At 44.1% G+C, this 110,012-nt stretch overlaps 6 protein-coding genes and 3 long non-coding RNA genes across 10 annotated transcripts; 6 read left to right on the forward strand and 3 right to left on the reverse strand.

Annotated features, from left to right (window-relative positions):
- The first annotated feature begins 10,224 nt into the window (after positions 1-10,224).
- plekhf1 (pleckstrin homology domain containing, family F (with FYVE domain) member 1) lies at positions 10,225-12,438 on the forward strand. Its single transcript, XM_083662206.1, has 2 exons — positions 10,225-10,599; positions 10,880-12,438. Exons 1-2 carry the CDS (start codon positions 10,353-10,355, stop codon positions 11,488-11,490), a joined length of 858 nt encoding a protein of 285 aa, XP_083518332.1. The 5' UTR covers positions 10,225-10,352; the 3' UTR covers positions 11,491-12,438.
- Positions 12,439-26,854: 14,416 nt separating this feature from the next.
- Positions 26,855-29,609, forward strand: LOC310799713. Its single transcript, XR_014553825.1, has 3 exons — positions 26,855-26,895; positions 28,270-28,352; positions 29,306-29,609. It is a non-coding gene; the product is annotated as an uncharacterized lncRNA (long non-coding RNA).
- Positions 29,610-34,015: 4,406 nt separating this feature from the next.
- On the forward strand, positions 34,016-36,101 carry LOC310799486. The gene is made up of 3 exons (XR_014553818.1): positions 34,016-34,110; positions 34,623-34,705; positions 35,923-36,101. It is a non-coding gene; the product is annotated as an uncharacterized lncRNA (long non-coding RNA).
- A 6,603-nt stretch (positions 36,102-42,704) lies between these two features.
- On the forward strand, positions 42,705-44,228 carry LOC310799688. Its single transcript, XR_014553823.1, has 2 exons — positions 42,705-43,682; positions 43,854-44,228. It is a non-coding gene; the product is annotated as an uncharacterized lncRNA (long non-coding RNA).
- On the reverse strand, positions 43,668-49,718 carry LOC310799687 (protein C19orf12 homolog). 2 transcript variants are annotated; one of them, XM_083662279.1, is made up of 3 exons: positions 49,613-49,718; positions 46,161-46,380; positions 43,668-44,518 (listed from the first exon to the last, which is right to left on the reverse strand). In XM_083662279.1, the coding sequence occupies exons 2-3, from the start codon at positions 46,318-46,320 to the stop codon at positions 44,253-44,255; spliced, it is 426 nt and encodes a 141-aa protein (XP_083518405.1). In that variant the 5' UTR covers positions 46,321-46,380; positions 49,613-49,718; the 3' UTR covers positions 43,668-44,252. The 2 variants fall into 2 exon arrangements, with proteins under 2 accessions (XP_083518405.1, XP_083518404.1); XM_083662278.1 differs by having other exon boundaries at positions 46,161-46,335; positions 49,613-49,713.
- A 917-nt stretch (positions 49,719-50,635) lies between these two features.
- Positions 50,636-56,604, forward strand: LOC310799649 (tumor protein p53-inducible nuclear protein 2). Its single transcript, XM_083662242.1, has 4 exons — positions 50,636-50,768; positions 52,885-53,005; positions 53,678-53,861; positions 55,348-56,604. The coding sequence occupies exons 2-4, from the start codon at positions 52,894-52,896 to the stop codon at positions 55,574-55,576; spliced, it is 525 nt and encodes a 174-aa protein (XP_083518368.1). The 5' UTR covers positions 50,636-50,768; positions 52,885-52,893; the 3' UTR covers positions 55,577-56,604.
- Positions 56,605-56,786: 182 nt separating this feature from the next.
- LOC310799888 (uncharacterized protein F13E9.13, mitochondrial) lies at positions 56,787-62,946 on the reverse strand (the record flags this gene model as incomplete). Its single annotated transcript, XM_083662491.1, has 6 exons — positions 56,787-56,977; positions 60,292-60,419; positions 61,218-61,368; positions 62,340-62,520; positions 62,662-62,744; positions 62,874-62,946. The coding sequence occupies 6 exons, from the start codon at positions 62,944-62,946 to the stop codon at positions 56,787-56,789; spliced, it is 807 nt and encodes a 268-aa protein (XP_083518617.1).
- Positions 62,947-64,739: 1,793 nt separating this feature from the next.
- Positions 64,740-79,655, forward strand: ccne1 (cyclin E1; the record flags this gene model as incomplete). The annotated part of the gene is made up of 10 exons (XM_083662154.1): positions 64,740-64,822; positions 65,629-65,691; positions 67,977-68,146; positions 69,084-69,219; positions 71,047-71,193; positions 74,020-74,115; positions 77,735-77,869; positions 78,206-78,317; positions 78,563-78,723; positions 79,467-79,655. The coding sequence occupies exons 2-10, from the start codon at positions 65,662-65,664 to the stop codon at positions 79,653-79,655; spliced, it is 1,176 nt and encodes a 391-aa protein (XP_083518280.1). The 5' UTR covers positions 64,740-64,822; positions 65,629-65,661.
- A 13,489-nt stretch (positions 79,656-93,144) lies between these two features.
- LOC310799561 (uncharacterized protein) lies at positions 93,145-93,477 on the reverse strand (the record flags this gene model as incomplete). The annotated part of the gene is made up of 1 exon (XM_083662155.1): positions 93,145-93,477. One exon carries the CDS (start codon positions 93,475-93,477, stop codon positions 93,145-93,147), a length of 333 nt encoding a protein of 110 aa, XP_083518281.1.
- Positions 93,478-110,012: the final 16,535 nt, after the last annotated feature.

Consider the following 110,012-nt stretch of genomic DNA (forward strand, 5'->3'; position numbering starts at 1 on the left):
GACATGTCAGTGATTTGGGGGTGTATCGATAGACAGACCCTATCGGTTTTTCAATCATGAGAGGCCAGTTGGTAGGATTTAACAAACTTTATTTAGCAATCGGCATGCATGGCAAATACTTTGGCGCATGACTCCATTAGCCAGTGGTGCTGCTCTTGAGGCAAGAGGAGGGCATCTGCATAGGCTAGGAGATCCCCCAAAAGGAAGATCTGATTACCGGAGGTTAATTGAGATCTGCGGGCACCGGTAGTTGATTGTACTTTTCTGGCCTTCGACCTTTTAGCGACTTACAGCTATTTGCGCTTGCGCGCCGCACGACTTGGCCCTCTGACTGACCCTGACTCTCTCTCTCGACTCTCTCTCTCAACGCCTCGGAAGGCAAGTACGCTCCATAGCCGATCCGGAACAGGGAACCGATGTCTAAGCTGTCGTCACTGTCCATGGACTGCTCTAGCTCGGAACTCGACATACCGGGAATGGAGTGGGGAGCATTGAGAGATCTGCGGGGAATATCCACGTGTAGAGAAGGCTTGAGGATGCTGATTCGGTCTGCAGATATGGAGCAAAACAAACGCTTCGGAGGACGGCTTCAGGGGAGATGGACTGCCGTGAAGCTAGCTGCTGCTATGATCGGCCAGAGAGAGAGAGGTGACGTAGAACCCTTGCTATATATATATGAGGATTAACTGACGTCATATCTGACATCATTACGGACGTCATACTGAGACTTTGACTGACCACGTCATACTAGAACTTGACTGACGTCAGGGGGTGATCGGATTAGATTATGCACGAATGGCCTTCTGCTTGAAATATGGTCTAGAGACCTCACATGCGGCGGTAGCATTTTTCGACAAAGCAGTAAAAATCGACGTTACACCAGCCCCCCGAAAAATTTGACATGTTATTTTACTCAAAATAATGCATTTGACCATCATTTCAAGTAGAATGATACCACCCAAGCAAGAATATTTCAAGTGCTTCAAGTGCTTTACTGAAATATTTGGACCATATAATAATACAATTATCTCAACCTTAAAAGGTTACATATAGGTGCCAAAAAGCCATAAAATCAGATCAAAGAACAAAGAAAAACAACAACTATAATTCAAGTTTAAAACAGTAAGTGTGCAGCTGTAGCATTTATAAAAAAAAAAAAAAAAAAAAAAAAAAAAAATTACTTTTCAACAGCATGCAGACAATTAAAATAGGGGTGCAATGCATGCTTTTGCACCCCCGTAGAACCGGGCCTGCCTTTTAGTCATAAAGATTATTGAAAGATATTCCATATTCCAGACTGAAATGCTATAACAGAAGAATATTGGCCAGAATGACATGAACATTTGGACACTTATTCAGCGGGTATCTTGCATGTTGCGTTCAGGTGCACTGTAAAAAAAATAAAAAAATAAAAATATTTTTTTGCAATTCCATCGCGGGCCACACAGGGGTATGTTGCCCATGTGTGCTTTATAGTAACGTTCAGTCATAACTCATTTATAATTAAGCCCATAGTTAATGAACTAATCATGTACAAAACACACACAGTCACATATTTTATATACTGTATATGTTGTAAGCCTAATTTTTGCCATCACAGCTGCTTTTTACATGTATGGGATAATACAGGCTAATATACAAGGTGTCCCAAGCTCTGAGTCATTATAAACTCAATTAGCTACAGAAGCTAATGTTCACATTCAGTCCTTGTATATTTCTCTCATGTGTTCATCATTCCTTTCCTCCTCTGTGTGTGTGTGATTGAGAAATGAGATGCAGGTGGTGTTCATCCTAATTGGCCTGGTCAGGTGTCAGATTGCTGCTGGCTGATTGGCTGGTGGAGAGCATTTAAGCCAGCTGATGCCATCCTGTCGCCCCTTGCTCTCCTCATTCCCAACGATGATGGCTGCTGTGCTGACGGCTGTGTTCTGTCAGGTAGGAACTGTGTGTAGACCTACTTTAGTAGTTCTGCAGAACTTTATTAAGATGTGTCTTTATCTTGGTAGACCTATGCAGTCTAAACTGTAACCTTCCAGATCTACACTTTTGTACACTGTAAATAACACTTACCCAAGTAGCAGAAAGTAGGGGGAGAAGCCCGTTAGTTTTTTGTAACATTTTCTCATGTTTATTTTGTAGGAGCTTATAGGTAAGAGCTGTGTCTCTTATTTAATCCATCGTTTTTCTTTTCTTAGGTAAATTTAAGGTTGGGGATTAGTTTGATTGGTTAGGTGTGTTGGGGCCATGCTGTGCTCTGAAACTAAACCTGCTACTTGTGAACTTGTGATGGTGGTTTGGCTGATCATCCTTGGGAGTGGGAAGAGTGGGGGCACTTTTGTGTTGCGGTCCAGTTCCCCGAGGCCGGTTCCTAACATAATTGGGTGCTCGTCTACTTTTCTCATTCGTCAGCACGTCGTGTGTGTGTGTGTATATATATATTTTATGTTTGTCTGGTGGGCAGTCTTTGTGCAGGTGGTAAATGGTGTTAGTCAAGGTGCCTTTGCATGGAGCTGAGGAAGCTCATGGTGGTAAAGCTGGTGGAGATGTTTGTTGGAGGAGGAGCCGGTCAGAGGGGATCAGTAAAGTGGCTTTGAAATGTTTCTGTGACACTTGTACATACGTCTGTATCACTGATTTAGACTGCTTGGGAGTCAGAGTGTCAGGCAAGTCTATGTACGGAGACGGGACTCTTGTAGGGTAGCATAGTCTACACAGAAAGGAGAAACGGTGCTACTGACGGCCCTGCCTTGTCACGCCCCTCCTCAGTCTTACTGGTCCCCTCTGACCGGCTCCACCTCCAACAAACATCTCCACCAGCTTTACCACCATGAGCTTCCTCAGTTCCATGCAAAGGCATCTTGACTAACACCATTTACCACCTGCACAAAGACTGCCCACCAGACAAATACATAATATATATATATATATATATATATATATACTCAGACGACGTGCTGACTAACGAGAAAAGCGGGCGACCCCCTAATTATGTTAGGAACCGGCCTCGGGGAAGGTGACGGCAACACAAAAGTGCCCCCACTCTTCCCACTCCCAAAGATGATCAGCCAAACCACCATCACAAGTTCACAAGTAGCAGGTTTAGTTTCAGAGCACAGCATGGCCTCAACATATCAAACTAATCGCCAACCTTAAACTTCCCTAAGAAAAGGATGGATTAAAAAAAAAATAGACACAGCTCTCATCTAGAAGCTCCTACAAAATAAACATGAGAAAATGTTCCCAAACTATTCTCCCTCCTACTTTCTGCTACTTGGTTAAGAGTTATTCAGTGTAAAAAAAGTATAGATTTGGAAGGTAGCTATTTACAGTTTGGACTGCACAAGTTTACCTAGACAAGGACAGATCTTCAAGTTCTAAAGAACTACCAAAGTAGGCCTACACACAGTTCCTCCCTGACAGAACAAAGAGTCAGCAGAGCAGCCATCATCGTTTGTAATGACAGCACGGGATGGAGGGATGGCATCCCCAAACCATTCAACAGGAAATTGGCAAAATAAAATGTTTGGGCTATCATTCAATTTTCTACAGAAATGAAACGTTTGAGTCTTTGGCATGTGTTCACCGCATTCCTTTCCTCCCTGACAGAACAAAGAGTCAGCAGAGCAGCCATCATCGTTTGTAATGACAGCACGGGATGGCATCCCCAAACCATTTAACAGTGCAGAAACAGGAAATTGGCAAAATACAATGTTTGGGCTATCATTCAATTTTCTACAGAAATGAAACGTTTGAGTCTTTGGCATGTGTTCACCGCATTCCTTTCCTCAGTGTGTGATTGAACAATGAGTCCTCTGTCGGGTAGGAACTGTGTGGGCCTACTTAATTCTTCAGAACTGAACAATGTGTTATCTGGGTGGACCTGTGCACAGTGGCGTGCCTGACCAAGTTGGTGCCCTAGGCAAGATTTGTGCTGGTGCCCCCCCTCCCCCAAAGAAAATATAATAAAAATTATATCGCAGCGAATTCCACCACTGCAATGCAGGCTCAGAATCGCCCTTCCCCAGTGGTGCTGGAAGTACTTTTAGGAAGGGGTGCTGTAAGGAAGGGAATCTCGGTGCTGCCCGCAAGTGCAGCGCCGAAGAAAATTTGATGGTTTTTGGACTTTAATCCATATTTAGAAGAATATTTAATTTTAAATTAACATTAGGATTATACTGTTGTGATGTCATTATTCAGTATCTTCTCCTTTTCTCACTCACTTTCATATAAGCACCTGCTCTCCCTTTAGTCGTTTTACACTACAACAGACAGCAACACAGGCATAAACACTGAACTTATTATTATTATTATGGAAAACCAGATTATGATGAAAATCAAACACTTTTGAAGAGAGAGCATATTAAATAAGATCAGAGCTGGGAAGCACAAACTGTTTTTTAATGCATTTTGTTGGTGGTATAAACACAAGACAGCCAAATCCAACAATTTCGAAAATCCCATTTCTTGCCACCAGGGGGTGCTGCAGCACCCTCAGCACCCACCTTCCAGCTCCCTTGCTCCCCCCCCACTCTGGGAAAAAGCTCCGAGCAGGTAAAAGGGGGCGCGGCCGCGCAGGGGGTGGGGTGGTATGGATTAGGGACCATGGTGAAAGTGCTGCAGCCCAGGCAGCCAGAAAGCCAGAATTAGAAAAATGATTTCACTATTATTTAAAGACTTAAGATGTTGTTGTGCGTATTTTTTGTCTACTATTAGTAGGCCTATTATCATGAAAAAGTATTTCTAAAAAAAAAAAAAAAAAATTACCCTCTCTGGCGCCCCTAACGGCTCAAGCGCCCTTAGCATTTGCCTAGTTCGCCTAATGGACGGCACGCCACTGCCTGTGCAGTCTAAACTGGAAATAGCTACTTCCAGCTCTACACTTTTGTACACTAACATCTTAATCAAGTAAAGTAGGAGGGAGAAGCCCTTTAGTTTTTTGTAACATTTCCTCATGTTTATTTTGTAGGAGCTTATAGGTGAGAGCTGTCTTTTATTTAATCCACCCTTTTCTTAGGTAAGTTTAAGGTTGGGGATTAGTTTGTTGGGGCCATCCTGTGCTCTGAAACTAAACCTGCGACTTGTGATGGTGGTTTGGCTGATCATCCTTGGGAGTGGGAAGAGTGGGGGCACTTTTGTGTTGCGGTCCCGTTCCCCGAGGCCTGTTGCTAACATAATTGGGGGCTCGTCCGCTTTTCTTGTTCCTCAGCACGTCGTCTGAGTATATATATATATATTTTATATGTTTGTCTGGTGGGCAGTCTTTGTGCAGGTGGTAAATGGTGTGCATGGAGCTGAGGAAGCTCATGGTGGTAAAGCTGGTGGAGATGTTTGTTGGAGGAGGAGCCGGTCAGAGGGGACCAGTAAGACTGAGGAGGGGCGTGACAAGGCAGGGCGGTCAGTAGCACCGTTTCTCCTTTCTGTGTAGACTATGCTACCCTACAAGAGTCCCGTCTCCGTACATAGACTTGCCTGTGACTCTGACTCCCAAGCCGTCTAAATCAGTGATAGACGTATTTACAAGTGTCACAGAAACATTTCAAAGCCACATATTGAGGAGAAGGGTTCATCGCTTCTCGACGTCGGGGTTAGAAAGCTCGACGCTGCTCATAAATGCCTCTTTTCATCTGAAGTCTGTGCTGGTGATATTTTTTCCAGGTTAGAGCTCCCAGCCGTCAGAGCGCTCAACAGCGCCACTCTGGCCGAAAGCTCGGTAAAAAATATCACCAGCACAGACTTCAGATGAAAAGAGGCATTTATGATGAGTTCACAAGTAGCAGGTTTAGCTTCAGAGCACAGCATGGTCCCAACACACCTAACCAATCAAACTAATCCCCAACCTTAAATTTACCTAAGAAAAGAAAATGATGGATTAAATAAGAGACACAGCTCTTACCTATAAGCTCCTACAAAATAAAAACTAAAGGGCTTCTCCCCCTACTTTCTGCTACTTTAAGTGTTATTTACAGTGTACAAAAGTGTAGATCTGGAAGGTAACTATCTACAGTTTAGACCAGAGGTTCTCAAATGTTTTACAGCCAAGGACCCCTTACAAGATAGAAAATATACCAGGGACCCCCTCATTCTGATTCGTGATTTTGGGCTAAGTTTAATTGTTTCCATGTTAACGTGCTTGATTTTTAATTTGATGTGTTTGTTAGATTAGAATGTAATCCATGAACAATTTTAGATTTGAAGCATCAAATATTTTTGTTGAACTATGAAGCTTTTGCCAAAAAAAAAAAAAAGTTTTTATTTTTATTTTCCTGAAAACTTTTCGCGGACCCCCTGGCAAAGTGCCACGGACCCCTGGGGGTCCCCGGACCCCCATTTGAGAACCACTGGTTTAGACTGCATAGGTCTACCAAGATAAAGACACATCTTAATAAAGTTCTGCAGAACTACTAAAGTAGGTCTACACACAGTTCCTACCTGACAGAACACAGCCGTCAGCACAGCAGCCATCATCGTTGGGAATGAGGAGAGCAAGGGGCGACAGGATGGCATCAGCTGGCTTAAATGCTCTCCACCAGCCAATCAGCCAGCAGCAATCTGACACCTGACCAGGCCAATTAGGATGAACACCACCTGCATCTCATTTCTCAATCACACACACACAGAGGAGGAAAGGAATGATGAACACATGAGAGAAATATACAAGGACTGAATGTGAACATTAGCTTCTGTAGCTAATTGAGTTTATAATGACTCAGAGCTTGGGACACCTTGTATATTAGCCTGTATTATCCCATACATGTAAAAAGCAGCTGTGATGGCAAAAATTAGGCTTACAACATATACAGTATATAAAATAATGTGACTGTGTGTGTGTTTTGTACATGATTAGTTCATTAACTATGGGCTTAATTATAAATGAGTTATGACTGAACGTTACTATAAAGCACACATGGGCAACATACGGCCCCCTGTGTGGCCCGCGATGGAATTGCAAAAAAAGATTTTATTTTTTTATTTTTTTTACAGTGCACCTGAACGCAACATGCAAGATACCCGCTGAATAAGTGTCCAAATGTTCATGTCATTCTGGCCAATATTCTTCTGTTATAGCATTTCAGTCTGGAATATGGAATATCTTTCAATAATCTTTATGACTAAAAGGCCAAAAGTAATCTCATGTGTAAGAAATGGCTGTTCTACATTGAGGTAGAAATTCAAATAATTAACTTGTTGGTTTTGGATTTATTTAGCTTCAAGAGTGCATGTTCGTGTGACCCTCAACACAGGCTTTGAGAATCCCGGCCACTTACTGATACTTATGCTTAAATTAACCCACTCATATTCTGGTTTATTTCAAGAAAAACATTTCGGATAGTGGAAATTCTAATTGGCTGGTAACTTTAAAATCTAGCAGCCATATTGGCAGGTGGTGAAAAAAGTTAATTTCAAGCCCTGCAGGGAGAGTGTGGTGACATAGGAGTGAGTGAGAAAAGGATCAAATATTGGTGGTTAAGACTGAATAATGACATCACAACTGTTAATTTAAAATGAGTTATTCCTCTAAACCTGGCTTCAAATGGCCCAATTTTTTCGCACTGGCGCCGTTCAGCCCTCAGCAAAATCTGGTAGCGAGGACTTTTTTTGTGGCCCTCTCTATCATCAAAGTTGCCCATCCATTACGGCATGACAATATTTGTTCGGCCCCCGGCAACAATCTGGATTTCTCATGTGGCCCCCCATGAAAAATAGTTGCCCACCCCTGCCTTAGAGTACCAGTCAAATATTTTGGCCCAGAATCCCGTCAGTGAAGGGCAGAACCAGAAGGCATGAGACAGAGTGCCCTCTGACACCTGACATCTGTCACATAGTGGTGAGACAGAGGGGAAGAACTTGTGCAACTTATGCTTAGAATAGTGAAGACGATGAGCAACTTTAAATTGAATCAGCTGGTGTCTACTATTAATTGAGCAGAGTTGCATCACAGACAAACTCCTTTCCCATATAATGTCAGATAATTCAATACCAAGTTCCCCCTGCCACGCTTCTCTAATCCTCTCAGTGGAGACCATGACGCAGTTATCAAATAGACATACAAATCTAGAAATAACATGCTTGGAGTGAGGAGGGCTCAGCAAAACATCGAAAAAGGCATGTTCATTTGGGAGCGTTTCAAAGGTTTGAATCTTGGCTCGAACATAATTTCGGATTTGCAGGAATCTGAGCCAGTTCGTGCCGGGCAACTCAAACTTCCTTTTCAGTAGATCAAAGGATGCAAAATGACCATCTATATATAGGTCTTTGATGGAAATGAGCCCCTTCTAAAATGGCCTTTGGATTAATAGAAGAAAAAGTTTTGCAGAAAAATTACTTCTTCCATCCAATGAGACTTTTACTTTTTGTCTTTAAGTTATTGTCACCAAGCCTTTGTTTGGGCTCAGCTGCATAATAATAACAACAACGTGCATCCTGTCATTAGTGAATGTTTTATCATTGGGCTTTATGCCATCTGTCCCTTTGATGGGAAAATGGTGTGAAACGTTTTGGAAAAATGAATCAGTGAGCGGTGATCTTTTCAAAAGCATGTTTACCGGCAGGAGTGGCAATAGTCACGTTTGCCACATGCGTGACTACTGCCAGTAAACGCAGAGGCTTTGATGTGTGACAGAGAGGCGTTGATGTGTGAATGTCAGCCGAATACACAAAGCCTGGTTTCAGCCGTCAGACCAAAGACATTGTCAGGTCAACGTTTAGAGTCGAAGTAACTGATAGCCTAATTATAACTTGCGTTTTTCAACTCTTGAAAAACACACAGTAAATCATGATGATGACTCATGAACTTGCATACAGCCAGAAAAACGTGTTTGATAAGTTGGCAGGGGCCGGGACGCGTGAGGTGAGGTGAGACGGGAAACATGTTTTTAGCCCCAGACGTCTGGCGGGGGGAGGCGTGTGCAGCTCGACCAGTCTAACGGCTGCTTTTGAAATTGTGACTGTTTTCAAACAAGCTCTCTTCCATGCGGTCTCCTCTGCACTGCTGAGGTTGTGATTGTCACACAGAGAAAAGGATTCTCTCTCTTATAGTATAGAAGTATATAGTGCATCGTTTTGCCATGTGTTGTGTCACCCAGACAGACTGGCTTTTGTGGCTTCTATTGAAATCACTTCTTCTTCTTCTTTTTTGACATGGTACATTTGCCTCATATTTTTATCCTGTACACACAGACACGCTTTCTTTTGAATTATTGCAAGAGTGACCCCCTGATCCCTGTTTCAGTCCTATCACACGTACGCCACTGCGTTCAATCAGGCGATGAAATGAGCATGGACAGCAGCATGGATCAATGTTTTTATGATCTGTAAACAATGGGAGCCACCAGGAAACATTTATTTTTATTTTTTATTTAGCCTTTATTTAACCAGGTTTGTCCCATTGAGATCAAAGATCTCTTTTACAAGAGAGACCTGGCCAAGAAACTGCAGCAACACAAAGTTACAACAAACAAACACATAAACACATACAATTGAATAACATTAAAATGATCAAATAAAACATTTGCATACAGACAGCCTGTTCTCAAGAGATTTTACCATAGCCTTAAAACCATTTAGGGTTACTAAGCTATTAAGTTTAAGATCAGACTGCAGACTGTTCCATGCGGTGGGTGGATTCCATTTGTTCCATTTGGATGTAGTCGGCTCAGAAAATGTTCCCTCATGACGAGGGCTACTTGACACTTGTTCCGTGTGTCTGACTATCTCAGAGAGGCCATTTAGACCTGGCGTTAACGTGCGTTTTCTGCCATCAGATTGCAATCAGATTGTATTTGATCACTTCAGCCTGATTCCATTTACACCTGGCGTTAACATGCATTTTCTGCAATCTGATTGCAATCTGACATCAGAAACTGTTCAAACTTTAATATTTACAAGGACAGGACTTATTTGAACGTGTCAAGGGACAGAGATGTGATTTCCTGAATAGAATAGAAGCGTTAACGTGCACATGGGGAAATGTAGGTTGCACTGTAATTATTATTGCTTATTGCTTTCGCAGGTAATGAGTTTGTAACTGCTCACCTTTCAAAACTTTTTTAAAAAGTTTCGTGCATGCAACATGCTCCTCCACACCCCTCCCTTCATTGTAACTTGCAAAACTGGTTTCTCTCAAGAAATGCCCACTTGCTCTGGAACTTCCCCTCTTGCTCTCAGCACGTCAGTAGGGGCTATATAAAGCCGTGCTGTGCTGTGCGCCTCATTTGACAACAACAACCCACATCCTAGGCAGCCATAGAGATACCATACCACTGCACTGCAGACAGACCGCTGCAGAGTAAACAACCTACTCATTCATTTGGGAACTGACTCCTGCGTGCATTTGTGAGATTACCCAGGACACCATGGTGGAGCAGCTAGCGTTCAGCCAGGAGAACCGCGAGAGGATCCAGGCGGTGGAGAATTCGTTTGGCCCGGCGGGGAAGCCCCTGGTCCAGGCGGGCCGGGTTCTGATCGGAGAGGGTCGTCTGAGGAAGCTGAGCCGTCGGAGGCCACAGTCCAAGGTCTTCTTCCTCTTCAATGACATCCTGGTGTACGGCAGCATCATCCTCCACGGCCGCTGGCACAAGAACCAGCAGATCATCCCTCTCGGTGAGCAACTCATAAGATACTGTGGCGGTTATGGAGGAGAAACAGTGTGGATTGTAGGCCTGTTCTAGCACTTCTGGAGTGCAGGAGTTTATTTGATCGTTGTCAGGCAATTATTTTGTTCATTTTGCCAATGTCAATTTGTCAATTGTTCATTAAACTAAATCACGTCGGTACAGAAATGCGGAAATCTGATTGGCTGTTGGCTCAAATTTTCTTGACCGAGCTTCCTTGTTCCTTTGTTATGTTGTATTAACATGCCATTCTCCCTCCGTCTTTCCAGAGGATATCCAGCTGGAGGACTTGGAGGACAGTGTGATAATGAGCAATCAGTGGCTGATCCGTACGCCACGCAAGTCCTTCTACGTGGCGGCCGCCTCAGCCGACGAGAAGCGGGCCTGGATCGAACACATCGAGGACTGCCGCTCCAGGTGGCTGCTGAGCGGCGGCCGCCAGCCCAGGTCCAAATTTGCCATCACCTGGATCCCGGACCGGGCCTCGGCCATCTGCATGCGCTGCTCTGACAAGTTCTCCGTGACCCAGCGCCGGCACCACTGCCGACACTGCGGCTTCGTGGTGTGCGGCTCGTGCTCCAAGCAGCGAGCGCTGATAGGACACATTGACCCCAAGAAGCCACTGAGGGTCTGCAAGCTGTGTTACTGCAGTCTCACCAACAAGGTGGAAACCCAGGCCCAGGAGGGAACTCGTCGGAGGGGGAACAGCGACGGGAAGGATGAAGACGACATCGGGGCTCTGGAGGCGGAGGTCTCCAGCGATGATGAAGAGGCAGAGGAGCCGATGGAGGAGCATGCTCCCAACAGGTGGCTGGACTCCGAGGCCGACTCCTGGTCGCCCTACATGTACCTGAAACCAGAGCACGAGGCGCCTCATTGAAACCCAGTCACATGAAGAAGAGTGCTATGATCAGTCCCACGGCTAATGACTATGGCCTTCTGGACACTTCTCAGTGTTTCCTAACAAATACAGGGTAGGATTTGGGGTTTCTATTGCATGGATCCAATGCACCAGGAAACGTGGACACAGCGCTGATGCAGCTATAGAGGCATTAAAAGGCATTTTGACCCAGGTCAGAGCCATGTGGTGGAGAGCATAAGAAAAACCCCCAAACAATGGAACACATTAAAGATAATTATTTGTTATTTACTTATTTATTACTGCAGAATTCTGCAGAATTCTTAACATTACAGAATTTAGTATTTGATGGAAACACTAATAGCATCTTTATTTTCAGTAGGCCTATGCATTTACTCTACAGAAAATATTGTTGTTTAATGATTCGACCTAGATGATTCGACCTAGGGCTCTCTTATGCATTAAGCATGTATGTGTCTGTCTTTGTTTACATGGGGGAAAAGGAAGAAAAAAAATGCACTTCATATTTTGTAATATAATATATAATTTATAATGAAGTACACATTATTGTACATGTCATATAATGTTTACTTACTGTGAAATAGCAATACTGTATATATTTTCTATATCAAAACTTCACATCTTCTGATTTGCATTACTATGAAATGATCTGTGAACAATAAATAAACGTTAAAACTCTACAGAGAATCTAGAGTGTATCTATCCACCATAGCCTTTATCCTCAGCCTGCCATAGTTGTCGTCTGTTCGATTCATGCATTAAGCGACCGACACATAACAGTGTCGGTCAACGTTTACATGGAGAAAAAACAAACATTTGCACTTCATATTTTGTAATATAATGTATGGATTACACATTATTGTATCTGTCATAAAATGTTTAGCAATACTGTATCTATTTTCTATCACTTCACATCTTCTGATTTCCATTGCTATGAAAGGATCTGAACAATAAATAAACTTTAAAAACAATGGCAAGTGTTTATGTCATTTCAGTGTTATTCTTATGGTGAGGACTTCAGAACAAGCTTTCAGGTTGTTGTTGTTGTTGTTGTTCCTATGGAAACTGCATTAACACCAGCAGCATGACTGAGTCAAGCCTCTTTAATCTTTAATGTTAGCCAGTGTTCCTTTGTAAACATGCTTTTATCTCTCGTGATTCATTCTGATGGCTGCTGCAAAGATGACATGACAAAGAGATATTTTGGCTTTCCGCATCAACTGGAATCATTTTCTCAAGCTACAGATACAAAAAAAAGTAAACAGTCACTGATCTGTAAAGATGAATAAGGCTTGCTCAATACTTTGGTGTGACAACAATGACAGCGCGTTTCAATCAAAGTGTGTTCGTGTGTACGTGCACCTCTGTGTGACGAGAAGGCGGGGTGTAGGGGGATGTCGGGAAGGAGGGTGTGCCGTGTGCGTCGAAACTTCCATAAAGTTTGGTTTGTTTTTCCAAGTGAACCTATACTTAAAAACGAACTTACCCTGGCCTAAAAATATTCTGACCAAACCTGTCCTCTGGCATGTCAACAATAACATCACAGCTGGCACATCGTCAAGCTCAGTGCTGGATAGGGGCCTGAGGTCAACATTTTCAACACACAGTTGGAAAGAAGGGGAAGAGGGGGACTTCCATTCTTTCAAAACAAGTTTTTTTGGCAACAGTTACCCCCCAGTGTCAGATACTGTTGCACAGCTGCGGGGAAGCCCAGAGGGGTCTCCGAGCAGCCGAAAATGGAGAGTTCCGCCTCCGGCTGAAGGGCTATTTTTGTAGGCCTTAGACTAGAGTATCAGTCAAATATTTTGGCCCAGAATCCCAGTTGCGATACCATCTTGAGGACAATTTTTATGCCCCCTATTTGCTGTGCAATTGGAAATGGATCGGAACACTAGTGTCAAACAAACGCTGATATCTTGGAAAAATATACATTGCATCGCTTATATATTGACATTGTGAGTGAGAGCAGAAGCAGCTGAAGGGTTTTAATGTATAGGCTAATATGTGGTGTTAAAGGTGTGTGAAGTGTGAACTGTCACAGTTTTAAAATGTGTGAATTTAGTGAAAACTAAAGTATAAAAGTATAAAACGTAAACTGCACTAAAAGTGGTGACCCGTTTAAAATGTGAATGGAATTTGTAGTAGTAGCCTACAAAGTAAAGCAGTATCAGTACAAATCCTCTCATGTTTGCACAAACACGATTGCTCTGAAGCTGGCATGAAACTCACAGTGGGTGGATCAGTGCGATGTATTCTTGAAGCACAGCAGTGGTGGTAAATAAATGCCATGCTGCCGCCAGTGTGAACCTGTTTGACTTCTACCTGCTGCTGGCAACAAACAGGTTGTCATTGCCAGGGTGTCAAAACGCGTCGATCGAAAGGTTCAGGCTGGGAGGATCTGTTGGTATCACCAACACTGCTGTCTTTTTCCACTGAGATGTTCCCACAGATGACCACCACACGGAACAAGGAAATGTTTCACCTTTTCGTTCCATGTTGAAAAACAACACCTTCGAACACCATTGTGAGTGAAAACACCCCAGGTAGCAGGCTTAGTTAGCACGGACAAAATAAGTATAAAATGAAAAGTATCTAAATCCTAATATGGCTTGGGTGTGATTGCTACTTTGATGTCAAATGGTGAAACACTAAATGTGATGAAAGGAGATGGGATTTCTGCTGGTATATTACACGTTTCCTTTGTCGATGCATTTTCGGTGGAATCTTCGAAAATTAGACATACAACAACAAACAGCCTATTCTGATGATACCCAATTCCATGTAATACTACCAGGAAACAAAGGAGGGACTGGAGCACACTGATACATGTGCAGCTGTTGATCGTGCAAACAGGACTTCAGGTTTGCACATGTATCAGGGTGCTCCAGTCCCTCACACTGAGAAGCACCTGGTTCAGCTGTATTCTGCTGGATGATGCGTGGAAAGAGAACCCTCTTTCCATTTATACTATTCTCAAATCACCACATTTCCTTCCTTGAAAATATACATTTGAGTAATTTTTTAGACTTCAACTAAGTGCTGTGTAATAAATAAATAAATAAATAAATAAATAAATAAATACATAATCAAAAATACATAAATACATAAATACAATGTGTGTGTGTGTGTGTGTGTGTGTGTGTGTGTGTGTGTGTGTGTGTAAAAAATACCACACTTGCACAATAATTTACAAAAATCTGAGTAAAATAGAGGAAATTCGTTTTTTTTTTTTTTTTTTTAACAAAAAGTGAGAAGGTGTGGTTACAGCAGTGCAGGGCCAGCTGAGCATGAGACCCTGCATGGGGAAAGCCAGCCATTTATTCTAAACCAGGAGTCTTGTGCAAAAGAAATGAGCTGTGTGTGAAGAGGAAATGAGCTGTGCATGTGCAACACTGAAACATATCACCTTGCTTAACACCTACACTGTGGTGTTTTTGAGAGCGCCATAGTCAGTAAATGAACTTCCTCTTTATGAGAAAGCTCAGTTTCTCTCACCAAAATGAGCACCTTTGCCCCAGCAACAGAGCAGCTGGCTGCATCCACACAGGCCTAAAATAATAACAGCTGTCTGATACCATTATAACAAGACTATGGATTATTATGAAGAGCAATAGATCATTATCTATTGTTAAACTTCAGCATTGTTTCATTTATAAGAGGAATGACTGTTTCGATCATAGTTTCACTCTTATCTCTACCTGCAATACAGATCGTTAAAATCATAACAATTAAAAATATTATTAGATTTGGGTCTGTGAGACAAAATATCATGAGATGGAGGTCTGTGGCCCTAATATGGCCTCAATGAAGGGGCCTTGATATGAAAAGGGGCGAGAAACTCTGATCTAGAAAATACATTTGTGTCAGTCTGTTTGAACACTTATGAGATCATTTTTTTACATCTCAATAAACGAGAGATTGGTGCAGAGCAACATGCATCACAAATGCATTTGAAATATTATGTACCGACTCTCATTATGCAGAGAATGTACAGAAATGCAGACCTGAAACTGTGCGTGCTGATGCATAGATGAGTCAAAGATAACTAGGTTTCAGTCATCAAAAGTCTAGTCTAGTGTTGTTGTTTGTTTACACACTGTCTCCCGTAAGCGCACAAGGAAGCAGCTCACTGTGTTCCTGTGACCATCCAAACAAGAGGAGCGAGGACTTTTCAAATGCAATGTGTGCTGGGAAATCATCGAATAAGCTGCCAACGTTTCTTACTCACCCGTGGCACGATCAGGGCAGTGAGGGCATGGTGTGATTTCTCATGTTCAGAGCACCAAGGCTCAAGGTGCTCTGTAGCTGCACCCTGGGGTGCACCACCTGGAGAGGGTGTGATCTGTAGGAAATTGATTTGAGGTTATTCAGTATTTTTCCACAGGAAGACTAAAGGTAGCAAAAGTCAAACGACAGAGAGAGAGAGAGAGAGAGAGAGAGAGAGAGAGAGAGAGCCTGTTTCTGACCATCCTTTGCTCTGCACACACAAATGCAATATAATTTGTTTGAGAGAAGACAGCATTTTCAATATCTTTGCATATAAGACCATGCAAAACGACAGTGGTGAAGAGACAAGCTACAGCAAGAACAACTTCAACAACTCCAAGTCCTTTAGATGCTGCACAGCATTTTCTTTGAAATTTCAATGATTTTAGTCAGAGGTTGGATCATGTCTGCAATTTCTACAAACCTAATTTGGGATTCACAATTTACTAAGTGTACTTGGTTTTTGTTGTTGATTTCCATTTCCAAAGTGCATTCGTGTCAGATTTGGGTCTGACAGACAAAATATCATCATCTGTGATGGGTGGAATATGTTTTTTATTTGATTTAACCAGATAAAAAAGCATTGAGATATGAATCTCATTTACAATGCTGACCTGGCCAAGAAGGCAGCAAAACTCACGTGTCAGGGCATGAGAAAGACAATACAACATGGAGCACAATTGACAAAAATTAAAAGTATCGTACCAAAAAAAGCACATATCCAAGGACATAGCATTCTAAATGACACATTTCAACAAGAGCAGCTAATGGTGGTGATTTCTTCTGGAATCTTATGTTTGAAATTAGCCCAGGACTTAAGAGAATCTAGGGAAGTGGAACTTGCAGGTCGTTCCAGAAGGGCCAAAATAAGAGAGACTCATTTGTCCAGCCTCAGTCCTCACACATGGCACCTCAAAACCACATGGCACCTCAAAACCAAGCCAAGTGCTGCATCTGAGGCTTTCTCTTTAAGACAGGCCTAATCAGCTGGCTGCCCGGGGGCCAAATCCAGCTGGCCAATCAAATCTCACCGGCCCCTGGACCAGTTCTGGGGGGGTTGAGGGAATCTTCTCTCTCTCTCTATCTGTCTCTCTGCCCCCTCTCTCCTGTCTCACACAGACTCTGTCTGTCTCACCTCTCTCTCTCTCTCTCTCTCTCTCTCTCTCTCTCTCTCTCTGTCTCACCTCTCTCTCTCCCCTCTCTCTCTATCTGTCTCTCTGCCCCACCTCTCTCCTGTCTCTCTCTCTATGACGCAGATAACAATCGTCCTGTTTCCGTTTTTCATCTGTGGATTGATTTTCAGATCAGAATCAGAATCAGAATCAGAAAGACTTTAATGATCCCAGGGGGGAAATTGGGACAAGTTGCAGTAGCTCGCTCACAGAACACACATAGCATAAAATAAACAGTAGTAAATGCAATATTAAGCAAAATAAGCAGAATAGGAACACAACATAGCATAGAATAACAGTAGTAAATGCGATAGAAGCAAAAATAAGTAGAATATGTCTAAGTAAGCAAAATAGCTAGAGTAAGTATACATTCCGTGCCAATTGATGTGTAAGAATTTTTCTACTTCTGTTTCTGAGAAGAAAATAGAATTACAAAAAAATCAAAACATGGACCATGAGGCTATGATTAGGCTACTTTTGCAATGTAGTCAAATCAAACATTTTAAGATGTGGTGGCGCTGATGATAATAATAGCTCGGGGAAATGTCTGATCCCCGGGTCTTTAGCTTTCTGACAGTGTGGCCCCCTGAACAATATAGTTGAATAGCCCTGCTTTAGGACATTGATTTGAGGTTATTCAGTATTTTCTCCAGAAACACTACAAGTAGCAAAAGTCAGACTATGATAACTAGAGAGAGAGAGAGAGAGAGAGAGAGAGAGAGAGAGGGAGAGAGAGAGAGAGAGAGAGAGAGAGGGAGAGAGAGAGAGAGAGAGAGAGAGAGAGAGGGAGAGAGAGAGAGAGAGAGAGAGAGGCTGTTTCTGACCATCCTTTCCAAGCACGCACGCACAAAAGCAATATAATTTGTTTGAGACAATGTGGAAGGGAAATGGGAAGACAGCATTTTCAATATCTTTGCATAAAAGACCATGCAAAACAACACAGAGAATACAACTGGATAACTAGTACTGTAGATCACAGCATGGTGAAGACAAGCTACAGCAAGAACGTCAACCGCTCAGTCCTTTAGGTGAGATTGTTGTATTGTCATTTTCTTTTATATTTTAATGATTTTAGACAGAGGTTGGTTGTCTGCAATTTATAAAAACATAATTTGGGATTTCCTTTTAATCACTCAGATACTTCACAATTTACTAAGTGTACGTGGTTTTTGCAGATAATGAACAGGCAACAAACATAAACATGACATAACATAGCAACAATTCATTTTAACTAGGCATCAGTTTGTAATTGTTATAATCATATACATAGGCATTGGTTTAAGTAGATAAATAAAACGTAATATATAGAAGCTGCTAAGACTTTTCTTATGCATTGTTGCCATTTTAAATGCCATAGAACTTAAAAAAGTAAAAAATGTACATGTAATCCATGACTCCCAAAGATTCCCAAAGATTTCCAAAGTGCTTTAGTGTCAATTTGACATACAAAATATTTGTTTGATTCCTGATAGGGTAGGTTCTGGTGCTAAAATAAGTCAAACAAAATTCATAATCTTTGGCAATCGTGCAATCAACTCTAGCAAGAAACTCATGATAAACGAAGTAGAAATTGAAAGAGTATTTGAAATCAAATTTCTGGGAGTTATAATAGATAATAAACTGTGCTGGAAACTACACATAAATTATATAAAAGCTAAACTATCAAAATCAATTGCAATATTATACAAAGTCAAAGATATGCTAAATCAAAATTCATTATTCACACTTTACTGTTCCTTTATACTCCCATACATCACCTACTGTGTGGAAGTGTGGGGAAATACATATACAACCAACACTACTCCAATCTTCATCCTTCAAAAGAGAGCCATAAGAATTATAAACAAAACCACTTATAGAGAACCGACAAATCCATACTTCATCAAACTAAAAACACTAAAATGTAAAGACCTGGTTGCCTACAGAACGGTACAAATCATGTACAGAGCCAAAAACCAATTACTTCCTAACAGTATCCAAAAGCTGTTTCAAATGAGAGAAAGTCATCATGACTTAAGAGGAACCTGTTCAAAAAACTAGTCACTCAGGACAAATACAAAAAATCACTGTGTCAGCGTTAAAGGAGTTAATCTGTGGAACAACTGTAGTGAGGAATTGATGTTATGTAGATCACTTAATCAATTCAAACGGAGGTTTAAAGACTTGATATTAAATAGATACAGAATGGATTCTATAACGTAACTATGTACGATTCAATTGTGAATGTTTGTAAATGTGTATGTGGGAGTGTGTGTGAGGGTGGGGGGGGGGTATCTGTGTGTGTGTGTGTGTGTGTGTGTGTGTGTGTGTGTGTGTGTGGGAGCGTATAAACACGCAAGTGTTTTAATATGTGTACATGGTATGCTACAAATGTACTAGACACAACTCTATAGTATGTGTGATATTAATATGGATATAATGTGAGTATACACATCTCTTATATATTAATACAGTAGTATAACATGTTATTACAGTATAATACTGTCATATAAAGCCTATAGATATAAAACAGGGGGTAGGACTTGATAAGTATTAACTTCTTCCTACTCCTTTTCGGGCATGATAAACAAATGTAAATTGATTGTGAATTTGCTGTCTATTGTATGCTGTGAATTCCAATTGACTATGATTGTTTGCCTATATTTCTTTTATTTTTTATCTTTGTTTTGTTTTTGTTTTCACCATGTTCGAAATAAAATCTAATCTAATCTCATCTAAAATGTTTTCATTTTATTTATTTTTTGAATCCGGCAGGAGTGCTCCGTAAATTATTATGATTATCAATGTGTGAAGTAGCCATAACCATCGCATTTATGGAAATCACTTCCACAGGTATGAAGGGGAGAACGATTCTTATAACGCTACTTTCAGGTAAGTGTGTGCGTGTGTGTGTGTGTGTGTGTGTGTGTGTGTGTGTGTGTGTGTGTGTGTGTGTGTGTGTGTGTGTGGCAGAACTGATTAATTCTGTTCCAACTAGGGCTGGGTTATAATTCAATAGTGTTATCATATCGTGATGAAGATATTTTTCATATTGTGACACAAATTTCTGCTGTCTAAATTTGATGATAACAAGCAAATTTTATTTAAGACTCTCATAAAATGAACTATGGTAGGATTGTTATTTGAATATCTCCATTTTGTTTGACATCACTCGAGTTGTAACATTACCATTCAGGTCAATTAGATGACCATTAATTTAATATTTTGCATACATGAACCATATCGTGATATTGATACCGTGAAAAATCTTTATGATTATCGTGATTTCAACCATATCGCCCAGCCCTAGTTCCAACCCCTTTGCTTCTTCCCACCACACAGTGCTGGACACCTTCTTCCACTGCCTTGGTCACAAGTACCATCTCATCCAAACAAAGAAGAATTGGAGAGACGCCCAGAGCTACTGCAGAACAAGCTACACTGACCTGGCCACTGTGGACAACATGGAGGACATGACGGCACTAGCTCACCTGTTAGAGGGCTTCACTGGACCAGCCTGGATAGGGCTGTACGACGACATGACAAACTGGAAGTGGTCTCTCCCAGATCAAAGTTACTATAATGCAGGAGAGTTTAGCAACTGGTATAGCAAACGGCCTAATAATTACAAATCTAAACAACACTGTGTACTTATGTATACCTCTGGCGAGTGGAATGACATAGTCTGCGCAGAAAATAATTACTTTATATGTTACAATAACAGGAGCATCAATGGTAAGTAGGTCATTTAATAAGCAATGGTTCTTATTTGACTCCTGAACAAGAATACTTGTTGTTTTTAATTATTCATGTAATATTGCAGGTAAGCTGCCGGCCTCTGGGAAATATATTAAACCAGGAGAGAAAAAGAACTGGGCTGGTGCTCAGAGGTACTGCAGGGAGCACTACACAGACCTGGCCAGTGTGAGAAACCAGGCTGAAAACCAGGAGATACAGAAACAAGTCCTGCCTGGACGGGCCTGGATCGGCCTGTACAGAGAGCCATGGAGCCTCTGGTCTGATGGAAGTAACTCCTCATTTAAGTACTGGAAGGACTCTCAGCCCGACAACGGTTATGATGCTTGTGCTACTGTCAGAGGAGGGCAACCATGGCATGGCAAGTGGGAAGATTGGTCCTGCATGGAACAATACCAGTTTGTGTGCTACTACGGTGAGTTGTTTTAAAACTGAGTTCACTGCATGTCCTATAAGTGCTGTTAAAAACACAATGTGGCTACTGCGTGTCCTATAAGTGCTGTTAAAAACACAATGTGGCTACTGCGTGTCAGAATGTGGCTACTGAGTGTCCTATAAGTGCTGTTAAAAACACAATGTGGCTACTGCGTGTCAGAATGTGGCTACTGCGTGTCCTATAAGTGCTGTTAAAAACACAATGTGGCTACTGCGTGTCAGAATGTGGCTACTGAGTGTCCTATAAGTGCTGTTAAAAACACAATGTGGCTACTGCGTATCAGAATGTGGCTACTGCATGTCCTATAAGTGCTGTTAAAAAGTGACCACATTGTGTCTTTTCCTGGTCAAACAGAAGTGAAGAAGAGGCAAGTGTTCAAGATTCAGCTGACCTCCCCTCTGGACCCAAATGACTCAGCTGAGGCACTTCTACAACAGGTTGGTAACCCACAAATGGCTCTCTGCGTTTGATTGATTTAATTGAATCAAAACAGAACATTTGTGGTTGCTACACTGTACATTATAGTGTGTTTTGTTACACTGTACATATTATCATGTGTTTTTGTTACACTGTACATATTATGTGTTTTTGTTACACTGTACATATTATCATGTGTTTTTGTTACACTGTACATATGTGTTTTTGTTACACTGCACATATTATGTGTTTTTGTTACACTGTACATATTATGTTTTTGTTACACTGTACATATGTGTTTTTGTTACACTGCACATATTATGTGTTTTTGTTACACTGTACATATTATGTTTTTGTTACACTGTACATATGTGTTTTTGTTACACTGTACATATTATGTGTTTCTGTTACACTGTACATATTATGTTTTTGTTACACTGCACATATTATGTGTTTTTGTTACACTGTACATATGTGTTTTTGTTACACTGTACATATTATGTGTTTTTGTTCCACTGTACATTATCATGGGTTTTTGTTACACTGTACATTATCATGTTTTTGTTACACTGTACATTGTTGCACATTATCATGTTTTTGTTACACTGTACATTGTTGCACATTATCATGTTTTTTTTACACTGTACATTGTTGCACATTATCATGTTTTTTTTACACTGTACATTGTTGCACATTATCATGTTTTTTTTACACTGTACATTGTTGCACATTATCATGTTTTTGTTACACTGTACATTGTTGCACATTATCATGTTTTTGTTACACTGTACATTATCGTGTGTTTTTGCTGCTCAGGTGGAGAGGAAGCTGAGAGAGAGCGGGGTGAACACAGACATCAAACTGAGCTGGAGAATGACACATGATGGAAAGGTGTTCCTCAAACAAGAAGAGAGCGAGAAGAATGACGTTTGATATGGAAGAAATATGACAATTTTGTCTGTTGTCACCTTATAGGCACAGTCCTAGATCTTTGGCGTTGTTCACTGATTCACTCATATACTAGTCAATATTGTTGTAGTCAATAATAGCTAGTTTGGATTTTTTGGTGCATCTTACATAAGTTGCACAGTATAAATATGTCTTCATTTTTAACAGTCTGCTAACCACATTATCATTTATTATGGTGCAGGAGGCATGTGTGGTGTGAATACAATGCAATCAGATTGTGTTTTTATCACTTGAAAGTACAGGTGTAAACACCCCCAAAACGCATTGAAGAAGGATTGCAATCTGATCGGCCAAACCACCTCCGGAGGTGGTCAGGGATGCATTGTGCACAAGTGTAAATGCAATGTGTCCTCTCAATCTGGATACAGCAACTGTATGCGGATTGAGAGGACACCCATTTCCCAGAAAAAACTAAAAACCAAAACATAAAACTGCAACAGAATGTGTGTCTAAAAGGTTTTAATGTCCACAAAATATCGGTTCATTCATATAAAATCTAAACATTTTAAAGGAGTTTTTGAAGTGTTTTGACTTGTGTCCTGAAATGGTGGGAAGGAGAGGAGCTAGACATTATACCAGTCATGCACTCATCCATAGTTTTTAAAATGTAGCAAACTTACAATATTATCTGCTAAATTCTCAATGAGAAATGTCGGAGGCTATTTTGAGACATTTCACAAGTTTTGATCAGGTAGATTAGATATAACCGGTGTGATTTGATTTTTCTTTTCTTTGTTTCTTTATTTTAAAAGTGTCAAAGTTTGCTTGGTCCTGTGGTTGTTGAGCAAGTTTCACCGCCCTTTGAAGTTGCCTGGGCCTCAGTTGGAATAAAGAATGTTCTAATACATGTTCTTAATAATTGTGTTGGAGATAACGTTTATTGAATGTATGTATGTAATGTTTTATTGGCCAAGCATGGACACATAGGAATTTGACTGCGGTTTGCTATGCTCTCAAAGTGCTCACATACAGAAAAAAAGAAAGATATGGACAAGTTAAAACAGACAAGGCAAAACGGTACATTTAGACATTAGCAAAAATGTACAGTAACGACTATATACAATAAGTGTAGTGTAAAGTGTCGATTTTAAATGGTATATATGAAAGAATGTACATGTACAGTAAGGGTGCTTTCACACTGGAGGTGCTGGGCGCTGTGTTTATTTGTTGAATCCACCGACTGTCTACTCACTTTTTACCGTAAGCGCACAAGGAAGCAGCTCCCTCTGCTCCTGTGACGATCCAAACAAGAGGAGCGAGGGCTTTTCAAATGCAATGTGTGCTGGGAAATCATCTTCTCATAAGCTGCCAATGTTTCTTACTCACCCGTGACACGATCAGGGCAGTGAGGGCATGGTGTCATTTCTAATGTTCAGCACAGAAGCACCAGAGCACCATGACAGAAGGTGCTCTGTAGCTGCAGGGTGCAGCTGCAGCTGCAGAGCTACAGAAGGTGCTCTGCAGCTGCACCCTGGGGTGCTGAGCTTACCGTGGCACCAACTGGAGAGGGTTTATATCTTTAGGACATTGATTTGAGCTTATTCAATATTTTCTCCAGGATAACTAAATGTAGCAAAAGTCAAACTAGGATATTAGAGAGAGAGAGAGGGAGAGAGAGAGAGAGAGAGAGGGAGAGAGAGAGAGAGAGAGAGAGAGAGAGAGAGAGAGAGAGAGAGAGAGAGAGCCTGTTTCTGACCGTCCTTTGTTCTGCAAGCATGCACAAATGCAATATGGAATGTGGAAGGGAAATGGGAAGACCGCATTTTCAATATCTTTGCATATAAGACCATGCAAAACAACACAGAGAATACAACTGGATAACTAGTACTGTAGATCACAGCGTGGTGAAGACAAGCTACACCAAGAACTTCAACCGCTCAGTCCTTTAGGTGAGATTGTTGTATTGTCGTTTTCTTTTATATTTCAATGATGTTAGAGAGAGGTTGGTTGTCTGCAATTGATAAAAACCTAATTTGGGATTTCCTTTTAATCACTCAGATACTTCACAATTTACTAAGTGTACGTGGTTTTTGCAGATAATGAACAGGCAACAAACATAAACATGACATAACATAGCAACAATTCATTTTAACTAGGCATCAGTTTGTTATTGTTCTGATCATATACATAGGCATTGGTTTAAGCAGATGAATGAAAAGTAATATGTAGAAGCTGCTAAGACTTTGCGTACTATGCATTGTTGCCGTTTTAAAAGCCATACAACTTTATGGGGTCTCGACCGAGTTTCATGATATGGAGACCCTGTCACGTTACCCCACATCGCAATAGCAATCAGCTCTTAACATGACGTCTGTTATGACGTGTGTCTCTTGACTCATCAACCCATCCTCAACAGCCAATCAGCCCCTGTCAATATGACGTCCGTTATGACGTCACTGCTGAGCCTATGACGTGGCAGTATATATAGCATCAGCGCGTCATCATCCTCTCCCTGATCGTCACCTCAGTGGCTGGCTGTACCTGGGCTGATCGTCTTCTCTGGAGCTGTGTTTAAGCCCAGCCACCTCCGCAGTCCACCACCAACGTCTTGACTCCTGAAGAATTTCCTACGGGTGGGATTCTCTATTCTAGTGTGAGCAGATGCCCTCCTCTCTCACCACAAGAAGAGGGTCATCTTACCACGGAGTCATTACGCCAAAATTAGTCACCATGCTATTTGTGAATAAAGCTTGCTTGTCAAATTTTACCCACTGGTCTCCCATGATTGAAATGTTACACATTTTCCATTTTCGCACTGGAATAAAACATTTATATGTAATCGATGATTACTGTCCCAGTCCCAAAGATCCCCAAAGATTTCCAAAGTGCTTTATTGTTAATTTGACATAAAAATGATTTGTTTGATTCCTGATAGCGCAGGTTCTGGTGCTAAAATGTTTTAATTTGATTTATTTTTTGAATCCGGCAGCTGTGCTCCAAAAATTATTATGATTATCAACGTGTGAAGTAGCCATAACCATCGCACTTCACTTCCACAGGTATGAAGGGGAGAACGATTCTTATAACGCTACTTTCAGGTAAGTGTGTGTGTGTGTGTGTGTGTGTGTGTGTGTGTGTGTTTTATTATAATCTAATATTAGATGCAAACACAATAAAACAAACACATTATTTCAAATTCCAAGGGAATCCTCCCTAGTGTACACCACCTCTGCAAGTAACTGATCTCTCTTGAGCTGACGTGAATGCAGGTCAGAACTGATTCATTCTGTTCCAACTAGGGCTGGGTGATAATTCAATATCGTCTTTCAGTGGAATCATATCGTGATGATATGAAGATATTTTCATATTGTGACACAAATTTCTGCTGTCTAAATTGATGATGACAAGCACATTTTACTTAAAACTATCATAAAATGAACTATGGTAGGAATGTTATTTGAATATCTCTGTTTTGTTTGACATCACTACCATTCGGTTCAATGAGATGACCATTCATTTAATATTTTGCATACATGAACCATATCGTGACATTGATACCGTGACAAATCCTTATGATTATCGTGATTTCAACCATATCGCCCAGCCCTAGTTCCAACCCCTTTGCTTCTTCCCACCACACAGTGCTGGACACCTTCTTCCACTGCCTTGGTCACAAGTACCATCTCATCCAAACAAAGAGGAATTGGAGAGACGCCCAGAGCTACTGCAGAACAAGCTACACTGACCTGGCCACTGTGGACAACATGGAGGACATGACGGCACTAGCTCACCTGTTAGAGGGCTTCACTGGACCAGCCTGGATAGGGCTGTACGACGACATGACAAACTGGAAGTGGTCTCTCTCAGATCAAAGTTACTATAATGCAGGAGAGTTTAGCAACTGGTATAGCAAACAGCCTAATAATTACGAATCTAAACAATCCTGTGTACGTATGGGTTACAGTGGAACATGGATGGAATGATCAATCCTGCACAGACGATAATCACTTCATATGTTACAATAACAGGAGCATCGCTGGTAAGTATGTAATAAGGAATGGTTCTCATTTCACTCCTGAACAAGAATACTTGTTTTTAATAATTTGTGTAATATTCCAGGTATGATGTCCTCGGTCTCTGGGAAATATATTAAACCAGGAGAGAAAAAGACCTGGGCTGATGCTCAGAGGTACTGCAAGGAGCACTACACAGACCTGGCCAGTGTGAGAAACCAGGCTGAAAACCAGGAGATACAAAAAGAACGAGGGAGCAGTTCTGCCTGGATCGGCCTGTACAGAGAGCCATGGAGCCTCTGGTCTGATGGAAGTAACTCCTCATTTAAGTACTGGAAGGACTCTCAGCCCGACAACAGTGGGGCTGCTTGTGCTACCGTCAGGGGAGGGCAACCATGGCATGGCAAGTGGGAAGATTGGTCCTGCATGGAACAATACCAGTTTGTGTGCTACTACGGTGAGTTGTTTTAAAACTGACTGCGTGTCAGAATGTGGCTACTGAGTGTCCTATAAGTGCTGTTAAAAACACAATGTGGCTACTGTGTGTCCTATAAGTGCTGTTAAAAACACAATGTGGCTACTGCGTGTCCTATAAGTGCTGTTAAAAACACAATGTGGCTACTGTGTGTCCTATAAGTGTTGTTAAAAACACAATGTGGCTACTGTGTGTCCTATAAGTGCTGTTAAAACACAATGTGGCTACTGTGTGTCCTATAAGTGTTGTTAAAAACACAATGTGGCTACTGTGTGTCCTATAAGTGTTGTTAAAAACACAATGTGGCTACTGTGTGTCCTATAAGTGCTGTTAAAAACACAATGTGGCTACTGTGTGTCCTATAAGTGTTGTTAAAAACACAATGTGGCTACTGTGTGTCCTATAAGTGCTGTTAAAAACACAATGTGGCTACTGTGTGTCCTATAAGTGTTGTTAAAAACACAATGTGGCTACTGTGTGTCCTATAAGTGCTGTTAAAAACACAATGTGGCTACTGTGTGTCCTATAAGTGCTGTTAAAAACACAATGTGGCTACTGTGTGTCCTATAAGTGCTGTTAAAAACACAATGTGGCTACTGTGTGTCCTATAAGTGTTGTTAAAAACACAATGTGGCTACTGTGTGTCCTATAAGTGCTGTTAAAACACAATGTGGCTACTGTGTGTCCTATAAGTGCTGTTAAAAACACAATGTGGCTACTGTGTGTCCTATAAGTGCTGTTAAAAACACAATGTGGCTACTGCGTGTCAGAATGTGGCTACTGAGTGTCCTATAAGTGCTGTTAAAAACACAATGTGGCTACTGCGTGTCAGAATGTGGCTACTGAGTGTCCTATAAGTGCTGTTAAAAACACAATGTGGCTACTGCGTGTCAGAATGTGGCTACTGTGTGTCCTATAAGTGCTGTTAAAAACACAATGTGGCTACTGCGTGTCAGAATGTGACTACTGAGTGTCCTATAAGTGCTGTTAAAAACACAATGTGGCTACTGAGTGTCCTATAAGTGCTGTTAAAAACACAATGTGGCTACTGCGTGTCAGAATGTGGCTACTGAGTGTCCTATAAGTGCTGTTAAAAACACAATGTGGCTACTGCGTGTCAGAATGTGGCTACTGAGTGTCCTATAAGTGCTGTTAAAAACACAATGTGGCTACTGAGTGTCCTATAAGTGCTGTTAAAAACACAATGTGGCTACTGCATGTCAGAATGTGGCTACTGCGTGTCCTATAAGTGCTGTTAAAACACAATGTGGCTACTGCGTGTCAGAATGTGGCTACTGTGTGTCCTATAAGTGCTGTTAAAAAGTGACCACATTGTGTATTTTTCTGGTCAAACAGAAGTGAAGAAGAGGCAAGTGTTCAAGATTCAGCTGACCTCCCCTCTGGACCCAAATGACTCCGCTGAGGCACTTCTACAACAGGTTGGTAACCCACAAATGGCTCTCTGCGTTTGATTGATTTAATTGAATCAAAACAGAACATTTGTGGTTGCTACACTGTACATTATAGTGTGTTTTGTTACACTGTACATATTATCATGTGTTTTTGTTACACTGTACATATTATGTGTTTTTGTTACACTGTACATATTATCATGTGTTTTTGTTACACTGTACATATGTGTTTTTGTTACACTGCACATATTATGTGTTTTTGTTACACTGTACACATTATGTTTTTGTTACACTGTACATATGTGTTTTTGTTACACTGCACATATTATGTGTTTTTGTTACACTGTACATATGTGTTTTTGTTACACTGCACATATTATGTGTTTTTGTTACACTGTACATATTATCATGTGTTTTTGTTACACTGTACATATTATCATGTGTTTTTGTTACACTGTACATATTATCATGTGTTTTTGTTACACTGTACATATTATCATGTGTTTTTGTTACACTGCACATATTATGTGTTTTTGTTACACTGTACATATTATGTGTTTCTGTTACACTGTACATATTATGTGTTTTTGTTACACTGTACATATTATGTGTTTTTGTTACACTGTACATGTGTTTTTGTTACACTGTACATATTATGTGTTTTTGTTACACTGTACATTATCATGTTTTTGTTACACTGTAAATTGTTGCACATTATCATGTTTTTGTTACACTGTACATTGTTGCACATTATCATGTTTTTGTTACACTGTACATTGTTGCACATTATCATGTTTTTGTTACACTGTACATTGTTGCACATTATCATGTTTTTGTTACACTGTACATTGTTGCACATTATCATGTTTTTGTTACACTGTACATTGTTGCACATTATCATGTTTTTGTTACACTGTACATTGTTGCACATTATCATGTTTTTGTTACACTGTACATTATCATGTGTTTTTGCTGCTCAGGTGGAGAGGAAGCTGAGAGAGAGCAGGGTGAACAGAGACATCAAACTGAGCTGGAGAATGACACACGATGGAAAGGTGTTCCTCAAACAAGAAGAGAGCAAGAAGAATGAAGTTTGATATGGAAGAAATATGACAATTTTGTCTGTTGTCACCTTGTAGGCACAGTCCTAGATCTTTGGCGTTGTTCACTGATTCACTCATATACTAGTCAATATTGTTGTAGTCAATAATAGCTAGTTTGGATTTTTTGGTGCATCTTACATAAGTTGCACAGTATAAATATGTCTTCATTTTTAACAGTCTGCTAACCACATATCATTTATTATGGTGCAGGAGGCATGTGTGGTGTGAATACAATGCAATCAGATTGTGTTTTTATCACTTGAAAGTACAGGTGTAAACACCCCCAAAACGCATTGAAGAAGGATTGCAATCTGATCGGCCAAACCACCTCCGGAGGTGGTCAGGGATGCATTGTGCACAAGTGTAAATGCAATGTGTCCTCTCAATCTGGATACAGTCAGCAACTGTATGCGGATTGAGAGGACACCCATTTCTGCCATCAGATTGCAATCTGATGGCAGAAAACGCATGTTAACGCCAGGTGTAAATGGAATCAGGTTAATGTGGTCAAGTACAATCTGATTGCAGAAAACGCATGTTAGTGCCAGGTGTAAATGGCCTCATTGACGCTCCTCCTCAACTGGTCTGTCAGTCACTGGTCTGATGCAAATTGGCCTACATAAAACTGCAACAGCATGTGTGTCTAAAAGGTTTTAATGTCCACAAAATATCGGTTCATTCATATAAAATCTAAACATTTTAAAGGAGTTTTTGAAGTGTTTTGACTTGTGTTCTGAAATGGTGGGAAGGAGAGGAGCTAGACATTATACCAGTCATGCACTCATCCATAGTTTTTAAAATGTAGCAAACTTACAATATTATCTGCTAAATTCTCAATGAGAAATGTCGGAGGCTATTTTGAGACATTTCACAAGTTTTGATCAGGTAGATTAGATATAACCGGTGTGATTTGATTTTTCTTTTCTTTGTTTCTTTATTTTAAAAGTGTCAAAGTTTGCTTGGTCCTGTAGTTGTTGAGCAAGTTTCACCGCCCTTTGAAGTTGCCTGGGCTTCAGTTGGAATAAAGAATGTTCTAATACATGTTCTTAATAATTGTGTTGGAGATAACGTTTATTGAATGTATGTATGTAATGTTTTATTGGCCAAGCATGTACACATAGGAATTTGACTGCGGTTTGCTATGCTCTCAAAGTGCTCACATACAGAAAAAAAGAAAGGTATGGACAAGTTCAAACAGACAAGGCAAAACGGTACATTTAGACATTAGCAAAAATGTACAGTAACGACTATATACAATAAGTGTAGTGTAAAGTGTCGATTTTAAATTGTATATATGAAAGAATGTACATGTACAGTAAGGGTGCTTTCACACTGGAGGTGCTGGGCGCTGTGTTTATTTGTTGAATCCACCGACTGTCTACTCACTTTTTACCGTAAGCGCACAAGGAAGCAGCTCCCTCTGCTCCTGTGACGATCCAAACAAGAGGAGCGAGGGCTTTTCAAATGCAATGTGTGCTGGGAAATCATCTTCTCATAAGCTGCCAATGTTTCTTACTCACCCGTGACACGATCAGGGCAGTGAGGGCATGGTGTCATTTCTAATGTTCAGCACAGAAGCACCAGAGCACCATGACAGAGGGTGCTGCAGAGCTCCAGAAGGTGCTCTGCAGCTGCACCCTGGGGTGCTGAGCTTACCGTGGCACCAACTGGAGAGGGTTTATATCTTTAGGACATTGATTTGAGCTTATTCAATATTTTCTCCAGAATAACTAAATGTAGCAAAAGTCAAACTAGGATAACTAGAGAGAGAGAGAGAGGGAGAGAGAGAGAGAGAGAGGGGGGGGAGAGAGAGAGAGAGAGAGAGAGAGAAAGAGAGAGAGAGAGAGAGAGAGAGAGAGAAATAGAGAGAGAGAAAGAGAGAGAGAGAGAGAGAGGGAGAGAGAGAGAGAGAGGGAGAGAGAGAGAGAGAGAGAGAGAGAGAGAGAGAGAGAGAGAGAGAGAGAGAGAGAGAGAGCCTGTTTCTGACCGTCCTTTGTTCTGCAAGCATGCACAAATGCAATATGGAATGTGGAAGGGAAATGGGAAGACCGCATTTTCAATATCTTTGCATATAAGACCATGCAAAACAACACAGAGAATAGAACTGGATTACTAGTACTGTAGATCACAGCGTGGTGAAGACAAGCTACAGCAAGAACTTCAACCGCTCAGTCCTTTAGGTGAGATTGTTGTATTGTCATTTTCTTTCATATTTCAATGATGTTAGACAGGGGTTGGTTGTCTGCAATTGATAAAAACCTAATTTGGGATTTCCTTTTAATCACTCAGATACTTCACAATTTACTAAGTGTACGTGGTTTTTGCAGATAATGAACAGGCAACAAACATAAACATGACATAACATAGCAACAATTCATTTTAACTAGGCATCAGTTTGTTATTGTTCTGATCATATACATAGGCATTGGTTTAAGCAGATGAATGAAAAGTAATATGTAGAAGCTGCTAAGACTTTGCGTACTATGCATTGTTGCCGTTTTAAAAGCCATACAACTTTATGGGGTCTCGACCGAGTTTCATGATATGGAGACCCTGTCACGTTACCCCACATCGCAATAGCAATCAGCTCTTAACATGACGTCTGTTATGACGTGTGTCTCTTGACTCATCAACCCATCCTCAACAGCCAATCAGCCCCTGTCAATATGACGTCCGTTATGACGTCGCTGCTGAGCCTATGACGTGGCAGTATATATAGCATCAGCGCGTCATCATCCTCTCCCTGATCGTCACCTCAGTGGCTGGCTGTACCCGGGCTGATCGTCTTCTCTGGAGCTGTGTTTAAGCCCAGCCACCTCCCCAGTCCACCACCAACGTCTTGACTCCTGAAGAATTTCCTACGGGTGGGATTCTCTATTCTAGTGTGAGCAGATGCCCGCCTCTCTCACCACAAGAAGAGGGTCATCTTACCACGGAGTCATTACGCCAAAATTAGTCGCCATGCTATTTGTGAATAAAGCTTGCTTGTCAAATTTTACCCACTGGTCTCCCATCATTGAAATGTTACACATTTTCCATTTTCGCACTGGAATAAAACATTTATATGTCCCAGCCCCAAAGATCCCCAAAGATTTCCAAAGTGCTTTATTGTTAATTTGACATAAAAATGATTTATTTGATTCCTGATAGCGCAGGTTCTGGTGCTAAAATGTTTTAATTTGATTTATTTTTTGAATCCGGCAGCTGTGCTCCAAAATTTTTTATGATTATCAACGTGTGAAGTAGCCATAACCATCGCACTTCACTTCCACAGGTATGAAGGGGAGAACGATTCTTATAACGCTACTTTCAGGTAAGTGTGTGTGTGTGTGTGTGTGTGTTTTATTATAATCTAATATTAGATGCAAACACAATAAAACAAACACATTATTTCAAATTCCAAGGGAATCCTCCCTAGTGTACACCACCTCTGCAAGAAACTGATCTCTCTTGAACTGACGTGAACGCAGGTCAGAACTGATTCATTCTGTTCCAACTAGGGCTGGGTGATAATTCAATATCGTCTTTCAGTGGAATCATATCGTGATGATATGAAGATATTTTCATATTGTGACACAAATTTCTGCTGTCTAAATTGATGATGACAAGCACATTTTACTTAAAACTCTCATAAAATGAACTATGGTAGGAATGTTATTTGAATATCTCTGTTTTGTTTGACATCACTCGTAACATTACCATTCGGTTCAATGAGATGACCATTCATTTAATATTTTGCATACATGAACCATATCGTGACATTGATACCGTGACAAATCCTTATGATTATCGTGATTTCAACCATATCGCCCAGCCCTAGTTCCAACCCCTTTGCTTCTTCCCACCACACAGTGCTGGACACCTTCTTCCACTGCCTTGGTCACAAGTACTATCTCATCCAAACAAAGAAGAATTGGAGAGACGCCCAGAGCTACTGCAGAACAAGCTACACTGACCTGGCCACTGTGGACAACATGGAGGACATGACGGCACTAGCTCACCTGTTAGAGGGCTTCACTGGACCAGCCTGGATAGGGCTGTACGACGACATGACAAACTGGAAGTGGTCTCTCTCAGATCAAAGTTACTATAATGCAGGAGAGGAGGAGTTTAGCAACTGGTCTCCTACACAGCCTAATAATAACAACGCTAATCAATTCTGTGTACGTATGGGTTACCGTGGAACATGGAATGATCGATCCTGCACAGACGATAATCGCTTCATATGTTACAATAACAGGAGCATCGCTGGTAAGTATGTAATAAGGAATGGTTCTCATTTCACTCCTGAACAAGAATACTTGTTTTTAATAATTTGTGTAATATTCCAGGTATGATGTCCTCGGTCTCTGGGAAATATATTAAACCAGGAGAGAAAAAGACCTGGGCTGATGCTCAGAGGTACTGCAGGGACCATTACACAGACCTGGCCAGTGTGAGAAACCAGGCTGAAAACCAGGAGATACAAAAAGAACGAGGGAGCAGTTCTGTCTGGATCGGCCTGTACAGAGAGCCATGGAGCCTCTGGTCTGATGGAAGTAACTCCTCATTTAAGTACTGGAAGGACTCTCAGCCCGACAACAGTGATGGTGCTTGTGCTACCGTCAGGGGAGGGCAACCATGGCATGGCAAGTGGGAAGATTGGTCCTGCATGAAACAATACCAGTTTGTGTGCTACTACGGTGAGTTGTTTTAAAACTGACTGCGTGTCAGAATGTGGCTACTGTGTGTCCTATAAGTGCTGTTAAAAACACAATGTGGCTACTGCGTGTCCTATAAGTGCTGTTAAAAACACAATGTGGCTACTATGTGTCCTATAAGTGCTGTTAAAAACACAATGTGGCTACTGTGTGTCCTATAAGTGCTGTTAAAAACACAATGTGGCTACTGCGTGTCAGAATGTGGCTACTGCGTGTCCTATAAGTGCTGTTAAAAACACAATGTGGCTACTGCGTGTCAGAATGTGGCTACTGCGTGTCCTATAAGTGCTGTTAAAAACACAATGTGGCTACTGCGTGTCAGAATGTGGCTACTGTGTGTCCTATAAGTGCTGTTAAAAACACAATGTGGCTACTGCGTGTCATATAGTGCTGTTAAAACACAATGTGGCTACTGCGTGTCAGAATGTGGCTACTGTGTGTCCTATAAGTGCTTTTAAAAAGTGACCACATTGTGTCTTTTTCTGGTTAAACAGAAGTGAAGAAGAGACAAGTGTTCAAGATTCAGCTGACCTCTCCTCTGGACCCAAATTACTCAGCTGAGGAACTTCTCCAACAGGTTGGTAACCCACAAATGGCTCTCTGCGTTTGATTGATTTAACTGAATCACAACAGAACATTTGTGGTTGTTACACTGTACAATATAGTGTGTTTTGTTACACTGTACATATTATCATGTGCTTTTGTTACACTGTACATTATAGTGTGTTTTGTTACACTGTACATATTATCATGTGTTTTTGTTACACTGTACATATTATCATGTGTTTTTGTTACACTGTACATATTATCATGTGTTTTTGTTACATTGTACATATTATCATGTGTTTTTGTTACATTGTACATATTATCATGTGTTTTTGTTACATTGTACATATTATCATGTGTTTTTGTTACATTGTACATATTATCATGTGTTTTTGTTACATTGTACATATTATCATGTGTTTTTGTTACACTGTACATATTATCATGTGCTTTTGTTACACTGTACATTATAGTGTGTTTTGTTACACTGTACATATTATCATGTGTTTTTGTTACACTGTACATATTATCATGTGTTTTTGTTACACTGTACATATTATCATGTGTTTTTGTTACATTGTACATATTATCATGTGTTTTTGTTACATTGTACATATTATCATGTGTTTTTGTTACATTGTACATATTATCATGTGTTTTTGTTACATTGTACATATTATCATGTGTTTTTGTTACATTGTACATATTATCATGTGTTTTTGTTACACTGTACATATTATCATGTGTTTTTGTTACATTGTACATATTATCATGTGTTTTTGTTACATTGTACATATTATCATGTGTTTTTGTTACACTGTACATATTATCATGTGTTTTTGTTACACTGTACATATTATCATGTGTTTTTGTTACATTGTACATATTATCATGTGTTTTTGTTACATTGTACATATTATCATGTGTTTTTGTTACATTGTACATATTATCATGTGTTTTTGTTACATTGTACATATTATCATGTGTTTTTGTTACATTGTACATATTATCATGTGTTTTTGTTACATTGTACATATTATCATGTGTTTTTGTTACACTGTACATATTATCATGTGTTTTTGTTACACTGTACATATTATCATGTGTTTTTGTTACACTGTACATATTATCATGTGTTTTTGTTACACTGTACATATTATCATGTGTTTTTGTTACACTGTACATATTATCATGTGTTTTTGTTACACTGTAAATTGTTGCACATTATCATGTGTTTTTGCTGCTCAGGTGGAGAGGAAGCTGAGAGAGAGCAGGGTGAACGCAGACATCAAACTGAGCTGGAGAATGACACACGATGGAAAGGTGTTCCTCAAACAAGAAGAGAGCGTGAAGAATGAAGTTTGATATGGAAGAAAGATGAATATTTTGTCTGTTGTCACCTTGTAGGCGCTGGCTTAGATCTTTGGCGTTGTTCACTGATTCACTCATATATTCAATATTGTTTTAGTCAATCATAGCTAGTTGGTTTGATGTATCCTTATAAGGTGCATACTAGAAATATGTCTTCATTTTTAAGTATCGAATAACCATGTTTAACCACATCACTGATTATGTTGCAGGAGGCACATGTGTCCCTTACTTTTGAATGAAAAAGCATCAACATATTTTAGCAATTTATTTATTCACATATTTATCAATACATTTTAAAGGAGATTTTAAATGTCTTTACTTGTGTTTTGAAATGGTGGGGAAGACTACATTACATTACAATGCCAGGAGCTAGACATTTCTTTTGAGAAATACAAATTATATTGTACTGGTGCAGTGCCCCTTCCCCTCCCTCCCCTTCCCCCCATTCACCCATCATCCTATCCCCCTCTCCACCCCCCACCCTCCCCCCAATTGGTCAAATTGCATGAAATTCGACACTACACTCTGTCGGGTCCCCAGCAGCGCACCCCCCCAAGTTTGAAAGCGGTTTGCAAGATGCGTGAAAGCCGTATTCTGATTGGTCAAATTGCACAAAATTCGACGAACAGTTCTCGAGATAAACCATTTTTTTGTGTTGCCAGTAGGTGGCACTATGCACTCAGTTGGGTCCAAAATAGCTGCACTGCCTGAGTTTGAAGTTGATCCGACAAACGGTTCTCGAGATATGTGAAGGGCAGACAGTCAGTCGGTCAGTCGGTCAGTTCACCACCCTTTAGCGGGCACGGGTTTCGACCTAGGAGGCTGACATTTGGCATAGAAGTCAAATGTGTCTGTGTGAAGGTGTGTGTTTGTGTTCGTGCCAATTGGCTAAAAGGGGGCAAATTTCAAAATGCAGGGTGGTAGGGGCAGAGGGCTGAAATCGTGTGTGTGTGTGTGTGTGTGTGTTTTGTTTATTCCAATTGGCCAATAGTAGAGGCAGAGTAGGGCTGAGCCTTTGTGGTGAGACACCGGGGCTCCCCAAGAATGATTTCCTTGTGTTGGAGATAAAGTTTTTAGCATGCAGCGTGCAGTATGTGATATGTGGTGTTGTTGTTTTTCATTTTCATGTATTTATTAGAAATAGAGATGATTTTAAGGATCTTTGTCGACCCCCCCCCTTCCACCCAACCACCCACCCCCCGATTTTTTTGTCCCATTTTTATCCCCCATTAGTGCTAATTTAAATTTATTTATCCTGGTTGCTGCTCCACCCTCTGCCGATCTGGGGAGAGCCAAAACTGGCTCCATGCTTCCTCCGAGACATGGGCAGTAGCCAGCCGCTTCTTTTCACCTGAGAGGGGAAGCTTCACCGGTAGGACATAGCACGTGGGAGGGTCACGCTATTCCAACGAGTTCCCCTCCCTCCGAACAGGCTAGACCAGAATGACCAGAGGAGGCACCACTTCAGCGACCAGGATATTGCATGTTTTTGGTGAGTGGTTCCTGAAGGAAACCCCCAGGGGGGCACAGGGAGAACATGCAAACTCCACACAGAAAGGCCCTTTTGACGACCCCAACCGGGCGGTGGGCACTCGAGGACATGTGGACGGGCACGCACTCCTTCAGCGCTCACAGCGTCCCAGGTGGGAATCGAACCCAGGACCTTCTAGCTGTGAGGCGACAGCGCCACCATGCCTCCTGTAAATTCATGACAAATCCATTGAATAAATAGATCCTAGAGTGATCCTAGCACACCAATGTCTATGTCTTTGTTCTGGATTCACACCAATGTCTATGTCTTTGTCTGGGTTATTGTGTTTGCTTATATTTTGCATGAGAGGAGAAATGGTCTTTTAATCCCATGTGGACATGACAAAATACATTCTGTATAACTTTACTTCCTTATATCCTTCATATTATGCATTTTGTGAAAGAAGACTCCACATATAATTTTGGAAATCAACCAGTCGGTCTTTAATGCTATAAGACACAGAAATGTCCGCAGAAGTATTTTCTGTTGTCCCATGTCCGTGGTCCGTGGCCGAGGGAATACAATAATTTGGGAATTTGCATTTATATTTTACAAAGAATTCTGCATTTATTTTGGTTTATGCACGCCAACTCTTCCACCTCTCCCAAGTGTGAAAACTGCGTTTCCCCCCCCGAATTTTCTGCTGTTCCGACTCGTGTTTTTATGCACAAATTGAAAATTAGCATAAAAGGAGGTGGATGGAAACCCACCTTTTGTCGCTCTCTCGCCCGCACATGTTGTGTGTGTGTGTGTGTGTGTGTGTGTGTGTGTCTTGCCTGTTCAGCGGGCTTTAGCGCTGCAACTGGCTCCACAACTCCGCTCTGCCCGACCACGTGTCCCGCCCGACCAATGGTGGAACTTCATCACTCAGTCACTCAGTCAGTCAGTCACTCAGGCACAGACATCTGTTCCCATCTGTAGAGCTGGCCTCGCTAGTCGCAGACGAGCTAAATATACAAGGAGAATCATGTCAATGGAGAATAAAAAAGGACCCTGCAGGGTCCCATATATGTGCTATATGGTGACAGAAAACGTTCCATTGGAAATGTAGGAGCTAAACAATTCAAACTAGCTGAATTATGATCCGGGTCACACAACCCAGCATTCAGCCAATCTAATAAAAACACTATGTTGTTCATTGTGATCTAAAAACTTACCTAACTTTCTCTGCACCGTTTGCCAATAAAAGATGTCCTGGTCGTTGCTCCACCCCCTCTGACGATCTGGACTAGACTAGACTAGACACAGACACTAGACTAGACACAGACACTAGACACTAGACTAGATACACTTGCTCCTCCTGTGCAGTCGCCAACGGCTTCTTTTCACCTGACAGCGAGGGGTTTCACCGCCAGGACGTAGCGTGGGAGGATCACACTATTCCCCCCAGTTCCCCTCCCACCCGAACAGGTGCCCGGATCAACCAGAGGAGGCACTAGTGCAGCGACCAGCACATATACCCGGAATCCGGCTTCCCACCCGCAGTCATGGCCAATTGTGCCTGTATGGACACCGCAGCATAAATAAATTCAATCACCGACAAGGAAATATGGAGAGCTGGCTGTCATATACATTACATTTCATAACATTATGTCATTTAGCAGATGCTTTTATCCAAAGCGACTTACAATATCACATTTTGTCAACAGTACACATACTCTATATCAGTGGTTTCCAAACTTTTTGTGCCCAAGGCACACCAAATGGCACGACAAAATCTCAAGGCACACCTACAGTATATTAGCTTAATAGCTGCTACACTTCTGGTTTCCACATACCCCCTGCTGTGACTTCCACATCAACTTCCACCATGCGTCCGTTCCATTTCTGGTGTAAAAACCAGAGGAAGTTAGAAGATTAAACATGAACTTCACAGACACACATTATATTTATTTGAGCACTTCCAGATCTTTCCATGTAGGAATAAGCCTCATAGGGCTGGGTATGGTTAATTTTTTTCTAGATTGATTAATTTATTTGGACGGGACAGTGCAAAATTAATGAACACAACAACCATGAAGCAGATACAGTCACCTGGAACATAATAAGAGTGTAAAAATTGCCGGATTTAGCACAAGGCTAATTTCCATCCGTTGTCCCCGAAACAACAAAAAACACAAAAAACAGAATATATAAAACGTAAAACATAAGTAGCAGCAATACACTCAAAAATACATAGCAGCAATACACAAAAATACTGGAGGCTAGAAACATATTAACTGTGGTCACATGACTGGTTGGACTTCAGATCTGGGTGCAAAAGGGGCACTCGATACCTTTAAGCCAAGGTATCGTGTACCAATACTGTACAAATGATTAGGGACACTAATTATTTTCATAATGGTGAACTGGTGAAGTGAATCCAGGTCAAATCCATGATCCCTTATTATATCAATCACAAAGGAGGAGATGATGAGTGAGAAGGGTCTGGCTTCCATCAAAGACCTATACATAGATGGTCTCATACATAGATGGCCATTTTGCATCCTTTGATCTACTGAAGAGGAAGTTTGAGTTGCCCGGCACGAACTGGCTCAGATTCCTGCAGATCAGAAATGATGTTCGATCCAAGATTCACACCTTTGAAGTGTTCCTAAATGAACATGCTTTTTTAGTGTTTTGCTGAGCCCTCACTCCAAACATCTCATCACCATGGCCTCTACTGAGATAATTAGAGAAGAGTGGCAGGGGGAACTTGGTATTGATTTGTCTGACATTATATGGGAAAGGCATCTGTGATACAAATCTGCTCAGTTAATAGCAGACACCAGCTGATCCAATTTAAAGTCGCTCACCGTCTTCACTACTCCACGCATAAATTAAACAAGATCTTCACTGTGTGACAGGTGTCAAGTTTCGGAGGGCACACTATCTCATGCCTTCTGGTTCTGACCCGTACTAACGGCATTCTGGGCCAAAATATTTGATTGGTCGTCTAAGGCGTACAAAATAACCCTTCAGCCAGAGGCAGAACTCGCCATCTTTGGCTGCTCCGAGTCCTCTCTGAACTTCCCTGCTCTCTGTGCAAAAGTCTCTGAAGCAGCGAACAACTGTTGCCAAAAATCCCCCTCTTCACCTTTTCAATTGTGGTTGACGGACATGACCTCTGTCATACGGATGGAGAAACTTGGGTTCCTGAGGACCAACTCACTTAAAAATTCTCAACTATTTGGGACCCGTTTCTAGCCTACCTTGATGAGGTTAGGGGCGACGGGTAACTCGCCTGGGTGGTTTCTCATGGACCCCTTGCGTGGGTTCCCATGCACAATATCCCTTACAAGCACATAAGCACCTTATGGAGCTGGTGGCACCATGTTGCAATATTGAGCTTCAATAATATGTATGTGTATGTTTTGGTCGTGTATTGTTAAAAAGAAATGAAAATAAAATATTGAAAAACAAAAACAACGGAGGGGATGGAGATAAAGAGAAGCATGACCAGTTGGATAGAATTTTTGCTTTGAGACAACTGAGATGTGGATTGGGGGGGAGGGGCGGCAAATCAATATCAAATCTATCCATCTATCTAAACATAAAATTGAGTATGTGGACTTTGTTTCAAGTTCCGTGTTCGGCCACAGCTATGCTGTTTTTACGTGTGATCGGGCTGAAACCTTCAGAGTGTGTAAAGGGCACCCGTGCAGGTGACCGGAGCCGGAGTTTTTAATTAGGCTAATTAGCTAATGATGTGATGTCATCAGTGATGATGTCAAAAGTGATGTTATAAGCCAGTGGTTCCCAACCTTTTTACACCAAGTACCACCTGAGAAAGTAGTTGGCTCTCCAAGTACCACCATATGACCGACGTTAAAATACAGTCTATTCAGCTATGCACAGTTCACGCAGGAGGCAAATTTATTCCAACCTGCAGCCTATGTGCAACCTGCAGCAGCTGCACTTGTGCTGGGTTGACTGCTGTCTTCACCTCCTTGTGCTTCATCGTTGCTGCTCTCCTCTACTACAGCTCTTTTACGATTCCCTCCCGTTTTGATCCACTTTAGCATCCCTCCTCGTCTTTGTTCACCACTTGTGTAACCAGGCGGGGCGGGCAGGTAATTGTGCATGCGCAACAGGTATAGTGTCCGTCAGAAACAAATATTTGTTTCTAAATCTCAAGACAACAAAATAAACCTAAATTTCAATGATCACAAGTTTATTTTCATTCGTAGTATTATTTTGATAAACATGTTTTACAATTGATTTTAAAGTTGGGTTTATTTCATAATTTAAACATTGGGATTCCAGGGATCAAGTACCACCAGCAGGGGGGGGCGCAAGTACCACCTACCTTGAGAAACACTGCCAATAATATTAATAATAATTATTATTATTTCACTTTCACATGTTTGAAAACTACTACTAATGACCACCATGGATTTTGCACAAAAACTAAAAAAAAAAAAAAAAAAAAAAAAAAACTTTTTTTTTTCCACAGAGCCTTCCAAGTACCACCAGCAGGGGGCGCAAGTACCACCTACGGTACGCGTACCGTAGGTTGGGAACCACTGTTATAAGCCAAGGGCACATGCACATGCACACGCACACACACACAGGCATTGTGACATCACTGATGCAACAACATTTAGTGAGCACACACACACACACACACACACACACACACACACACACACACACACACACACACACGGAGGCATTGTGACATCACTGATGCAATAACCTTTAGTGAGCAACACACACAGACCCGGCCGCGCCAATAGGGCAGGCAAGGCCGAGCTATGGGTGAGGCTACCTAATACTAGGTGCAGCATCACATATTCAGGGGAACCATGACACCTTCTGTGCAACTACAGGAAACATGGTTGAAGTGTGTCATCACGTGAGACACTATTCGAGTGAAAAATCACACTTCTGACTGACACACACAGGATTTCCTCTTCTCAAGCTGAGTGGCGAGACAAGCCGCCAACCTTTGCAAATGGCGCTACACCGCTGCTGCCATGTGGGGGCTTGCCAGTTCCAATGCCAGGGCCCTGGTGTTGTGCATGCTGCATTTATGCTCTCACTGAACTTATTACATGCCTAAATTCCAGTGACAATTCAATCAGTCAAGAAGGAGCAAATAGCTTCACAATTTTAATTTCATTTTCAATTCACAAACGGAGGTATATTTAAAAAACACCCCAATACAGCGGGTGGGGATGATGAGACACTAGGACACGTTCTTGTCCGGAAGGGCTCATTCTCCAGAGACAATATATTTTGAGGATAAGAAAAGTAGTGCGCTGAGGGTGACGATGACATGTGTCTGTCTGCCATACAAGACAGAGCGGAGAGTATGAGAGCTAAGATCACTACGGAACTCACTATGGAATAACATAGACACAGATTGTTCTTAAAAGACGTATAAATGTGATATTCTACTAGATGCAGCCAGACCACTATTATTTATCTAATGAGACAGGTGAGTTGTTGTTGTGAGCAGTCAACCAAGCCACGCCCCCTCTCTGTGTTGTGAAAACAGGCGTTGTTCTTTTCAGCCTGCTAGAGCAGCCATTTCCAACCTATGGGCCGGGACCCCCTGGTGGGCCGTGAAGGTTGTTGAATGATACCGTTTTGTAATGAATTATTTGTTCATTAGCCTGTTGTAGACAGACCCTCACAGTTTCTGATTTCTGCGTGGTGCTGATGGACAGCACCTTTTATTGTTGAAATAAACACATTATTTGAGAACACATTATTTGGCCTGCCTACGGTTTACGGTCGGATGTGGGCCGTGAACCTATTTGAGATTTGATTTTAAAGTGAGCCATGAGTCAGAAAAGGTTGGGAACCACTGTGCTAGAGCACCGGAGCGGCCCGCGTCCGCTCTTTCGTGTGTGATGTGGCACTCCCCTGCATTTATAAACAGACAGAGAGCGACCCAGCGAGGCTTGAGAGCATAATGTGGATCAACCTGTGGCTGTGATTGGAAAACGTAAGTGGCCATGGCTGTGAAAGAAAGGTTCATCATGTATGATTGTACGGCAGTTTGGGACCGTGTATTTCCTGGTTTCAGTTGCAGTGCGGTCGGTCAGCTCTGTGGCTTTGTCCGCTTGTCTCCACGGTGCAGGCTGCTCAGGCTGCCTAGTGTAGACAGCTATTGATAGTATTCTGTTACATCACCACACGGCCATCTTGGTAGGAAAATAACAGGTGATTGTAATCAATTAACAGGTGATTACAATCCAGTGACACAAACAGCCAATGAGCTGTGTGTATTGTAGCGCCATATTGGTAAAATGCTTGTGACATCATGGGAATACTATGAATAGGAGAGCAATGCAGGTGCTTTATGACAGCATGAAGCCGTACCTATGTGTTTTATAGACTGTGTTTACATCTGACGTTACAGCTCCAGTGCGACATCTAGTGGGGGGGAAAAACACACAAAAAATGCAGATAGCTCCTTTAAGATTTTTCATACTTTTATGAGGACTATAGGCCTTTGTCAGCTGCCGAATTTCAAATAGTCTTGAAGGGGGAAACATCCACACATTTTAGGCACTTCAGTCTCGAGCAAACTAACTGAAGTGAATAAAAAAAAATGTTCAAGTTGTATTTCACCAAGGTTGCGTCAGTCTCATTGTAAATCCATGATGTTGAGAAGTGGACACATGAATGGCAGACGGTGAAGAAGAACCTCGATGTGTTTGTTCCCATGAAAAAAACCTTCCCCTCAGTCTCCATAACGCACCTCTGCCCTCATCTCCTTGGCGACGTAGCCTAGCAACGCGGCAGTGACCTGCTGCTGCAGCGTGGCATTGCCCATCACCAGGGCAACGAGCTGGGCCACGTCGGTCCAGTCCAGGCTGCCCAGAACCCCCATGATGTCAGAGTACAGCTTCTGCTGCTGGGCGGGAGGAAGCTCCATCAGGATCTGAGGCAGAGGCTTGAACTGCCCACTGGTCAGCCAGCTGCCCAGCAGACCACCCAGCGCTCCGCCTGGGGGGGAGAGAGAGAGAGAGAGAGAGAGAGAGAGAGAGAGAGAGAGAGAGAGAGAGAGAGAGAGAGAGAGAGAGAGAGAGAGAGAGAGAGAGAGAGAGAGAGAGAGAGAGAGAGAGAGAGAGAGAGAGAATGTCTGTCAACTCAGTATTTAGTGATTGTATGTGGCCAGTATGTAAAAGTTTCTGCATCAGATACAACTTCAGGGAAGGAAAATGGTGCCACCTTGTGCTATAAACTAGGAAATACAGATCTAATTTGCCTTCCACCAAATTCACTTTGGCGTGCTTTGATTTTATGCAGCCTACTTTATTCCCACCACATGAGGGAATTTCTCTCTGCGTCCTCTGTTTGGGTGCAGGGTCTGTCAGCTAGCGCCCTGCAGCACCTCTCTGCATCCTCTGTACCATAACACTCTCCTGTTGGCGAGTCAGCAGTGGTGGCCAAGTCACTGCTCCTTCCCCTCCTGGCTTCCAGCTCAACTCCTCCCTCCTACTCCATATCCAACAGTCGGTCGTCCCATTCAGCATCACATCCTCCGCTATTCTTCTAGGCTCCTTATTTCTGCCTGGACCATGGTTCTCCTCTCCCTTGCGTTGGCTTTTCCCCCACTGTTGGAAGTGGTTCATTAGCGGTTCATAGCCCATTGCAATTTTCAAATGGCAGGAGGCGCAATATTTGTTAAAGGCTAAATGTGTGTCAAAATACCATTTTAAATGTAATATTGTTGTGCTGCACAGATGTCCTGGTCTATACATCATATTCTACACCAGGGGTGCCCAACCAGTCGATCGCGGTCTACTGGTCGACCGCGGACTGACCCCAGGTCGATCGCGAGGGGTGTCAAAAATCGATTATAAAAATATATATATATATATAATAATAATAATAATAATAATAATAATAATAATAATAATAATAATAATAAAATATAATGGAAGTACATGCAGTTGTTTATTTTAAATTATGGATCATAATACAATGCAATTCCAAATGCACTTTTATTTTAAAAGTAGCCACACAGTGAGAAAAAAGAATGTGAGAAAAAATAAATCATGTATTGGGGAAAAAAAGTGATGCATCGATTTAAGATTAGATTAGATTAGATTAGATGCATCGATAATCGTAATCGAATCGAAGCCCATCCCTCTGAATCGTAATCGAATCGAGACGTGAGACCAGTGAAGATTCACAGCCCTAATGTCAGTGGGTTGTGGGACAACGAGAAAGTGTTGTGAGGTTAGTTACTGCAGGCTGGAAACGATGTGTGTGCGTTTGCGATGTTGAAACTGGACTGGTAGATCTCGGGAGGCTGGCTACTTGAAAAGTAGATCTTGGGTCAAAAAAGTTGGGCACCCCTGTTCTACACACTTAAGAAAACATCTTTGTTTGGCACAGATCCCCGCAAAAACAACATCATAATAATTGTAATGTTTTTCAGTGAAAATGACGTATAAATGATCATTCCTTCTAATATTGCAAATCATATCGCAATTGCAATATCAAGTCATAAATAATCACAATTACATCTTTTTTCTAAATCATTCCTACCTCTGATGCTGATATTAACTAGTAGTCACATCATGCTTCAGTAAGGCAGAAGCATGGCACATTTCACCTTCAATCTGGTGACAACACCTACCGACAGCGATTCCTGCAGGTCCGCCCAGCAGTCCACCTAGAAAGGCAGTCCCCCCTGCCACCACCGCTCCTTTGGTAGAGTTCTTCACCGCAACCTTCATCTCCGCGTGTGCCGATAGGTCACAGCACAGACGCATGACATCGTCCATCCGTGGGGGCATCCCTGCATCGAGGTGCTGAGGAGGCAGGACAGTAGAGACAGTCAACTCAGCTGTGGTTTCCTTGATAAAGTAAACAAGACAGAACCCATTAAGTCTAGCACAGACTACAATGAATGACTGGATCCGAGTAACATTTGCTATCCAGTGGGCAAGAGATCACACACTACCCAACTGTGTCTTGGAAGAGTTTTTTGGCCCTGCGGCTTATATAACGGTGCGGCTTATCTATGGATTTTATCAGCTAACGGCCGCTCGGGGACCTCCAAAATCTATGGATGTTGGTATGAGGCAGAACGAGAGCAAGACAGACATTACGAGAGCGAGACCCTGATTGGATGATGTTGCAAAAAATGTGCCTCGCGACCTGATTGGAGCAGTGTGCCACTACGCTCTCTCAGCCACTACAGTAAAACACCCTCCCTCCTCCCTCGCTCCGGGGGGAAAATGGCAGCGATTGAGCCTGAAAGACAGTCTGAATGAAATTGAATGTAACATTCCCAATTCTATGTATTACATTCTAAAAAACTAACGGCAACATTTTGGAAGGCTAAGCCACACAACTAGCTCGTTGTAATCTAACATCATGCTTCAAAAGATGGAGAACTGGCTGTGTTACGACGATGGCGGCGAGAAGAAGAAGGAAAGAAGGAAATCGAGCAGCAGCACGTAACCTTGGCATCAGGGTGTTGACACAGAGAGCAGACGGCCGAGGTGTGTCCACCGTTCAGATCCGACTGAAGGCCAAAACAGTCGCCACCGAAATGAAAATTGAACATTTTAGAGGTGGACCATCCTGGTGTTTCAGATTTATGAGACGAAAGGGACTGTCCGTCAGGGCGCGGACGACTGTGTGTCAGCAACTCCCTCCCGACTACCAGGAGAAAATTACAAACTTCGGCGAATTCACACAAAGAAAGATCAAGGAATATTCCATCGGACCGGAGCAGATCATAAATATGGATGAAGTGCCTTTGACGTTCGACCTGCCTCTCACTAGGACTGTTAACAAGAAAGGTGAATCGTCCATCACGTTGAGAACCACAGGTCACGAGAGAACGAATTTCACTTGTGTTCTTGGCTGCACAGCATCTGGAGTAAAGCCCCCGCCGATGGTGATTTTTAAGCGTCTCACAATGCCAAAAGAAAAGATCCCCTGCGGGATATGCTTGTTTTGTTGAAATGTTAATAAATGGGAGCTTCCCTAAACAGCCATCTCTTTCCCGACAATCCCCTCTGTGCACGAACCCTTACATATGGTAATTAAACATCAAAACACCCGCGGCTTATAGTCCGGTGCGGCTTATATATGTAACAGGCAATTTTGCTGCTGCGGCTTATACTCAGGTGCGCCTTATAGTGCGGAAATTACGGTATTTGCTTTCATACATCTCACTAGAAGACCTATTTTATAGGTCCCAATTTTTAAGGGCAAATTACACGTAATTGTCCTCAGATACATCTCCTGTAAAATCTTTAATGCTGTATTGTTCCGGGGGTTAGGGTGCAGTGGTAAGCGATGTCGCCTCACAGCTCGAAGGTCCTGGGTTCGATTCCCACCTGGGACGCTGTGAACGCTGAAGGAATGCGTGCCCGTCCGCATGTCCTCGAGTGCCCACCGCCCGGGAGGGGTCGTCAAAAGGGCCTTTCTGTGTGGAGTTTGCATGTTCTCCCCGTGCCTCCCGGGGGTTTCCTTCATATAGGAACCCCTTCACCAAAACATGCAATATCCTGGTTGCTAATGTGGTTCCTCCTCTGGTCGTTAAGGGCGCCTGTTCGGAGGGAGGGGAACTGGTTGGAATAGTGTGACCTTCCAACGTGCTATGTCCTACCGGTGAAGCTTCCCCTGTCAGGTGAAAAGAAGCGGCTGGCTAACTGCCCATGTCTCAGAGGAAGCATGGAGCCAGTTTCGGCTCTCCCCAGATCGGCAGAGGGTGGAGTAGCAACCAGGATAAATAAATTAAATTAGCACTAATGGGGGATAAAAATGGGATAAAAAAATCTGGGGAAAAAAAATATATATATTTCTTTTTTGTGTGTATTGTTCCAATGATAAATCCGGCATACATATAAATAAAAGATTGCGTGTTATCTCCACGTTATCTCCTTTCACCTAACCTCGCGTCACCAGGCTCGTCCCGAGGAGAAGAGCCTGGTACGCATTACTACAGGAAGGATGTCCCGCCCTGTGTTCCGGTGTCATGGTGAGTTTTGTACCCCCGCCGAGAATTGCACCCCCACCATATTTTGGGGCTGTTTTAACTTAAAAACAGGGATGCAAATCTCGGCAGGTACAAACCGCCGAGATTTTCACCCCCCTCCACAAAGCCAGGAGAGATCCCCAGGTCTCGAGGTCATCTGTACCCGGATTTTAAGCACCAAAGTCGGCTTCCATGAGCCAGAAGAGAGCCCCAAGCATGGAAGTCACCTCCACCTCCACGCGGATCTAATGCATCAAAGTCGGTCTCCATGAGCCAGGACAGACCCCCTGGCTTGGAGATCACGTCTACCCAGACATTTTTAAACAGTTAAGTTTCCGTATAGAATCATTACAATGTGCTCCCGGAAGGTGAGGATGCAATTCTCGGGGGGGTGCAAAACTCGGCATGACACCGGTCCTGTGTTCTTGTCCACAGTGTTTTCGTTCCCCCATAGAAATGCACTAATGCAGCAGTCGGCCGCTTAACCTCGCTACGAGTTTGAGAGAAAAATAAGAAGCATGGACATAAACAAACGAAGTATTCAAAGGAGTACTTGAATAAACTTGCCATAGCCCGGAAGTCTCGGATCGAGGTTTTTCCATCCGGACTACCTTTCACCAAACACTACCGCAGAGTAGCACTGTCACGTGTCGTGTCGTTTCACCTGAGTGCATGACAGAAAGTGGAGTGTGCCAGACTTTTGTAGACTTTTGAATGAGAGTTTCTCGTCGTGACCTTTGACTGCTTTACAAGAAGGGAGGGACTAATAGCATAAAGGTCACTCTTGAGTCCCTAGAGAAAGTAGCGTTAGTTTTTTGTTGCTGTTTTTTACGATAGACGTAGGTTAATGGCAGAAGAGCCTGCACTGCATGGTCACAACTTGACGCCATTTACAATTTTCGCCAGTGTTTCTTTCATAAAACTGCCTATTACCAAACTAAATAACGTATATATTATAAAGCCTAGTACGCACTTTATGGGATAATTTCGTTGTTTGACTAAACGAAAGCAAAGGCAGCTGTCACCAGCACCAAACCCCTCGTATGTTAACTTGCATGTTCAAATGTTGATGTAACGCGGGCATCATTTCTTACCTTCAGTCCTTCAAATGTGGGATAAATGTTGTTTCCTTTCGAGTCATCAACACAAACAAGTCCTACCAACTTCTCTTCTCTAGAAATGAAAGTTACGACTGTCGTCGGTCTCCGCAAGCAAGGAATGATGGGAGCTGTCTAGCATGCAGAGAGGATAGATTGTAGAGACAGTGCGTTCCAGGCTCCAGCCGCTCTGTATTCTTCTGGTCTCCTAAATGGCAGCTTGTGATTAGCTGTCTCTCATGTTATGAAACATCATTGGCTCCTCAGTCTCCTGAGGGGGCGTGGCAGTGGCGAAACAGATACAGGAAGTGAGTGGAGGTTGCAGTGTCTTTATATTCCATCGTCTCCGGCTGTAGTACTACTTCCTTCCTGCTCAAGCAGACGGAGCAAGATGGTTCACTCCTTTTTTCAAAATGTTTTTCAATTTGTAATAACATTACTAAAATATGAATATTACAATCATTCAATCATTACAAAGGGCTAGAAATGAACAATGTGTTAGCAAAGGTGGAGCTACTAGCCTGTCTGCTTTCTAATAGCCTACATTTCAGGTAACATTTCAGGTCTTACAATTGTCTATAAAATAATTTAAGTGTTTATGTAATTTCACATAGCCTAAATCAACATTTATTTTTGGCCCAATTATGGTAATATAATTTTTCATTTATAATTGATTTGATTAGGGACAGATACACAACATTTTGTCAAAAAACATCTGATGTCATGTATCACAACATTTATAGCCTGAGCTATAAATTAAGCACCTGGGTATCATAAAATCTGTGAATGACTGACAGTCGTTCAAACAATCGGTCAGTCATAATCCTAAAAGTGGTGAGGTGACTCCTTTAAAGTTTGAATGGCTAGATGAACACACGAGGTTTCGCAGCCAAAAACATATGCTATGGTTGGATTAGGAGGTGAACTATCTTGTTCTCTGGGTTTAGCAGTAGGCAAAACTGTGACGCAAACAGGCCCCGCCTCATTTGGTAGGATTTGCTGACGTCGTCTTGGGACTGGGGGGGAGGGACTTCGACTGATAAACAAGTTTGAGATCAAAACAAATCCATGAAGAACTGCAACTGATAGCCGTCGGACACAATTTGTGAAACGGTCACACCCGAAAGAAAAAGACGACGTCTATTTTGGTCAGGTAATACAACCTCTGTTCGCCTTGCATTGTGCGATAATGGCTTGGCTTTTTATGTTCTCTCTGTCTGCCTATTGTTCTGTTCTCTGTCATGTCTGTCTCCCTGCCAGGCAGCCTTGAGTTTATAATTGGAATATAATCAAAGAAGTCATCACTGCAAGTCTGCATTTTCTTCTTGACTCATACGGGTATAAGTAGGCTATTACAGCAACATCAATGTTCTATAACCTACAATAGGCTACCATCTGAAGCGCAGCTGATGTCGATGATGTGTGTCTGTTGGCAGGGAGGCTGTTTTGACATTAGATTTTCAGACACCAACAAGCACAGGATAGACACATTAAACAAACAAAAACACTGACCTATTTAGGGACTTCCCCCTTGTTTGTCTCAACATAAACAAAGATAATATTCGTGTCACTAGGTACTACTAATAATTATACACTAAATACATAAATTGTTGGGAAAAGGCAAGGCAAAATTGAGCAAAATGTGTATTCGTACATGCAAGTGACATTCATTTGAAATAATATATTATAAGCAGCCAAAATATGCTATTGGAATATAGGCTACTTTGAGAGATGTCAACAAAACATGGGGTGAAGAATACCATCAAGGTGCAGCCTATGTGTTTTTGTTTCTTCCCCAATTTGGTATGAAATGAGTCACAGCTGACATGTGGGTTGTGTTTTGATGAAACTCAACAGGCGGGTTTTCAGTATATCAGCTGATGCAAGGCTTTCATAAGTTGCACTTAGGCTGTTAGGTAAGGTATCATGATGTGGATATAGCCTATAGAGGTTTGGTTTGGATGAATCATTATAGAAGGGTTATTACCAGAGGGTTATGGTTGATGTATCTTGACTATGATCAGTTGTTACCATAACAACATGATTGCCCAAACAAACATGGAGTCCTGAAACATAGGCTAAATTTAACTTGATACTATAAGAAGAGCAAGGGCTCCCAGTGAGGAATGCCATGTATGCCATCGTGTGTGTGTGTGTGTGTCTGTGTCTGTGTCTGTGTGTGTGTGTGTGTGTGTGTGTGTGTGTGTGTGTGTGTGTGTGTGTGTGTGTGTGTGTGTGTGTGTGTGTGTGTGCGTGCCTCGCCCGGATAGGGTCATCAACTAGGGACAAAAGGTCAATCAGCTGCAGTTCTTCTGGGGTCGCTGCTGCTTCATCCAGCTGGAGGTTGTTTAACCCAGATCACTCTGTCCCGTAACAACTTAGCCTCCTCTATTTCAGTTTCTCACACACTCCACCGTGTGTTGACACAGAGCTAAATGCTGACGTGACATGGGCCACTTGTAGGGATGTATGCCAAGGAGCAAAGAGTTCAGTTGGAGGCAGGTCTGTTAGAGAGTGGCAGGGACGGCCTCAAGGGGGAGCTGTGTGCGCCGTTGCCGTCTGTAGAGTGGAAAACACAAGCAGGGATGGAGGCATTGGGACAGCTGTGGTCTATATCTATATGCATTCATTGGGTGTTTTGTTGCCAAAAGAGAAGGTTAGCATTAGGACTCAAGTGTGGGCGTTTGAGGGCAGATACTGAGGATCTTGACACTGAGGTCATTTGTCCATTTTCATGGCAAAGATTGATGGAAACTGGAAACCCTCTGAAACAGCATTTGACACCATCTCAGGACTAGAAAACTCACCACACCTATTCAGTGGATACCATGGAGAAATCAGCAGCAAAAGTAATATACTTCTGCAGTGGAAGAAATGAAAAATAGAATATAAACATCAAAACAGAATGTATAATAAGCTATAAAACCAGTAGAAATAATAATAATAAAATGTAATATAAACAGTAGTGGGGTTAAACTACTGTATGTAGGTGGCAGTTTCAAACGTTAACTACAGTGTGAGTGGAAAATAATGGGAAATAGTATGAGTAAGAGAGTATTACTTTGTAAGAACTGTCTCACAATATTGAATCCTCCTTCCATTGACCAGTCAAACTGAACTGACACCCCGCCCCGCTACACCCCAATCTCTTCAGTGCAGTCCTTTCCTTTCCCCGCCCACCCTTCACATGACCCCGCCCCTCACACATGACCCCGCCCCTCACACATGACCCCGCCCCTCACACCACACCCTGCTCTTGTTGTTTTCAGATCGACACCATGATTGGTAAGCTCCTCTCTCACCTGCTCGGGAACACCGAGGCGGCAGACGACACTTACGAGGAGCTGATGGAGTTTGAGGAAGGAGGATGGGTCATTGTTAATCTCCCAGGTGAGAGATAACCTCCCAACCGAAAATGCTATTCACATCTATAAGGTCAATGAAAATGACCAATAATGAATTACTAGTGGAGGGCTGGACGATAATTCAATATTATTGTTTTTATCGTCTTTCAGTGGAATCATATCGTGATGATATGGTGATTTTTGGGGATATCGTGAGACAATTCTGCTGTCTGAATTGATGATAATGAACAAATTTTACTCAAAACATTTTATTTTGTACACAATATGAAGTATGAAACTTTTTTAAACTTTGTTTTTATTGGTTTTTATTGTTTTTTGAATGAGAAGGAAGTTTGAAACTTTTTAAGGAATATTAGATTTTTTTTTCCCATCAGCATTCACTGGATTTAACAAGATTTTGCATCATGAGCCTTATCGTGATATATATCGATATAACGAAATACATCTTTGTGATGATCGAGATAGTGATTTCAATCATATCACCCAGCCCTAATTACTAGCAATGGCAATGAGGTATGAATAGGGTTCAATAGCTGACCATGTCGACGACCACTGCAGTTGTTGACATTTGAAATGAAATAACATTGATGATAAACATTGAAAAAAGTAAATAAAAAATGGTGTCAGCCACAGCTTATAATATACCAGGATGAAGAGGCCATACTGAACTGGTTGTACTGGGTTGTTGCTTCCACAGACAACGGACCGCTGTCGGCTCCTGAGGCTGATCCTCTGGAGGACCTGCTGATTGAGCATCCCAGCATGTCTGTCTACCAGATGAGACGCAGGCCCAGCAGAGAGGAGGAGGAGGAGGAGGAGGAGGAGGAGGAGGAGGAAGAGGAGGAGCTGGGGTCTGAAGATGAAGATGAGGACTCTCCGAGGTTAGTTTGCACTTAGTTTGTTTTACTATAATTGTGAGGATCTGACCCTAAACCTTCCCATACCTATTCTGGAATATATAGGAACAGTTAGCTTAGCTCAATTGCTGCAAGTCTATGGGATCAAGCTACCAAGTGTATTCCAGCTATTAATAATAACTCTGAAACACTGGTCTTTTATGGTAATTTTCGATGGCTACATGGCTAGCTAGCTCCTGAAAGTTTGGACTTTACAAAACTGTGGTCTCGCAAGAAGAGGTAATGCTACGTTCAAGACAACTGGGAAACTTTCAAACTTGACTTCCCACCTCCAAATGGTTGAGGTGGCAACCCTGGAAGTATTATAGAGACAGTCCGCATGTCTGGGAACGCCCATACAGGCTCTAGGAACGCCCACAATAGACGCTGGGTTAGCCTGGGGGCGGGGTAAATCCCCCGTTCTATCCATTCAGCAAAGTTAGAATTTAGCTGATAGCCCAGCCCAGGCAGACACGATCGGGGATTTAACCACCGCAGTAAACGCACATCTGAGCAGACGTCTTGTGTTCTGCTCTAGAACCTCCAAACATGTAGTTTAGAGCCGCAGCACCGTCTTTTGGTGAGTCAGCCCATGAGATATATCGGTGGTTTTACCCCACTCGCGCGCCAGCCGTTTAACATTTTGTGGGCGTTCCCAGACATGCGGACTGTCTCTATATTGGTTTCCAACTAGGAATTATAAGTCGAAGGGCTGTTCAAATGTATTTTTCCTATTCAGAAGTAGGGCGTTTCCTAGTTCCTAGTTGTCTTGAATGTACCGTAAAGGAAGTCCGGCCAGGACTGAGAAAGTTGAAAGAGGAAGTTGTAAGAAGAAGTTATAATCTGATATAAGAATGTCGTCTCATTGTGTCTGTCCAGGCCGGTAGTGATATGTCCTCTGATTGTGTCTGTCCAGGCCGGTAGTGATATGTCCTCTGATTGTGTCTGTCCAGGCCGGTAGTGATATGTCCTCTGATTGTGTCTGTCCAGGCCGGTAGTGATATGTCCTCTGATTGTGTCTGTCCAGGCCGGTAGTGATATGTCCTCTGATTGTGTCTGTCCAGGCCGGTAGTGATATGTCCTCTCGTTGTGTCTGTCCAGGCCGGTAGTGATATGTCCTCTGATTGTGTCTGTCCAGGCCAGTAGTGATATGTCCTCTGATTGTGTGTGTCCAGGCCGGTAGTGATATGTCCTCTGATTGTGTCTGTCCAGGCCGGTAGTGATATGTCCTCTGATTGTGTCTGTCCAGGCCGGTAGTGATATGTCCTCTGATTGTGTCTGTCCAGGCCGGTAGTGATATGTCCTCTGATTGTGTCTGTCCAGGCCGGTAGTGATATGTCCTCTGATTGTGTCTGTCCAGGCCGGTAGTGATATGTCCTCTGATTGTGTCTGTCCAGGCCGGTAGTGATATGTCCTCTCGTTGTGTCTGTCCAGGCCGGTAGTGATATGTCCTCTGATTGTGTCTGTCCAGGCCGGTAGCGGTGAGGCGGCACATCTCGTGGCGCCTGGCGGCCTGGGGCGTCCCTCTGCCCTGCAACGTCCAACTGCTGGACGTCCAGAGGGCGATGACCCAGGCCGAGCGCAAGAAGCTGAGCCGCAGCGCCCTCCACAGGCAGAACCTGGCCAAGATGCGCTTCTCCCCGGCAGAGAAACGCTACGGCCACTTCAAGCAACCCTGCCAGCGCCTCTACAACTACTAAGCAGAGCGGATGACTCGGCCTGCTGGTGAGGGCGCGTTCTGGTTTGCCTCCATAGGTAGCCCCAGTGTGCTGCACACTTTCACCTCTAGAGGGTGAATCACAATCACATAGGCTTTCCCTGCATTGTTTATGTTCTATAATCTTATCAATGCATTTGAAAGCATTATTGAATAACCAAATTGCATTTCAAGACAGATTGGATTACTGAAGTTTCACCTAGCAAACTTTCGTCTGCATTGCGAGTTAACTAGTGCACCTAGCTTCTGAGTTTCACCACTTCCCCCTGTGTGTCAAATGAACGTCATCGACAACCACTTGAACCACAGCAACATGAGTTTTCATGATGTGCAGTCTGGCGTTAATGTAGGCAACCTGCAACGTAACCCCCCACTCTGTGAGAAACCACTGACGACGACCCCTGATCTCCTGACACCGTGAATGAAATAGTCGCTCCCTCAGGTTCGATAAGCATGAGCAACACGTTTGCTATCGATTTAAAAGCCTTTGTGTACAGTGTCAGAGGAGAACAATTGAGCTGTTTGAGTTGAGATTCAGCACTGTAGCTTTAAGTAAAGGTAGGGCTAGGAATTTGGAAGTGTGCGAACGTGTTAGTGTGTATGACTGATCAATATTGGTTTATGGCACATTTTGATAAGATGTCTCTCAGTTGTATTCGGTATGTTTTATGGCGTGCCTTAGATTTAGACGTTGTCGTGACTAAAGCTAATTTCATACCGAGGTGACCTGTAGTCACCAAGCCATGTGAAAACACAACTATATTATATGAATTACTGTCATTTCCTATGATTTCTTTTTCTTTCGTTTGAAATGGATTCTGCATATTAAGGAATGATTACAAAACCACTGTTAATGTTTGAGTCTATATCATTTTATACTTTGCAGTGGGGTACTCACTTTTTCCATGTTACACAAATTGTTCATTTTCGAGACATGCTTGTAAATACATTGGATTACTATGTTTTTGTATTTGTGTGTATTTATAAAATGTACAAAAAAATGGCAAATAAATCTTGTTTTCTTAAGTTGGTGGCTGTATGTCATTTATTCGGTCGTACAATTATATAGCTTGCTATGATGACAAAGCACAATTGGATGTTAAGAGGAAATTCACGTTTCTTCACGTTGTGCATACAGTGGCACATTTCAACACACAAACTGTCTTCTGCCAAAACAGTAAACAAGAACGGTCTCATTCTCGAAGTTGATGCATCTTGCCCATGAAGCTCTTGACGCGCTCCGGGTCGACGGCGCCGGCCCAGTGGCCGCCCTTCTTGAAGTGGGAGCCGATGATCATGGCGTTTGCGTCAAGGTAGCGCTCCACGTTGTCGTAGGTCACCCCTGAGCCGATCAACACGGGGATTCCTACAGACTGGGAAACCTCTGTGAAACAAAGCAGGAATGTAAGCATCACAGTTAAAACCTACAATGCAGGATACATTGGCTGTATCTACCTAGTATCAAACTGACGTAAATTAGATGAAGATAGGACCATTTGGGGGATAAATGAAATATAACTGAGTATGACCAAAATCTTCACATCAAGTCAATTGTATATAGACGGTTTTCACCAGAGTGCAACCCCACAGCACTTCCTTTTTCTCAGCATTCGGCAAACTGCAGAAATATTCACTCGACATCGTTACTTTTGTTTTCGCCGCTCAGCTGTATAGACGGTTTTCACAGAATGGTCAGTCCTGCACTTTAATGTTTTTTTTTCTTTTATGTCCATAGCAAACACTGCAACAGGAAGTGAGCGGGGGTTCAATTTAGAATGTTTTTGTTGTCAAGTTAAAACCGTCTATACATATCCAGATACACAATCTTTTATCACCCCATTTACACCTGGCTTTTAAATGCGACCTGTATCTGGATCAGGTATCTGGATAATGGTCACATTTAAAAACCAGGTGTAAATGGGGTGAAAGAGATCTGAAGACAAGTGAGCCAGACTAACTTCAGAAGTGGTCAGGAAGATCTGACCACATCCTGATCACGATGCGTTTAACAACATGCATTTTTACATGGCAGCCACACAGAGAAGTGTTGTGTACTGTATGTATGACAGCCACACACAGCAGGGTTCTGCAGAGCCCAGTATAGGAGCTAAATAAACTGCTACATGATGCTGATGATGATATACACCCAATGGACTTTGGACACTGACTGTACAGGCTAACCTCCAAACTGGCATGTGAGCTCAAGTATCACTCTGTCTGGCCTGTGCCTGCATGTTTGTGTCAGAGAGAGAGGGGGGGGGGGGGGGGGGGGGCACGTGTAAACGTTTGTTTACACGTGTGTGTGTGTGTGTGTGTGTGTGCGTGCGTGCGTGCGTGCGCGCGTGTGTGTGTGTGTGTGTGTGTGCGTGTGTCCATGTGCCTGTCTAGCTTCAAGTGTTTACAGTCTTGTCTGCCCTGTCTGCTTAAAATAGCAGGCTGCTGTGTGTATTAGTAGCCAGGCTGTTAGAGGGGATAAGGTCCAGGGTGCAGACAGGGGACATGGACTCACCCTCATGCCAAACCTGGCTACCTTTCTATTGGGCAAACAGACAGCCTCACAGCTTCCATGGACACTGGCTTAACGTCTAGTCCTCATCACCAACAATGGATGATGATTGGGTGGCATCGTGAATGTGAGAATAGACCCTTCTCACGGGGGCCATTTTGTGTCGAAAAGGCAGGGTAAGAGGCCATTTACACCTGGCGCTAACATGCGTTTTCTGTGATCAGATTGCAATCAGATTGTTATTTTATCACTTCACACTGATTCAATTTACACCTGGCGTTAACATGCATTTTCTGCAATGTGATTGCAATCTGATTGCAATCTGATTGCAGAAATGGGTGTCCTCTCAATCCGCATAAAGTTGGTGTATCCAGATCGAGAGGACACATTGCATTTACTCTTGTGTTCAATGTGTACACAACGCATCCCTGACCACCTCCGGAGGTGGTTTGGCCGATCAGTAGGGCTGTGGCGATTCACTTATCTCCCGATTCGATACTATCACGATTCTTGGGTGCCGATTCGATTTATATTGCGATTCTTAAGTATTGCGATTCTACGATTATTGCGATTCGATATTACGATTTATTGCGATTTTTGTTTATTTTTTTCTTTTCTTTTTTCAGTTTGTTTGCTTTTTTACACTAGATTAGAACATGGGAAAAGTTGAATCATACACTAGAGACTGTATATTATATATCATGAGTAGGGCTGGGCGATATAGTTAAAAACAGGGGCGGACTGGGATCATAATTCAGGCCGGGCATTAGATACCAAGCAGGCCAGGCCGATATGGGCCAACGCGCGTGAAATTTGGGCCGTTTGAAGCCAGATTTGGGCCGTTTGAAGTCCAATTTTACAATGAGATGCACCCACTTTAACCCTGAAGTGTAATTATTACTTCAGACTAACTAATAAAGTAATAAAACCACTATTAAACCAGTAGGCGGCGCCTGGCCTGCTGTTCAGTGAGTGGCCTGACTGCAAGCACAAAAAATATCGATTCTGGAATAAAAGATCGATCCAAAAAATCGTGACATTAAAAATCGCGATACTTAGGTGAATCGATTTTTTCCCCCACCCCTACCGATCAGATTGCAATCCTTCTTCAATGCGTTTTGGGGGTGTTTACACCTGGCATTTCAAGTGATAAAACACAATCTGATTGCAATCTGATCACAGAAAACGCATGTTAGCGCCAGCCAGGTGTAAATGGCCGCACGGCACAGGTGCAAGCAAAACACTAATGAGGGTTTCCAACTTCCATGATTGGAATTTGGAAATGCTCATTAGTGTTTTGCTTGCACCTGTGTTTATTCTGCCTTTTCAAAATCCCTCAGATGTCAGATCATTCTTTCATTTTTAGGCACAGTAAGTAAGAGTTTTACTGTCCCACGTCACAAAATGGGGGTTGATGAACACTCCCCAGTCTCCACCCATTGGAGTTTCATGACACTCTGGCATTTTCACCTGGCCAACAACGGAAGACGGTGTGTGTGTGTGTGTGTGTGTGTGTGTGTGTGTGTGTGAGCGAGATGGAGAGGGAGAGAGAGGGAATGAGATTGTTTCTTGTCCATCCATGGCCAAAGTAGACGCTAAGCCTTCCTAAACCGATGCACAGAGCGCGCAGGCTTCACACGGGTGCCATATTGGGTGACTACTAAACAACGCCGGTGTGAATGTAAACCATCCCAACCAATAAGTGGTCAGTGAACAACACTGCTGACAGGAACTCTTTCCATTGAATCCTGCTACCGCCTCTGCTACAGAGAAGGGCGGCCTCTGGTGGACAGACAGGGCACTGACACAAGGATAGATTTACCCCCATTCACAATGAGTGAATTAATCACATCAATGGAAATGCATCTTGTCAGGGCAATCAGCGCTTCCACAACTGTCAAACAAGAGGCACTCAGCCTGCTTCATGTCCTGCCATAATCACCATCACATATTAAGCATAAGCAGTTATACTAATTATGCTCATCAATTAAGCTAATTGGTGCATTCATTTCTAAATATGTCTATGTCAACATATTTGTCTTCGCATAACACACGGGCGGTATTCATATGAACTCGGTATTGCAAAGCATTAAGGTGTCGGCAGTTTCTAGAAGACCAGAGACATCAAAATGTATCACAATTGAACCTGATGATAAAGACACTGGATACACACATTTTGTTGGTGGCTGTACCTCTGAGCTCCTGTGGGTCTGCCTGTAACCCCGTCGCCGTTCCCGTGATGATGATTCCGTCAGAGAGGAAGAACTCTGCGGCGCGGGCCGTCTCCTCGATGCTCACGTCCGACGTTACGGCGTGAGAACTGGGGGAGCACATATACGAAACACACACGGGGGTGAACTGAGGTGCTCTTAGTTCTGGTGGACAGTGAGCTGAAAACATGGTAAATATACTCAACCCTCAGGCATGATGAGGGACAAGCAGGGCAATGATGACTGACAAGACGAGACCTATGTCCTTACATTTTGTATAAGCTTCTTTCCTCATCTTTGTTTGTGTTTAACACGACCATCAGGAGCAACCCACCATGTCTGGGTTGGGTATACCTCCCAATCATTGTATGTGCAAACTTACTTCACCAATAAAAGTGGCTGATAGAGGCTGTGATGTTTTATTGTTGTGTCTTGTAAACCCATGGGGGTTGGGCACCAATCAATCAATCAATCAATCAATAAATCAATCAATCAATCAATCAATCAATCAATCAATCAATGGTCAATCAATCAATCAATCAATTAAGCATAGGAACAATATACAAGATTTGTCATACCTTGTGATACCCATACACCTGATACCCATAGTCTAGCAACCTGCTTTTGAACCGATTTCAGACATATAAGGACCTTGGTTGCTCTAATGGAGAAAAATATGATTAAATGTTGATTATTTGTGTGCACTGACCCCAAACTAATCGCATGAGTCAAAGTGGTTTTGCCACTTGCATCAGTATGATTAGAAAGGATGACTGATATTTGTGCATGCCATCACTACAAGTGTTGTAATTATAGATAGTAATATATGACACAATTTCCAAGTATTAAATCCACATCATAAAGTTCCACTATCTGACGAAGCGGCACTGACGATGATCTCACGTCACCTGTGCTTCTTCTTGACGTCAGTGAAGATCTGGACATGCTCAGCACCGATCTGCTTGCGGTATCTGAGCAGGTCTCCGGCGCATGCGTTCAGAAGGCCCTCGTCTGCCACGTGGGAGAAGACGTACCCCTCTGCCCTGATGAAGTCCAGACCTACAACCACATAACACAATACACAATGATCAGCATGTGAAATTCACTGGTCCACACAGGCACCATGTTGTATGCTGTTATTTCTGGCTGACAGTTCTACAAGATACTCTGACTGGTAGCCAACCTTTGTTCAATGATCCATTTCTATGATGTCTCAAAGGTCTTCAACCATGCACTATCGTAACCCAAAATTATGCGGGTTTTTAGTCCAAACCAAAAAATCCAGAAACTACAGCAATGCCACTGCTTAGATCCCCCTCTCTGGTTGAATGTGTGCTACCTAGTGAACTCAGCTGCTGTAGTGTTTGGCTGGTATGAAACCCTGTTGACTCTTGGGCAAAGATGACTGATTCTATTCTAGGGATGGGGCGATCTATATCGAAATACAATACAAAAATGTGACAATACATATCGTGAAGCGGAAAGATGAAAGAATATTTCACCTTCCCAATTTCACAAGTTCTCCATCGAAATATTACACTTTGCAATGAGAGTTTTTAATTGTTGCTTACATTCTAGTAAGCCAATGCCGTCGCTAGAAAGATTTGTGTCAGAAATAAACCTAATTCTGTACCGTCAGACTTTGTAGTCGTTTTAATTTATTACATTGTGTCGTGGTTGTATTGAATCATGAACTATTGCATGTTGAATCATATTGAGATAAGCATATCGTCCCATCCCATCCCATTCTATTCTATTCTATTCTATTCTATTCTATTCTATTCTATTCTATTCTATTCTATTCTATTCTATTCTAAAAGCTATAGCATGCTAAGAGCTATAGGCTGCTAACTTGGATGATGAATCCAAAAGCTAGTCTTGATGTAGCACATCTGCAAACAATTCACAAGCAGGGTATTTAGCCTCATACAGTGATGACGAGTTATAGTTACAGTGCTGATGAGTTATAGTTACAGTGCTGATGAGTTATAGTTACAGTGATGGAACTGATGCAAAGCCTGTGTATGAACCTGAAGCCAGAGCGACGGCCAATGCAGGCCGGTTTGCAGCAGACAGGATTTGCACTCCGAGGGGCAGCGATGGGCAGAGGCCCCTCACAGCGGCACACACTGCAGTCATGGAGGCACACACCTCGGGGCCCGCAGAGAAAGAGTACGGGATGTCATGCATGTTCTCGATGATCAGGCCGTCCTGGAAGAGGGGTATACAAGCAATGGTGATTGTTTTGTCTTGACTAGATTTGTCACAAAACAGCGCAGAAACAGATTTGTGACATAACAGCTCAGAAACAGGTCAAATGGCTCAGTAGTGCTTCTTTGTGCAGCCACTTACAATCCCTGCATTGTGGTAGATGTCTGCCTCTCTGCATGCTTCTTCAATGATGTGGGAGATCTTCATGCCACCCAAAGGTGTGCCTGGATGAAAGAGCAACTTGTTTACATCTGGGATCGCATTGGTTACATGATCAGATCACACACACGATGGCTGAATTCTACATTAAAAACAGGACAAAGGGTCACTCTGCTCTGCTCACTTCAGTTTACCTGGTAAGGCTTGAACATGAATCATTCCAATAACCACAGATTTTAAGCGTCCAAAAAGGTCCAAAAACTTCATGGTCGTGTTTTCCAAAACCAACCATGTACTAAGAGCAACTTGGGAACTATTTTGCTTCTAGGTTAGCAGGAGGGTCACGTGACTGGTCAAGGGTTGTTTGACTAACGTTCAAAATATCAATATAAATAAATAGTCATCCTCAAAATCAATATCGAACATGGCATAAAGAAAACGAACTGTTTTACATCATATCACCCCATCACCGGAATTGAAAAGACGGAAAATATTTTAGGCAGAGTTGGAAAAAGTTTTCATGGATACAATAGGGGGATAGAAGCAAATATGGCAACCCGCAGAGTGCTGAGACTGAAAGAACCGCGCTGGTAGAAGCTAACATGGTTAATTTATGGACTAAATAATACATGCGTCTAGGATGACAGCGGCTGACAGCGATCTCCAAAGCCTGTAGTATGGAAAAACGTCATTATCTCAAAACAATCTAGTCGCGATCTCTTTATTTTCCTGCTATTCTGGAGGAATACAGCTCTTTGTTTACATCTGACAGACTAGCCACGCGGTTGCTGTGCGCTTCCTGTTTCAAAGCCCGGCCCCCTTCAGCTGTCACTCTAACGTTCACGCCCCTATTACCGGCAAAATGTGTAAAATCTTCGTTTTCCTTTCAACCAGTACACACAGCATCAACGTTGTCAAGCGTATTTACTCTGCATGTGTTACAAGGGCAGAACTAGTGCTGAATGGAGCTGAAAATAGGCTGTTAAGACTGGCTTCAGTGGGTGATTTAGCGCCAAGTTAAATCGCCTCCTCCCTGACGTTGATGCCTCAAGTCATCTGTTCCCTAGAAGGCGCCAGCTCAGCTCAGAGGAACCAGCAGCCTGTTGGACACACACACTACCTTCCTCTCAGAGCAAGTTATCTAGCCGTTAAGCTAGGCCTGCACATTATAGTTCACCATCATTTGTTAGCCGTGGATACGAGTGAACTTCAAGGGCAGAATCTTGAGGTGAGTACATGGATAAATAACCAAACCAAAACGCTGATCTGATTTCAGCTGCAACTTTTTTCCCCAGCTAAGCTAATGCTAAGCTACAGCAAGCTGTAATATGGATGATGCATTAAAAGTTTGTAAGGCTGTTTTATAACTTTACTTGTGACCATGTTAAATGGATGATTGATGTTGTCGCTGTGTTGTAGAGAGATGGTGAATGGAGACAAGTATAAGCGTCCCAGCTGGGTTCGGCCATTATCCAGGCCAGCCAGCTGTCCAAAGTTGTCGGTGAAAAATAACCAATTTCTCAATGACAATATATCGAACTGCAAGACTCGGCAGATAATATAGGGTCAGGTGTTGCTCATCGACTTAATTTCATGCACGTCCTTGCAGGATTTCGTACTTTTGACCGAGTTTTAACATCGCGTTCATTTCCATTTGCCCGCGCCCGGCTGAGCTGGGCTTTGTCAGGAGGAGGGAGTTTGAGAGTGGGGGTTGGGATTGTGTGTTGATGTGTTGTTAAACTCAAAGAAAACTAAAAACAACACATTTCTCATTCACAGGTTTACTCCCAACTTGAGAGACACGCGTTTGAGTATAATGCTAGGAAGACGGTGAGTTTCAAATCCTCCATTTTCACGACTCTATCAAGCGTGTCAATCAAAGTGTGTGACGACGAAGTGAGAGAAAAGTAGTGTTGATGCAGCAGCTAGCCATCCGGCTAGTTAGCTTGTCGGTTGTCGCTACAATACCAAGTTTTGAGTGCACACGCATATCTAACCGAGCGTAACATTAACTTTTGTGTTTTACAGTTGCAATGTTCTGCTACTTTGTTTTAGGCAAGCGACTGCATCGAAGTCTACTGCTCCCGAGGCGCCCAAGGAAAATGCAGCACGAGCGAGGAAGAGGAAGGCAGATGTTGCTATTGTAAGTGTGCAAATCTGCCAAGGTGGCTAGCTAGTCACTAGTTTGGCTAGCCTTGGCCTCAGCTAGTCACTAGTTTGGCTAGCCTTGGCCTCAGTTACAGTATAGAACTACAATATAGACCTGATGTCACTGTCAATGCCTGCAAGTAGAACTATTATTTTAACCATCATTCAAATAAGATTACATTACATATATGAATATGATATGATGACAGTTTACACACACACACACACACACACACACACACACACACATTTTTATATATATATGGTAAATGGACTGCATCTATATAGCGCTTTTATCCAAAAGCGCTTTACAATGTGCCTACATACACCCATTCACACACCGAAGGCGGCCAGCTGCCACAGCCATCGGGAGCAATTCGGGGTTCAGTGTCTTGCCCAGGGACACTTCGACATGCCGGGGATCGAACCACCGACCTTCTGATTAGTGGACGACCCGCTCTACCTCCTGAGCCACAGCCGCCCACACTATATATATATATATATATATATATATACACACACACACACACACACACACACACACACATATGTACACACATACACACACACACACACACACACACACACACACATGATTGGTAACGTTATCCTTGCTGACATTCCAAAACATGTTAGGAAAGGTATCAGTTTCCACCTTTAACAAACTCAGAACTGCCACAGAGGAAGAAGAAAGTGGAAATGAATGAGACCTAATCTAGCCGGGCTCGTGAAGGGACCCATGGCTTTGAACTCTTATCACATTCAGAAATAACCATGAGTGTCTCCTTGTTGCTTCCTCAGTATTTACAAGATCCTGATGAGGAGGTAGCAGAGATGACTAAGAAGAAGCAGCGTAACACCGAGGTAGCTATCTCCACCACCCTAGGTCTCAAGTCATACAACCTGAGTCTGACTGACCGCAGTCTTCACACTCCTCTCAGATCTGTAAAGTCCATTCACTGACTCATCACTCATGTCTGTATTGGATCAACGCCAGAGCATGTGAGCGGAGTGGAGCGGTGATAATTATCGCTCCTCGCTCCCGGAGCGGTCCTTTCCACCCACTCAAGACCGCTCCACTCCAGACCGCTCCCCGCTCGATACAGATTTCACCCGCTCGCACTCTCCGCTCAAAAGAATAAAAGAGATCAAAAGGCCAGGGTGTTTTAATTTGCGTTTAAACGCCTGGGCAATGGGCATTGCTCACTACAAATAACATGAGCTCAGCAGAGTCGGCTGCATGTTCGTTTCTCTTCTTTCTCGTCTCGCAGCAGCTGGCAAGAAAATAGTGGGCGTGCACATGGCCACGCACCGATGCATTCTGTTACGAACATGTTGTGATCGAAACTCGAGCGGGACTGAGCGGTACTGAGCGGGTGATCGGTGCCGCTCCAACTTTCGCTCCGGTACCGCTCTGGTCCCCGCTCCCCGCTCAAGCCAAAATCCCCCCGCTCCACGCTCCGCTCACATGCTCTGGTCAACGCTGCTTGTAAATCTCCTGACACACCAGGCCAACGCTGGGCCGTCGGTTCGGTGAGCGTCTGTGCCCCTAGTATTTGCGGTCTGTCCCGCACCGTTGGCACTAGTCGGCCGCGTCAGCAGCTTTTCCGGCCGATTCGGCATGTTAAATCGGCGTCGGGGCGGCGGCCATCAGTGAGAGAAATCACTCTGGTTGGCTAGTCGGCTAAACAAATCAGTGCATGAGAAGAGAGGGCACGCACAAAACGTTCTTTTTCAAATTCATCTCACCTGATCATTCCAATACACAAATGTTTTTTTCACAATGACCGGGCATTCGCGAAAGCCACTTGAGCAGTGTCTCCTCATTTTTCCATCTCCGCCTTCTACAAGCAAAAGACCACGCCAATGCCACTTGCGAGTTTTTATCTGACATTCTCGATTAGAAGTAGCTAGCTATATTACGAAACCGTCAAATGCAGAAAACATGCTACAAGTCAGCCTCGACTTGGAGCCTTGCCGACGGCAGCTTGACCTATATACTCGAACGTCAGCTTGACGAGGGCGTCGCAGGGGAGTCCCCAGCAAAATGAGTAGATTGTGTGATTTCACTCAGATTTCAATGACTAGAAGTTAGCCCAAGGAGAGAATGTAGTGCATCATCTTGGTAATAGCTTTCACTCTGTCCTGTTATCTCCCCATCTACATCATATTATACTTGCGCTGTTGTTCACCTCAGCTGCATCGAGTCACATTTTCGGGGAGCTGCACGCCAGCTGCGCCGGTAGCCTCGCCAGCCGCGGCGCAACCTCGGCGCATTCGGCACAGGCTTTGACACTGTAGCATGTTTTCTGTTAAAGTGATGAGTGAGAATGTTGTGAAAATGGTGGGCAAATACTGCGTGGTTTCATGTATGTATCATAAACAGGGGTTTGTATATCCGCAGTCCTCGGTCTCGCGCAGGCGCACAACGTACGTACTAGTTGACCGTTAGCTATAGTCTTTGTGTTCAAGTGCAACCTTTTGGCCCCGACACAGGCGACATGAGAGGGACGCAACAGTCGGCCTTTGTTGCCGCTAGTTCTTTGACGTGGTTTTGGTGTGTAGAGCCACATGAAATCCGTTTTTTTTTCCCAAATTCAGTTTTATTTCCCCCCGAATTCAGTTTTTTGACTTGCCTCTCTCAGACAGCCTCGTCGACATGTTTCTCAAATGTGAAAACTAAGTTGTGTGAAGTGCAGTAAGGGTCCCACGCAAGACCGACCCCCCCCCCCCCCCTCTCAAAACACCCCAATCCAAAACTGAATGATTTCTCTAGGCCCATTTTACAATGGTGAAATCTTAGGTTACTACGATGATTAGATCTACTTCTTATTTTGATAATTAGCCTACTTTGATCAATTCCAGCCAAATTATGGAAATATTCCATGTTTTACCGTTGATTCCATTTTTATGACCAAATTCCATGATTTCGTCCATTTTACCCGTTTTGCTGAAATCATATGACCGTAGTTTGGTGTCTCTGAGCCCTGAAGTCGAGTTCAGCTGCTCATTTCACTACTAAGTACTACTGGCTTCTTTTCTGCCTTTGATTACACTAGTCTCACTCTTAGCCACTCTCCTCCATATTTTGTTTTCACCACCCTCTCATCTTCTGTTGTTTTTTTTCCATCCTGGTGTCTCCTGTGCAGCAGCTGGGCTGGAGTCCTGACGCTGGTTACACAAGTCCACACAGGTGGATCCCCACGCCTGATCAGGAAGAGGACCAACCGGTTGCCCTGATCGTCGCAGGCTTCCCCCACTACGCCTGCAACAACATATTTGTCACCCCTGTGCGCTCCTCCCCTCTCCCTGCACTGTGGTGAGTGTTGCTGCTGTCTGTCTGGTCACTTGTCTCAAATTAGGCCTCAGGTACCTGGAAACCCACCCAGATAGTGTCTTCCCTCTCTAAGCATAGAGTTTTCAAGGCAGTAGGCCTACTAGGCTTAACTTGACCATTATCCAGTGTAGGAATTTAGCCAGGGGAAAGGGCACAAATGCCCCCAAGAAATCTCAGAATGCCCATAAAAACCATGATCCAGGGGCAAAAATTGCCCCCAAGATTTCTATATATTTTTTTCATTCAATTCATTTAATTTCCATCTATAACACACTCAACACCTGCAAGCTGGTTGCTGGAAGAAGACGAAGAAAACAGTGTGCTGTTGTCCACACTACGCTTTAGCAACTTTATGCATTAATTAATTACTTTTTTAAGTGCCCCCAACATTTTGTAAATGCCCCCATTTTTTTTTAGACCGTGGGGGCAAAATTGGCCCCCAAAATATTTTTTAAATTTCCCACACTACCATTATCAGTAGATTCAATGCTTCGGATTTATTCCAAATATTCTGTACACGGAGTACCGCCATATACCACAAGTTCCACAACAAATTAAAATGTCTCCAGGTTTAACACCAAGGTGTGGCGATGGCCACAAAATGTAATTTAAAACTGGCACGACAAGCTAAAGCTACTAACCTGATTGCAGAGATTAGATTTAAAACAGTCCCGCAGTCACAGAAATGTTTGTTTTTGTTCATCTTATGTATTTAGAAATAAAATCCTAATCTCAATGTAATTGATACATCCTTGCACACTTTGTACAAGTAGGGGGACAGACACGGTACAATATTATGTGATTGTCTATCATCTGACTACTGTTCGTTTAGGACATTGCACGTTTTTTTCAATATTAACCTAAAGTGACAACCTTGTTTTTTTTACCAGTGTATCTTCTATGTTTCCCTTCCTTTCAGTTGGGCAAGTAAGGATGTGGTATGGAACAACATGTTGGAGAAGGACAAGAGCTACACCAGGGACGTCAATATGATGGAGAAGCATCCCCGTCTCCAGCCCAAGATGAGGGCCATTCTCCTGGACTGGCTCATGGAGGTCAGTGGCATGGCCCTGGGTCTTTCGGACCACAAATCAACACCCCTCTGCGTTTTGTTATTTTAGACCAATCATAAGTGGGGTTTCACTTGGTTCATTTGAGCTGTTCAAGTGAACCGAGTTCAAGTGAGTAACGAGTTACTCTGCACAGACGGTGATATTGTAAAGTAACTTATTACTTTCAAAGGAAAGTAACTACTAGTAATATGTAGTATATTACATTTTGAAAGTAACTTGCCCAACACTGCTCCCTAACATGGCCATTTAAGATAAGGGTGCAAGAAGAAAAGAAGCCTCTACTCGATTCTACGTGTTTCAAATAGGAGTAATGGCGACATGACTTTGCACTCAGCCCTTCACGTAGCACGTTAGCGTAGCTTGTTGGAGAAGTGGCAGTCAGCTGAGGAACATCAGCTCAGGTTCAACTCGCTGGCAAAAAGGTTTTATGCAACAATCGACTGCTGCAACTCCGTTTTCCTCTTTTAGCTTTCCTCTCCACGCTCGAGGTGTAAACATGAACGCCAAACGGCTGCATTCATTATCCCCAAATCATGTTTGGATAAAGGGTGTAACTTTGTACTGTCAGTGTCTCGCACTCACCCAGTCAGTCCGTGCCTGTCAGTGTCACGTTTAACCACCTGGTGTCCACGGTGGAGATATGTGGCGTTTGACTAGGCGTTGGGCGTGTCGCGGGATGGCTGCAGGCACCTGACATACCTTTCCTGCGTCCGTTTGGAGCGTCTCTGCATAGTGATGTGGATAGGGCGTGCAGCACGACCAGGTAGATCTTGTGCTGTTGAGAAATGTCAAAGTAGAACTGAAGTGTAAAGAAACGTTAGGCACACCTGTCCTGCCATAGGAGCGTCTGTGTGTCATCTGTAGCACATGAGCAAACAAGCGTTGTATAATTAGACGTGGTTAGGGGGCACGGTGGCTCAGTGGTAGAGCTGTCTCCTCACAGCTAGAAAGTCCTGGGTTCGATTCCCTCCTGGGACGCTGTGAGCGTCCCAAGGAATGCGTGCCCGTCCGCATGTCCTCGAGTGCCCACCGGCCGCCCAGGTGGGGTCGTCAAAAGGGCCTTTCTGTGTGGAGTTTGCATGTTCTCTCCGTGCCCCCTGGGGGTTTCCTTCATATAAGAACCCCTTCACCAAAACATGCAATATCCTGGTCACTGAAGTGGTGCCTCCTCTGGTTGTTCGGAGGGAGGGGAACTCGTTGGAATAGTGCGATCCTCCCATGTGCTATGTCCTACCGGTGAAGCTTCCCTTCCCCTGTCAGGTGAAAAAGAAGCGGCTGGCTACTGCCCATGTCTCGGAGGAAGCATGGAGCCAGTTTCGACTCTCCCCAGATCAGCAGAGGGTGGAGCAGCAACCAGGATAAATAAAAATAAGAATTAGCACTAATGGGGGATAAAAAAATATGTATAAGTATATTATACGTGGTCCATATAGAATGTGATAGCTATGTATTCTCAGTATGAACAACCGCATGGTACAGATTCATGTCCGCAGTCCATTAGGCCTGTGAATCTTCCCTGGCCTCACGATTCGATTCGATTACGATTCATCTGTCTTCGATTCCACGATGCATCTTGATACAGCTCAAACAGTATTGCAGCTCCAAGTATCAAATCCTCAATTTTCTGTACTATTAATGCACATGGCTACGTTTCCATCAATTAATACAAGCAGTCAGATAAATAGCAAGTCCCTTTTTTACGATTTTAACGATTTGATTCGATTCACACGTCCGCATCGCGATGCATCGATTATACGATTGTGTGTGTGTGTGTGTGTGTGTGTGTGTGTGTGTGTGTGTGTGTCGTAGGTGAGCGAGGTGTACAAACTGCACAGGGAGACGTACCACTTGGCGCAGGACTACTTTGATCGCTTCATCGCCACACAGATCAACCTGTTCAAATCAACCCTGCAGCTCATCGGCATCACCTGCCTCTTCATCGCTGCCAAAGTGGAGGTAGGAGGGCTGGAGTCCACACATGTACAATAGAGACACTGCGGAGCGCGTCATCATTCTGAAACCACGCCCAAAACGGGGGAAAACACAAACTCCCGTCCAATCCTGGCATTCTCCTATGTCGCGTGCATGATCGGGTCTTGCACAAAAAGATCGTATATACAGAAGATGAACACTCCAACTTACTTAATTGACAGCAACATCCACATTTTTCTTCTCGCCAATTCTCAATGGCTTCCTTGTTTTCCTCGGGGGTACAAATAAACTTTAACTGGCGATTTTTTACATTTGTTGTCTGCGCAGCCCACCACACAACAGCTTTTAGCTATGTTTAATTCAAGGAAAATGGCGCTGGTGTGTGGAAATGAACGGAGCTTTTCCCCCGTGATGGGCGTGGCCTATTTCATGCAGTGTCTCTATAGAAGTATGAGAAAACCCTGTTGTGCACTGTGGCAGATGAGGGTGAATATGTTCTCTTGGTCCAATCTAAATATGGGCACTTCAGCGCACTTGCAGACACTTGGTCGACTTTTTACGAGCGCGTTCCCAGGAAGTCTGCGAGTGCAGAGGGCCGTCCAGATCCACAATACATCCAGTCCACAAGGGGCCTGAAGCAAACTTTCAGGCCCCATCTCAATGTCCGCACTCACAGACTCACGGGCTTTGAGGCGCGTGCCCGCGAGGGCTTAGGGCTGTCCCACTGTGAAATCATCAAGTGCACGAGGGCTCTCGGCAGACATTTTTCGAGAACTTTATGCAGACTTTCCGTAAGTCCGCAGCTCTGCAGACTTTGCCCGAGGGGATTTCCCACAGTTCATAGCATTGTGATGCTATATTTGGGTTACCGTGGTTACTAGGGGGTTTCCCGGAAGTGTGAAAGAAACGGTAAACGGATGGAAGGAGCAAACGTTACCGCTACCAAAAAGAAGTTCACATGTAGGTGTATGCTTTGTCTGTTTTTGTTTTTTGTCTTGTGAAGGGATGGGGGGTGGGAGGAAGGTGGCTGGAGCGGGTATATATACAATTGCTTGCAAAATAATCTTATTATACTGTCACTGTTACAATCATTTGCAAACTGAAATGAATAAAAATATTGTAAACAAAAAAGCAAATGTAAGAGAACAAATCCCAAACCCCAGAGACATGGCTGCAGTTGTTGTTGGTGTTGTCAGGGTAACGTGAGAGTGCTGTCCCGTTCCTCTTTATACCATAGAGAGCTCCAGGGATGACGTATTTTTGTAGGCTGAATGCGGAAGTCCCGAACTTCCTGGTTCTTCACTGTTTCTGTCTATGGGATTTTTGAATGGGTTTTTGGTAGGGCTGTGCCGATTCACTTATCTCCCGATTCGATACTATCACGATACTTTGGTGCCGATTCAATATATATTGCGATTCACGATTATTGCGATTCTACGATTATTGCGATTCGATATTACGATTTATTGCGATTTTTGTTTATTTTTTTCTTTTATTTTTTCAGTTTGTTTGCTTTTTTACACTAGATTAGAACATGGGAAAAGTTGAATCATACACTAGAGACTGTATATTATATATCATGAGTAGGGCTGGGCGATATAGTTAAAAACAGGGGCGGACTGGGATCATAATTCAGGCCGGGCATTAGATACCAAGCAGGCCAGGCCGATATGGGCCAACGCGCGTGAAATTTGGGCCGTTTGAAGCCAGATTTGGGTCCAATTTTACAATGAGATGCACCCACTTTAACCCTGAAGTGTAATTATTACTTCAGACTAACTAATAAAGTAATAAAACCACTAGTAAACCAGTAGGCGGCGCCTGGCCTGCTGTTCAGTGAGTGGCCTGACTGCAAGCACCCAAAAAAAAAATTTTTTTTTTTTTTTTTTTTTAAATTTGCGATTATCGATTCTGGAATAAAAGATCGATCCAAAAAATCGTGACATTAAAAATCGCGATACTTAGGTGAATCGATTTTTTCCCCCACCCCTAGTTTTTGGTGCGATGCTTCAAATAATGTCTGTGGGCAACGCAAGTTTAATCAAACGCGAACCAAGGTTCAGCGGGATAATCTTCACACATGAGGACCACTTTCATGAGTTTTGAAGCGTAACTGCGAGCCCTAGAGGTAAAAAGCTCGTGCTAAGCTAATCCAGAACTACACACAGTGTCGCATAGGCGTCCACGCATTGATTGCGAGAGAAAGAATTTCCGCGTTCACTCGTGATGACGTATAATATCCGCGTCGACATTGTAGTCTCATTTAGCCGTTTGCTAGCTAGCCGCCCTTTTAACGGCACATAAAAGCTTCAAAACTCATAAAAGTGGTCTTCATGTGTGAAGATGATGTTACTAAACACTGGTTCGCGTTTGATTAAGCCAGCGTTGCCCAGAGACCTTATTAGAAGCATCGCGCCAAAAACCCATTCAAAACTCCCATAGGCGAAAACTTTGAAGAACTAGGGCTGTTAACATCGATGATTTCCGGACTCGTTCCTGGAGCTCTCTATTTTGAGCGCTTGCAGCCTCTCCCCCTCAATCACTTACCAGCTGATGTCAATGAAGTCTGTGAGGGCTCAGGGCTCAGTGCTTAGGGGGGACATTGAGATTGGGCCTCAGAGTCCGCTTGGTGTGTAGACTTCACCGGACTTCACTGATTTAATTACCCACAATTCATTGCAATACAGATGTGACGTAGTTTTTCCACTTGCCGGAGAAAAAAAAAACTTATGAATGTGTCAAATAAAAACACCACACCCTCAAAGATCAGTGCCGCTCGGAACTGGATGAGAGGTCTGTTTGAGCTAACGCTGGTTCCCCTCTTGTCATTGGTTCTCCCCCCTCTCCCAGGAGATGTATCCTCCCAAGGTGCACCAGTTTGCGTACGTTACGGACGAAGCCTGCACTGAGGATGAGATTCTCAGTATGGAACTCATCATAATGAAGGTAAACGAGACACTCACAGAATTTGTTTATACACCGCTGCTGCGCTCGGACCCTCCTGGTGCCGGATCCATGGAGTGAAGGATGGTCGCATGACAGGAAGAATGTACAAAAATGACTGAATCACTTCTCAATGTTAAAGCTTGTGGCATACTCTTCGCGCCCAGCCAAGCGCATAGGGCGCACGACGATTATGACGTCATCGCACGGGGCGTGTCGGGGGCGAGGCCTGAGCGCAGCGCGGCGCGTCCATGGAGATTTTTCTATCAGCGCGTCGGGTTTTGCTGCCTGTGCCTGTGAGATCTCCGTGGTAGGCTATCGGTGGATATCTGCTGTGATTGAGTCCTCACCGTCGTAAAGTCGCCTTTGAAGCATGGCGTTCGATTATAACGAACTAGTTGTGTGGCTTAGCCTTCCCAAATGTTGAGGGTCGTTTTTTTATAATTTAATACATAGAATTGGGAACGTTACATTCAATTTCATTCAGACTGCCTGGAGCTGCGCACTGAGTATCTTCTGTTTTGGCCCGCGCAGAGTGCGCGCGCCCTCCTCGGAGCCCCGCCTCCAGCGCGTGCGCGAAGAGTATGCCAGAAGCTTAAGGCTCCTTCCTCGGCAGGATGGGTCCTTCCACGGTTTTTCCTAGCCAGCGAGGAAGGACTCTTGCCTGCCCTCTGTAGGAAGACCCATCCTGCCAAGGAAGGATCCTTGACATTGAGAAACGGCGACTGATTAAGGCGGCATCGCCGGAAGTCACTTTTGTACATGCTTCCTGTTGTGCGAGCATCCTTCACTCAAAGCCAAAGGACACTCACAGACACACACACATGTACCCCCACCCCACCATCATCAAGGATCAAAGGATTCAGATGGGGCCTAGTTCAGACACATCACAAATGGCTTGCTGTCCTTCTGTCTGTTCGTTAGTCCACTCGTCCATGTGGAACATCTAATATCTCAGACCACTGATCAGATGTAGATGAAACATGGGTAGTAACGCAATACGCATCTCACTCTGCCTTCTGGTGTTGTCAAAATGACACTTGACCCATGGGGGAGACGCAGTTTGCCCAGAGGGGGGTGGCGAGTTTACTGTTGTCTTGATGGTGTTCACCTTATGTTCATACAGTGGGCCAAATTCTTCCGGGTTGTTTGAACACTTCCGGCGGTCACGGCGCGAAATACAAAAGAATGCCAGAAGAAGAGAGTTGTTTTTGTAGCGGGCAGTGCAGGGGGTAAAACAAAGAACGTAGCCTACTACTTTGAGCTCGGTACACAGCAAGCAAGCGGAGTATCCACTGTTGGCCAGGTCAGATAACGTTATCGTCGACAATGACGAGCACTTTCTTGTCAAACATACCTGGGGCCGGTTGCACCAACTGGTCTTACACTGGTCTTAAGCTAAGTTGGTCGTAACTTTACGACCAAACAGCTACGCCGGTTGCACCAAGACGACTTAAGCCTTATTTTCACTAAGACCAGGCGTAACTCCTACGCCTCGTCAGGAGGAGGCGTAGCAGAGATCTCCGCGTCGTAACACCGCCAGTTCGCCGTCTTTGAAAGCACAACGTTAGATTATAACTAACTAGTTGTGTGGCTTAGCCTTCCCAAATGTTGCCGTTACTTTTTTAGAATGTAATACATAGAATTGGGAACGTTACATTCAATTTCATTCAGACTCCCTGACACTAATCGCCGCCGCCATTTTCCCCCGGGGCTTCCACAGGAGGAGGGGGGTGGGAGGAGGGAGGGTGTAGTGACGCACATACAGTAGTGGGTGACGGCGCGAGGCACATGTGGGCCAATCAGAGGGCATTTCCCGACAATTCACATGAACGCGCATTGCTACGACCAGCGTAGTTAAGACCAGAGTAAGCCGTGTTGGTGCAACAGGCGTAAATCCATGGTCTTAACTAAGACCGACGTAGGAGTTACGACCAGGCATAGTTAAGACCAGTTGGTGCAACCGGCCCCTGGACTCCAACAAAGAAAGCTTCAGATGGTTTTCTCTCCTCCGAGCGCAGCTCGAGCCACTTGCGTCTATAAGACCCGCAGACGTTAACGTAATTCCCTGGAATGCGAGAATTAACGAGCCAGTTACATGGCGTTGCATTCTTAGACATTGTCGTTTGCTTTTATTTGGTATGTTACATACAATTGGCTAAATTATTAGTTCATTCAGAGTTGGATGATATTGGAGCAGCCGGCCTTTTTCTTTTTCTTTTTTTTTGCCGGAAGTCGTGACACGACCACACAACCGGGTCAAATGCCTATTTAACTTAGCCTGTAAATTTCATGTACATTCAATGTAAACTCTTATTACTCTGACTGTAAATTCATGTAAATCCACTGCCTATTTAACATATATTTAACTCAGTCTGTAAATCTCATGTAAATTCATATTTATTATCCACAGAACACTTCACCACTCATGTACATATTGTATATATTTACTCGATTTGATTGCACGTGCAAGTTGTGATTGTCTTTAGTTATCTTCCTACTTCTTATCTCTGTATATTGATGTGACCGCTACGCTGCATACAGACACTAAGACAAATTCCTCGTATGTAACTTGCATAGTGGCCTTGTGGTCTGAGTGTCCGTCCTGAGACTGGGAGGTCGTGAGTTCGATCCCCGGCCAAGTCATACCAAAGACTATAAAAATGGGACCCATTTGCCTCCCTGCTTGGCACTCGGCATCAAAGGGTTGGAATTGGGGGGTTATCGTGCGTTCCTTTATCGCAAAATAACTGGGATGTGGAGGCTAAATGACATCACATCCGTTTTGTTAGCGTTCCATTTGCAGAAAACTTGAGCTGGGAAGTTCACTGTTCATTGGTCAGATCCAGTCGCGATCCAGTCGCTAGCCATTGTTAGCAATAACAATTGACAACATGGCATTTCGCGGCGTTTTGCGCATACAAACACTGCAGCCTCATGTCCACACAGATAGAAGTTAGGCAGTGCTGTGTGTACAGCTGATTTAATGAGACACAAACAAAACAGAAGTGCTAAACAATATTACTACGATTACTACTACTGTTGTTGCACGGCGCAGCCATCTTGGATTTTTGAGGTTGGGGCTGCTGAGGCTCCAACGAGTTTGGAATGGGAAATACCAGCTCTGGTGACGTCACCACCCAGCTCATGACCTTTGAAGTCGTAAGATTACCAGTCCCCAGTTATAAAGGAATGCACGATTAGATCACCATATGATTCCCGAGCGTGGCGCACGCCGCCACTCACTGCTCCCCCAGGGGATGGGTCAAATGAGAACAAATTTCACACATTGTGTGACAATCAGTGGGACTTCACCTTTACTTTACCTTTACTTTACTGTGGCAATAAAAGTGATTCTGATTCTGAAATGGGCGTGGCTACATAATGTGAATACTTTTGGAATTGCATTTGTCCGACATGAGTTAAGGCTGATATTTGCACTTTGACACCAGTGCGTCATGTTAAAGTTGCTAAGTTTGCAAATCCACAAATGCACAATAGGACTGTACAGAATTGGCACAGCTTTGTTTGAACTATAAACTTGTCAGAAGTTGGATCTTCAGGCTTCAGTGCCTTGTTGCTCTGAGCATCATGCAGCCTCTGTCTATCTCCTCTGACACAGGAGCTGAAGTGGAGCCTGAGCCCCCAGACTCCCATCTCCTGGCTGAACGTCTACATGCAGGTGGCCTACCTCAAAAACACGGACGAGCTGCTCATCCCCAGATACCCTCAGGCTATGTTCACGCAGATCTCCCAGGTACAGCCTCTTATCTTATTTTTTACCTAGAAAATAAGAGCGGTCTGTCCACCTCATTGAGAGGTGCTGGACGTCTTTCTTGTTCACCAAAATTGTAATTGTGACAGATGTTTCAAACATAGTCATTTTTTCAGGGGTGACAAGACACCACGAAATGTTTATCACAAAAGGTTTGCAACAAAAAGATGTGGACCTGCATTGAGTTTTGCACCTGTTTGTGTGTACACACACAAATTCACAAGAATTCATTTTGAAAAATAACTATTTTTGCAACGTTACATCCAGATATGTTTTGACATATTAAATGATAACTGTTTATTCATATGGTTTCCCTAGTTGTTGGACCTGTGTATGCTAGATGTCCGCTGCCTCGAGTTCTCCAATGGCATCCTTGCTGCGTCTGCGCTGTTCCACTTCTCCTCCTTGGAACTGGTGGAGAACGTCTCAGGTAAAAGCACCAGCTCTCTTGTCTGGAATCTGGATAGCAGTGATAATTTTGGCAATAATGGCAACATGGATGCATAAGACTATGACAAATATTTGTGAACATGGGCAACTATCAGAAAAGTACAATCATAGTTTTTCTTAACGTAAACTTCTGTTCTTTATCCCACGATATTTTCTGCGTCTCCCTTTAACCTGGTTGTGTAGCACTGACTGAAGTATCTCTGTTGTCCTCTTGTCTCCATGCAGCTCTGAAGAGGGTGGAGGTGGAGGAGTGCGTGAGGTGGATGGTGCCCTTCGCCATGGCGTTGCAGGAGGTTGCAGGTGGATCGTCTATGAAGAAGTTCACGGGGATCCCCGCCGACGACATGCACAACATCCAGACCCACGCCGCCTACCTCACATGGGTGGTAAGTCACACTGACCCTGCTGGCTTCCTGTAGGTCTGTGAACGTGAACATTGTGCTGATGAGGGAAAGTGACTTTTTGAGAATTGTGTGGAATAAGTGTAGAAATCCACAATCGGAGACTAAACTGTTAAAGCTGTTAAACAGTCGGTGCAAAATCTGTATCTGAAATAATTCGGAAGAAATTCCTTCCAACTGACGACTACCAAATGAACTGTACAATAAATAAACTGATCTGGTAAGGTAATTTCAAATGCACCAAAGATGGATTTGGAATAAGGCAGTTTTATTGCCCGCAGACCACTTCAGTTTTGCACCTGCCATGTTTTGAGCTTTTCCTGACATCACTAAGTGGTTGGTGAATGTATACGACTATTAATCGCCGATATATAATCCTGTTGAACAGATTGAGAGAAGATAACATAAAATGTCACATCCCCTTGGGGAAATTCAAGCTTAGCGAAGGCCCGTACCACCCTTTTCATATCAAACAAAATTTCAATGCAAATGGACAAGTAAGTTAATTCTGCTTGAGGTTAAATGAGGCATCCTCCCCCCCTCACATCTTAAAGGCACAGTTGTCTAAACTTGACCAAAGACTCACATAGAGCCATAGTTAATTATTCAGTCATCTTTGTTAATAAATGGCATGTATTGATATTCATTTCCTCCTTCCATGATTGTTCCATCGATCCCTCATGGTGTTTAATTATTATATATTTCTTCTTCTGTGGTTGTGCGTGCAGGAAAAAGCGTCCTCCTACCGGGAAGCAGAACTGGAGCGCCACGGCAACTGCCCCGTCCCGTCAGGCGTCCTGACCCCGCCCCTCAGCAGTGAGAAAACCGAAGAGACGCTCCGAGTGGACGCTGCCGTGCCTAAGATCAGACCTAGGATCAGCAGCACTCCATCCCCAGAGCCACACCTTCTAGAGTAGAGGAGCAACGACACTGAAACTTCCCAGCAAAATGCTCCCCGGATCTCCACTGACTTAGCTATATGAGGTTGCAATGGAAGTTTGCTGTGTTGGAAAATCAAGAGCTGTGCCTCTGTGTGTGCAGTACCTATACACATCTGCACAATGAGATTCAGTGGAACAGGTTGATGGAAGCGGTGCGGTGGACCAGGCTCTCATTTTAAGCCATGCCAACGTCACCGATCCAAATGGTTTTAAATCTCCGGGTAGAAAGTGCAGGAATATGCACAAGACTTTGGCAAAATGGGGAAATGCTCACAAACGATGATCGTGACTGGCTTGGATGCCCCGACCCCACATGTCTCTCAAGGAGTTTTATCTACGTTTAACCTGCCAGTTTGGATGAAAACAGGAAGAGAATGGGCTGTTTGGGACAGGACCGCCCAATAGGATATTTTAATTTTATTTTTCCATAGCATTGCACCCACGCTTGCATTAATTACCTACCACACATGCATGTGGTGGTTGTTGATGCATTTTATTTTCTTTGCAGAGGCTAAACTGAGCAGACATTTTTTAGAGTCTCAGCTTGATTTAGCTTGAGTTTTTGTTTTTCTCTCTCGGATTAATATTGATTACCAGTCGACTCAAGTGCCCAAAAACTATTCCTAGGGTCGTCTATGGTAGCCTAGGTAAACCCAGCCCCCACGTGACCTGCTCTCTCAGTTCCCAGACTAAGAGCAGGTCACGTGGGGGATGGGTTTACCCAGGCTACGTCTATGGCTCTGTTTGCTGCTATTAAGTGGGCTTTGCATGACGGAGGGGGGAAACGTGTGTGCGTGCGTGCTTGCGTGTGTGTGTTATTGTGTGTTTGGTTGCATGTGGCTCTAGTCTTGCCATTTTGTTGGTCAAAACATTACCATGTTTTGCTTGGGGACCAGTAGCTTGGCTACCTAAATGGACAAATGAACCAGCCAGGCTTCAGAAGCTCAAATATTGATTGTATTTAACGGTTATTTTTACCCCTATTTTTACCCCTCCTAACAGTTTTCCCCCCCCCCACCATCAAAATGTAAGATTTATGTTTGATTTTTTTTAAATGGAATGCTGCTACATATATTTTCCAATAAAGACAATGTCTCAAGACTCTGTTTTTAAAATTGAACTCCTGTGTCTTGTATGATCTAAACCAGGGTTTTTCCAAAGTCTGACATGGTGGGTAGGGGTGGGAATCGCTGAGTAGCTCACGATACGATATCGTCACGATACTTGGCCCTCGATAACGATATATCACGATACTGCGATACTGCGATATATTGGAAGACGATACATCACGATACCTGTGTAACAAGTGAAAAAAATACCTCTGAAGGCAAAAAATCATGTATTATGCATTTATTAGCAGAATTGACATGAACTCTCTGAGTTCACTCACTCACTCATACCATTTTCGATACCACGGAGGAAAAGTTACACATTAAGTCTTTTTATTATTACTATTAAAACAAGAAAACCTATATAACCTACCTACCTACCTATATAATTTCTAAAAGTAGATATTAATGATCAAACATTTCCATTCATGTAGCCTACAGTAGTTATGTTTTTGTTTCAACTACAAACATAAATAAAGTCAACTTGAAACTATGTTTCAACTACCACACACAGCATAATATTTTAGCCTGTTAAAAAAATAAAAAATAATTAATAAACATCGATACTTGGCGCCAGTGTATCGATAACGTATCGCGGTTGGAAATATCGCGATAACGTGGGTATCGATATTTTGTCCCACCCCTAATGGTGGGCCTCCCCTCGACCAAAGCCTGGAGATTTGCCCCCATACTTGCATAGTTTCGCTCAATTCCTGGATGCCTATGGATCATGATTGTTATTTGATCCCATATAGACAATAATTGAGCATTAGCTTCCCCTGAAACTGTTTGGAGCCCCTCTGGGAAGGCCCACCTCCCCACGTTGAAAATCTCTTGATCTCAACATGTTTTAAGTAAACCTTTCACCATTGCCAATGTGGCATATAAGACACTTTTGATGATGGAAGACGAGACCTTTTTTTATGGACTCAAAATGGAGAGCTGTGTCTCCTTGGCAGCTGGCTGACCTAGCACTGCCTTCTCACTGCTGTTCAGAAATCACACACTAGATGTCAGTGTGATGCTGTCAGTTTTTGGCCGTGTCTGAGAACATCGAATGCAATCTAGTCTGATCAAGCAAGGGACTTAACAATCACAGTGAATCATGTCCTCATGCATTGCTCATATCCAGACCAAGCTCCAGGTTCAACTATCTTGTGAAATATTTGTTTTGCAGACTGTAACGAAGTTTGAGGGTAATCTGTAATTAGGTCTACTTTGACAGGAAAATCATCATGAAGGTATTCATCACTGTTTTTGTGGCTTGGTAAAGTTCTGTGGTGCGGAACCGACGCCATTACCCACCCACCCAAACCAAACCCGACCCGCTTAGTTTGGGGACCGAGTGACGTACTTCCTCATCCTTCGCGGGCATTTCAAAGAAATGTCATTGCGAGAGAAGGTGGGTCGCTATTATTTGCACACATATGACAGTCTATATGTAAAGTTTCTTATTATGTGCATGATAAGATGTCCAAATACCTTATGGAAGTGTCTTTGATAAGAGAAAGTAGCACTGAAGTGCTTGGGCGACGGTAACGTGGTTTCAGCCATTAAACCGAGTGGAAACAGCACGCGACCATTTGTAGCAGCAGGTGAAACAGAATGTTGATAGAATATTTGCCAAAAAGTGGTCCGTTTGGGCGCCGTTGACGCTACTTGTTTCAAGTCTGTTCACTCAGAACAGACTTGCATACTTAACACAGTTGAGAAGAACTTTTGGACATTGTTTATCCACAACTTTATTGGCAATATCCGGCTCATTCCAGAGATTGACAAGACACTGGAGGCTACCACCCGCCAGAAGGGCTCACAGGTGGGGTGGAGACTAAACCAAGAGAGCTAAAGGCCAAGCTAAAGCTAACTCTGCATCGGCTATCTACCCAGCATCTTCCTCGCCAATGTAACCTGGTTTCTGGCCAACAAAATGGATGAACTGCAGGTAAGTCGAGCTGCTTGTTATTTTGGTTTGTTTGATGTTGCCCCATGTGCGTGTGTGTGTGTGCGTGCGCGCGCGTGTGACAGGGTAGGAAATTAACGTTTTTTTTAAACAATGGCTTTTTTTTTTACCCTTGTGAAATACGGGCATTTGGGATAATTTCCAGTGCTATGTAGGCTAGGTAAGTTAGCTGTAGCATATGTCACTATCAAGTCCATCCTCCAACCCACAATAGTAGACTCTTTGACAGCTTCGTTGGGGGCCTGGGCTGGGCAGACCGGGAGAGGGCCAGCCACTGTCTCTATTTCATTTCTCATTCACTCAGCGGGTGGTCTGTGTATTAAAAATGGTATTAAACAAACTGAGCTAGTAAGCTAGCTCGGCAGCTAGCTTGCGCTGCCTGCCTGTCACTACTGAGGTAAATAAATAATGTTCAGGTACGTTACGTTGTTCAGGTACGGATGCCTAACTGAGAACACAATCTAGACACGCTTTGCAAATACAGAGTATTTATTTATTTTACGGGGGTGGGGGGGGGCGTTAAAAGCCACCCTCATCCCAATTCCAAGAGCAATTTAGATCTTTTCTTTACAGGCATTTTGCCCTGACCCCCTGCTAATTTCCTACCCTGGTGTGTGTGTAGCCTCTTTCACACAGAATTCCCAGTAAATTACTGGGATCACCTTTCAGGCACCACTAGTGATTTTCACTATTCACACACACAGCTACATCCAGGAACATTTCTGTCTTGCACCTTTTCACACGTGCCATGGCAATGCCGGACTAGATGGGGCAAGGGACAGAGGAAGTTGGGCTCTGAGGTGGGCAGCTGTGGTGCGTCTGGCCTGTCTTTCAAAGTGACTGATTCAAGTTGCAGAGTGGGGGGTCATACCCCTTTACATGCCCTTCCCTGCAATGTTACGCCCTCCATTCACACCACAGCTGTGCAGGGATTTACCCTGCAATGTTACTAGGGTTAGGGTCTCGGTCCGTACAGTGTGAGCACATAAATCGGGAACCAAAAATTGACAATACGACAATTAGAAAATGTACACTTAAAAAACAATTCATAATCAGAAATCCAGTCCAGTTCAGCCTAGGTGTTTGACTGTTGTCTTCTCATTAGAACCTTTGATGAATAGCCATACAGAGACTAGACCAGGAATCAAATTATTACTGAACAACCATACAGAAACTAGATCCACAATCAAACTCTAAGCCTCTGAATAGTGTTTGTATAGAAACTACAATAGGATTTGCAAAATCGAACGGGACTCAAACTCATGCAACTCTTTCTGGACGGCCGTATGAAAAAAACAGATCACAGATCAAACGGCGAGGTTCTTCTCGTTAATAACCACCGTCGCAGATCTCCACTTGTTTGTCTCCAGTGGTTACTTTTTCTTCTCGGTGTTGACGCTCAACGACGGCGTTGTTTGCGCGAGCCGAGCGGCGTCGGAACCAGGCCACACCTCCCTCAGGGCCTTGCCGCCATCCCGTGTAAACAAGTTGCTTCAGTGTGTATATTAGCAAGACGCTTTGATGTCACCGGCTGACTTAGTTTTCTCTTCACTTACTCTTCAATATTTAATCGACTTGATTAGGCTATATGCTAGCTGGGATGATCTGGAATACAACAAGGCGCTAATGGGGTTTTTCTGTTATTCCCATAGTGTGTGTTGAGCACACAGAGCAGCACACACCGTGTTGACGCACACTAATGCACGGCAGGGCAAATTGTCTGTGAATGGCCGGTTGTGGTTATTGGCCGACCGTGGCCCTGAAGTGCCCTTCAACTGTGAGGAACATGTCAGTTGAAAATGCTCAGGGACTGTACTGTCCATGCTGCTCTTTCTGTCATGCTGTTTAACTGTGTGTCTGCCTCCCTCTGGTGGCTACTCTAATTAAATGCAGGGCCACTTGATGAACCACACACAGAGGAGCCTCCCTCTCCTCCAGACAGTGAGGCTAGAAGGAAGGGGTAGAAGCCGTGTGTGTGTGTGTGTGTGTGTGTGTGTGTGTGTGTGTGTGTGTGTGTGTGTGTGTGTGTGTGTGTGTGTGTGTGTGTGTGTGTGTGTGTGTGTGTGTGTGTGTGTGTGTGTGTGTGTGTGTGCGTGCGTGCGTGCGTGCGCGCAATGGGCTTTTCGGTCAGATCCAACCGAGTCAGAAGAAGTAGTTCTCAGCTGGTGTGTCTGTCTTCCATATTCAATGAGGTTCCAGCTGACCGAAAAGTGAAGTTTCTACTTTGTGTTGAGAAAATGCTAGTGGCCCTTATAGCGCAGGCATGCTATCATTCAACTGTATGCTAAGTTGTGAGTTGTGAGTTGAACCCAGGCTGTCAGAGGTGAAAGTAAAGTATCTGTGCATATGCAAGCCTCTCATTCCTCATCATTAGGAGTAGAGTAAAACATAGAGAACATGGACTGTAACAGTGCTTTTCTTTTGCTTTCATTCCCCTATCATTCAACAGCATGTGATGCACTCAACCCTGGGAGACCACTAAAGACCATGGTGAACAACACCCTAAAAGAGGACTGCGGAGCTGCAACAACTGGGGAGCTGTGGACCCTGATGGAAGCACGAGACGTGTGGAAGGTCCGACATCGTGCCCGGCGGCGGCCATCCTGGCCTGGGTCGACGCAGTGAGTGATGCACTCAAATAAGACGAGGCATAGACAGCATTGCATGGAGCTGTGGGAGTGGGCCTGGCTGGAACAGAGTCTGCTGCTATCAGACACAGAGAACCTGTTAGCCGTGTGCCTCCTCCTCATGTCATCCTAATAAAAGACTACCTGTTCTCATTAGGGCTGGGTATTGGCAAGGACCTCACGATACGATACGTATCACGATACATGGGTCGCGATACGATTGTATCACGATACATTGCGATACAATACATATTGCGATATATTGCAATACTCGACATATTTTACTGAAAATTAAAAAATAGAGCTAAAAATACAACACGCTGTGCACCACCCAGGTAGTGTAATAATATGTACACTCACTTTATATCGATAACTTAGTGGACAAATTGAGTCCAAACTACCGAGTGTTGAGTGTCTTACTGAACGCGCTGAAATAAAAAGTATTCTCATTGTGTCACTGAACACACGGCTGTGCCAAAAAATGGATATGGCGATATATCACGATATTTTTCTGAAATATCGATACAGTATTGCGGAAAAAAGTATCACGATATATTGCCGTATCGATTTTATTGCACAGCCCTAGTTCTCATTAGCTTGATTTCTACGCAAACCAGCAGGATGTCTTATTAATAGCCTGTCATTTTTATAGTCATTTATGTTGCTGAATCAAAACAAAAATCACATTAGATCAAATTGTATGGTGGGATTTGCTATTTGTGCAAGACGACATGAGCTTTTTTAGCCTTGCAGCGAGCGGGTGTTAGCCTCACAGGCAGAGCAAAGTATCTGTATCTTCCCCTCTAAGGCAGACTGAAGGAGACATATTGGAGTCAATCTGAGAGTTGTACAGTACAATAGAGCATGTGTGGATTACTGTAGGCCTGTTTAATAACCCCGCACAAAGGCACTCTGTTCTTTTAAGTCTTTATGGGATTTCATAGTGTGTGTGCGTGTGTGTGTGTACGTGTGTGTGTGTGTGTGTGTGTGTGTGTGTGTGTGTTGAACATGAGGGGCCGTTTCCTGTCGATTACATCCCCGGTTCCTTTTCCCATTGTGATTCCTTTAATTAAAGTGATTTTATTCACAGGCACACACAGTTGGCACCGGCTACTTTCCATTAGGCATGTGAGTGGACACCTCGTTCAGTGGGAGGACCCGCACTGGGGGCTAGCTGCTTCCCTATGGCGCGCACAGTACTATTCTCGTCTCCCAGCTGAGTTTGTTGTGTGTTTAGAATTTATTAATCATTGATTTTTAACGCAGCGGCGGCGCCTCCTCTTGACAGTGGCAGCGAGCTACCCGCACGCGCGCGCGCGTTAATTAATTCCTGCTTCCCAACCTTACAAAATGGCATTTAGAGAGGTCGGCTTGCTGTGTCCTCTGACCTATGAAGGGAAGGCGTAAAAAAAACACCAAAATGTCAAAATTAGCCTTTGTTTGTTCTTCCCTTGGCAGATTTTATTGCTCTCCTCATATTTGATGGAGCGAGATAGAAACATCGGGGGGTTATTTTAGCTTTATTGAAACCACGTGCAAATATACAGTTGTGTGTCATCTTTGATATTCGGCTTGGTCGTTTTGGAAGGTTGAGAAACGCAATATTGTCTCTTTTGTTGTTGGCGTTTCCCTCAACGCACCTGCTTTGCATACAGCATCTGCCTGGAAGCCTCTCGGAGGAGCGCTGGGTCTTAAGTTGAGGATAAAGGTGCATTGCCATCAACAATAGCGAGTCTGTGTTTATCCTTCCACTTCTCAAACAAACTATGTGTACAAAGATTTGCCTTCCGTGAATTTGGCGGAAATGGAAAACGGGGGAGATTAGATCTTAAATTAAAGCATAGAGTTGCGGGAATTTGAATGGGGGTTGGGATTTGAATGCATTTATGGAAGTGTATAGTCTCTCTCTGTCTTTTTTTTGTGTGTATTTATTGAGCAGAGGAGCTGAATTGTTCATCCATTGAAATGAGTGAGTGGCCTGTGTGTTTGAAGAGATAAAAGCCGCCTCTCATAATCCGTATTGACACTCCGGGATGCGTAAAGACAGCTATTGCTAAGTCCCTGCTGCCGCGCCGTGCCGCGCGCGCCCTGCCCCGTGGTACAGGCCTCATCTCTATTCACACTGGGTTGCTTAATGTTAAAGATTTCCTGACAGATTGCTTTCAGCAGATTGATTAGCACATGTTGTTAGAGAGCCAACTTCCCAAAGTGTGCGTGTGCGCGCGCGCGTGTGTGTGTGTGTGTGCGTGTGTGTGTGTGTGTGTGCGCGCACTTGTGCTTCACTGTCTGTGCCCCCCCCCCCCCCCCACCCAGAGCGAGAGGGAGTCATGGAGTGCTTATCACATGCTTCAAAAACGGGGGGGAAAAATGGGGGGGGGGGGAAGCAAATAACCACCTCAGTCGTAACCTGATGGCATTTTGCTGCGCGCCCCCGCCGAGCTGCTCCTGCACAAAAACACGAACAGTGCTGACACCTGCAAAAGATCACACACACACACACACACACACACACACACACACACACACACACACACACACACACACACACACACACACACAGGCTCTCCTCTCTGCTCACGTCCATCAAACTCTATAAACGCCTGTTCTGTAGGAAGCAGTAAATAGATACTACTACACACGTGCATGTGCCTTGCAAACCCCTAGCCTGTATCTGTCTCTCACACACACACACACACACACACACACACACACACACACACACACACACACTCACTCACTCACACACACTCTTTTCAAAGTACAACCGCTGAGCAAATTGGACGGCAAGCACAAAAGCAGCGACCATCTGATAGGCTCAGATTTGTAAGGTCGTGACCATTTTTAAGAAGTAGCTGTGCAATAATCTGCGCGTCTTGCTTTGATAAGGAGTGCGTGCGATGAGCCGCGGCCTTCGTTCGGGGGGTCAGGGAGGGCGGGGCATGTGCCCGTATCATCCCCCTGTGCAAGTGCAAGTGCAAGTGCAAGTGCAGGCGAGGCCTCTGGCTCAGCCGTAGCTACAAAGTCTAAAATAAATCGTTCACCATGCAAATGCGCTGTTTGACACGTTCAATTAGACCCTTGTGTAGAAAACGATTGGCGCTTTGAAGAGAGGCAGTTCCCACTGTTAGTGCACCTACCAAGCCCCAAAGCCCATTGGCCTATTCCCTCTCTCCCTCCCTCTCTCACCCTCCCTCCATCCTCTCTCCCAGCCTGAGAGAGAGAGAGACAGAGAGACACCCACAGAGAGAGAGAGAGAGAGAGAGAGAGATCCATCGATCAGTGGCGATCGTTGAGCGCCCACCCCGGCCCCGCCTCCCGCCTCGCATTGTTTTTATCTCGTCTCTCAACCCTGTTGCCATGGCACTGAAGATGGCACTTCAACCCTTGTGCTTAATGATCTCTTGGATGATAGCCTACTTGTCAGGCATTCATGCCCTGCTCTGCTGAGATGAAGACAGAGAGGGATGGGGGGAGGAGGAGGGGTTTGTGTGTGTGTGTGTGTGGGGGGGGGGGGGGGGGCGGGGGCATTTGATCCTGAACATTTTATTCTAAGCTTAACTGGTAAATGAACGCCGTGCGGGGTGATGGGCTACTTTCCAAATTATCTTTTTTCCTTCTTTATTTTCATTTTTTGGGGGTGGGGGGCTTAATGGTTCATGATTCGCTCCTGCCCCCCAGACCTCCCCCCCCTCCCCCCATCCCCCCCCCCCCCCCCCATCCTAACTGGCCGGACGCCACTCTCTCAGAGACGGACATTCTGAAGGAGGGAGAGAAACCAATTTGCATTCATTTAGTGTCTCTTTTGTTTTGCGGCGTGACTTTAAAAGCCATCCCTCTCCTCTGGCAGTTCAGTGCTGGGTGAGGGATTAGCGCTCATATAAATAGCTGCCATTGATTTGACTAAGAGACTACTCTGTGTCATTATGAAGGCAGAAAATCCTAATTTAGAAATCAGAAGCAAAAGAAGAAGGAGGAGAGGAGGGGGGGGGGGGGAAACGAGAACGAGCCGAGCGTTCAATTCAATCGGGTAATCCGCCATATTGCATGAAATCAGGGGTGTCGCGTTACAATGCTTGATTTTAGTCATTGCTGCGATGGAGACAAAGGTAGCCGCCCGGAGCCATCATGGCGGAGCCACTCAGTAAGGGAATGTGTCATTTTATTATGCCTTTATCTGGCAACCTCCCTCCCTTTATCTGGCAACCTCCCTCCCTCTGTGCGGCGCCACCATGTGGAAGGCCTGCCCGCCCGCGCGCGCCCGTCATCACAGGGAGGAGCGTGCGTGCCGCGGCTTTGATGGACGAGAGTTACGGCCGTGCCACGCGGGTGACAAGTGAATAATTAACGGCGAATCTATGCTTTAAATGTATTCCACTGCTGCAAACACGACAACAGCCTCATCCAGGTATTTCACATCTGTGGCTCTTCTCATTCCTCCCTCCCTCCCCTCCCCCATTCCCCCCCCCATTGGGTGTAGAAATCGTGCCTAATCACATATGACTTCAGGGAGATGATGCGCGCCCCCCCCTGCCCCCCCGCCCCCCGTTATTTAAATATGGAATCAGGCGCTCTCACCCAGTCAGAGACATTACTGACTGCTTATTGATTTGAGATTCCCGGAAAAGGGAGAGATATGTGGCCCCGCCCCCACGCTGGAGCGGGAGGCGTTCGATCACATCTGACCTATTATTCATGTGTGGCAAAAAGAGATGGTTGATGTGTGTGTGTGTGTGTGTGTGTGTGTGTGTGTGTGTGTGTGTGTGTGGGGCGGGGGGGGGGGGGGGGGGGGTTGGATGGTGGAGGGAGAGAGAGAGCTGGTGCCATCTTTGGCACGGCTCCATCAATGTTTCAGCGATCAGACGCATCATCAGGGGAGCCGCCGGGCTGAATCGCTTCCACTGCTTTTCTGGCTGTTGCTCTAATGCAGCATGGTTTTTCACACATCTGTCATATTCCCTCAGGTGAAGACTTGACACCCTGTTGTTCAGTCATGGAGGGAGTAACTAGTTATTATTTAGTAACTCGATTATCCAGTTTCTGATCCTCAGACCGAGTCCGGGGAGAGAGCTGCAGCTGCAGCCAGAGCCCCAGAGGCTAATGACCTTAGGTAGGCTATAAGCCTCCCTAATAAGTGAATGTTCAATGCCACACTGTGGCACAGCAACACTGACATAATGTGTGCATTAATAACAATCGAAGCTGACTTTTAAAAGTAACGCAAAAGTTACTTTCCCTAGTAACTAATTACTTTGAAGTAAATAGTAACTAAAGTAATTAAATTACTTTTTGAGAGAAGTAACTGTAACTAATTACCAATTGTCAGTAACTTGCCCAACTCTGCTGCTGTTACAGGACATCATCCTCACAAGGAAAACAACATTGGTCGATTTTTAAGTGTTTTTATGAATATGACCTCTTGCGGTCGTGTGACTAACAGCTGGGACCCACCAGAAAGCGTAGCCGATGCTGAAGCCTCGCGTCACTGAGACCGTTTGATTTCGCCGTCTTTGTTAAAGCAGCTACGAGCAACTTTTTCGATTGTTATTAAACAGTATAATTACAATATTGATGCATCACATCTTACCTATAATAGTAGCTGAGACCAAAGCCGTGTGAATCGGAGATTGCTCCCTTGGATGATTATTAAGTCTGTGTCTGTCTAAACTCGCGTCAACAGGGGGCTCTCTCTCTCTCTCTCCTTACCGCCGGCCCGGCTACCCGGAAGTGAAACGCGGAAGTGAAATGCAGCTGCCTGCCTACCCCGTTCGCGCTGCCTAGCAACATAGCATAAACAATGTGAACGCCACGCATACTCTCGCGAACATCCCTCGTTATATTCTAACAGGTTTTTTGGAAGTTATTTTGTGGTTATGGCCGAAGTGGCTGCTGCAAACCGTTTCATTTCACTTCCTGATCTTCCTTGGCCACAGACAGACTACACTGGCCGATTCACTCGGGGTTCAAGCGAGACTACTCTGCGTTGGTCTCGTCGACTATTAGAGGTAAGATGTGATGCATTGATATTAAATTTATACTGTTTAATAACAATCGAAAAAGTTGCTCGTAGCTGCTTTAACACGGGAGACCGATCAGACCGGCTGCGTCACCACCTCGCCTCCAGACGCATCTCGATCACGCGTCGTGCAGCGAGAGTTTCGACGCCGCGTGCAGCCGGGACATGACGTCTACACAAGTTGTGACCGGAGTGCTTCTGGTGTGAATGGCAAAGGCTCCTGCTCGACACTTCCGTGACATTTCTGGTGTCCCTGCTATAAGGGCATACGCCAGAGTCGGCAGCTGTAACCAGGAAGTACCAGCGACCTCGGGCGGTCTTTGACCTCTCTGATATTGAAGTAGGCTAGGTTGCTGACTAGTTAAGGGTAAAAGGGGTGGAATAATGTCCTCGTCTTTCAACTTCCTCATTGTGAGAGAGACCCGGTTCGCCTCCCAACGTGTACCGTTCTGGTAACCCAAACCATAACCCTCCATAACCCAAACCTTAACCAAGTAGTTTTAGTTGCCTAAACAAAACCAAAGTTTAAACATAACCGATGTGGCGTATCACCTGCACGATGCACCGTCTGGCTCAACAGTTCTGAACCCGCCCGGAGGGGAACGGACCTGTCCACTTTGTGCACTTGTAACTTCTAGAAGATGTAGTAATTCATCTCATACATGTAGGTGTGGTGACGCCGTCCAAATATAGCCCGGGCCTAAGTTTAGTTAAATGTGTGGGCTTGTGTTTCAGACAAGGCAAGCGCACGCCGCACGCTCCCTCACAAGAACAGAACACAATGAAAAACACACTCATCTGCTTTTATCTTCTCCCTCCATGCCGGAGAGCTTTAAAGAATCAGCGTCTTTATCTCGCCCCACTCCCCCATAATGCAATAGGGCCGCAGGCTTCCTGTGTGTCATAAATAAGGTATTGAAAGGTCCAATTGAATTAAACTAAAAGAGATCTGGCAAGAAATGGGAAGTACTCTCACTTTTGTTCCGTCTCTTCTCTCTCTTTTTTTTGACGGCGGGAATTGCTGTAAATTGACACTGAAAATGGTCCGTCTCGCCTGGGCTGCCCAGCACCCACCCACCCCTCCTATCCCCCCCTCGGTTCTTCTCCACACGCCCCCTCAGCGCAGTCGGATAACGTGCATATTAACGGGCTCTCTGCAAATTGTGTTGAAATGGGACAGAAATGCAGTAAATGAGATAATATCCATCGTCTCTAGCAGATAGCATTCCCCCTCATCAGAGCGGCTAGCTTGATTTCCTGCCCTGCTGATGCCTGATGGGTTTATGACGTAGCCGGGCCAGATTCACTGACCTTGGCCTCACTGAGCCCCCCCCTCCACCCCCTCTACTGCACCACAGGCGTAGAAGATACCTGTAATCCACAGAAGAAGATCACTGTTTGTTTCATTGAACAAAGGTTTAAGATAGACGGGGAAATGGATGCTTTACCCACATTTCAACAGAGACGTTTGGTTGGAGTCGGTGGTGGTAATCAAAAGTAAAGATTTCTGCTAATGCAACTGGCAAGGCAAGTTTATTTGTAGAGCACACTCTCCACACAAAGTGAAAGTTCATGTAAGAGAACAAGCAAAATGCAAATCAAGTAAAATAGAAAGATATATTTTTACCCCCCTAAAGAAAACCGAAAACAATGAATGAGGGACAGCGCAGCCTGGATGGCAACGTACTGTACATGGCGGGGGTGTTGAAGGTCTCGAACATGATCTGGGTCATCTTCTCCCTGTTGGCTTTGGGGTTCAGGGGGGCCTCTCTGCCAGCAGGACAGGGTGCTCCTCAGGGGCGACTCTCAGCTCGTTGTAGAAGGTGTGATGCCAGATCTTCTCCATGTCATCCCAGTTGGTCACAATACCGTGTTCGATGGGGTACTTGAGGGTCAGGATACGCCTCTTGCTCTGGGCCTCGTCACCTACGTAGCTGTCCTTCTGGCCCATACACACCATCACTCCCTGATGCCTGGGGCGACCGACGATGGAGGGGAAGACGGCACGAGGGGCATCCTCTCCGGCGAAACCGGCCTTGCACATGCCGGATCCGTTGTCAACAACCAGTGTGGCGATTTCATCTTCCATGACTGACCTTTGTGGGGGGGTGGGGGGGTTCTTCAGCTTTAAGAGTGACCAGTTTCAGACAATTATATCTAACACAAGCTGCGTGTTAGGGCACTTAAGGTCCTTACACATCGGGAGCGTTTTTTTCATGCGAGTAATTCGCACGTCAATAATATTTTCCGATCAGTCAATGCAACCGTGCATACCAACGGCGAAGTTTCGCTGAGCGTTATTGCGGCGTTTATTTTTTCGAACCACGGTCGATTTTTCAGAAATTCGCTTCCAACGTGTACACATCTGTGGCTGTGATTGACAGGTGGCTCAACGGGGGTGCTGCATGGGGGGAACGGGCACTGCACTAGTAGATATAATAAGGCAACAAAGTAATACTTCAGAGCTTTGTGTAAAGCTAGAAGTTGATTTGAGAGAATTGCATCCATTGGATGCCATTAGAACCATTGCAATGGCAGTTACAGTTAATGTGTCCAGGACCGTGGCCCAGGGGCCCATGCCAACTGCTATCCGTTTGTATCAGATTGACTTGCTGCTTCAAATGCAAAAAGCCAAGTGGGACTTAAGTTTTCTGAGCAAAAGAAAGTGCAGAAGTGCTCGTGATTTCCCCACCACCACCACCACCTGTGAAATGTAGGTTAGATGTTTCGTGGAACTTGCATCAGTGTTTAGTGGTTGTCATCTCTGCATTAGCACGGCGCATAATGGGGCTTCTCTCTCTTCCTTTGAGTGTTAACTGTCAGGGAATATTTTGGTGCATCTGAATAAAGAGAGATGCCTTGAATATACATGCTATTAATAATTAACTCCCTACTTTATTCCCCTTTGAAAGTGATTATGCAGAATTAATATTTCATACGGTACAGGCCTTACATGACAACTGCGCTAAGACAAAGGATAGTATGGTACAAAGTTTGACGAGTCTGTGTGGGCTTGCCCTAAAATATTGGCCTTCATCTTATATTTAGCATTCAAGAGATTCACGAGACTATTTTTGTTAAATTTCCTATTCATGAATTCTGTTTTCACGCCCTATGTGCAAAACATGAAGCGTGTTACGTTTGGCATCAGGATGCACAGTGGTATATAGGCTTTCCATTTGGAGACGGTAGCTGTCTTTAGCCCTTTAGGATCTGGGACCTGCTCTGAGGCCTTCACCCTCAGACCCTGAAGCCACTCTGAGGTCCCCGCCGTGGAGAGAGGTTAGCTCCACTCCCCCCCTCTGTGGCACTGGAGGAACAACGCTTTGCCACTCCATCGTATCTGTTGTGCTGAAGGAATGAACTTCACCCTGTAAAACAACTTGGTGTACGGATGACAGTGTTTCCCCTACCATTCTACAGGCCTGTAATACAGTAATAGAAGATGCCAAATCATTCAAAACAATAAGCATTTTGCTTTTAGGAGCATCGTGCCAGCGTGCGCCGCTGTTCCAAAACGTGTCGACGTGTGTCGTTGGCTGGTGAAACGCACATCCCATAATACAACTGTTCGCATTGCATCCCATAATAGTATGATGATACTTGAGATGCCATTGCGAACATAGATGTGAACAGGTTAGCTAAAGGTTTAGCATCGCCAGCGAGGGCCCCCACCGTTGCGGTCATGGGTACGTTTCGAAATCCCTCCAGGCCTGAAATTTTTTCTATGGCAAACACTGGATTATGGTTTGGGTTGTTTAAACTTAAATAACACAAATGTTAAATGTGACTTACGGTTGAAATCGATGGATGTTGTGGATGGATTCTTCAGCACACATCGACATCTTTTAGCCCTAAATTTAGCCCTAAATTTAGGGGAGGTCGGGGTCAGTTGCGACTGGGGTTACTACTTGTATCACCTCCATTTTCTTCAGTCAAGAAGAGAGCAAGGGGATGTCATTGATCTTCAGTGTAACGGTCGTCCCCACGGGGCGTCACAATTGACCCCGACACAGGATTGATGGTGACAGTCTGAACTATATCAAAGTAAAGCTGTCGAGCTCTATAGAGAGGCAAAGTGACCATTTCGTAAAATGCGTATAAAAATAGTTTTACTGGTTCAAACCAAACGGTACAGATATATTTAGAAAACAGGAGAGAACGCATAACATTTCACTGGGACCAAAACGTAAAAAAATGCGGGTTTAAAGAAAATAATTTTTCGATGTTGTTTTTTTAAGTTTTGGTCGGAGTGAAATGTTCTATGGTCTCTCCCGATCATAGCGTTAGCTGAACCGTTTGGTTCGACGAAGTACAACTATTTTATAAGCATTTTACGAAATGTCTATGGGAAAATAAATGGCGGATGAAAATCTCTGGTACAGTGCTGAAGCAGGAAGTGACGTTCCACTTTGCCTCTCTATAGACACTGAGTTACAGCTGATGACCACTGCAAGAAGTTATACATCTTTGCTGTGTAGAAGCTATACAGGCCGCTAAAGGCACAAAAACTCTTTCCCTTTTTCATCTTTTCCTTCACCAACTTTCTCTCTCTCTCTCCCTCTCTCTCTCTGGGCCCCTCCCTCCCTCCCTCTCTTCTTCTCTTGACTCTCGCCTCATGATACGCCACAGAGAGACACAATTATCCACTTCATTTGAGTCGCGCCACTAATGGTTGAGCCTGGCCTCTCGGGGTGGGTGGGGAGGGGGGGAGGGGGTGTGGAGGACAGGAGGAGGGGGTGTGGGGGGGCGGGAGGAGGGGGTGTGGGGGGTGGGATAGGTAGGTAGCAGTAATTGTAAATGGTGTAATGAGTGTGGAACGGCCACGGTGCAGCGCGCCGCCATTACAGACGACCCGCCGTTGACCCCCCCCCACCCCCCCACCCCCCAACACCAAACCCACCCACACCGCCACCCACTCGCCATACTGACAACAAGTCACCCCCCCCACCCCCCCTGGGCTTCAGGGTTCAACAGAGACAGAGGAAATATTTAGCCTCACAGACCATTAGTCCCAAGTGGTTTGGCTGGTTGGGCTCTGTCTTGCCTCCTTCTCGCAGGTGGCCCCTCACCCGCCATTTCTCTTCTCGCCTATGTTACGTTTCCGGTTTCTGACCCCCCCCCCCCCCTTTATGCCCCCCCTTTATGATAGGGGGGGGCTATCTGTGGCTATCTGTTATGAGCGATATCTCCACTGATGCTGCGCTGATCGCACCTGCTTGTGACAAATGAGCTCCGATTTGGCAGGTTCAGACACACACCGAAGGGGGCGCTGCAATTACATGTCAAAACCAGACGCATGTTACACCCCATTTACATCTGGCTTTTAAATGGAACCATTATCCAGGATCCAGATAAGTTAACCGGATACAGGTCACACATGTGTTTGTGTGTGTGTGTGTGTGTGTGGGGGGGAAAGGGCGGGGGGAGGGGGAGAGGGGGATGGTCATCTTTAGAAATAAACCTGTTTTTCATGTTGTTTGCAATAAAAAAACAAACAAAAAAAAACTGTGAAAATCGTACTATATCTGGTTTTGCCAAAGAGAGTTTTGAGTAAAATGACACCTCTGAAATGAGCCAGTGAGAACACAATCACCTTGCGTTTGGGGGGGATCGTTTAGCACTGCCAGCCAATCAGAGCAGTGGCTCTATCAGGCTGCAAAAACAAATATATATAGTATTAATTCACAGGTGTTTTTTCTGTGTTTTTCTTAGACTGAAAGTATTGCAATCTGTTAATTAAATAAAATATTTGTATACAGTATATGTTTTTATGTTGAGATTGTTTGTACTTATCCGTGCATTGCAGACATGTACGATGCTGACATTGTATTCTGATACCTTCCCTTTAAAGGAACACCAAACGTGTATGTGTAGGGGGGGAGGTGTCAGTGTTGAAAATCCCCCTTGCCGCCAACAGAGGGCGATAAAGCTCCGACATGACTTAATGGTGCCTTTAAAGCTCCTTCTCTCCTCCTCTCTGGGTCGTACAGGCAGCAGCTGTTTGGAGGGAGGAAGACGAGCGATCCCTCTCTCCGGCGGGCGATGACACCTCAGCACCTGCGCCGAGACAGGTGAGCGAGCACCGAGACGGGCCCTAATTATCACAAGTGACACAGTGTCAGAGAATTACCTCTCAGATCAGCCGCGTCTGGGAGGCCGGGGACCAGCAGGGGGCCCCGCCAACCTCCGGCAATATTCATTGAAGGTGCCTGTTGAGGAGCTCACCGTCTGCGCGCTCGCACACACACACGTACACTCACGTACACACACACACACTCACACACACACGTACACACACACACACACACGTACACACACACACACACACTCACTCACGCGCACACAGACGCACGCAGGCACACAAGCTCTTGTTCTTGTTCTTTTACTAGCATATGGATATTGTCCCATACATTTTATCACTCGTTCTATCCCCCCCCCTCTCTCTCACACACATACACACACACACACACACACACACACGGATTCTCTTAGGCTCGTGAACATCCTCTTTCTCCAATTATATTCCCCCCACTCTCATATATGCTTACATGTCATCATGTAGGTCTACAGATGCACGTAACTACACGTGCGCGCACACACACACACACGCACGAGCGCGTGCGCGCGCGCGCACACACACACACACACACACACACACACACACACACACACACACACACACACAGCCTCATCTCCTGGTGAAGTGTGTGTGTGTGATGAGTTGCTTATCATGGATTCCTGCTGTTCTGGAGTGCGTGGGAGCGATGGGTTCACTTTAAAATTCCTCTACTAATTAACTTACCTCCACCCACCCCCACCCCTCACTCCAGCACAGCCTCCCCCCCCCCCCTACAGTAAGTGGTGTGTCAATGTTGTACTCCCCCTACAGTAAGTGGTGTGTCACTGCACTTGCTCATGTCTTGAGTCATGGAGGGCCCTACATGACTCCTTTGGTTCTGCTAGTGAAGTAGCTTGACTGAATGATAGTCTGTTAGGGAGCACTGCCCTAAGAGCTCATTTATGCTTTATTTAAAATAAATAAATGCGTCCGTTTCAAACGATGCGTCTTTCATGTTGATGTGTTAAGCAATACATCCACTAGTGGGCAGTAGAGAGTCAAATGTGTGAGTGTGTGCGCGGTACTGCTCAGTTTCATCTGTATCGGTAAAACGTGCAGAATTACGCAAGAAATGAACGCAGAGTAGAGACCGAAGGCTCTATCCATATGCATGCATAGCTGTATTTAACATTGAACATAATTGGGCCTTAAACGGTATGGCTGTGTATAATGGGCCTTTTTCACAGCAGCCATTATGTGTCTAAGAGGCAGGGTGAACACAGGTGCCACCAAAACATTAATGAGGATTTCCAACTTCCAATCCATTTAGGTGTTCCAGTGCTGGGGCTCTCATTAATGTTTTGGTTGCACCTGTGTTTTACCCTGCCTTTTAGATGCAAAATGGCTGCTGTGAAAAACCATTCCAATTCACCTCCATATGCCATATAGCCTGATGTCTTTTAATCATTAAAACACTTATGACTTATGAATTTTCATTTTTGGGCGAACTGTTCCTTTAAACACATCATATCAGTGTATAAGCACTATCAATCTTATTTGGAAATTGCATGCCTTATTGGCTATACTAATGTCCCAGGAAGTCTTAGCACGTGTGTGTACACTGCACATTATATGATTTCTTTTTTTAAATCATAATGAGTCAAATGCACTCAGACTACTCATACTCTGGTTCTGATGCATTCAAAATTTATCTAAGTGAGAATCACCTCAACAAATCTGTTACCAAATACGTTAACAGCTCACTCAAGATTCCAACCCAGTAGTTACTATTATGATTGAGACAATATCTGCACACACAAAAAACAGTTGCAGGACGCTTGGGGCCCCATGAAACCAGTTCCACGCCCATAATAACATAATTGTGAAAATAAATGGTTGTCAATCAGATTCAGAACACAAGGCAGCTCAGTGCTGATTTGGCAACAGGAACATGTCTCTCTTAAAGTTTGAAAGGCGAGTAGCCAAGACGTTCATCTATGAAGTCATTCCGAGACAACATGGATTTATTTGTGTGCTGCTGCAACTCGAATGACGTTTCTCTGATTTGCAACTGAAATGAAACATTTGGGTGTGAAAGCGAAAGCAGACGCCCGGGCGGGGAGTCGACAGGGTCACACTCCACTCCACTGCCTTGCTTTGCTAATGGCTGAGCGTTAATCACATCACACAGCGTCTTATATGGAGTCTCGTTCTTACCTCGGTTACTACCGGTTGTTTAAGTTGATGAATGTGGACCACCAAACTATACCCATAATTAGGGATATTTAATGTGTGAACTATATCTGAGGATGCATTTTAAAGCTAGTCAAAAACATCCAGCCGTCTTTTTAACGGCCTATATCACAAAGTGGGGCTGCAATTAAAGAAGGGAGGGTCTCATTCCCGCTAATTGAGATGTCGTAGATTCACGCATTTAAACGAACGTCGGGTGCGTCGGAATTTCAGAATGGAATGCAAAGCTTGTGATCTCTCTGTGCAGAGAAAGTTGGACTGACAAAACAATTGCTGAACCTGTTGCTTCACCATCTCCGCCTCCTCCGCCCCTAGTCTGTCTCACTGGAAGCAGGCATGGATGGCACCAATAAAAGTTGTTTTATGTGCAGATGTTGTGGCTGCTATTGGTATTTACCATTATCAGTAGTAGTAGTAGTAGAAGTAATCGCAGTAGTAATTTATGCCTGGGATTCTCAAAGCCCTGGTTACAAGAAAAGAATGCACTCTTGAAACAAAATGAGTCTAAAACCAATCGTTTTATTATGAAACTTTTTTTTTTTCAAACTTGTCATTGTTTTCACAGTAATTTCTTATACAAGAGATTCACTTTAGCCAGATTTCATGATTATTGATCAATATTCCAGCTCTTTTCCATGGCCGCAAATCTCCGAAATGCAGGGTGCTAGGGGAAAACCTGCATTTCGAAAATGCGCGTGCGTAGGCACAATTAGGGATTTTGATTTCTTTTTTAATTAAATTATGTACATTATCAACTATCAATGTACTGTAGAAAATGTATTTTTTTCCCATCTAATTCTGACTAAGATCTAGTGTCCCAGGGGCTACCATCAGCATCATCATGATCCGACCTCCCTGGTAGCACTAGCAGGCACACAGACACTCTAGGTGGATAGGGAGGGAGTGTGAGTTCCACCTGGGGGGTGTTTTTTCAGCAGAAGTCCAGGGAGGTTAGAAGCTGTACGGGGCTCCACCAGATCTCACCCTCACGGTGGGACTCCAGGGAGGTTAGAAGCTGTATGGGGCTGCAGCAGATCTCAGCCTCACGGTGGGACTCGGGGAGAGAGAGAGAGGATATTAAAGACTTCATTGCCAGAGAGAGACATCTGGGCCACAGCTGAGCCCTCCTCCACATTAGCCTCCAGCATCTCCCCTTCCCCATTGTCCTACAAGTCCCAGGGGCCTTTGCTCTTCCAGTCACCACAGAGGGGAGGGGCTACGTTGACACGACAGCCACATCGATCCCTCACGCCTTCATCTGACTGTCCTTATAAACGCGTGACGAATGGCCCGTCCATCAGCTGTGGCACTGGTGTCACACTGCCAGTGCTTGAGTGAGTCCAAATGTTCATAGTAGCCCGAGTAGTCATGCCTCATAATTATTATTGTATTGGAGGGCAAAGATCAAAGAAGAATTCAGTCTTCCCTCTAAGCTGAGAGCGACCTACGTCTTACTAATTTAGCACATAATTGACCAAATAATATCATCTTGTCAGTCATCAGTCATTGTTCCACTCTGTCCCCTGAAGTTTAGTCGATATTTATAAGCCAGTTTCACAGAATTTGGCAGCAAAGGATATTCGGTTCTACTTGCCATCCGTCAGTATATCTCTTGTCTGTCTTGGGGGTCTATCTATGGGACGGAGAGCCAGCGGTAGCCCCTTCCCGCCAGCAGGGGGTGCTATTGCCACTCCTTTCCCACCCGCCCGGGCCTTGTGGGATAAGAGGGGCTGAAATGCCAGCACTGCCTACTACAGAGACAGAAAGAGAGACACAGAGAGAGAGAGGTGTGGGGGGGTGGGGTGTGGGTGTGGGGGCTCTAAACAGCACAGCAGCATCAGACATGTAGTCTTAACGGAGTCAGGAGGAGCTGATTGTTATTCAAAGTTCTGTGTGCGTCGGGGTCGTTAGCGAGTCGATGGCGAGGGGGATTTGCGCTCCAGCTTGCCGCTCCCTCCCGCGCCCAAGCCAGGAGCTCACATCTATCTCAATTCCCTCAACATATGTGTTTGAACAGGAAATAAATCATGCTTCATCATTAGCGTCTCAAAACACTGTCAGTCACCCCTGCTTATGGCGCTATTTTATTCTATTCTATTCTACCTCTATTCTATTCTATTGTGATCTGACACATTCTTGTCTACATTCGTGTATATTTCTCATATCATGTATTAGGCATTAAATCTCCCATCCTTAACATCACCTCCTATTACACAGTCTAATCCAGATCCGGTCAACCACCCCTCTGCCATCGATCCACACAGTTAAAGAAATATGGCCTGAGTTAAAATGCCACAGCTTATTTTTTCTTTTCCCCCACCGACATTTTTTGTTGCCTTCTTTATTTTATGATATTCGGCCCGGCGTGGATTTAAAGTCGGTCAGGCACATTATCAGGCTGGGCCCAGCCGAGCAGAAACATTCCATAACCCCAACCCCCCCCCCCCCCCCCGCCCGCCGCTGACCCCTCCCTCGCCTTTAACAACTGGCCCGACATAGTTTGGCTCTGTGTTATGTGATCATGCTTGGATGAAATCTGTCAAACAGCTCCCTGAGTTATTAGGCTGTCTGCGCCTGACCTTTCCCGCAATCAAAGATATATGACTTAAGGGCTGGGATTTGCCATGGCAACCGCTGCAATTTGCCTCCGTGAGAAAAGGTCTAATTGTTGCAGAAATTTAATGATCTAGCCCCCGACATCAGGGGCTGGGAGATTTTATGAACTGTTTACGCTATAATTTTCTTTTGTTAATGCATTCGAGCCTTAACCCTTTCCCCGCTGGCTGCCTGCAGGGAGGGAGGGGGAGAGGAGGCGAGGGGGAGGGAGGGAGGGAGTGTGTGTCAGTGTGTGTGTGTGTGTGTGTGTGTGGTGGGGGGGTTGGTGGGGGAGGGGGGGGATTTCTGCCCCCCCCCCCCCTCCCCAACCTGTTAGCTGCTTGTCTGTCTGGCGCCTCCTCGCTCTTTAAAAAGGCCAGTTTTGTCTGTAAGAAAAGCAGCTGCCTGCCGCATTATCTGCTCTCAGCGATGTAGACATCAGTAATATATTCTACAAGGTCAAAGACAACTGAGATTAAAACGTCTAATCAGTTAATTTGTTTTATTGAGAAGGACTGCCGCGTGATTGGACACAGAGGGGGGGGGGGAGAGAGAGAGGGGGAGAGATGGAGGAGGGAGGCGCTGGTGCTTTTTGCACATTGGTATTTTTTGCCTGTGCTTGACGGGGGGAAATATGGCCGTGCCACTCAGTTAGAGAATGTTGATGAAGCTCTCTGACACTCTTTGTTTTTCTCCCTCGTCTCTCTCTCCTCCCTCCCTCCCTCCCTCCCCCCTCCTCTTCCACACTTGTCTCGCCCTCTCTCTCTCTCTCTCTCTCCCTCCCTCCCTCGCCATTCATTTTCAATCTATGGCACATTCATACAAGACTGATTTTATTAGTTTGCCGAAATAGACGTATATTTTATAGCTCATTAAATATTCAAAATAAATTCAGCATATTTGAGCTGTTCATACATATTCAGCCTCTGTAACTAGGATCAGAATATTTTGATTGAGCCCGTACAGCGGAGACATTTTGAATTTCTTTTTGTGTGCAGATAATTCCATTCAGGGGGGAATGAGTTGAATCACAATTGATCTCATTGTTTTCTTTCCCCCCTCACTTACAATTAAATGGCGAGGAGTATATTTCTCTGGACGGAGCGGTTATAGACTGCATTGTGTGTGTGTGTGTGTGTGTGTGTGTGTGTGTGTGTGTGTGTGTGTGTGTGTGTGTGTGTGTGTGTGTGCAGCACGCCCGTCTGGCTTCATCTAAGGACTTCTACGCCAAAATGTCTCCATAATGTAAACCTGTGGCATTATTTCAGCACCACCCGAGAAAGATGTGTGCGTAACCACTGCTTTAACCCATTGATACCTGATGCAGCATTTGTGTGTGTATCCCTTTAAGACCACGAACCGCGTTGACGCAGTTCGCGGTCTTAAAGGGATACACACACAAATGTGGGATATACACACAAAAGCTGCATCAGGTATCAATGGGTTAACGCATATTATATTATTATTAAAGATTATTGTAATGACCTTTTATGCCTCATAATGACCTATATCAGCATGTAGGTTAGGACTGTGATGAGCTTTCTAATTAGTTTAATGAAATAAGAGTTTTTGTAATTGATCACATATCATACTCTATTACTTTGTACCGCTGTACAAGGCTGCACGTTTCATTTCAACTTCGGGGGAACAAACCCTGGGCAGCCAGCAAGCAAACCACACTGACTTACTATGGGATAGTAGGAGCTTAAATTAACTGTTTCCCCCTCACCTCATCTGCAAGATTGTAACAAATGGCGCACATTTAGATGAGAGAAGCATGCAGGTATGAGAGAGAGTCAGGAGAAGTACCGGTCAATGCAAAAATAAAGTGAGACAGTGCGAAGCTAAACCCTGATCTGAAGCTAAACCCTGATCTGAAGCTAAACCCTGATCTAAAGCTAAACCCTGATCTGAAGGGCAAACATGAATCAAACCGTGAAACCGCTAATTTGTACTCAAAGTGCCTTTTCAAGGCGTTGAAAGGAGCTTCAAACAACTAGGGGAAGGCTCTATGTTTTTGAAGGGGGAGTGGGGCAAAACCAAAGCAATCACAAAATGCTCTAAACCAGTGGGTCTCAATCTTTCGCCCTGATTTCTGAATCCAACTACCCCCCTTTACCCGACTCCAACAAAACTACTGTATATGATGCAATTAATGCATGATAACCCTTTGAAGAATATAACATTACAGAATAAGACATGGAGTGAAAGAGTTGCCGTTGATCAGATTTATTTGAATTTGAATGATTCATCCTTACATTTGTCCCTTCCTCTCAAGTACCCCCTCCTGTAGTACCCCCATGTACCCCTAGGGGTACGCATAAACCTTATAGCTGGACAGAAGTTCACACCGTAGATAATGTGGTTTATTCACTTGTGATAGAGCACCGCAGGGATGACGTATCTTTGTAGGCTTACCCAGAAGTCACTGCACTTCCTGGTTCGTAGGTGTAAAAAGCAATGGGATTTTTGTATGGGAATTTCAGTTAAATAAATGCATGAAGTCTGTGGTCTTGCTGAACACAAACGTCGCGGTTTCATAAACTTTTCTTAACCACAGACATTATGTCATGCATTTAACCACAATTTCCATACAAAAATCCCATTCACATTTAAACGTACGAGCCAGAAGTACTAACATCCAGGTCTTCCAGACTCATTCCTGCAGGACTCTATTCACTTTATTTTTGAATGCCCCGCTGTAAAATAATGATGGGTGCAAGGTCCGGTCTAGAACATGACGGATTGTTGCAGCTGGCACATTTCCTCAAAACTGTGTAATAATGTTATCTATCACATCCGCTATTTCTGTTGCTCTTTGAACAACTCAACAAGGATATTTATTGGTGAGATTTCTGGCTAAGCTGGATGTGATTTGCTCCGTTCGCAGTTCACCTGCCTGCAGCTTTCAAACATGGTTTACAGACGGGCTATGTTGTGTCCGTGTCAACAGCGTAACGGTGGGAGGGGCCTGGGAGGAGGTGGGAGGGGCCTGGGAGGAGGTGGGAGGGGCCTGGGAGGAGGTGGGAGGGGCCTGGGAGGAGGTGGGAGGGGCCTGGGAGGATGACACCGGAAGAAGCGCCCCCTATTTCACATAAAGCATCATGGCAGCTAGAAATAAGGTGGATAAAGGTATTTTCTCAGTGCAGGATTATTCAAATAATACAGATTGGGCTCCGTGTTTAGATGCACAAAGCATGGCAGTGCTGAGTCCGTGTTGAGTCGGGACAGCGTGTGTCTTTGTGTTCCTATCGGCGTGTGGTTAAATGTGTGTGTGTGTGTGTGTGTGTGTGTGTGTTGTGTGTGTTTGTGTTCCTATAGGAATGTGGTAAAAATGTGTGTGTGTTGTGTGTTCCTATAGCCATATTGTGGTTAAATGTGTCTCTGTGAATGTGACCTCCATTAGGAGCAGCTGAGGAGATCCGTCCAGGGGCAGTTTGTTTTCCAGCGAGGAGCAGGAATGGCGGACGGAGCTTGATTTATTAGAAGCATGAGCCAAGCGAGCGTGATGGAGTGCATTTCCATTTTAAAAGACTATGCAGCTTAATCTGAAGTGGGTGGTGGAGGGGGGGGGGGGCAGGGGACAGGTAAGTTAGTGAGTGAGGAGACCAGATGAGAGCGGGTGGCACCGGGCGGGCAGACGAGGGGAGCGCGGTGGCTTCCTGAGCCGTGACGATCGGAACGCAAAGTGGAGAGAATAAGAAGAGGAGAGCGGAGGAGAGAAAGATCACGAGTTTAACATGATGTTTCACATAGGGATGCACCATGACATCTGCACGTAACCCGTATCGGCTGATCAAGGCTTTAAAATGAAATGTCGCCGACATTTCTGCCCATATGACAGGATTGCCTCAGGGAGGGCATCCTCCAAGCCTATTTAAATAGGATGAAGCTTACAGTTTTGTTGGAAAGAAAATGTTACATCAATTAATAAAAAATATATGGCATGTTTTACATAAGCTAAGTTAAAGTAGTTTTCTTCTTTTGCCCAGTCAATGTGTACATTTTGAAAAGCATTGTATTTATGTCTGCATCATTATGTTACGTTTGTAATTGGGCAAAGAAAAATATTTCAAACCACCAAAAAAGGCCTCTTCACCAGCTTCTTAAATATCCCGAGTTGTTCAAAGAGCAACAGAAATAGCAGATGTGATAGATATTATTACAAAAAGAGTGTTAACTCCACTACAGGGGAGACTTGAAAATGTGTGCATATGTTGTGTTTTTAGAAGGGACATTGATATTCTATATATTTAATCCTGTGTAAAGTTGTTAACAGAGTAATGTCTCACTCAGCCTTAAGAATGAAGATGTTTTTGGGACGTTCCGTGCCAAAGCCTTGCAATCGTGCACGGGTCGTGTCGTGAAAATGGGTCTTTAGACGCATGTGGATTTAGCTTTTTGAAATGTCATCCCATCATCAAACTCATTCTATAGTGCAAAGAAAACTATTTAAAACCACCAAAAACACCTCTGACTTCAACAGCTCCTCTTTGCTTCTCTCTCTCTCGAATTTAAAACACAATATAGTGCATTTCTTCAATTTATGTCCTCTCGACTCCAAAATATATCTAAAAATAAATCACAACAACCTTATTAATGTGTAGCCTGAAAGAAAGCACATGTGCAGCCGTATGTGTGTGTGTGTGCGTGTCCGTCCGTGTGTGTGTGTGTGTGCATGTGTATGTGTGCGTGTCCGTCCGTGTGTGTGTGCATGTGTGTGTGTGCGTGTCCGTCCGTGTGTGTGTGTGTGTGTGCGTCTTTCACCGAGTGCTCCAAACAGGCTCCCATCCGGAGAAGTGATGGAGTGTTTCTTAAATGAAAATACACCTGTCTTTAGGACAAATATGTGCCACTAATTACCTGTCTAACCTAAATCTCTGGGCGCCAGATGTTGCTAAAACACAGCGAGACAGAGACAAATGGCGGCAGGCTGTTTTAGCCCTGCACGTAAATATAGTCGAGGCTTAAATCATCTTTTCCTTGACCCTGTTAGAGAAGTTGTTCAATGTGATTTTGGAGCGCGCCGCGCGCCTGTAGCAAACTAATTGTAAAGATAGGGTGAGGTATCATGGTATCACCTAATCTCTCCCCCTCTCTCTCTCTCTCTCTCTGTGTCTCTCTCAGTGTCTCTCTCTCTCCTCGGCTTGACCGAGCCATGAGCAGGATTACATTTGGATCTCTATCCCCTCTTCCAATTCAGATTTCACTCTCTCTCACTTGATGACTTGTGCAAAGTGGTGAAGAAATTTAGAAGCGAGCGTCGGATTCGCGCAGGACCTTGAAAAAGTTTTCAGGTGTAAGTTACAGTAACCCAATAAGAAGCCTTTCATACAGCACCCATCCCCACCACTAACTCCTTCCCTCTCTCACCCCTCTCCTCCCCTCCTCCCTCCCTCCCTCCTTCTTACCTCACTTCTCTCGTTAGCTCTCCGTCGTTCTCCTCCTTAGACCTGCCGTTCCTTTCTGACCTGCGTGCAAAATAAGCACATCATCGTTTCTCTCCCTCTGGTTTCTATCTTTCTACTTTTCGAAACAAGAGGTAGACACAATAACAGAAACACCTCACAATATACACTACGAGTATCTGTTAGCTATCGTGAAACTGGGCCAGCCTTTGCTGTCTTCCACTGGTAAGTTTTGAGGCTTTTTTGTGGCTGTTTTTTGCACTTTTGGCACCAAACTATTTGACTTGTGTGCAGCTTGGTCAGTGTCCTCCTAGTCTCTCCCCAGACTCAAATATTACGTTGAATCGCTGCGCTCCGCATACTACATAAGTGAGTCTGTGCCAGTTCACAGCCACTGCTGGTTTTGAAGGCGGGTTGAAATTTAATGAGTGACAGGTCGTAGCACCGATGAGAGAGCGGTTCGAAAAATGGGCTGCGCCTCCCGTGTCGTCTGATCGCAAAGTCGTTACTGATTGGAGAGGACTGAAGCCATCACTGGCATATGACTGACTGGCCAAGTGAACGGTTCCCTCCCATAACCAGCCCTCTGAGGGAAAGTGTCCCAGACCCAGAGAGAGATCTGCAGCATGCTTTAACGTAGTGTATAAGCGTAAGAACTCTCATGGGTCTGGCGTCGAGACTAGTGTCCTCCTGTCGCTGTGAGAACTCATCAAAGTGGTGCCTGTCAGTAGAGAAGAGCTGATGATGGTATGCTGATCACTGCTCCACACAGGAAACCAGGAAGCGAATACTGTCCCGCTCTGTCCAGAGAAAGCTGTACTGTCCAACGTTAGATTGTCTCGCCTGGCTGTGTCCCCGTCTGTCTTTTAGAGTTGTGATTTAGATGCTTCAAAGTTAAAATCCTTTCTCCAGCGTTTTTCTGCACTCCCTAAATATATGGAGTGATGACTGCACTCTTTATCAAACCTCTTCCTACAGTTTGCATTGTATGGCGGCCGACTAGTGAGAGAGACCATTCTTCAACTGGACAACCCGGGTTCAAGCCCCTGTGTTGGCAAGCATCCACCCTGCTGAAGTGTCCTTGAGCAAAAAACACCCAAATCCCTACCCGCTCCACATCGTGACCTCTGACCTCCCTGTGGAGGGGGGGGGGGGGGGGGGGGGGGAGAGTCAGTTACAGGGCTATAAAATATCCCATTCCTATTGTGTGCGCTCCGGTCGTCCTTGCAATAATGCATGTCAGAAAGTGCTGATATGTCTCTGCACCAAAAACTCCACCACACATCTGTCCTGCACACTGATACAGTATGTCTCTGCACCAAAAACTCCACCGCACATCTGTCCTGCACACTGATACAGTATGTCTCTGCACCAAAAACTCCACCACACATCTGTCCTGCACACTGATATGTCTCTGCACCAAAAACTCCACCGCACATCTGTCCTGCACACTGATACAGTATGTCTCTGCACCAAAAACTCTACCACACATCTGTCCTGCACACTGATATGTCTCTGCACCAAAAGCTATACCACACATCTGTCCTGTACACTGATACAGTATGTCTCTGCACCAAAAGCTCTACCACACATCTGTCCTGTACACTGATACAGTATGTCTCTGCACCAAAAGCTCTACCACACATCTGTCCTGCACACTGATATGTCTCTGCACCAAAAACTCCAGCACACATCTGTCCTGCACACTGATACAGTATGTCTCTGTACCAAAAACTCCACCACACATCTGTCCTGCACACTGATATGTCTCTGCACCAAAAACTCCACCACACATCTGTCCTGCACACTGATATGTCTCTGCACCAAAAACTCCAGCACACATCTGTCCTGCACACTGATATGTCTCTGCACCAAAAGCTCTACCACACATCTGTCCTGCACACTGATATGTCTCTGCACCAAAAACTCCAGCACACATCTGTCCTGCACACTGATACAGTATGTCTCTGCACCAAAAACTCCACCACACATCTGTCCTGCACACTGATACAGTATGTCTCTGTACCAAAAACTCCACCACACATCTGTCCTGCACACTGATATGTCTCTGCACCAAAAACTCCAGCACACATCTGTCCTGCACACTGATACAGTATGTCTCTGCACCAAAAACTCCACCACACATCTGTCCTGCACACTGATACAGTATGTCTCTGTACCAAAAACTCCACCACACATCTGTCCTGCACACTGATATGTCTCTGCACCAAAAACTCCAGCACACATCTGTCCTGCACACTGATATGTCTCTGCACCAAAAACTCCTCCACACATCTGTCCTGCACA

Source organism: Poromitra crassiceps (genome assembly GCF_964638095.1).
Source record: "Poromitra crassiceps genome assembly, chromosome: 28".
NCBI classification, from domain to species: Eukaryota; Metazoa; Chordata; class Actinopteri; order Beryciformes; family Melamphaidae; genus Poromitra; species Poromitra crassiceps.

Bases quoted from the DNA above. Each gene is read 5' to 3' on its own strand.
- plekhf1 (XM_083662206.1), top strand. From the start codon at position 10,353: ATGGTGGAGCAGCTAGCGTTCAGCCAGGAGAACCGCGAGAGGATCCAG. The intron at 10,600-10,879 runs GTGAGCAACTCA...CCGTCTTTCCAG, and splicing joins CCAGCAGATCATCCCTCTCG to AGGATATCCAGCTGGAGGAC.
- LOC310799687 (XM_083662279.1), bottom strand. From the start codon at position 46,320: ATGCCCCCACGGATGGACGATGTCATGCGTCTGTGCTGTGACCTATCG. The intron at 44,519-46,160 runs GTAGGTGTTGTC...TCTCCCCCCCAG, and splicing joins ACCTGCAGGAATCGCTGTCG to GCGGAGCGCTGGGTGGTCTG.
- LOC310799649 (XM_083662242.1), top strand. From the start codon at position 52,894: ATGATTGGTAAGCTCCTCTCTCACCTGCTCGGGAACACCGAGGCGGCA. The intron at 53,006-53,677 runs GTGAGAGATAAC...TTGCTTCCACAG, and splicing joins GGTCATTGTTAATCTCCCAG to ACAACGGACCGCTGTCGGCT. The intron at 53,862-55,347 runs GTTAGTTTGCAC...GTGTCTGTCCAG, and splicing joins GAAGATGAGGACTCTCCGAG to GCCGGTAGCGGTGAGGCGGC.